Here is a 123,415-nt window from a genome sequence, read left to right on the forward strand (position 1 = left end):
GCTCATGAGGAATCCAGTGGGACAAGGAATAATGCTCAGTCTTAGAGTGTGGCATCAGACATACTTTGGAACTCTCTTCCTATGGACCTCAGACGGGCACCTTCACTGTTCTTTTTTTGGTGCCCTGTGGGTTAAACCACAGAGCCTAGGACTTGCCAATCAGAAGGTCGGCGGTTTGAATTCCCGCAACGGAGTGAGCTCCCGTTGCTCGATCCCTGCTCCTGCCAACCTAGCAATTCGAAAGCACTTCAAAGTGCAAGTAAATAAATAGGTACCGCTTCGGTGGGAAGGTAAACGCCATTTCCGTGTGCTGCTCTGGTTCGCCAGAAGCGGCTTAGTCATGCTGGCCACATGACCCGGAAGCTGTACGCCAGCTCCCTCGGCCAATAAAGCGAGATGAGCGCCGCAACCCCAGAGTTGGTCATGACTGGACCTAATGGTCAGGGGTCCCATTACCTTTACCTTAAGAACTGTTAGCATTTTAGGTAGCTGATGCTGGCTAGCTAGTGTGATTAGTATAAATCACATGAGATGTCTGAGAAGAGTGTGGGAATGGAAGACTGTCTTATCTCTTTTGTCTGAGAGTGTTACAGTCATACCTCTTGTTACGTTCGGTTCAGGTTACGTCTTTTCAGGTTGCGTCCCGCAGTGACCCGGAAATACTGGAAAGGGTTACTTCCGGGTTTCACCACTCATGCATGCACAGACGCGCAAAATGACATCACGCGCATACACAGAAGTGGTGAATCATGACCTATGTATGCACAGACGTGCAGACACGGGTTGCGTTCCTCTCAGGTTGCGAACGGGGCTCCAGAACGGATCCCGTGGTACCAGAACGGATACAGTGGTACCTCGGGTTACATACGCTTCAGGTTACAGAATCTGCTAACCCAGAAATATTACCTAGGGTAAGAACTTTGCTTCAGGATGAGAACAGAAATCATGCTCCGGAGGCGCAGTGGCAGCGGGAGGCCCCATTAGCTAAAGTGGTGCTTCAGGTCAAGAACAGTTTCAGGTTAAGAACGGACCTCCGGAACGAATTAAGTACTTAACCCGAGGTACCACTGTATTGGACTGTACTTTAACTTTTGCTGTATGCTTTCTGTTTTCTGCCAGAGTTTGGAGGGCATAGACATGATTATGGATTCTCTGTATATATTGTGAATAAACATAGTTTAGATCTATGGATGTTTCTTTCTTCTTGCTGTGTGATACCAGAAGACTTGTGTGCACTTTTCATATGAGTAGTGTCGCAGAGCACTCTGGAGTGAAGGGACATGCCATTTCAGAGACGTGCCTACTGGGAGATACTGGGAGTACTGGGGGGTCTGCCGTCCCCCTCCCCCAGGAGCGTTTGCCAACAGGAACATCCTTGTTTCGGCTGCGTGGATCTTACTGGCCGAGATATGGAAAGAAGATAAAGTTCCTACCAGAGAAGAATGGCAGAAAAAGTTAATGCTGAAATGGCTAAAAATAACTGGAAGAGTCAGAAATCAGGAAGACCAAAATTTTAATAAGGAATGGGGAACATTTATAACTTACCTTAAAGACCACTGTCAACAGTTAAAATCGTTAGTAGGATTGGAATAGCACTTGTAGTTTAAAGTTGGTTCTGGACATAATGGAAGAAGTAAAGGGTTTGGATTATCATAAAAGATGCGGGAGGAACTGATTAATAATAAAACCCACACAGGGGAGGATGCAAGTCCAGGAGATTCCTTGGAATTTTGTTTTCATGATTTATGTTTGATATATCTCTGTAAAATTTTGATTTTAAAAATCAAATAAATAAATTTAATAATAATAATAACAATAATAATAATAAACATCCTTGTTTCAAAAAGGCTGCCCAGATGTGTAGAATGTTGACATTGTTTTAATCTGTATTTAATTTATCATTGGTTTTAATTGGTTTTTTAATGTTTTAAACAGCTGTTTTACCTGTTTTTACTGATAAGCTCACTGTTTTATTCATTTCATAAGCCGCTTTGAGATTTGTTTGTCATTACAGTCAAGCAGCATAGAAATTTTACAAAGTAAAAATAAATAATCAGTGATAAAAGACCACAGACTCAAAATTGTAATTGAAGCAAATCAATCGATTTATTGGTGTGAAATGCTTCATTTAAGGAGCATTATTGTCTTCATAAAATTTGAAGAAAATAAAGCAACAAAGCAATGTAATATCACACTTTTATAAAATATATATTTTTTAAGATTGCATAAGTATAGCATTATACTTGCATTGACAAAGCGATCACAGGTTGTCATTTCTGATGCTAAATGAAGATTTGGCCTCCAGCTCATCAAATCATGAGGCAGAATTTCTAAGTTCCCTGGCATATCCTAATTTCTGAATTTCCTAGCACACTTAGCACTTTTGAATAAAAATCATAGTTACCCAGTCATCGCTGTGGGCCAAGACCAGGTACTCTTCAGCTAATTGAAAGGAACTAGGAGTAGCAGAGTGGAATTCCCCATACATATTTTTGTTTCATTACTTACATTGCTTAACCCACATTAAGACCTAGACTATGTTTATCTGGGAGAAAAGCACAACTAGGACTCCTGCTTTTCCAGCACTTCTTTACTCAGGTCACTTGGAAAACATTCCAGCACATTCCATTTTCAATAATGTTATGATTCCACATTTGCCAAGACACCATTGTTTCTTCATCATCATCTTCATTATGTTGATGCTCTGATGTTTTCCAGGACGTTGAGGTCTCATCAGACTGTCAATGAGAGTCATCAAAAAGTTACATTTTAGTCCATCTTGGTTGCTCTACTGTTCACTGAAGCTGATAGTTCTAGTTATACATTTCCAGTCAAAAGTAATACAGTGGTACCTTAGGTTACATACGCTTCAGGTTACAGACTCCACTAACCCAGAAATAAGTCCTCGGGTTAAGAACTTTGCTTCAGGATGAGAACAGAAATCGTGCTCTGGCGTCGCAGCAGCAGCAGGAGGCCCCATTAGCTAAAGTGGTGCTTCAGGTTAAGAACAGTTTCAGGTTAAAAACGGACCTCCAGAAAGAATTAAGTACTTACCCGAGGTACCACTGTATTCTTCCTGTTTTATGGGTTTTAATGCAGGGTAAGCGCATATGGGATGGCAGCCTGGCTTTCATTTAGAATCGGTATTGGGGAAATGGGAATTTTGTTCTATCAACAGCTGTATAACTTTTTCTAGTCTTGCCCAGACTACTCTCTCTTACTTTGTGTTACGTCATGCCCCCCCCATAGCAGCCATTTTGTGACTAGCGCCCGCAGCACTCCCTCAATGTTCAAAATGTGTCCACCGGTCCAAACAGGTTGGTGACCCCTGCCCGAGACTTTCCATATAGCCAGCATCTGGCCCGGTCAATATTTTTATTTTAGTTATTTATATTATTTCTGTGCTACCCCTCATCACGTGCATTCAGGAATCACCACAATAATTTAAAATACTCAGCATAAGTAGCAAACAAAAGAAATGTAAATAAATGCAGGATAGCTTGGGATCGCAGATGGCCATCTAATCAAGCACTAGAAATACTATTAGTAATAGCAGTGGCAATGAAACGGTTATAATGGAAACCATATAGGGTTCCCAAATGGTCTTTTTCTTTCTTGACTTCCCCTGCAAAATGAATGAATCATGCGCAATCATTTTGTTTGACACTGAGGAAGAAAGGGGAGTTACTGATTTATGATGAACTAAGGATTTTACAATGTTTTTCTATACCCTCCCCTTTCGACCAAGGCTGAACGGACTAAATTCAAACTATATTTGGGCTGGACCATGAGTGGAAAAGAGAGTAATCTGAAGAGATGAAGGACTGCTAATTATAACTGACAGGAGTTTATTTGTGTGACTTTGCTTTTTAACTGTGGACTGAGGAAAATAATCCCCAGAGTTTTAATGGCGGAGCAGGCATCTTGTTGGGGAGTTATTTATAGCCCAGCAAATCCTTGAACAATGGAAGGAATGTTTTCAAAGGAGTGGAATGTGAATGGACAAAGGACGATGGCAATAAACTGTCTCTTAAACACCAGGTCTGGGAACAGAGTGATGGATGGATTACACACGTGAAATGGACTCTTACGTGTTTGGGAAACAACAAAGCTGCTGCTTGTAAGGAAACAAGAAGGCCAGCTATGAAAACAGATTAAAACAATTAAAAAGATGAGAAGGTGATTAAAGAAGACGAATGAAGTGCCATCATCAGGAAGCAAATGGACATATGTTTGTAACAGGAGCCGGAAACCTACCGTAATTATTTTTTTAAAAAAATGTATTAAATTTAAATAATTTGCATTGATTTGTTAAAAACTGGAAAACTAATACAAATTAATTAAAAAGAAAAAAGAAACGGTTAGCAATGTTGCTGCTAGTTGGTGATAGTACTGATATTAAAATACGTGTGGTATGATTTCTCTGCTGCCATGGAAAGACTTACTGATTTAGATACATCTTGGATATACCCATGGCCCAGCTACACATTGTTTCATAAAAGGTGGTGATGATGGATCCTTTTGAAATCCTGATTTGCACTCAAACAGCATCCAGTAGTCAGACGCTCTCATGGATGTGGATTTCGTTATCCACCTCAGTTTGATATTGTTACGTTCCATGTCAGCATCATCTGCTCGACAAGTTTCTGAAGAAAAACACAGAAAGAAAAAAAATACCGCATTTTTCGCCCCATAAGACGCACCTGACCAAAAGACACACCTAGTTTTTTGAGGGAGAATGCAAGAAAAAAAATTATTTAAAGGGAGTGCTGAGCAGAGCCTGTATACATCCCAGGCTCTGCTCAGCGCTCCCTTTCAAGAGCCGCGTGGAACGTGTGCCGCTTGCAGGCTTTTCCCCGAGGAGGGAGAAGGGCAGCCTGTCAGTGACGGGCTGCCCTTCTCCCTCCTCGGGGAAAAGCCCCAAAGAGCCACACACATGCTCCGCACGGCTCTTTAAGGGGAACACAGCTCTTGGGGGCTTTTCCGGGAAGTGGGGGGAGCGACTGAGGGGCTAAGCCAGAAGCTAGAACAATGAGAGGGAGAGCAGCGATCCCTCTCGCTGTTCTGGCTTCTGGGATAGCTGTGCAGCATGCATTCGCTCCATAAGACGCATACACATTTCCCCTTACTTTTTAGGAGGGAAAAGGTGCGTCTTATAGAGCAAAAAATACGGTAATCATGTATATAGATGAATTCTTTTTAAACTGGGCTGGGTAGGAATAGCTTTGAGTGCAATGCAGAACTCACTTGAACGAGCTGGTCAGTGGCATCAAGTTAAAATGTACTATCTGCCACTTGCTGTAGCTTTTAGGTTACATCCACACATTGCAGAAGAGAGGTCCACTCTTTCCCTCTGCGTCTGACATTGGGAGGGCTAGCCAGAGGATGCTGTGTATCTCTGCCACACTGCCAAATCCATTATAATGAGTCTAGGCTTGTTAATAGAACAAGAATGAACGATGATCAATTTTATACTTACGAAGGCAACTGGGCACGCCAACCCATTGACCATGTAAACATCTTGCACGTGGAGTGCCTTCCATTTCGTACATTCTGTAGCACTGATAAAAAACAACTGAACCATGTACAAATTCTCGTCTTTGGGAGGCCAGGCTCATTGCATTATCAACATTAGGCGGAGGACCACAATTTATTGGGGACTCTACAACGAAAATATTGAAGAAGTTGTTATAGCAGATGACACTATGGTAAATGCCAGACTGCAGATACTAATACACTGTACACCTAGAAAGGCAAAGCAAACAGAATGGGGAATTCATCTTAATTTAAAATGAAACAAAATGATGTAAGGCTTCTTCCTATAAACTCTTTGATTGGGTTCTAGAGTAGATACATCATCAGTTAGCATCTTACCTGCCGTCATGCATCTCCCCCCAAACATCTATCTTGTTATGAATCCACAAGATGCCACAATACTCTTTTTTGTTGGCACATGTCTCTGGAGAAAGGCCATTGGTCAGTGGTAAGGCACATGCATTGAAAGATCCCAGGTTCAGTCTTAGCATCTAAGGCATTAGAGGAGATCTGTCAATAGGTCTCCTGCTGCTTCATTTTAATGAAAAAAATAATTGGAGCTATGTGGAGGATTCAGATTGGTACTGCGATCTGTACTTTCTTTACAATTTGCCTGATGAATGTTGACTCCCTTTCTCTCACACTCATTGGTGCTATGAAAGATGATAAGAATTGTTCAGTTGTGGGTGAACATATCAGACGACACAGTGATTCTTCAAACAGCTCTTGTTTATTCACAGGCCAGAACAGAACTGAACTGAAGGGTTCAGCCAGCCTGCTTATATAGAGCTCCACTACAACGCAACAGTAACCACTTTCCGTAACTATCCAATCACTGAACGTCACTTTCAATCCCTTATTTGCATATGTGGACCTGAGTGAAAACTATCTACAGTATCCCCCTGCTGGTGAGTGAGAACTTCAGTACATAAAAAGAATAGTTTGGGTGGGGGTAAGGCTGTATGGCTGAGCCCCATTCTAATGCCTGGATCCAGCATGGATTCAATTCCTGGAACAGCCAGGCTAGATTCTTGGTGAGGTGATAGCCTTCTAAGTATGGTATTAAGGTAGCAAAGAAAGGAGTTAGAAAGATAAATGCCAGAGTGCAGGATTGAGTTATATGAGCTAGAAGCTAGAAGCCAGCAGGCTGCAGGCTTGGCAGTTGGGAGACAGAACCATGCCTGATTTCAATTGAAATCTAAGGCTATGGGAGAAGCAAAACCCTCTTGAGGTGTTACTACTGTGAACCCTTCCATCGTAGACTCAGGTTGTATGTCTGTATAAATAAACCACAGTCTCTGCTGTCCCTCATTCTGAGGAGACCGAACCCTGGAGATTGGGGTGGTGTGCAACAATAACAATAGATTGTTCCTAGAAATTATCTGATAAAGACCGAACGTCCGGTGCCATGCAAGAGAAATGATTCTGAGGAGATATGGAGGGTGTTTGTAGAATTGGTACTGTTAAAACGGAAAGGGGGATCGACTACATGCAATTGGCAGAAATGACTGGCAGAATCCGAGACCAGGGAGAAGAGTTGGTGAAAGAAGACTGGAAGAAATTTAAAGACTATTTACAGAAATATTGTAAAATTAATGAATGTTAGAAGGATGTTGGATAGAAACTAAGGGGTTTCCAGCTGTAATGCTTTAGGAGATACGAAAAAAAAGGTTTGTTGTTGTTGTTGTTGTTTAGTCGTTTAGTCGTGTCCGACTCTTCGTGACCCCATGGACCAGAGCACGCCAGGCACTTCTGTCCTCCACTGCCTCCCGCAGTTTGATCAAACTCATGCTAGTGGCTTCAAGAACACCATCCAACCATCTCATTCTCTGTCGTCCCCTTCTCCTTGTGCCCTCCATCTTTCCCAACATCAGGGTCTTTTCCAGGGAGTCCTCTCTTCTCATGAGGTGGCCAAAGTATTGGAGCCTCAGCTTCACGATCTGTCCTTCCAGTGAGCACTCAGGGCTGATTTCCTTCAGAATGGAGAGGTTTGATCTTCTTGCAGTCCATGGGACTCTCAAGAGTCTCCTCCAGCACCATAATTCAAAAGCATCAATTCTTCGGCGATCAGCCTTCTTTATGGTCCAGCTCTCACTTCCATACATCACTACTGGGAAAACCATGGCTTTTACTATACGGACCTTTGTTGGCAAGGTGATGTCTCTGCTTTTTAAGATGTTGTCTAGGCTTGCCATCGCCTTTCTCCCAAGGAGCAGGCGTCTTTTAATTTCGTGACTGCTGTCACCATCTGCACTGATCATGGAGCCCAAGAAAGTAAAATCTCTCACTGCCTCCATTTCTTCCCCATCTATTTGCCAGGAGGTGATGGGCCCAGTGGCCATGATCTTCGTTTTTTTGATGTTGAGCTTCAGACCATATTTTGCGCTCTCCTCTTTCACCCTCATTAAAAGGTTCTTTAATTCCTCTTCACTTTCTGCCATCAAGGTTGTGTCATCTGCATATCTGAGGTTGTTGATATTTCTTCCGGCAATCTTAATTCCGGCTTGGGATTCATCCAGCCCAGCCTTTCGCATGATGAATTCTGCATATAAGTTAAATAAGCAGGGAGACAATATACAGCCTTGCCGTACTCCTTTCCCAATTTGGAACCAATCAGTTGTTCCATATCCAGTTCTAACTGTAGCTTCTTGTCCCACATAGAGATTTCGCAGGAGACAGATGAGGTGATCAGGCACTCCCATTTCTTTAAGAACTTGCCATAGTTTGCTGTGGTCAACACAGTCAAAGGCTTTTGCATAGTCAATGAAGCAGAAGTAGATGTCTTTCTGGAACTCTCTAGCTTTCTCCATAATCCAGCGCATGTTTGCAATTTGGTCTCTGGTTCCTCTGCCTCTTCTAAATCCAGCTTGCACTTCTGGGAGTTCTCGGTCCACATACTGCTTGAGCCTTCCTTGTAGAATTTTAAGCATAACCTTGCTAGCATGTGAAATGAGTGAAATTGTGCGGTAGTTGGAGCATTCTTTGGCACTGCCTTTCTTTGGGATTGGAATGTAGACTGATCTTCTCCAATCCTCTGGCCACTGCTGAGTTTTCCAAACTTGCTGGCATATTGAGTGTAGCACCTTAACAGCATCATCTTTTAAAATTTTAAACAGTTCAGCTGGAATACCATCACTTCCACTGGCCTTGTTATTTGCAGTGCTTTCTAAGGCCCATTTGACTTCACTCTCCAGGATGTCTGGCTCAAGGTCAGCAACCACACTACCTGGGGTGTACGAGACATCCATATCTTTCTGGTATAATTCCTCTGTGTATTCTTGCCACCTCTTCTTGATGTCTTCTGCTTCAGTTAGATCTTTACCACTTTTGTCCTTTATTATGGTAATCTTTGTACGAAATGTTCCTTTCATATTTCCGATTTTCTTGAACAGATCTCTGGTTCTTCCCATTCTGTTGCTTTCCTCTATTTCTTTGCATTGCTCGTTTAAGAAGGCCTTCTTGTCTCTCCTTGCTGTTCTTTGGAAATCTGCATTCAATTTCCTGTATCTTTCACTATCTCCCTCGCATTTTGCTTGCCTTCTCTCCCCCGCTATTTGTAAGGCCTCGTTGGACAGCCACTTTGCTTTCTTGCATTTCTTTTTCATTGGGATGGTTTTAGTTGCTGCCTCCTGTATAATGTTGCGAGCCTCCATCCATAGTTCTTCAGGCACTCTGTCCAGCAAATCTAAATCCTTAAACCTGTTCCTCACTTCCACTGTGTATTCATAAGGGATTTGGTTTAGATTGTATCTTACCTGTCCAGTGGTTTTTCCTACTTTCTTCAGTTTAAGCTTGAATTTTGCTACCCCTTCATGGATCACTGCCTTGCCGTGGCGAAGGGGCTTGAAGAACTCAGAGAAGCTATGAACTACGCCGAGCAGGGCACCCAAGATGAACAGGTCATAGTGGAGAGTTTTGACCAAACGTGATCCACCTGGAGTAGGAATCGGCAAGCCACTCCAGTATCCCTGCCATGAAAACTCCATGGACAAAGACAACAGGCATATAAAAGTTATGACACTGGAAGATGAGCCCCTCAGGTCGGAAGGTGTCCAACATGCTACTGGGGAAGAGCGGAGGACAAGTACAAGTAGATCCAGAGCTGATGAAGCGGCTGGGCCAAAGCCGAAAGGACGCTCAGTTGTGGATATGCATGGAAGCGAAAGGAAAGTCCAATGCTGTAAAGAAAAATATTGCATAGGAACCTGGAATGTAAGAACCATGAACCTGGGTAAGTTGGATGTGGTCAAAAATGAGATGGCAAGAATAAATATTGACATCCTGGGCATCAGTGAGCTAAAATGGACGGGAATGGGCGAATTCAGTTCGGATGACTACCATATCTACTACTGTGGGCAAGAAACCCGTAAGAGAAATGGAGTGGCCCTCATAGTCAACAAAAGAGTGGCGAAAGCTGTACTGGGATGCAGTCTCAAAAATGATAGAATGATCTCGATACGAATCCAAGGCAGACCTTTTAACATCACAGTAATCCAAGTTTATGCACCAACTACTGGTGCTGAAGAAACTGAAATTGACCAGTTCTATGAAGACTTACAAAACCTTATCGAAGTGACACCAAAGAAGGATGTTCTGCTCATTATAGGGGATTGGAATGCTAAAGTAGGGAATCAAGAGATAAAAGGAACAACTGGCAAGTTTGGCCTTGGAGATCAAAACGAAGCAGGGCAAAGGCTAATAGAGTTCTGTCAAGAGAACAAGCTGGTCATCACAAACACGCTTTTCCAACAACACAAGAGACGACTCTACACATGGACATCCCCAGATGGGCAACATCGAAATCAGATTGATTATATTCTCTGCAGCCAAAGATGGAGAAGCTCTATACAGTCAGCAAAAACAAGACCTGGAGCTGACTGTGGCTCAGATCATCAGCTCCTTATAGCAAAAAAAGGTTTATAAATGGGTAAAAGCTTAATGGTAAGGATTTGCTGAACTAACAAATTGAAGTGGAATACAAAGAAGGGAGGTATGAGGAGGTCTGGGGAAATAAGCGTAAGGAAGATATGTTATGGAAAATTATTTGTTTTTTAACTGTTTTTATGTTGTATTTTGTATTTTGTTTCTTTTTATTTTTTATTTTTTATTGTAATATTTTTAAAATTTTAATAAATATCTTTTGGGGGGGAAATAAAACAGAAAGGGGTCAAACCATCGCAAGAGGTGTTGAAATTTTGGGAGGTTGGATAGTTACTCTGGAATGGTCTCGGTGGTGGGGTGCACATTTTTTTATTCTTATTTATTTATGGTTATTACTTTGTCAAAATAAAATAAAAACATTTTTTAAAAAGAAGTACCTACCACTACCAAACATTTAAATGATTGGTGACAAATTAATGTTCACATTATTAATAGTCACATCCTAAAGCTATTTTGGGGAAAACAGTACACTTTCTTCTATTAAAAAAAGAAAAAGAATGCTCAGTGCCTGTGAAGATACATGACTTGTAAAAGGCACATCACCATTGCCATTTTTATCATCAATAAACTTTTTCATTGGCGGTGTGTTTCTTCCAACACATAATTTTCTAGAACAGCTCCAAAGAGATATTTTGTACTGTCTGGAAGAATTGTCCTGCCCCACTTTTTTGCCCTAAGCATCCATTTAGACAAATTAAGTTCGTAGTATTACTACAAGTGGAACCTTCATCCTGATGCACCTACTCAGGATACTCCAGTCCATGGCTTCTCCTATCTGGTTTTCCACTTCCCATTCCCCAACACTGAGCATGCATTCCATGGTCGCTGAACATGCCCAGTACTTGTTAAAGCTATTTTTGGATTTTATTTCCTGAAGTGTTTTAAAAAATATATACTTCTGCAAACTAAGGGCTTCCCCCCAGCCTGCTATGTCCTTCCTGTGTGTGAAGAAGAAGAAGAAGAAGAGGAGGAGGAGGAGGAGGAGGAGAAGGAGGAGGAGGAGGAGGAGGAGGAGGAGGAGTTTGGATTTGATATCCCGCTTTATCACTACCCAAAGGTGTCTCAAAGCGGCTAACATTCTCCTTTCCCTTCCAACCCCACAACAAACACTCTGTGAGGTGAGTGGGGCTGAGAGACTTCAGAGAAGTGTGACTAGCCCAAGGTCACCCAGCAGCTGCATGTGGAGGAGCAGAGATACGAACCAGGTTCCCCAGATTACAAGTCTACTGCTCTTAACCACTACACCACACTGGCTGTCTGTGAATGATGCTATGTTTTGGACCATCATTCAGAGAACTGAAATCACAATTAGGATACTTGATTATGATTTGCTTTTGCAAAGAGGAGCATAGAATACCACTGGTGCTTGACTCTGGCTCTTCATATTTATTTAGCCCTGCTCTTTTCTAAGTAAGCAAATATATTAACATTTGATGTGCACATGTCAGGGACTGGACATCGGAGGAGGAATGGTGAAGACCTCTTCCCCCTCCTCCTGAACCTTCCAGAGAAGAGGAAGACTGGATAGATTTACAGCAGTGGTTTGCGGGAGGTCATATCTCAGAGGCTGAAGAGGGGAAAAGCTAGGAAATAATGGGACAGGAGCAGGAAGAAGCAGCACCAGGGGAGAGACAGCTGACAGACTCAGTGTCATTAGAAAGCATGCCAGCCCCCCCCCCCGAACCCGGCAGGCATTGAAAGTAGGAGAGCAGAGAGTTCAGAGGCAGAAGGCACAGATCAGCCACCGTAGGGATGATGTATAATGGGAGAGACGGAGGGGGTGGGGTTTCACTCAGAGCAACACCATTACTCCAAGAGGCTGAATTTCTAAGCCTCTCTCTGTGAATATTGAATACATAGCTGTCAAGCTTCCCTTTTTTTGCGGGAAATTCCCTTATTCCAGCGCCGTTTCCCGCTGCTTCCCACTGCTATCCCGGATTGTTAGATATCCCGTAGACTGTCCCTGAGACAGGTGAGGCTGCTAATCCCTTATTTTCGAGGCTGCTGATCCCTTATTTTCAAATCTGAAAGTTGACAGCTATGGTTGAATAAAAGACATTGGTAAGAGCTTTCCTTGTCTATCTATTCCTGGAAGTCTACCGTGAGGGATCGGATTTCCTGACGCCTGACAGCACGTCAGTGTGGCAGCTCCAAATACAGTGGTACCTCAGGTTACATATGCTTCAGGTTACATACGCTTCAGGTTACAGACTCTGCTAACCCAGAAATATTACTTCGGGTTAAGAACCTTACTTCAGGATGAGAACAGAAATTGTGCAGCGCGGTGCAGTGGCAGCAGGAGACCCCATTAGCTAAAGTGGTGCTTCAGGTTAAGAACAGTTTCAGGTTAAGAACAGACCTCCAGAACGAATTACGTACTTAACCCGAGGTACCACTGTACAGTAAATGAAAAAATTGGTGAGAGCACTGCTTGTGATGTCTTGAGCTTGGGGCCATAGGAGACATTTTCTAGGTACATATCTGTCAGGGAACTGACATCGGAGCTAGAGGCGGAGGGAAGGCTCTCAAATGATGCTGGAGAAGGGCCCAGCAGGGAGAGAGGCAGCTCCGCAGATGGGTAAGCAATTCAGTGCAACACCAGGGATATAGAGGGGCTGATGGGGGAATCGGTGAGAGGGCTCCAGGACTCTTCACTGGACACCAGCGGGGAGAGCACGGGTCCTCCGCTACCCACGCCCACCCTGCGCAGAAGACTTCCACGCAGAGAGAGTAGGAGGAGACTGGGTGTCAAAGAACTTTTATGTTGGAAAAGATTTAAGAAACGCCCACTGACGGATTCTGCTAGCGACTGAGCCAGCCACGAAGTGAAGGGCTGCCCAGACTGAAAGGTTTAGCAAGGCAACAAAGCCTGGAGAGGCGGCAACTTACACACGAGCAACCCATACACATTACAATATCACTTCACTTCCTTAACCCTGGTGACAACCAACAATGCAGATTCTACGCTGAAAAGATTAGGGCCCTAACAGACGTTTGGATTGGTGCCCTTCTCCAGCTTACCAGAATCAGTCAAGGGCTCCACAAGGTGTTCGTAAGGAACTTGTCCCTGAAATACTGCATCTGAAAGAGAAAGAAATGGAATGTGAAAAAGAAGGTAGCAAGCTGTGGACTTGACCACCTTTTGTTGATGGAGGAACTCAGATTAATTCTGCAGTAATGCCAGTAGTAAAGTATTCAGTTCTGAATTGGTACGCTCTGTCATTTATCAGGAGGTTGAAATATTTGCGTGTTGAGGTCCACCAAAACCCCCCTTTCCCAATAACTCACACATCACACATATATTTTTGTTTAAGGTTTTTGGCATAATTTTTTGGCCACAACTTTATTTAAATACAAATTGAGAGTGGTTGCTTAGGCATTGGTTTATGACTATCTGTCTCCCCCCGCCATGGGGGACAGTACTGACTCCCTAGCCAGTCCCGGAGGAACAAGGGACAGAGTCAGCCGGAGCTGCGTCACAGGCCCTCAGCTACTCCGCGCTTGCTCCTTGAAGCTTACGCGGCCCGCACCCTGCCGTCAGGGTTTGGACGAAGGGGATGGTAAGCTTCAGAATTCCTTTAACGGAATACCCGTCAGCAGCAGCATTGGAGGGGCAGGCCCAGCCTATCCATACCCCTCCACCAATCAATTTAAACCAATGCCTAACCGCCAACCTTACAAGTTGTGACGATTTGCTAAGCAGTAGGCAAAACCCAAAAGGCACGCACTAATCAGCCAAATGGTAAATTCCTACTGGGCCCCCGCACCAAGGCGGACGACCCCATGACAGGCAGAGCAAGGTCAAGGCGCAAGCCCAAGCAAGGGAGGGCGGGCGGGAGATCCGGTGTCCACAGCAAAAGAGAAAGAGAAAGCTGTGGACCCTGCTTATAAAGCCATTGATCCCACCCCTTAAATTGGCAACATCCAAATTGCCCCAGTAACAACATCCTCCAATCTGTTCCCAGGCCTCTGTCCATCTATGGCCTGGTCACTAACATGGGGGGGTTTTGTTCGGCCCCAACCGCAACACGTGCTCTCTTTTGATGTGAACACGCTTTGCGTGTTGAGGTCCACCAAAACCCCCCTTTCCCAATAACTCACACATCACACATATATTTTTGTTTAAGGTTTTTGGCATAATTTTTTGGCCACAACTTTATTTAAATACAAATTGAGAGTGGTTGCTTAGGCATTGGTTTATGACTATCTGTCTCCCCCCGCCATGGGGGACAGTACTGACTCCCTAGCCAGTCCCGGAGGAACAAGGGACAGAGTCAGCCGGAGCTGCGTCACAGGCCCTCAGCTACTCCGCGCTTGCTCCTTGAAGCTTACGCGGCCCGCACCCTGCCGTCAGGGTTTGGACGAAGGGGATGGTAAGCTTCAGAATTCCTTTAACGGAATACCCGTCAGCAGCAGCATTGGAGGGGCAGGCCCAGCCTATCCATACCCCTCCACCAATCAATTTAAACCAATGCCTAACCGCCATCGAGCCCTTACGCTCGCCGCCAACCACTCATAATTCAAGCCACACCCTCAACCTGGACGCCAAAGCGTCCAACCACGCATCATTCCCCACTGGCGAGAGATGAACCCCGTCATCCCTATAAAATTCAATCGCCTTGAATGAGATCAGAGGGTGCGGTATAACAAACCCACCCAGATTCACCACCAGCTTACTCGCTGCAGAATTAATCCGCTTCCTTGCACGTTCGGTGGCAGCAGGGCAAGGGCTACCTCGCCAAATGCGGCGTTGAAGAAGCTGTGACCAAATTAACTTGGAGGTCGGCACCAGTGCCGCCAGCTCCCCCAAGTCCTGTAAAATGGCCGCACGCAGCCCGTAGCAGGAAGAGGAAGCCACGTCATTCTCCCCGAGCTGCACCACAATCGCTGAAGGGGGGCCAAGCTGGAGGACACGCCTTCGCATGAGAGGTAAAAATTCTCCCCACAGCATCCCCCTTCTGGAGATCCAGGACACATGTACGTGCTGCGGGAATCCCAGGCCTTCACCCAGTCCGGACTGGCGAGCTCTGTCCGCAGCCCAGTGCACAATACTGTGCCCTACTACCCAGATATGGATAGCGGCCTGACCTAGGGTTAAAACACACACATGTAAGTACAACAACAATTATTTCCGCACATAGCCCTTGAATGCGTCCGATCTCCATCGGCCCAAGTCCTTAATCCTTTTTACCGACAAACCCCAGTGGGCAGCGGTTGTGGCAGCTCCGATCCTAAAGGAGTGAGGGGCAAACTCCTGAGCCGGCAGGCCGCAAGCTGCAACAGCTTTTCGCAACACACTGGTAAACTGGTGTCTCACCAGCGGGCGGCCATTTTCGTGAACGAAAAGGGGCCCTTCGCCGCCGGGGCGCAAGGCTAGGTACTTGGTCAGGTCTTTTACTGGGCAAGGGCCACTTTCACCAGTTGCAGGGAGTGTAATAATGGCGCCCCTGCCTAATTGGTCTGTCTTTGAATTCCTGACATTAACCTGCAAGTCACGCGCCGACACACTAACGTCCTGTATCAGCAAACCCCTTGAGCCTCCGTCCTGCTTAGGCTCAAGAACCACCTCACCGACTCTTAAAGCCCCAAAGAAGGCTAATGAAAAAGCTGCTGAAAATAGCCGAGCCTCGAATTTGGACCAACAGATGCTCCGGAGTTTGGAGCGTATTTTCGCTAGGAGTTCAAACGTAATGGGGCGTCTGGGAATGGATCTGGAAGGAGTGAGACGCCCCCAACCCTCCAATGCCCTACGGACTACAAACTTCTGACATGGGTCCTTGTTAAAATACGCCTTGTTAAAAAAGGAAATTGCTGCTGAGTGCAGACGAAGGGTCCTAGCCGCCCGACGGATCTGGAATAAATGCGCCAGATAACGGAGCACCTGAGAGGTGGAATGGGAGGTGGTAATTTCCCCAATAGATTGCCCATTAAATAACAAGAAATCAGCCCAGGCCTTCTCATAGGACCTCAAAGTAGAGGGTGCCACAGATGCAGCTACTCCCTGTAAAACTAAGTTCTGCCAAGGTTCCAGAGATGATCCGGGAAAATTTCCGGACGGTCTCGAGCCACTGGCACCAGGGACCTGAATCGCCGCATCTGAAAACGGGACAGAGCATCAGCAATTTCGTTAGAAATTCCCGGAACAAAACGAGCAGAAAACACGATATTAAAACGCAAGCAGTGCAGCACAAAGGCCCGCAGGAGGGCCGATACCCTAGGTGAGCGTGAAGACTGCTTGGCCAGTACATTCACCACCGCCTGGTTATCAGTCCAGAAACAAACCCGATGATCCCTAAAGTGCTCTACCCACAAGTGCACTGCCACCACAATGGGAAAAAACTCAAGAAACGTTAGGTCCCTAGTAATTGCCTGCCCCTGCCAAGCGGGCGGCCAGCGCTCAGCGCACCACCTACCGTCCCAATACAAGCCAAACCCCAAAGACCCCGCAGCGTCAGAATGTACCTGGAAGTCGTTGTGGAGGTTCAAGGTGTCCTGCCACAAGGACACTCCGTTGAAGTCCTCCAGAAACTCCAACCAAATATCGAGGTCAGCCCGTACCTGGCTAGGAAGTCGAACCCTGTGATGCGGGGCTCGCAACCCTGAGGTAAGTTTTGCCAATCGGGAGCAAAATGGTCGTCCGGGGGAGACCACCCTACATGCAAAATTTAGGTGGCCCAACAACGACTGGAGCTGACGTAGGGTGACCTTTTTTAAGGGCAGAAGATCCTTAATAACCCTTTTCAAATTGATTATCTTCTCCGGAGGTAAGCTAGAAGTTTGTGCTACAGTATCTAACAAGATACCCAAATAAGTCAACTTTGTAGAAGGACCCTCGGTCTTACCGGCCGCTAAAGGGACGCCCAAATCTTCCGTTAAGGAAGCAAAGGCCCGCAATAACACCACACAGTCCCCCGTATTTCCAGCCGAGGCGACCAAAAAATCATCAAGATAATGCGTGACTCCGCCCAGTCCGGTCCTTTCACGCAAGGCCCACTCTAAAAATGAACTGAAACACTCAAAAGCCGCACATGCAACCGAGCAGCCCATGGGCATAGCTTTATCAAAATAGAATCCACCTTCGAACTGAAATCCCAGCAACCAAAAATCGTCAGGATGAATTGGAAGCAGCCGAAAAGCCGATTCAATGTCGCATTTTGCCAGCAAAGCGCCCGTCCCAAATTTCCGAATCATCCTGATCGCGTGATCAAGAGAAGCATATCTCACAGAACAAAGCTCCGGGGGAATCACGTCATTTACTGACGTGCCTGTAGGATGAGAGAGGTTATGAATTAGGCGGAATTCCCCCGGAGCTTTTTTGGGAACTATACCCAAAGGTGAAATGTGGAAATTGGGAAAAGGAGGGGCGGCAAAAGGACCGGCCATGCGACGTAAAGTCAATTCTTTTTCAATTTTCTTGCGTGCCACCTCTGGCATGTCCCTGATCGACTTCTGATTTGCTGGGTTCCTGGCTACTGGGGTGGAGACTATCGGGATTCTGAAACCTGCGGAAAAGCCCTCGCGCAAATAGGACGCCGCTTTGGAGTCAGGGTAGGATTCTAACAATGATAACAACGGTTGCAACCTTATTGGGGTATAAGCTAAGGAGGATAAAACACTACTTTCCTGCTCCGGCAGCAGGGGCCTGGGCGGCTGCTTTTGGAGGCTGCTGAGGGCCCCCCCCTTTCCGAAAGGGCCGGCGGCCCCCTGCACACGTGGATGCAGGATGGTTCCCCAAGCACCTGTCGCACACGTGTGTGTATTTACAAGGCTGCCTTGAGCAAGCACCCTTATTAAAATCCCAGCAGCACTGCTTGCGGCCCGACCTCGCCAGGGCGGGCCTGAACTTCTGCGGATCGGGCAGCTTTTTATCAATACGGGGGGCCACATAAGTGGTCCAGACGTCCAAATCTTTCCGATCCCAGCGGGCTGTGGGGATCTTGGCTGCCCTCCGTCTGAAGTTCTGATCGTAGGCCAGCGCAGCAGTCTCACCGGCCATCGTAAAGGCCGAGCGGACAATGGAGAGATAGACCCACAGATGCAGGGATCTCCTAGGATAAGCTGCGGACACAACTCCAGCAAAAACCTGGAAGCTATCTAACCACCTTTCGAAAGTCCTATCTGCTTTTGACACGACCGTCCGCTTCCTAGATACCGGCAGACCCTTGTCTAAGGGCTCCTGACCTTCGAGCGGGGGGGGCAAGGGAGAAAATATCGACATAGCGGCCATCCAGGATCCTGGACCGCAATTTGGCAGACAGGTGGGCCCCGGGGATAATGTCCCTGGCCGAATTGGTGGAGACCTTTACATCAGGCACCAATGCTCCGTCAAGACAATCCTGAATCGCCCCATACTTGGCCCTATGGGAGTTGGCCCTCCGCTCCCAAACCCATTTTGGGAGCCCAGAGGTCTCCCCAAAACCCCAATAGAGCTTAAGCGACGCTTCCTCGTCACTACTCGAACTCTGTGAGGAAGTACCTGAAGAAGAAGACGAGGTGCCTCTACGTCTCCTCTTGGCGCGCTTCTTGGAGCTTCTCTTGCGGCGACGGAGCCCTCCAGAGGATGGCCTTGGAGGTAGGGGAAGGCTATCCTCCACTGAAGATTCCGATAAATCAGCCTGCTGCACCGAACCTGGGATCGACTGACAAGAAATTGAGTGTGAAAGACCCGGCGCCTGAATCCCTGCCACCGACGACCGCGAAGGCGAACCCCTCGTGCGGTCCCGTGCTGGTGCCCTCCTGCTGGCCCCCCGCCTGGAACGGCCACGACCCCTTGCCACAGTAACCTGCGACGCAGGTAAAATCGGGGTGCGTGGTGTTTGACCATCAGGCGGCAACCCCCCGGCTAACGATGTTCCACCCTCGTCTTCGCTAGATGACGCCGCCGGGGAGGAGGCGCCTAAGGTAGGACTCAATATTGCAGAGGATGACGACGGGGTAGAGGAGCGGCGGAGCAGACCATCCATCTCAGACTCCACCCTTGCCAAGGCCGCTGGGTCACCCGCCAGGCTGTTGACCATAGACTGAATGCGCCGTAGAGACTGGGCAGGTTGCGGGGAACGCAGGGCCTGCGATGGGCCTTTTATGGGCCGCTTTGCAGTAAGAGCAGGACCAGACTTCCTTGTCGCCTTCTTTGGAGCCATTCCTGCTACAAGCTTAAACAGAAATTAATTAAAATAAAAAGAAGGGGGGGTTAAAATCTGAGACAAATTAATTAAAATTAAACTGAAATTAAAACAATCGTGATAATACTAAATTAGAAATAATAACAATAATAAATTATTGATAATTAAATTAACAATAATCAAGAAATAAGTAAATTAACCGGTGAATACGGGAATAACCAGACGCCCCCCGGCGTATCCAAAGGCCTAGGCAAATAACAAAAGTGACAGGGATCACCAGGAAGCAACAATAGCAGGAAAAATCAGCTCCCTGCAATACCCAAACAGCCACCAGAGGCCACTGTGGAGTGACTCAATAGTTACAGGCAGACCCTGCAATTACCCTGTCTGGCCACCCGAGGCCACTGTTGAGTCAGGAAGAAAAGGAAGGGACAAGATGGCGCTACTGCCAATCCTGCTCACAAAATTGGAAGACCTCTGGAACCTCCGAAGCCAGAGGCAGGAAACCAGAGCTCACTTATTCAGAGCCTCAAGGCTCTATCGCCCCACCCGGCCCCCTCCGGCGCCCCCGAACCCCAGGAAGGCAGCACAGGCCGCGCAGGCCCGACACAGGCCGCAGAGGCCCACCAACGATCTCCTGCGTCACCAATAAAGGCGGCGTGAAGCGGCAGGCCCGGCCGGGCCTGAGGTGAGAGCCGGGGAGGCGAATTGGCACCTAAAGGCCCCCCCCGGGGCAGAGGAAGGCGGCCGAGATCGCGCAGGCCCAAACCAGGCCGCAGCGGGCCGCGGATGACCCCCCGCGCCGCCAAGGGGGAAGCGGCGCAGTGCGGCAGGCCCGGTCGGGCCCGAAGGTAAGAACCGGGACGGCGGGGGTGGAGGGACGAGCCGCAGCCGGGTCTCGGCCTAGCCGAGGCTCCTCCGCGTCGCCGCCGAACTCAGGCCACGCAGCGGCGGCAGCCACGGCGGACTGCGGGAAGCTGCAGGCCCCGGGTCGGGGCCGCGCGCCGTATCGGCACCCGCAGGCCCCGGAGTAGAAAGGCGGCAGAGGCCCCACAGGCCCCGACCAGAGGCCGGCCCAGGGCCGCAGCCGGGCCGAACCCAGCCGCGGGATGGAGCTCCCCTGCGCCGCCGCCGGTCACAGGCCGCGCGTAGCGGCAGCCGCCACAGCGGGCCCCCTGAACTGTAGGAGAACCTTTTTGGGTGAGGGAGGCACCGAAATTTTAGGCCCAACCTTGCTGGACCCAGTCGGGGCACTTAAGGGTTAAATCCCCCCCCAGCCCAGGCCAACGGCTCGGCCGAGAGCGGGCCGTGAGCCAGCCGGGACCGGGAAGCCCTGCACCCCCCCCTTACCGGCGGCCCAAGGGCCACGAGGAAAAGGAAAGGGACGATAAAATAAAATTAAGAATAAATTAATTTAACGGGGAAGGTTTAGAGATACAGTAATAAGGAGGAAAGAGAAAGAAAAGGAAAATCGAGATTTATACAACCAAAGCTCTCGCTGATCTGCTCCGGTGCTAAGGATAGATCCGGTGTCCACAGCAAAAGAGAAAGAGAAAGCTGTGGACCCTGCTTATAAAGCCATTGATCCCACCCCTTAAATTGGCAACATCCAAATTGCCCCAGTAACAACATCCTCCAATCTGTTCCCAGGCCTCTGTCCATCTATGGCCTGGTCACTAACATGGGGGGGTTTTGTTCGGCCCCAACCGCAACACGTGCTCTCTTTTGATGTGAACACGCTTTATCCCTCTTCATCCAAAAAACAATATAATATCCAACTCACATTCTGTCGTGTTGAGAAAGATGTGCTTTTCATCAAGAACTAAATCTGCTACAGTGGTACCTCTAGATACAAACGGGATCCGTTCCGGAGCCCCGTTCGCATCTAGAGGTAAACATAACTAGCGACGGCACGTCTGCACACACGCGCATCGCTTTTTGCCGCTTCTGCGCATGCACGTGACGTCATTTTGAGCGTCTGCGCAAGCGGCGAAACCCGGAAGTAACACGCTCCGTTACTTCTGGGTTGCCGCGGAGTGCAACTCGAACACGCTCAACGCGAAGCGTATTCAACCCGAGGTATGACTGTATTTCTGGTGGAAAGGAAAAGGGAAGTAGGGATATTATACTCCAAAGCCACCTATAAAAGGTAAAGGTACCCCTGCCCGTACGGGACAGTCTTGACAGACTCTAGGGTTGTGCGCTCATCTCACTCTAGAGGCCGGGAGCCAGCGCTGTCCGCAGACACTTCCGGGTCACGTGGCCAGCGTGACGAAGCTGCTCCGGTGACCGGCACCAGAGCAGCACATGGAAACGCTGTTTACCTTCCCGCTATAAAGCAGTACCTATTTATCTACTTGCACTTAAGGGCGCTTTCGGACTGCTAGGTGGGCAGGAGCTGGGACCGAACGACTGGAGCTCACCCCGCCACGGGGATTCGAACCGCCGACCATGCGATCAGCAAGTCCTAGGCGCTGAGGTTTTACCCACAGCGCCACCCGCGTCCCCTATAGCTACTTTTATATATACAAGGGAACAAACAGTGATCCAACAACAACTTGGCTCATAGTGCAGAAGTCTCTTGTCCATTTGGTTCAAGCATTTCATTCAGCAACCTGGTCTTATCAATTGCTAAAGTTTTAAATGGAGGACAAGCAGCACATCATTTATTTATTTATTTTTTTAAAAAAATTATGAGTGCAGCATGTCAATGAATATCTTCCACAAGAAGCACAGCTGCTTAGTAAGTTCAGCAGCAGAACTTGGGGGTCTCACATTTCAGCTGTGCCTTGTGCGATGCTAAAATTCAGAGGGGCCCCCCATTCTAAATAATAGTTGTGGCATTCCCTGAGGCTCTGTGCCCAATGTGACTGAACTGGTCTCGCCCCTCCCCCCCTAAAATCTGCCTCGGATGTGCTGCAAATCAGGTGGCTGAGTTCACAAAATTTGTAATCATTCAAACGACTTGGATGATGGACTCAAGGGCATCCTGATCAAATTTGCAGATGACACCAAACTGGGAGGGGTGGCTAACACCCCAGAGGACAGGATCACACTTCAAAACGACCTTGACAAATTAGAGAACTGGGCCAAAACAAACAAGATGAATTTTAACAGGGAGAAATGTAAAGTATTGCACTTGGGCAAAAAAAATGAGAGGCACAAATACAAGATGGGGGACACCTGGCTTGAGAGCAGTACATGTGAAAAGGATCTAGGAGTCTTGGTTGACCACAAACTTGACATGAGCCAACAGTGTGACGCGGCAGCTAAAAAAGCCAATGCAATTCTGGGATGCATCAATAGGAGTATAGCATCTAGATCAAGGGAAGTAATAGTGCCACTGTATTCTGCTCTGGTCAGACCTCACCTGGAGTACTGTGTCCAGTTCTGGGCACCACAGTTCAAGAAGGACACTGACAAACTGGAACGTGTCCAGAGGAGGGCAACCAAAATGGTCAAAGGCCTGGAAACGATGCCTTATGAGGAACGGCTAAGGGAGCTGGGCATGTTTAGCCTGGAGAAGAGGAGGTTAAGGGGTGATATGATAGCCATGTTCAAATATATAAAAGGATGTCACATAGAGGAGGGAGAAAGGTTGTTTTCTGCTGCTCCAGAGAAGCGGACACGGAGCAATGGATCCAAACTACAAGAAAGAAGATTCCACCTAAACATTAGGAAGAACTTCCTGACAGTAAGAGCTGTTCGACAGTGGAATTTGCTGCCAAGGAGTGTGGTGGAGTCTCCTACTTTGGAGGTCTTTAAGCAGAGGCTTGACAACCATATGTCAGGAGTACTCTGATGGTGTTTCCTGCTTGGCAAGGGGTTGGACTCGATGGCCCTTGTGGTCTCTTCCAACTCTATGATTCTATGATTCTATGAAAAAACAAAAAAGGACACTCAGGCGACCCATCCTCAGAAGTAGGGGCGGAAAAGCTCTTTGTTTCCAGACTGTCTCACCAGAGCGGTGCATGCTCTGGTTATCTCCCGCTTGGACTACTGCAATGCGCTCTATGTGGGGCTACCTTTGAACGTGACTTGGAAACTGCAACTAATCCAGAATGTGGCAGCTAGACTGGTGACTGGGAGTGGCCACCGAGACCATATAATACCGATTCTGAAAGACCTACATTGGCCCCCAGTACGTTTCCGAGCACAATTCAAAGTGTTAGTGCTGACCTTTCATTTTTTATATATATTAAAAAAAATTATTGGTTTTACAAATTTTTTTAAAACAATACAAACATATAAAAAGACATACAAACACGTATAATTTCATAACCTTTTTTTCATAAACCTCGTTTCTCAGACTCCCCCATACCTCCCCTTTCTGCATCCCAATGTCCTAAATTTTTTAGCAACTTCTAAATATTTCTGTCAAACCTCTGTCCTCTTAATCTTTCCTTCAGTCTAATCTTATATCGCTGTAACCCTTTCTTTCTCAAAACCTCGACATTCTAACATTCATCAAGTTTATAGTAGTCCTTAAGGTAGATTTTAAATTTCTTCCATTCTTCTTCCGCCGTCTCTTTTCCCTGGTCACGGATTCTGCCAGTCATCTCGGCCAATGTCATATAGTCCATCACTTTCATCTGCCATTCTTCCAGGGTGGGTAGATCTTGTGTCTTCCAATACTTTGCGATAAGTGTTCTTGCTGCTGTTGTAGCATACATAAAGAAAGTTCTATCTTTCTTTGACACCAATTGGCCGACAATGCCCAAGAGAAAGGCCTCTGGTTTCTTAGGGAAAGTACATTTAAGTACCTTTTTCATTTCATTATATATCATTTCCCAGAAAGCCTTAATCTTCGGGCATGTCCACCAAAGATGGTAGAAAGTACCTTCAGTTTCTTTACATTTCCAACATTTATTATCAGGCAAATGGTAAATTTTTGCTAGCTTGACTGGGGTCATGTACCACCTGTAAATCATTTTCATAATATTTTCCTTTAAGGCATTACATGCCGTGAATTTAATGCCGGTGTTCCACAACCTTTCCCAGTCAGCAAACATAATGTTATGGCCAATGTCCTGTGCCCACTTAATCATGGCTGATTTAACTGTTTCATCTTGTGTATTCCATTTCAGCAGCAAATTATACATTCTTGACAAATTCTTAGTATTGGGTTCTAACAGTTCAGTCTCTAATTTTGATTTTTCCACCTGGAAGCCAATTTTCCTGTCTTGTTTATAAACCTCCATTATTTGGTAATAATGGAGCCAATCTCGTACTTTAGGTTTCATTTTCTCATGACTCTGTAATTTCAATTTATCTCCATCTTGTTCCAAAATTTCCCAATACTTTGGCCATCCGGCCTCCATATTGAGTTTCTTCAGTGCCTTAGCCTCCAAGGGTGACAACCATCTAGGGGTTTTGTTTTCCAACAAGTCTTTATATCTTATCCAAACATTAAACAACGCTTTTCTAACAATGTGATTTTTAAAGGCCCTATGCACTTTGATTTTATCATACCATAAATATGCATGCCAACCAAATGTATTATTAAAACATTCTAAATCCAAGATATCTGTATTCTCGAGGAGCATCCACTCTTTCAGCCAGCAAAACGCTGCTGCTTCATAGTACAGTTTTAAGTCCGGCAGGGCAAATCCCCCTCTTTCTTTTGCATCTGTAAGTACTTTAAATTTTATTCTGGGCTTTTTGCCCTGCCAGACAAATTTCGCAATGTCTTTCTGCCACCTCTTGAAACAGTCCATCTTGTCAAGAATCTGCAAAGTTTGAAACAAAAATAGCATTCTAGGCAATACATTCATCTTGATAACTGCAATTCGGCCTAACATTGACAATTTCAAATTTGACCATATTTCTAGATCTTTTTTAATTTCTAACCAACATTTTTCATAGTTGTCCTTATACAAGTTCAAATTTTTTGATGTCAAATAAACCCCTAGGTATTTCACCTTCTTAACCACTGTCAAACCTGTCTCTTCTTGAAATTCCTCCTTCTCCGTGACTGTTAAATTTTTTCCTAAAACTTTAGTTTTTTTGTTTATTCAGTTTAAATCCAGCTACCTGGCCAAATTGTTGAATTATCTCCAACACCCTTTTCGTACTAGTGTTTGGCTCTTGTAAAGTCAATACTAGGTCATCTGCAAATGCCCTTAACTTGTAGTGTTTAGCTCCGACCTGTACACCTTTAACCTGCTGGTCATTTCTAATCATATTCAGCAACACCTCCAGAACAGAAATAAAAAGCAATGGGGAAATTGGGCACCCCTGTCGTGTTCCTTTTTCTATCTTAAGTTCCTCAGTTATCACATTATTTACAATCAGCTTGGCTTTTTGTTCAGAATATATCGCACCCATACCGTTCTCAAATCCTTGGCCTACCCCCATCCCATGGAGATTCTTTTTCAAAAAACTCCAAGAAATATTGTCAAAGGCTTTCTCCGCGTCCACGAAAATCAACACTAGTGCTGACCTTTCAAGCCCTAAACGGCCTCGGTCCTGTATACCTGAAGGAGCGTCTCCACCCCCATCGTTCAGCGCCAAGGGCCTTCTGGCAGTTCCCTCACTGTGAGAAGTGACGGTAGTGGCGCCTGCCCTGTGGAATGCCCTCCCATCAGATGTCAAGGAAATAAACAACTATCTGACTTTTAGAAGGCATCTGAAGGCAGTCCTGTTTAGGGAATTTTTTAATGTTTGATGTTATATCGTATTTTTTCATATTCTGTTGTGAGCCACCCAGAGTGGCTGGGAAAACCCAGCCAGATGGGCAGGGTACAAATAATAAAGTAGTAGAAGTATTTGTTTCCTCTCAAAACAATGTATGGCACCGGGGGAAATGAACACCGCACCAAAATTCCGGCTTGGAAAACAACTGCGCAAATGAATGCTGTGGTCCTCTGCAGGCATGCACAGTGGATCTGGGATCTTCTGCATACTCCAAAATCCAATAAGCCCACTATGCTGGGGTTTCAGAAAACTAGCTTTGCCATAGGATGGTCTTTTGGCCACTTGGCTACAAGACCTTCTTCAAATGTATTTCAGGATTGTGGCGGGAGCAACAAGGTAGACCTCACTGGATGTCTCTCCACCCAGTGAGACAAGAAGAACTGGGACTTCTACACTGAAGTTACCAGATTTTTTTCCCCAGTGAATCCGGGGACACTTTTCGACTTCCTACTAAATAGATGGGTTTTGTCAGGGGGCTGATTTGTAAATCTGGGGACTGTCCCCAGGAAACAGGGACGTCTGGTAACCTTATTCTACACAGGCCTTCTATGTAGCAGCACTCAGATGCTGAGGTTCATTTCTGAAAGGAGGTTAGCTGTCCATCTCATTTACTCATCAAAGTATTATCTAAGAGTGGCTCACTGATGTTTTTTGTTAAGTTGTGGGTGAACAAATCAGACGACACAGCAATTCTTCAAACAGCTCTTGTTTATTCACAGGCCAGAACAGAACTGAACTGAAGGGTTCAGTCAGCCTGCTTATATAGAGCTCCAGTACAACGTAACTGTAACAATTTTCTAAAACTATCCAATCACTTAATGTCACTTTCGATCCCTTATTTGCATAACTATCTACAGTATCCCCCTGCTGGCCCAGGGTGAGACCTTCAGTACATAACATTTTTAAAATATATATTTTTGCCACTAATTTTATAAGCAGTTTCTGTTATACTGTTTGTATTCTATTGTTTTTAGTTACTCTTTTTTAAAAAATAAAAATATGCATGTCTCTCTGGGGGGTAGAACTGATTTCAAGTGGAAGATTTAAAAAATGGATGTGGTTTATCATAGCTAAAATGAACTCTCTCCCCCTCACCCCCTTATTTAATGGATAGAGGAATGCTGCAAAGCAGAAACACTGATGGAACCTGCTCCTTCAGCTGATACTGATACATGTCTACACAAGGCGATTTCTTCTGAGTCAGCACAATTTCTGACCCACGCCCCTTAGCTCAAAGAGTTTGCTGTCATCCTGGCTCTTCCACAGTGCTTGCCACTGCACCGTCACTTTGGATTTGAACAGAAGGGTAAAAAAACCAAGAACCTCACACTAAACCTCTGTCTATGCCAGGTTCTGATGCCATCCAACATGTTCAAAACACCAAACAAAATAACACCACAGTAATCAACCGAGCAGAAGTCTTTAGTTAGGAAAGGGTGAGAGAAATTAATGGGTAAATCTGAACATGTCTAAGCCTAGTGAAGGAAGAATAAAAACATATGCCAGTGCATTCACAGCCTTTATTCTACTGAAATTAGAAGTTGATTAAGCATCATTAAGCAACAAACAAGCATTCATTGGCCAGTAGATACGAGATGCAACATAAATCTTAAAGAAACTTTAAACTGGTAAGGGATGTAGCAAATCCCAACATTTCCACCAGACATGTTTTAGTTTTATATTTCTCTTGGAAGGGTGGCTATTAATTTATTAATTATGTACAAAATTTCTACATTACCTCTTTGGGGAGGGGACCTACTCCAAAGCCAATATCCCATCCCTTTGCTGCCTGAAAGAATTCTTATTTTGACTTGAATAACTTACACTGCTGGAAAATACAGCATCTCCACAGGAGGAGCAGAACAACGTAACTCAGACCGTTCATGTCCGTATTCCAGGCAGTTGTCAAAACCTCTGACCAGTTTGGACTTTTTAGCAAATAGGTCTGGTGGCAGTCCTTGGAAAGGTCTTTCACCTTGTCTAGTTCCATCGAATTAATCATTGACTTGTTGCCACGCGGCAAAGTTCATCAGGCTTCTGCTGCAAAAATAATGGATTGTAAAAGGTAGCATTTGGAGGAAATAACCTGGAGGTGGGCAGGCCCAAAGGCAAAACCAGATGAAGCAACAAAATTTTTACATTTATACAGTAGGCTAATTTGCATGTCTGTGGGAGCATGCACAAACACCCCTCTACCTTCTTCCAGATTATCAAGACCATCATAGGATTTGAGGACAAATCCCAACTAGGCAGTAATTTTTGAGGTATAAAGTGAGGATCATAAAGGAGTGTCGCCTGGGAAGAGTTCTGAGAGCCAGATTGAGGGGTCTGGGGGGAAAGACAATTAGAAAACGGGTGGGTGGGCTTCATGAGCAGAGGCTGCAGCCCCTAGTACAGTCATACCTTGGAAGTCAAGCAGGATCTGTTCCAGAAGTCTGTTCAACTTCCAAAATGTTTGGAAACCAAAGCACGGCTTCTGATTGGCTGCAGAAAGCCAATCAGAAGCTGTGGAAGCCCCGTCAGACATTCTGCTTCCAAAGAATGTTTGCAAACCGGAACAGTCACTACTTGGTTTGCGGCGTTCGGGAGCCAAAACGCTTGAGAACTAAGCTGTTTGAAAACCAAGGTATGACTGTACTAAATAAATATAATGGCAGACTTCTTGCTTCCTGAAGTGAAGGGACCTTTCATACCCTCCAACATTTCTCTGATGAATATAGGGACGTTCTAAGGAAAAGCGGGACATTCTTCTCCCTTGAGGGTATTACCAGCCTTTTCTGCTTTTCCAGTGTTGAAGTATCAGCAATAATGCTAGAAATCGACATTTTTACCAAGAGTTCGGGCAACACATGATAGTATCTGACCAACCACCATCATTATTAGACAGGACAAGTGAGACTTGCAGCAAATATAGTGTGAAGTGCTTCTGGATTGTGCCAGACAGTCCCTTTCTTATTTAATCGCTTTTCTTTCCAGGATACTCCATTCCATTTCAAAAAAGTTTTCTTATCTCAGCAGCCAGTTAGCCTTCTGTCACCACTGAGCATTTTCAGGCTTCATTGGGCTTCCATTGAGGTGTTCCCCACACCCATCAAAGATTTTTTGAACGTTTGCAAATCTTGAGCTTTTCCCTGAGCCTGCTGGTCCATAAGGAGCCACAGCCAGTTTGCTATAAGCGCACAGGATCTGATATGCCCAGTTATTATGTGGAACATTTTGTAGAAGCTTCATCAATTCATTTAGCTGTTAATTCATTTAGTGAAACAGATACGGAAGATGTGACTGTTCTGTTGGCTACAAGTACTCTACAATCTTTCTAACACCAGGTTATGGTTTATTATTTGCTCAGGGATTGTCACTCTTCTCCTCCAACTGTTGCACCTTAAACTTTTTTAGATTTGAAGGATAATACATTGTTTTCCTATAGTGTATTTTTCAATGCCTGGACATTTCACTGGAATCCTTTGACTGAGGGTGGTCTGGAAGGCTTTTTAATAAATAAATATAAAAGGCTTAGTCTGCTGAAGATTTCAAAAAATCTGTATTAAGTGGAATAATGACCATTTTTGAGCAGGGTTGCTTAAATGTTGATGACATATTCTCCATATGATTTTGAATGACTCCCTGCATGGAACTCTGACTGGCGCAAGTCTTTGTGGGGAATAAGACGGATGAGACAGGAAGATGGAAGGAGAGGTGGAGAGATATTTTAAAATGCAAGTAGGGTTTCTTAGTGATTTCTCTATTCTGGTTCTATTACTATAAGTCAAGAGTTAGAACTCTAATAATAATAATAATAAATTTTATTTATATCCCGCCCTCCCCAGCCGGAGCCGGGCTTAGGGCGGCTAACAACAATAAAACAATACAAAAGTACAACATAAACAACATTCTAAAATCATTCATTATAAAAATTAATTATTCCTTCTCAGTCATGGCTGGGTTATTCTGAAAAGGCTATGCTGAGAGCATTCATTGTTCCTTTCCCTTTCTGGGAATAATTACAAGGCCCTCTCCAAATTTTGGAGGGTGTTTTGACTAGATGGTGTTGCTGAGTCCTACTCCTTGCTGCTCCTGACAACAAATTAAAGTTAGGTCTGGAGGTGTGGGCTGCCCCAAGCTTACTGCAGTGATAGACCATGAAGACACAAGAGCCCAGTTTTTCAACTTTCCCCTATTCTGTCCTAGGCTGAAAATGCTGTGAAGCCTTATTGCAAGGTGCTGTAGGAACTGCAAAATCCATCCCCTGGTCTCCAAAAAGAAAGCCAGAATCTGCAGCTCTCGGAGGCCAGATGATGAGGGAATTGACAAAACTACATCTGAAAGTTCAGGTGAGGAAATATCCTTAGCTGAGGGTGTGTGTGTGTGTGTGTGTGTGTGTGTTTGCAAAGCCAGTAAGAATCTCGCAAATTCAGTTAGGCTGGCTTCTGATTCAAGAATACTTTAGAGGCATACTTTTCATGGAAGAAGGGAGATAAATATTTTGCTTTCCTCCTGACCTTTCCCAATGTTTAGTCAAAAGAGTTCATCCCATGTTTGCTCTGCACTGCGGCAAAAACATCACGGAAGGCCACCATGCTGCATTGACAGGCATTTCTGGGTCATTTATTGCTAAATTATATTGCTTAAAATGTGTATGATAATTATGATTAGCAGCGGTCGCATCAAATGTGGAATTTGTATCTTTGCATCAATCTAAATTGATTTTTGTTGAAATGTAAACCACTTAGATTTTTTTAATACAGTTTTTATTTATTCTCATGGTACAGAAGATAAATTTTGAGAAAACAATTGTTACAACAATAAACAAGAAGTAACTTGTCCTGATAAAATTATAGGTGTCTTATGAACGTCTCCAAATGATGTTCTAAGTTGAGGTCAGCAGCTATCTCGATTAGTCTTGTGCAAATATACAGCAGATATACAAAGTTCATATTGGCAATTAGCTTGCAACATGAAAAAGAGTCCACGAGCCAACCAAACATTATTTATTCAGCTCTCTTTTACCTAAAAAAAACCCCAAACCAAAATACCCTGAAGTCATTCAAATTAGAGACATGGTAAACAACAGCAACTATTACCAACAAAACTTGATTTGAGGCATAAAGATGCAACAGGGAGAGCCATTTTGCTCCACTAACCCTTAAGAAAAAAAGGCTAGGGAAAATCTATAAGCAGCAATTCCATCCTCACAGATAGTACTCAAGCTAGGCACTTGAAAGATTGTATGTCTTGAATGAACCCCCAAGTTGAATCCTTTCTACAAATGAAGATCTAGCACTTCAAATACAAGGTTTCTAAGCTAACATGCACTTTCCAAATATACTTTTCCAAATATATTTCCTGGTATAAGTTTGAAATATGCATGAATGAATTTCTTCCATGCTTCACAGGTCGTTTATCGTACAATCCTAAGTAGGTATACTCAAAAGTAAGTTTCACAGAGTTCGGTGGGGGCTTACTCCCAAGGCAGCGTTATACAATTGCGGCATCAATTGCTTACCCCCTAATCCGTACACATTGTGGATACAACAGTTGTCCATTCTGACACTGTACTCTAAAATCAGATGCTGAACTTGAAGGTGAGCTGAAGTAGTACGCTTTGCACACAAATTCAACAAATTCTCCATGGAGGAAATACGGTCGATTGTCAAAACTCCATCTTAGATCCAAGTGATTCTTTGCCATCTCTTCTGCCGATAAGGTGCACGGCTCTTGGAAAATGAATGCAGTGTTAATATTCTCATAGCATGAGTTTAATTAGAAATGTTTGCTGTTTTTTATGATCTATGTACTACAACATTCATTAGAGTGGTCAGTTGTGGTTTTAGTCAACAAGAGGGATGCGGGTGGCACTGTGGTCTAAACCACTGAGCCTCTTGGGCTTGCCGATCAGAAGGTCGGCAGTTCGAATCCCCGCGAAAGTGAGCTCCCATTGCTCTGTCCCAGCTCCTGCCAACCAACAGTTCGAAATCATGCCAGTGCAAGTAAATAAATAGGTATCGCTGTGGCGGGAAGGTAAACGATGCCAGAAGTGGTTTAGTCCTGCTGGCCACATGACCCAGAAAGCTGTCTGTGGACAAACGCCGGCTCTCTCAGCCTGAAAGCAAAATGAGTACCGCAACCCCATAGTCACCTTTGACTGGACTTAACCGTCCAGGGGTCCTTTACCTTTTACCTTTTTAGTCAACGGCAATCAATAAGTTACTTTCTGCATGCTCTCCTCCCTGAGCTATGAGCCGTCCCCTTCTATAAAGCCTTACATCAAGTAATGGTGGCTTTTCCCAGTGTTTATTAGTTGAGCAACACCAGACAGAAGCAGTGGGCAATGAATCAAGTTAATAAGGCATTTTCCAAGTTGTTACTATGCTGGGGGGGAAATAGCAACATTGCACAGTACCTATGCAAGTTGGTGGGGTAGTCCAATGGCCCATGGAACAGGACACTTTCCTCGAACCTTGCAAAAAATGGTATTCATGGCAACTATACTCTACTGATGAACCATGAGCATAGTCCGCTGTCAACAAGCCCATGACAACTCCATTTTTTATGGAAGGTGGAGAGCCACAGCTTTCATCTGGGTCTGCAAAATGAGAGCAATGTGTTTAAACAGAAGAGAGAAAATGACCCTAAGAAAATAGTTTGCAGGACCAATTTGTGGCACCAGCCTTCTCTTCCCAAGCCAGTTCTGAAGGAACACTCTTGGAGACATCTTGGAGTGTGTGTGTCCAATTGCTGTTCAGTGCTAAACAGCAGATTTTCCCAGGCAAAGCAGCAAAGAAAATTCCTCTCTTGATCAGGTTTAATAAGAAACGAGGCAGAATCGTATCATAGAATGTTGCTAAACTTTTGTAGTCAAGGGCTGCACTGACCGATTGTCAACCCTTTGGGCTCTGCATGACAAAGTTACAGTGGCCAATTTTTCTTCTAAAAAAAAAAAACATGTTTAGGGGCTGGGGAGGCACAAAAATATATTGGCACCTCAGAGGAGAGGTCAGTAAAATAAAAAAAATACATTTTTTATTTAAAAAATAACCAATATTTTAAAAGAAAATAAAAAATGGGAAGTGGTGTGTGATGTGTATGAGAGCAATCCGAATCTCTCTCTCTTTTTAAAAGGAAATTAAAATAAAAATAAAATAAAAGTTCAAAAATTATTTGTGTATGCCACATTCGCTGCAAGGACTCTACTGGCCCCAAAATGGAAAACACAAGATATACCTACTATGAAGATGACAGACTTTGTGGAACTTGCCAAATTGACAGGAAGGATCCGGAACCAGGATGACCAGAGATACCAAGATAATTGGAGTAAATTTATTGAGTACTTAAAGGAGAACTGTAAAAGCTTAAAAACACGAGCAGGACTGAGGTAACTCCTACAATGTAAAATAGTAAAGATGAAGGAATAAAATACGTGATAAAATAGTGATAGGCGATGCCAATTGAAGGGACGGAGGGAAGTCAAGACTCAGCAGAGTCAAAGGGTATTTACTTTGATAAATGTGTGGAATGTTGGATAAAGACTATGTAAAGAAAACAATAAAAAATTATCTGGAAAAAAATATAACACCAAAAAAAATTCAAAAAATTAAAATGAGAAAATAATTTTAGTTTCATTAAAAAAAAAACACCTAACTAAAATGGACAAATTTGGAGGAGCTTGGAGGGTATGAAAATGTTTTGCCATCCGAATATTACACCAGAGAACAGATAGGAACAGTCATATAGATAAATAAGATAAGATAGATAAGGTGCACCTTATAGAAATCACTATGTATCATACCAATCTACCACACAGGGGTTTGTAAAAAGTAAAACCCAGTTGTGCCATTCTGAGCTTCTCTGAGGAAGAGTGTTGTGCAAATAGGATTCAAATTGATAGAGCACAAAACTGCAGATCAAACATGATGGGTGGAATTCAATGTAGTGTTACCTTTTGAAACACATTTGGGGTATTTTAATTCTCCCCGATTGCACTGCGCCAGCAACTGAGCATCACCAATCGACTGTGGCAAAACGTATCCTGGCTTGCACACCAATTCAATAATGTCTCCATGTAGGAAATATAATTCTTCTTCCTGGTTCCATTTCATTGCTACGTTATGATTTCTGATGTTTTCTTCATTGACCAAACATGGTTCTGCAGGGCAAAGATCAATAATCAAGTGGCTTATACCAGGAGCAAAAAACAGAATAACTGGCATCCAAGTATTCCCTCACATAAAAGCCTACCTGACCCAGAATGTTGATACTGGGGGTGGGGATATATCCTGAGCTGCTAGTCAATATGATCTGCTTTTCTCATACTATTCCACCTTAGAGACACTGACACAATCATGCCTGACTGCACGGCTTGCAATAAATAAAAAGCACAGTAAGACATCAAACGTTAAAAACTTCCCTATACAGAGTTGCCTTCAGATGTCTTCTAAAAGTCAGATAGCTGTTTATTTCCTTGACATCTGAAGGGAGGGCATTCCACAAGGTGGGTGCCACTACCGAAAAGACCCTCTGCTGGGTTCCCTGTAACCTCGCATTTCACAGTGAGGGAATCGCTGGATCCCAGTATCTGGGCTGAATGATGCTCCTTCAGGTATACAAGGCCAAAGCTGTTTAGGGCTTTAAAAGGTCAGCACCAAGGCTTTGAATTCTGCTTGGAAACGTAAAGGTAAAGGTACCCCTCCCCGTACGGGCCAGTCGTGTCCGACTCTAGGGTTGCGTGCTCATCTCGCTCAAGAGGCCGGGAGCCGGCGCCGTCCGAAGACACTTCCGGGTCACGTGGCCAGCGTGACGAAGCTGCAGCTGGTGAGCCAGCACCAGCGCAGCACACGGAAACGCCGTTTACCTTCCCGCTATAAAGCGGTACCTATTTATCTACTTGCACTTTGATGTGCTTTCGAACTGCTAGGTGGGCAGGAGCTGGGACCGAATGACGGGAGCTCACCCGCCGCGGGGATTTGAACCGCCGACCTTATGATCAGCAAGTCCTAGGCACTGAGGTTTTACCCACAGCGCCACCTGCTTGGAAACGTACTGGGAGCCAATTTAGATCTTTCAAGACTGGTGTTTTATGCAGTGCTTTTTTCTGTAGGGATGTAGGGGTACGCATACCCCTAAACATTTTGTGAATCTTTGTATGTTTGTCCATATACTGTATACCGATTTGAACTATAAAATGGTGGTTTTCTTGTGTCAAAATGAGAGTACCTTTACTGTAAACATTTTTTAAAGAAAAAAGGCACTGGTTATATGCTCCCAGCAGCCTCTCCCAGTCACCGCTCTGGCAGCCGTTTTCGGGATTAGTTGTAGTTTCTGAGTCACCTTCAAAGGTAGCCCCACAGAGAGCACCTTGTAGTAATTCCTACATTCTCCTCCAATACTTACCTAAACAAACTGGGGGGGTTGTCCAGTTTCCTTGGACACAGCGAATTGTGTTAGGTCCTTCTATCAGATGGAAGGGTTTACATCTATATTCCACTACAGAACCAGTTTTGTAGCTTGCCAGTGAAGGATTGATGTTATTAAAAATAAAACTGTTTTCAACTATGGGTAGGGAACTGCAGCTCCCTTCAGTTTGTAAGCCGTGATGACCTTCTGTGCTTCCTGTCCTGCCAACATCTGAAAAATAAAAAAGGAATGGAAAGAGAAGTCTTTTCATTGGCATCCATGCATTTTATCAAATAATCATACAAATGACATTCTCAATTTCAATTTCCTTCTGCATCTTTGCAGTTTCCACTTTGTCATGTTGAACGAGCATTAAGATTAAGTTGTGTGAGGTTCTGAGAGACAGTGGAGAAATTTCAGAATTCACCCACATTGAAATTCCTGGGTGCTGATGCTACAAGTCAAGCTCCTTATCACGGAAAGAGGGCAATTCTGATATTTGTGAATTCCTACATGGCATTGTCTCATCTGCACCTCTTGGCCTAATGTGCTGATTGGCATTTAGCTATCCACCAGATTTTGTACTTTTTTGAATGTTAGAACATAGCTCCTTTAGTTTTGTTGTTGTTGTTAATATATTTTTTATGTATGTATAGTTTAAATTCTATCAATGTTTAATTGTTTTCCCCTATGTTTTTAGCTGTTCTTATTTTTATCTGTAAGCTTCCTTGACTCCCTGTCAGGAAAAAAGGCAGGGCATAAATAAATAAATAAATAAATACATAATAATAACAACAATAATAATAAATTCTGGTTTATCGATAGTTCCATAGTTCATACAGAAAGACCTGTAGCATTTGATATTCATGAATTAATTTAGCCTTTTGATAAAAATAGGCATTCTCTCAGCTGTTGATGAATGTGAAGGGTATCCAAGATATTCTTATTTAACTGGTTTGAGGGTTTTTTGTGCCATCTGAAAACAAAACAAAACACTTTCTTATCCACAAATTGGACCTTAGGCTGGTTTGAAAAGAGAGGTGACACTGGTGGTTATTAGCTCCTTTAGTTAAGAATGCATCGAACTGTGTATTTTGAGAGAAAATGCATGTTTAAATATGCATTAAAATGTTGGGAAGATTACAGCACAAATGGAACAGAGTTACGGGTAAAAACCTGTGAGAGTGATAGGGACCCAAGCAGGCATGTTTGCCAATCCCTAATAGGACTGTAAAGGCTGCTCTTTCAAGGCCTGGAGAAGAGGAGGTTAAGGGGTGATATGATAGCCATGTTCAAATATATAAAAGGATGTCACATAGAGGAGGGAGAAAGGTTGTTTTCTGCTGCTCCAGAGAAGCGGACACGGAGCAATGGATCCAAACTACAAGAAAGAAGATTCCACCTAAACATTAGGAAGAACTTCCTGACAGTAAGAGCTGTTCGACAGTGGAATTTGCTGCCAAGGAGTGTGGTGGAGTCTCCTACTTTGGAGGTCTTTCAGCAGAGGCTTGACAACCATATGTCAGGAGTGCTCTGATGGTGTTTCCTGCTTGGCAGGGGGTTGGACTCGATGGCCCTTGTGGTCTATTCCAACTCTATGATTCTATGATTCTATGATTCTATGATTCTAAGGCAATGAGGCACAGCTGAATTGTCCTGTTTGCCCTCATCCTGCCCCCATCTGCCTGCCTTCTTCCTCACGACCCGTCATCGCGTGGGCTCCACTTGTCATTTGCTCTAGCTTTACCTGTTGTTGGTCCACTGCATAATTTAGGGCCAAGAGGAGGAGGAGTTTGGACTTGATATCCCGCCTTTCACCCCCCCTTCAGGAGTCTCAAAGCGGCTAGCATTCTCCTTTCCCTTCCTCCCCCACAACAAACACTCTGTGAGGTGAGTGGGGCTGAGAGACTTCAAAGAAGTGTGACCAGCCAAGATCACCCAGCAGCTGCATGTGGAGGAGCGGAGAAGCGAACCCGGTTCACCAGATTGCGAGTCCACCGCTCTTAACCACTACACCACACTGGCTCTCAAGAGTGTGTGCTAAGGGAGAGGCTCCAATTCTAAGTCCATTCTCAAAAGCTCTAAATTGACAACCTTCCAAAACGTAAGGATCTTTTAAATCCCCAGTGTCCAGTTTCGCAAGACAACTGACCGATGCATTTGGGAGGCGAAGTCCACCTGCCATTCTCACATCGGATTTCTTTGTCTCCTGCAATTTGAAAGGGATGCTCACACTCCAAACGCAATGTGTCTCCATGGCGGAAGGTTCTTAAACTGGTTAGCACATTGGCGTGAGGGGGCTGAGGCGGAGGAGGACACTTGTTTCTTCTTTCTGGTTAAAAATGGGCGGACGGGAAAGAATCAGGTTAGGTTCTATAACATCATACAATCCTTTAGAAATGCCAGCATTGTATATTTGGAAGAGTAACTCTCCTCCCCAGTAAGAATAGCTACTTATGACTAGCCGGACAGGGGATTTCTCATGTCTCTAAACCACAGCTGTCAACGTTTCCCTTTTTTAAGGGAAATTCCCTTATTCCAAATAGGATTCCTCGAAAGAAAAGGGAAAGGTTGACAGCTATGCTCTAAACATAGATCAGGGTAAAACAGCTTACAAAATCAGGGTTTATTTGTGCAAGTTCCTCTTCTGTTAAATTCAGCAAATCAATAAAAGGCAGCCCTCACGCCTTCTCCTCGAACAGCAAAAATCAAGAAAGGATGCCAAACTGGCTTTCAAATAGCAGAAAATTTAATTCATCAGTTTTCAGAAGAACAAGCAGTTCAAAAACCAAACAACATAAAGACATGTAAACATTCAAAGTCTTTTCATCAGATGATTCAGCTTATTCTTCCCATTTTTCAACATATATAAAAGAAAAATCATTGGCTGTGGTACTGATACTATGGGGGGACAGAGATTAAAGGGGGGGGAAAGCTCGCTTTGCAGAATACAGAAAATCCCTAGCTCCAATGTCATGATGAATTACCTTCACAAACTGGAGGTTCTGGGTACCAGCCAAAGTAATAGCACTGAATTAATTCTGACCCCTTTAATGAATAACCTTCCAAGCAGAAGAACTGAACCACATTTCCTTCTTCGTAGCTTTCCTTGTTGGGATTGACACCTCCGTGTTCGACAGGACTCAGTGCCGAACATCCCAATTCTAAGAAATGCAAGAATGAAAAAGAGCAAGGCTTCCATTTTCCATTTTTGAAAATGCCAGGTCCTTTGCCTGAACTTTTGCTTTAGCCCAAGCAAATGTTGTACAAGGCAAAGCCAAGATAGTCGCAGAAGAACCATTGGAAATTCAACATACTGGTGCATTTGGGAGTCAGGGACCAGCCTTGAGGTTCACAATGTGCTTCTTCCATTGTGTGGCCTCCTGCCGTACGATATCCGTCATCACATTCATATTTGAGCTTTTCCTTCTGGCTGAACGTTCTCTGGGCTGTGTGGTAGCGGCCATGCACCAGGTCTGGTGCGGAGCACGTCTCTTAAAAACAAGAAGTGGATTGATGTCTTCAGCATGAAAGGGCAGAGCAGCCAGATGGACATTGGGAATAAGAAAGGAAGTGGGGGTGGGGTGAGGAATAGTGAATAATTGCGGGCATACAAAAACAAAACAGTTCGTGGATTTATTTTGGGTTCTTCTTTTGAGGCCCTGAATGATCTGGGAGCAAAGTATAACTGGCAGGTGAGTGTGCAGACAAACAAAATAGGTGCAATATGATCAGATCAGCTTGGTCTCAGCTGATCTCAGATTGATTCTTAAGGCCTCCATTTGCGGCTGAAGAGGGCAAGGCGCAATCCTACTTGTGTTAGTTCATATTGGTGAACAACATAAATTTAACATCAGCTCAAAGTAAGTGACTCCCAACTGGGTGGAAATGCAGTATAAAAACACATTCCCATTAGCTCCCCAAAACTGTGCGGCTAAATCAAGTAAATTTATTTGTAATTGCCAGATTGCATCATTTAAACCAACCACTCGTATGCATTATGTTCACATTCCCTCCTTGGCTCCTTTGGGAGGACCAGAGAGATATAAATTTAAACTTCCTCATATGCATGTTTAGCCAAAACTATTGAGTTCAATGGGACTTACTGCCAAGTAAGAAAGGACTCAGCTAGACTGGTAAAGAAAAAGTGGTTTATATGTGTGATATAACATTGTACCACTAGACAGTGACGTGGAGTCCCATTTTTCTCTACCTGTTTTCCCTGTATACAGCGTTTTAAACTGAAACGCTTCTTTGATATGACTAGATCCAGCCAAAGTGTACATCGAACTACAGTCTTAAATTGTGACATTTCTGTCAATTTGTGGTATCTTGTGTCCCCTAACCCTTGCTGCAATCACCATATGAAACAAAACAAAACAAAAAGATCCCTTGCTTTATCGGGACAACTCCTTTTGCAAAGCGAATTCATTTAAAAGGGACTTTCGCTTTTCTGACCTTATCAATTCTATACAGCAGTGAACATGCCCCTGTTTTCTGTGCCATATTTCTAGTGGAGATTGCTATAGACACTCGCTTGGTTTTGCTGACAATGCAGGGAAAAGAGCAGGCTGGCAGTTCCCTCTACTGGCAAGCTAGCCCAGTGGTGCAAAAAAATAATATTACTGGATGCAATGATGCTGGAAAACATCCTGGTTGCCATAAATACCCAGTTTGAGGCCCCAGCTCCCTACAAACACCACCAATTTAAGAAGCACATTTTACAAAATATTAATTTTACATGTCTTTCCATTTTAGTTGTATTGCACAGGTGCAACAAGGGGGAAGCGAACCCTTTCAGATTCTTCCTTCCATCTAGAAAATGCCACTGCACCAGATTGCAGTTACTTAGCTCAGATGTGCAAACAGCAGCTATTTTCCCTTCTCTCCTTGAATGGTACTAATTCCAACTAGTCATTTATAAGAACTCTGTAACTAAGAATTAGTGTCTGGTTTTACTTTTTCTTCCCTCCTCCCTTCCAATCTCTTTTCCTTTTGTGCAATGTATTTTTTTATTGCAAGCCTGGGCTATCAAACGACTCATCTTTGTAAGCTGTTCTGCTCCCCTCCAAGAAAATTCAAGAGCTAAAGGCTTTTCTTGAGAATTCTGCTTCCAAAGTGTTTTGTTCTAGACTAGAGGTTTGGTGCCCATCCACAAATTCACTTGAAATAGCCATACAAAAACAAGAGTCCTTATCCAAGGTTTTTTAAAAAAATATCTGCTGGATGATCACCAAATGCATCAGGTGAGAATATAGCTTTGAACCTTAGGAACAACTCTTCAGGTGGGGTGGGAGGGGAAATATTATCTAAAGCCATACCTGTTGTTTCTGTACACTGTGGTTGAGCTGACCATCCACCTTCAAGACACTGTATAGTTTTATCCCTGGGACCTCCAGGAATCTGAAAACCTGAATCACAACTGTATTGCAGTCTCTCCCAGATTTTGTAGGACATTTTCGTATCCGAGAAAACACCATTCTCCAAGGCGGGTTTGGTACATTTCTCTAAACAATCAGGTGTGTTGAATGAAAAGATGGAGAAAGCATTAGGCGATCCCTTCATTAACACATCTAGGTGGCATTGAGGTGGCAGAGAATTTGTACTGATGGAAACGACTAGGAGGCACTCATCTTAACATGCCCATATCTCCATATGCTACAGTACCCAGCAGGACTGGCCCAATACATTTGGGCACCCAAGGTGAACCCCCAAATGGCATCATTCAGAGAAGGGGGGAGGGAAGATCTACATCAGGGACAAGGGAGGGAGAACGATTGACATTGGGATCTGCTTCCTTAGTGAACACTGGCATCTGAGGCAGTTCCCCCCTCCCCTTAACCTCATGGGTGGGCCAACCCTAGTATCCAGGATGATTGGGTGCCACAAGCAGGGCATCATATAGTATAGGACAGTGTTTCCCAACCGGTGTTCCGCGGCACACTAGTGTGCCGCGGGACGTTGCCTGGTGTGCTGTGGGAGGGAGGCGGGCGAGTCGAGCGACGAGAGGCGGGGCGGCGGCGGCGAGGATCCGCGGCGAGCCGGGGGCGGCTCCGCGGTGGTGGTGCCGAGGTTTCTCTCTCCATTCTCCCCTCACACACACACACAGGAAATAACACAGGATCAGCTGACAGGACCCGGCCAATGGGGCGGCGGCGGGGCAGCGCGTGCAAAAGGGAGGAGCGCGAGACAGCGGACGAGGAGGCCGGCATGTCCGGGCAGCAGCAGCAACTCCCGGCGACGGCTCCTCAAGCCCCGGGCAACCCTACTCCCTCACCGGCCTCGGCCGCCCTCCTGCTCCACCCGCCGCCGCCTCCCCCGCCGCCGCTGGCCACCTCGGCCCCGCCGCCACCCCCTCCTCCGCCCGCTATCGCCGCCACCACCACAACAGCCGCCGCCGCCTCAGCTGGGCCCATGCCTGCCGGGAGCGGCAGCAGCAGCAGCAGCAGCGCCCCGGCGCCCTTCCCTCACGGCGGCGAACCGGCCCTGAATGAGCAGGAGAAGGAGCTCAAGCGGCATCTCAAGCGGCTCTACCCGGCCGTGGACGAGCAGGAGACGCCGCTGCCGCGCTCCTGGAGCCCGAAGGACAAATTCAGCTACATCGGCCTCTCGCAGAACAACCTGCGCGTCCACTACAAAGGTAGAGGGACGGAGGGAGGGCGAGGCCGAGGCCACCGCCATCCCCAGGCCCCCTCCGCCTCTTCCTCCAAAAGGCAGGCTGAGAAACTCCCAGGGAAGCTCTGAACGTCTCCCTCGAAACCGCCGGGAGGCTTCGGTTGTTGCCTTTCTCCGCCGAGGTCGGTGGACCCCGAGCCTAGGCTTCCTTCCCGCACCCCGCTTTCCAAAGACCGCACACCAGTTGGGCCAGTACATATTCCCCTCCCGTGACTGGAGCGGAATAGCCCTTTCTCTTCTTCCCCAACCCTTGTCGTTGGAGGAGTCCCTCAGTCCCTCGCTTTGCTGCCTCCTCCCCCCCCACCCCCAAAGCTTGGAGGTTCCCCGGCAAGGGGGAGGGGAAAAAATTGAAACTTGCACTTTCGTGCGTCCCTCCCGGCGTGACGCTGCGCGCTGACGTCACGGGGCTGTAATGGTGGTGTGCCTCAAGATTTTTTTCATCAAACAAGTGTGCCTTTGCCCAAAAAAGGTTGGGAAACACTGGTATAGGAAACAATAAGATGAAGTGTACTGTAAAGGTAAAGGGACCCCTGACCATTAGGTCCAGTCGTGACCGACTCTGGGGTTGCGGCACTCATCTCGCTTTATTGGCCAAGGGAGCTGGCATACAGCTTCCGGATCATGTGGCCAGCATGACTAAGCTGCTTCTGGCAAATCAGAGCAGCGCACAGAAACGCTGTTTACCTTCCCGCCGGAGCAGTACCCATTTCTCTACTTGCACTTTGACGTGCTTTCGAACTGCTAGGTTGGCAGGAGGGACCAAACAACAGGAGCTCACCCCGTCGTGGGGATTCAAACCGGCAACCTTCTGATCGGCAAGCCCTAGGCTCAGTGGTTTAACCCACAGCGCCCCCCGTGTCCCTCTGAAGTGTACTGTAGCTCTACTTTAAAATGTAACTTTTTTCACCTTTGATCACCTCTCTTCTTAGCCTTCATTTCCTCCTCCCCCCCCCCTTTGGCAGTAGCTAAGCAGAACAAAGCAATAGGAGTCTCTTACCAGTTAGAAATGTTAATGATCATAGTGAGAGAACAAAGACTTCCCCCCTTGTCATTCAAGTTACTTCCATGTCTTGCAACCTGCTCTCGCAACCACTGTGCTTTCTGTGCTGCCACCTTATCTGCTCTCCTTGATCTTGGGCTGAGCAGCTGAACACTTTCCAGCAAAAGGGAGTCTGTTCTCTGCCTCCCACGTTCTTCTTCTCCTACCTGTTCACCACCCAGTTCTTCCCAACATCGGTCTTCTGAACTATGTCCCTCTGCAAACCACTGCTCCAAATCTATACCGTCCTCCTGCTCCTGGGAAGATTCAGGATCCTGAGAAGGAGCAGGGGGAGGGGAAGGCTCTCACCATTCCTCCTCAGCACAGTCGCTGACACTATATTCAGAAATCCTTTGTTGATGTGGAACTGAGGATTTGCACTCTGCACTTTTCCATAAGGGGATTTCAATGGAAGCTGCTACTTGCATGCACAAAATGGTGTGTGCGCATGGAGCAACCTCCCCGCCAAGAACGTAATGGTGAAGCAGCACCCAGCAGGAGTGAACCCCCCCTCTCACCAGCTGATGAGCGGAGGGTTCAATCCTGCTCTCTGCAGGGATCTGCTTTGTTGGAACATTCCCCACGGAGAACACACAGGTGTGTGCATATCATCGAGTGACATTGAACAAATTAACAGGTGGGAGTGGACAGGGGAATACAGCCTTATGGGTCAAAATTGGTCCAAGGGGCATCAGTTCCCCACCTCTGCTACATGAAAAAAAAAACTGTTACATTTGGAAAGGCAAATCACATAGACTTACGGTAGCATTTAGGGACTGGGGCCCAGCCTCTCATTGTGCAGTTGATCTTTCCATTTTGACTTCCACTTTCAGTGGTATAGCCAGGCAAACAGAAATAGGACAGCTTCTCATCTTGCTTCATGGGAAAGTAATAGTTTTTAAAACTATAGTAATATGGGGCAATATTTCCATTTTTTATGCTCGGTAAGTCACAAAGCCTGCCTAGAAGAAATGTTCAGTGGGAGGTGTTAATTATTCAGCATACAAACACACTTTAAGAAACAACCTGGAGTCAAATTCAGTTCAGGTACCCCTAACTGCAGAGGGGAGCGATCTGAAATTCAGAAGGCAGCCACTGAGAAAATAGCCCTTTTTTGGAAGGCACTCTCCAAGGAAGCCCGCTTTATCCAATTGTTTGGTTGAAATGTGCCTATTTCAGTAGTAGAGTGGCTGAAGCATTTTATTTAGATTACGCGTCCTGCACAGATGTGAGCATTTTTTAATTGCAGTGGTACCGCGGGTTACATACGCTTCAGGTTACAAGCACTTCAGGTTACAGACTCCACTAACCCAGAAATAGTTCCTCGGGTTAAGAACTTTGCTTCAGGATGAGAACAGAAATTGCGCGGCGGCGACACGGCACCAGTGGGAGGCCCCATTAGCTAAAGTGGTGCTTCAGGTTAAGAACAGTTTCAGGTTAAGAACGGACTTCTGGACGAATTAAGTATGTAACCAGAGGTACCACTGCATTATAAAATGTATCAACACCTTCCAGCCATGCAGAACAAGGGCTTTTTTTCAGTCAGAACTCACCAGAACTCAATTCCAGCACCTCTCAGATGGACACCACTGCCATTCTAAGAGATGGTGGTTGGATTTTTTGAAAATCCAACCACATACTCTTAACTGGATCACCTTTCAGCTGCATGCTTATTGACACTCTCATTCCAAAAAGGTTTGACTCAGAACTTTACCTTTGTGTGAAGGGAATGGGGTGTTTCTTTTTATTTGGAATTTGTATTTATTTCTTTATTTAATTTTAACAAAGTAATAACCATAAATAAATAAGAATAAAAGTGTGCACCCCACCACCAAGACCACTACATTGTAACTATCCAACCTCCCAAATTTTCAACACCTCTTGCGAGTTTGACCCCTTTCCGCTTTAACAGTACAAATTCTACAAAAACCCTTCTTATCACCTCAAAATCACTTCTCCTGCATATACCCCGTCTTGCCATAATGGCACATATTAATGTATCATTAATAGCTATATCCCACACCTCTTTATACCATTCTTCCATTTAATATTCTGCTTGCCCCTTCTACTTCCTAGCTATAATAATTTGTGTAGCTGTCAATAAATTTATGAGCAAGTCCTTCATAGCCTGTGAACCTTCCACCCCATCGTAAAGTGACAATGCTACCTCTGGACTTTCAGTCAGCAGGGTTTGCATTTTTGCACTTGGTGTCTGCCTCTTCAACGTTACCTTTTGTAAAACTAATAACATTTTTTCAATAAAAACCCTTACCTTTGCAGAAGCCATGCAAAACATCTCCAGCAAGCCATCTATATGCTTGGTAATTTCCATTCAGTAATGCTCTCCACCAATTCCCCCCGAACATACATTTCAAGGTCTGGTGCTTTTGACTTCCATAGCAACAGCTAGGCTAGTTGGAAGGGAGTTGTAGCATAAAGCATTTGATAGGCACCAACTTGGGGAAGACTGGCATACTGGGATGGTGCATGCATATATACATTGGCCCACATTATTATACGGATAGATTTCTGGTTTTTTAAATTACAAAATAGGGAAGAGAACATACAGATTTTATACTTTTTAAAGTATATTGAATCAGTTCATTCTGATAATTTGTGGGCATTTATTGAAACATACTAATTGCAACTACCTCTACAAAGTGGAAAAGCACTTTTAAGAATACATAAGCCAGGTTTTTTTTAGCATCCATAGCAAAAAAGGATTCAGTGTTTTTACCTTCTGCAAGACAGTCTCCCAATATAGCCAATGTAAATGGGAAAATCCAATTCTTATATCCCATCTCGAGTAGTTCCTGCAAGCTTGTATTATCCCAACTGCTTGTGATTTACTCAGGACATTTAGTTACTCATTTATCAGGAAAGCCCCCCTGGTTGTTTCCACAGTGTTAAAGTTTATTCTTTTAACAGAACTGTGTGTACCTATCTCTTCCCTTGGCATCTCAACAATATTCCTGCCTGATAGGCAGGTATGCATCTGGTAGAACTGGCTCAGAAACTAAAACCTGAAACCATAGGTGGCCAATGTGGACTACAACTCCCATCATGTCTGGCTGGGGTTAATGGGAGTTGGAGTCAATAATATCTGGAGTGCCTCAGGTTCATTGTCGCTGCTTTAGCTATGCTGTTTCAGAGAGGGGACCAGAGAATGAAAAAAGAAGCAAAATGATTTGCTGATGGGCAATGAAAGATTGATTTCTACCAGCATAAGGGAGAACTCTTTAGAAGTCATTTATCGGTGGTATTTTACCCCAGTACATCTGGATCATGGGTAAAGTATCAGGATCTCATTTGTGTTGGCAGGGAGCAGGGGTCTTAATGGCATATGCGGTAGAACTGTGTTGAAGTTCAGAAATTTTGGAAACAAGTATACTACACTTGTAGGTAAAAATGATCTTGGATCCTAAACTATGTATTTTGTCTCTTTTTGATAAAAGTAATGAGAAAGGTAGCACTTGCAACTAATATGGTCCAGCTTGTTTTCCACAGCAGATTGCTCAGATTCACAAGGTGGAATACATGCATATGCAGATATCAAATCTATTTTGCTAGGCTTAATGGTTATACAGTGGTGCCCTGCAAGACGAATGCCTCGCAAGACGGAAAACCCGCTAGACGAAAGGGTTTTCCGTTTTGGAGGTGCTTCGCAAAACGAATCTCCTATGGGCTTGCTTCGCAAGACGAAAATGCCTTGCGAGTTCCTGCTGGTTTTTTCCCCTCCCCCCCCCCTTTCTAAGCCGCTAAGCCGCTTATCAGCTGATCCGATCAGCAGATAAGCCGCTAAAAGCCACTAATAGCGCTAATCCGTCAATGGGCTTGCTTCGCAAGACGAAAAAACCGCTAGACGAAGAGAATCACAGAACGGATTCTTTTCGTCTTGCGAGGCACCACTGTAGATCCCAAATCTCCAAGAACATCCAAACAAAATAAAAACCATAGCCAACAATGTAAACAGAATGGTTTCCATTTTATTGTACAAAATTTCAGCCTTTAAAAAAAATACATAGTTTAGTTTGTTACTTACAAATCATATCCAAGTAATTAATAAAGACAATACCAATCACAAGCTGACATACAAAAATGTGCAGTAAAACTGAGGTATCACAAATATATCCTGATAAAATTGGATATAGATTTATATGGCACTCTACATAATATGAAAGCTGATCCTGACAATGCTTGTTTAATATCATTTTAAGTCATTCTTTAGTAATAAGGAATTCCAAGTGTATCCAACACCATTTGAATTGCTTGCAGAGGATCAACAATCTCTTTTATATTATCTTTCCTTAAAACCCATTCTGGTCTCTGCCTGTAGGTTAAAGGGGAGGAAATTGTGCTGAAAAAGCAGGAGTTTTTTCTCTCTTTTAAGCACGGAAATTGAAAGATTAGGATTTCTTACCTTGAAACTATTGTTGTCCTTAGAGGAGTTGCTGGGACAGAGAAATGCCCATTTTTGTATGCAGCCAACTTCTGTTTGGCAAGCATTCTTCGTGCATCCATTTGATGTTTCCGTGCTGTGAGTTTAAACAGGCTCTGAAGGCGAGTAACTACTCGTGAGCTGCCTCGGATCTCCTAAAAATTAAACCACATTTTATAGTTAAATACAGTGTAATGCTTAGTTCAGTGAAGCCTGAAAGGAGTAAACTTTTAGGAAACACATAGAAAAGCACCAGTTTTAATGGAAGTGATTAAGACCCCTCACCATCCAATCCTATAGTGACACAGTTCCAAAGCTTGCCTGTCAAAGATCCTCCAACAGCACCATTTCTGTTCCCAAATATCAGGTCTCCAGCTTAAACACTCCCCTGCCATTCTCAAGAAAGGTAAAATGCATTTGGCACTAACTGGCTGTGTAAAATAGCAGCTTTAACACACTACCAGCCGTGTTTGTATATTAGGAGCCACTGTGGCAAATCTCTCCTGCTCATCCCTCACAAACGGGAAAACAATTTCACAATAGTTAATGATGGGATGGAGTGGAGAGCAACCAAAACTTACAGAAGCTCTTCTTGAGTCCTTTGAAAGAAGAGCAAGCAGGCAGCACGTCTTGGTAAAAATGCTTCCACCTTTCTCTGAAACTTTGTCGCCAGCTCTCTCTCTGTACATCTGAAGTAGGTCCAGTAAAGTATCAACACAATTCTCCACTGTGTAAACAGCTTCAGTTGTCTTTTCATACTTGAAAAGAAAAACAGTTCTGGTTAAGTACTTTCCCTCCAACTTTGAGCAAAGAAGGTCTCATTGTATTTGAGACAGTCTTAATAGACTTCTTACACTGGATATATAGTACAGTGTAAAGAAAATAGCAAAACAACACTGTGACGACTGTTAGTGGATTTGCAGGAAGGAGTGTCCTCACTCCTGCCCCATTCTGAATTGGAGCTCTCAAGTCCAAGAGCAGCGATCAAGAGCAGCTCTAAGCCCCAAATTCTGGCAATAAAAAGGGGACTGAGACCATTTAACAAAACTTGAAAATGCAGAAGTACCTTTGACAAATTAAGCAGGACCTGGACAGAATAACGTATGACATCCATGCTAGGGACACTGCGATTGCAACTCCGTATCAAAGTAAAAATAGTGGGTACTGCTTCATTCTGGACCATACTTTCACAGCAAACGGGTGATAGTCGGGTAACAACCTCTGGAGAGGGAGACAGAAAGAAATATAGATCAGCCTATTTTCAGGGTGGCAACAGTTGGACGAAATGCACCATGGAAATAGTGGCCAGTTCTCATTGGCACACAGTAATTGAGATACAGCTATGGTTCTCTATTGGGGGTCTGTGGCACCCATCAACTGTCAGGGGCAGCATGGCACCCAAAAGCATATGTTTCCGGGCACCATGCAGGTCATGTGACTTGCACAAGCACACACCCAAATTCTGCACTGGGGCATGTTGGAGGGTATGGTGGCACCATTCACATAACAAAAACCACCACAGAAATATCAACATTTTCAAAAGTAGGGGGTCCATGGCATTGCTTTTGAAAAACAAGGGGTCTGTGGTACTTAGCTAATGGGGAACCACCGGGGTAGAGAAGTTTCATGCTTCTCAGTGCATGAAGTGGGGTTGGATTGGATTGGATGCCATTCTACTCTGGTCAAACGATCCCATTTTCCACCACACACCAGGAAAACTAGTCCTTCCAATATGAAAGTACAGTGGTACCTCAGTTCTCAAACATAATCCTTTCTGGAAGACCATTTGAGTTCCAAAATGTTCAAAAATTGAGGTGCAAAGGGCTGTCTGCAAATTCAACTGAGAAAATGGAAAAACACACAGCGGAAGCTGTTCGAATTCTGAGGCGCGTTTGAAAACAAGCATTGATTTCCGGGTTTTCGATGTTCAGGTTCTGAAACATTCATCAATGGAGAAATTCGAGAACCGAGGTACGACTGTACTAGGCAGGTAATAATGATGTAATTCCACCACCACCCCATCTTTACTGCTACACCTTTTATGTTGGTAAATTTGTAGAAAGAATGGTATTTATGGTGTATTGAGAATTATTTTTAATCTAAAAAATACAAACCCAAGTCTTTTAAAGCTGCCAGAATGTAAGAAAAGTGTTTATATTTGAGAAGCCGATCAATGGCAAGTGCTGTTCTGTTGCATAGCTTCTTATCTTCTTTGCTTTCTTTATTGGCAATCGACAAGCTATCTCGCAGTGCTCTCGTTTTTGCTGTGTCAGTCTTCTTCCTACATGAATACCCTCTCCACAGTGACTTATGATGGATGAGGGTGGGGGCGAGGGGGAAAGTGATTCATATTGAAGGAAAGAGAGAGGAGAAAGCCTGTTACATTACAGAATATAATTTTATGGTTTTCCAACCAATTCTAGCACAATTAATATTTTGCATTCAGTGGCTTCCAGGCATCATTCAATGATCAGAAGCAGAATACAAAAGACGTGTTCATGTCTCAGTTGATTTTATTCTTATCTTTATCTTTTTCAGTGGTTTCTAGAATGTTTGCTTTAGGTTTACTGATGGGTTTTGAGAATTAAAGCATCATATAAATACAGAAAATATTCAGATTTTTAGATAAAAGGTGGAGAGTAAAAAACTACTCCAATTCCATTCGCCACAGTGAATAAGTGAAAGGAAAGTCCAAATGTGGACATTAAGAATAGAGCCATGCACCCCTTTAGAATCCATAAGCATATCATTCCTGCTGTGGCAATATTCCCATCATCCTTAGCAAACTCAGGAAGTTGCCTTCTATCAAGTCAGGCAATTAATACATCTTGCTCCTAGGGAGAGAATACCAAAGGCTGGTAGTGACTCCTGTGTTTCAGACAGAGGTCATATACAGCCCACCCCTGAAGATGTCAGGGGCTGACTGTGGGCTTTTTGTATTCAAAGTTCTATCACTAAGCTGTGGCCCTTACCACTTCATGCCCCATGGTTACAACTCTCACACATAAGAATAAAACAAGGCCTTAAATATAACCATATGACTCAATAAAACAGAAGCAGTCTCTCTAGGATCTTGGTTTACCTGGAATTTAGTTACTCCATTGATTAGGGCTTCTTGGTTCATGCCTCCCTGAACCGCATTTGCAGCTACATTTCTGGAACTCTTCCGTCTCCTCACCCTTCTTTGTATTTTAATAATATTCTCACGATCTTGAAGGTATCTTCTCCTCTGCAGTTTTGCTCGATACCACCTCTGCTTAAACACACACAGGACAAAGAGGAAAACATTTTCTTGCTAAGATCACCTACACATTTTTAAAGGAATGTGTTTAATTTAAAGGAATTAAAGAGATGGTCTTGATGAAACTTGGAACTTCAAGACATGTGTAAGTACAGTGGTACCTCAGGTTAAGAACTTAATTCGTTCTGGAGGTCCGTTCTTAACCTGAAACTGTTCTTAACCTGAGGTACTTTAGCTAATGGGGTCTCCCGCTGCCACCGCACTGCAGCAGCACGATTGGTGTTCTCATCCTGAAACAAAGTTCTTAACCCGAGGTACTATTTCTGGGTTAGTGGAGTCTGTAACCTGAAGCGTCTGTAACCCAAGGTGCCACTGTAACATGAACTAATAAAAAAGACTGAGCATTTTCAAGAACAGAAGAGGCACTTGGTAGAAAAAAGCTCCTAGAGCAATACATTTGTTCTAAAAGCTAACCTGAATGTACAGAACTGAAGAGAGCTGCAAGTGTGCTTGCTTCGTGTGAAAAGCTCTGTAGGCCCTCTGAATTCTAACAGCAGCGAGATGATGATATGCAGCAGCTGCAAAACGAAGGAGAAAGCTCTGCCGGCTCTGTGCAAAACCATAAGGGGCAGGGGGGGGGGGGGCGACACACATAAAAACAATTAAAATGTATAAAACGGCATCACAATTATAACAGCAGTAAAAAATATTTATAAATGTATCACAGTCGGTATAATACTAAAAGTAAAAGTTACTTCTTGGTGAACACTCATTAATAATCTGTACAGCTGGCCTAAAACATTACCACGGAAGAGGTTGGGAGGGGGCGTTCCACAGCCATGGGGAACACCACAAAAAGGTTGTGCCCACCCCATCTCTGCCTGGTAGTCATGCAAGGAAGGCCCCTGTACCAATCTTGAATCCCTGGGTCATATGGGCATAGATAGTTCTGTAAGGACCTTAATCCAAAACTGTAAGGTCATTGCCAGGCAATTTGACTACCAGCAGTAGACATGTATCTCAAATATCTCTCTCCACCCCCATCATTCAGCCCAGAGGGCCTTCTGGCAGTTCCCTCACCGCAAAAAGTGAGGTTACAGGGAACCAGGCAGAGGGCCTTGTCAGTAATGGCGCCCACCCTGTGGAACGCCTTCCCATCAGATGTCAAGGAAATAAACAACTATCTGACTTTTAGAAGACATCTGAAGCCAGCCCTGTTTAGGGAAGTTTTTAATGTTTGATGTTCTATTGTGCTTTTAATTCTGTTGAGAGCTGTGCAGAGTGGGGAGAAGTAAATAATAATAATAATAATAATAATAATAATAATAATAATAATAATAATACCCAAGGAACTTGAACAAGAAAGTTGCAAACCAACTTGCTCTAACGAAAACTAGAAGTTCCCCCTGCACCACTACCACTTTTGGTTACAGCTTTCACTTCCGCTTCCGAATCAGTAGAAAAAAATTCACAAGATCTAAACAAATTTAAGCACTTTTTAAAAATACCTTAGATTTTGATAAGAGACAGATTTGGGGCCGTTGCTTCAAGCTATTTTGTATAGAAAAACATACAGTATCTCCTTTTGCTGGTATACTATTTTGTTCCCAATATAAGATAGAAAACCAGCAGAACAGAAAAAAGCACAGAATGAGGTTTAGGATTCAAAGAGGAAAAGAGCATATTCATTATCATAAGAATCTAGCCATATTGCCCACCCTGCTTTTGACTCAGAGGAGTGGTTCTTGTGTACATATATTACAGGAATCAGTAACAAGTAATGTTGAAGTAAGTATACCTAAATACCTGGATACTTTTCAATCTGCAGAGCCTTAGATGTTCAAGGAAACTCCTGACTGTAGCTTGCATAATGATGATGCTCTTCAAAGTTTGCAAATAAGCTACTCTTTGGTGTTTCATAGCCAGGTAAGACCGATAACGCCGCTGTATTACAAGTGCAGCTTCCCAGTATTTCTGGTATTGTTCTATGGCTTTATTTGTACGGCGATGAGTCTGTACTGCAGTAGCTGCTGTTCTGAGGCGAATAAACTTTCTACGAGCCAGAGTCATGCGAATGAAGGACTGAATCTTTCTAGCCGCACGAATTTCCTTTGCCTTTCGGCGTGCTACCCTTCCACGATAGGCAGACTGAATAGTTATCACAGCCCTGCGTATCAACTTGTAACGTCTGCGCTGGGCATGCATTCGATAGAGAGACTGGATGAGAGTTGCTGCAACGTACATAGCTTTCACTTCTTGCCCTGTTCTTAACTCTCCGTATGTGGACTGAATCATTACAGAAGAGTTCTTAATTGCCAGGTGTGCATTTTGCTGGTGTTTTCCCTTTAGGTGAGACCGGTAGGAATTTTGTATGGTGACAGCAGCACCTCTCAGCTTTTGGTAAGAGACCCTAGCCCTGTGCATTCTAAATGTTGCTTGGATTACCTTTGCTGCTAAGTGTTTGCGCTCAATTTCCTTCCTGATTTTAAATCCTCTGTAGAAAGACTGGACACAGATAACAGCTGCACAAACAGAAACGTATTCCTGAGCCAGCCTCCTTGCCAGAACTGACGCTCTGTACCGTCTCTGAAGGACTACAGCAGCTGCTTTCAAAGCAAGGTATTTTCTACGTTCTCTCTGCATTTTAAAATTCCGCTGAAGCACAATGGCGGCTTGGTGCCTTTGCTGACATTGTCTTGCCTTCATCCAGCGAAAAGCTTTCTGGATGCAAATGGCGGCACTTTTAGCAGAGGAATACTGCTGGGCTGCAGTTTTGCACAGCTTATTGGCCCTGACTTGAACCTGTATAACTTTGGCTGCCCATTGTAATTTTTTGTAGGAACACTGCTGCCTGTGCCTTCTGTAGTTACTCTGTATGACTGTTGCAGCATGATGTTGTTCCCTCAAGATGCATCGCACTTTCATTCCTCTGTAAGCAGCCTGAAGAACTAAAGCAGAGTGGCAATATTTTAAGTAGAGTCCTCTAGCGTGTTTCATCTCACGGTATGCTCTATAATGCTGCTGTACGGAAACAGATGCAAGCTTCACAGCTTGGTATCGAGTATAAGCTGTATGTCTTCTAAAGGCTGCTTGGATAACTGTAGCAGCCCCATGCATTTGGCTCACACGTTTCCTGGCCAGGAGGCCTCTGAAGGCAGACTGTATTACAATGGCAGCTTTATAGAGCTGGACATACTCTTCACGCTGCTGTTTAGAGAGTACCATTGCTCGGTACTTCCTTTGAATCGTCACAGCAGCTGCCTTAATAGAAGCAAACCTTTGCCTCTGAAGAAAAGTTCTGAATCGCCTTTGGATGGTGGTGGCAGCCATATGCATCCTTTGCAAATGGAGCCTCGCTTTCATACCTCGGAAGGCAGCCTGTATTTGGATGGCAGAAGTCTTCATCTGCCTGTATTTGCGCATCTGAGCATTGCGACATTTAGAACCACGATACCACTGCTCAATCAGTTTTGCCGCTGCAGTTAGCTTCAGGAAAGATTTTCGCTGCTTGTACATTCGATAAAATGACTGAATAGAAGTTGCAGACTGGTGCAAAGCTTTTAGCTCCTGTCTGACTTTCATCCCCCTGTAGGCAGCCTGTAGTACAAGAGAAGCCTTCCTTAACTTGAGATACTTTTCCCGTTCCATTCTCCCTCTGCAATGAGCTCTGTAGTGCCTCTGAATTACAAGTGCTGACAGTTTCATTGCCTGATATCTAACCTTACTCTGATGCATTTTAAACATGGCTTGGATAATAACTGCTGCTTGGTGCATGCGTTGAATTTCACGCCTTGCTCTTGCGCTTCTGTAAATTGCTTGCATTTTAACAACTGCAACCTTTAAAGTGAGGTATTTCTGCCTTTCACTCCTGGCTAGGACAGCAGCACAATACCACCTTTGAACCTTAACAGCAGCCCTTCTGAAACTTTTAAACTTTGTTTGACTGGTGTGCATCCTGAAATAGGACTGTATGACTACTGCAGCACAGTGCTGTCTTTGGATTGCCTTCCTCACAACCCTCCCTCTCCAAGCTGCCTGGAGTTGTACAATGCTATTGCGAAGTGCAACGTATTCCTGCTGTTGTTTTCTGCCCAGAACTTTGGCTCTGTAATGCTGCTGAAGTGTTTGAGCAGCATTTCTCACCATCCTGAACTTTTTCAGAGCCATGTATCTCCTAAAGGCAGATTGTATTTTAATTGCGGCAGCTTGCCAGCTCTTAATGCATTTCTTTACTTGCCAAGAACGCAGAGCTGCCTGCAAGAAAATTACAGCTGTTCTTGTCTTCAAAAACCTTGTTCTGATTTTGGAAGCCCTGTACCATCTCTGAATCACAAGGGTAGCTTGAATCAAAGCTTGGTATTTTCTTCTTGCAGCATAAGCCCTCAAAGCAGACTGGATCTTAACAGCAGCCATTTTCTGACACTTAAACATTTTCCGTACTTTATAGCCCCGGTAAGCTGCTTGCAAACACACAGCAGCCTTTTTTAGCTGCAAGAACTTCTGCCTCAGAAAAATTTGCTTTCTGTATGCTCGGTAGTGTACCTGAATGACACCGGCAGCTCTGACTTGTCTACACAATAAACGAGCTTTCATTCCTCTATAAGCAGATTGCAGGAATATAGCTGCCGAACGTTTCTGCAAATATGTTTCCCTGTCAATTTTCCTCATTCTGTAAGCTCTGTAACACTTCTGAATAGCCATCACACACAGTCTTTTCCGTCTGTAAATGAATTTAGCTTTAAGACATCTGAACAAGGCCTGTATCTTGATAACACTGTGTCTGATATGTAAGTAATTGTTTTGATCTCTGGTCATCCTGTACCATGACTGAATTACAACTGCAGCTCTCTCCTTCTTTGCTAGTTCAGTTGCTTGCAGTCGCTTCTCTATTTCAACTTTTGAATTCATTTTGCAGCCTTTCCATCTTCTAAATGCAGACTGAATCACAAGCGCTGACTGTTTCATCCTTTGATATTTTTGGCGATGGGCTTTTGCTATCAAAAAAGCCCTGAAGAGCCTCTGAATAGTGAGAGCAGCCCAGCAAACTTTTTTATAAGCAGTAACAGCAAGGAACGTTCTTATCCTTGCTTGCACAATAATTGTATATTGCCGAAGCTGCAAGTATTTTCTTCTTGCGTTGTATCTTCTCCAGTAAGTCTGGGGTGGAAAAAGTGACACACAGCTGTAAGGATCAGATTTCACTGCACATTTACAGTTTTAATACAAGAGAAATGGGCAATTCTTTCTATGCATATATGGTGGACTCGAACAATAAAATTCAATATTCTTTATATAAAAGTATGACATATAAAGTGTTCTAACAGTGAACCATATTTTACTTGGTTCTGAAATCTTATTCTGGGCAGAAATGAAATAGCACCTGGTAATCTCAATCGGCTAGGAAATGCAGTAATTTTGACATAGTAATTTCACATGAAAAGTCAATCATACCTGAATGACAACAGAAGATACTCTTTCAACTTCTTCCTGCTTTGCTTTTTTTAATTTCTGAAGTTTCACCTGGGCCATGTATCTTCTCCAATGTTTCTGAATTACAACTGCACCTTTTGATTTTTCTTCAAAAATCTAGCAAAAGAAAAATTCCACTGCTGATTAAATATGTCCATATAGCATCGATAGATACTGTAGAATCACGTTCTGCGGAAAATTTAGGAAACATGCAAAGTAACTCAAAGAAATACCTGTGCTAATCTTGTTTTCAATCTGTGTTCCCTCCACACTGACTGAATCAGTCGAGCTGCTCGAATCTCTTTAGAAAGATTTACAAGTCGCGAACAAAGAAATGACACATAGGCAATAACTACCTAAAGAAAACCAAGAGAGCAGAGAACATACAGAAACTTAGCAAGTTGCGATAAAAGTAAGTTGTGATTGAAGAAGGCAATGGTGAATTGTAAAGACATGGTTGATTACCTTCTCATCAGGAATTGTATTGGACATGTCTGAATGGTGAATCATAGCAGGAACACCACCAAGGTCAGAAATTGCAGCATTAATCAGCTGGAAGTTTCTCTTCTCATTGTCAAGGAGTTCTTTATAAAGCACGGAAGAAGTTATAGCTTTAGTAAAAAACAAACAGAGAAAAAAGATTGAATTTATTAAGTCAAATAAAGTGGTAATAACCATCTTCCCTCTGCCTTCAATAATCATTTAATGAACTCACTTTCATCAAAAGCTCCATTGAGTACAGTCAGAGAAGAATCAGACTCAGAGGAAGAATTTAGAGCAACTGTACCACTTTTGGTGCATTCTACTGTTAGAGTTGTGCGCTGGCAGATAGCTTCCAAAGGCACATAACATGGATGATAATGATGAATCAAATAACACAACACTCTTCCATCCGAGAAGGATACTGTAAAGTTTTCAACCTAGTTAAAAACACAAAACCAGTTAAGCAAATATTTTTTGCCAGTGGCTTCTCTATTTGAAGGTTTGTATCAGCATACCATGTGCTAATAAACCTGAGTTCTAGGCCTCCATTTCTGAAATCTAGCCTACTCAACAATGCACTCCTTTCTTCCAATGGCTTTTCTTTTTGAAAAGCATATCTAGAGGGAAAATACCCTTCCCACACCACAGTATTCAAAGTCTGAAAATTAATAACTTTAATACCCCTTGCTCTTTACAGCCAGATAATTGTGGTAATAATCTTCTTTTACTTGGGGTTCTCTAGGGGTTATTATATTGGAACACTTACTGAAATTACAGTGGCATGAAATCTTCAAAAACAGTACTAAGTTAAAGTATAAATTTGTAGTGTACTAAAGAAAATCAGGTTAGGATCTGCTTGTCATGTTTGGCACAACAAACCTTAAAGAAAGATGTTCTATAAAAACACAGTATTGGGGATTTACCTTCAGCAACTTTCAGAATAGTAAGTTCTAAGAGATGTGCATGGGATGGGCCACAGCTCAGTGGCAGTGCATCTGTTTTGCATGCAAAGGTCCCGGGTTCAATCCCCAGCATCTCCAGGTAGGAACAGGAATGTCCCATCTAAAACCCTGGAGATCTGCAGCCATTCAGTGCAAACAATAGTGAGTTAAATGGACTGAGTTAAATAGTCTGACTCAGTACAAGGTTGTTTCCTACCATTTTCCAATTCTTTCCAAGAAGCAACTTGGACCATGAAACAAGTAAATTTATCCTTAGCGTTTGTCAGATTAGCTTTGATGCATCAACAAGAAGTTACCATTTGATATGGCCATCGTTGTAGATTTAAACAGTCCATCCAAATGTTTCCTTTAAACCAGTTTGTTGGAAAGGAAAGGGGAACCTATTGATTTTGTCAGTACTGTTTCATAGGAACATATGTAAATGCCTAATGTCAGGTCATTAAGCACCCACCCTCTCCCACAAAAGGATGAAATCCTAGCATCAATGAAGTTTAATAAGAAACAGGCAGGCAAGATTGCGGCAAGTACAGTCCATGCAGGATCATGACCCCATTATGCCATTTTTCAGTCATTGATAATGCACCATAATAAAAACATGCTGAACAGCCAAATAAATAAACATCTCCTTAAATCTCAGTCCCGCTGATTAAAACTGGCTTCCATCAATTAGTTGTGGTCTATCAAATAATACTTTCGTCCCTTGTTTGCTTATTGGGGAGGAAACAGAACAGAGATGATTATTGGGAAAGTTTTTACCTTGACATTGTAAAACCCACAGACGGTATTGACCCAATCCATCAGCATCTTTACATTTTCACTGCAGCTTTCGGATGAATAAAAGTTACTGCTGTCTTTTCTCACTTTGTTGGCAATACGAGATTCTAAAGCAGCAGACTTCACTTTTGTAACGTGCATGTTCTTCAAAAAATCAATTTCTTCTTTCAACTGATCCCTATCAAGGGAAACCTCCACCTTAACAAGAACAAATTTAAAATATTATTTCTAAAGATGAGGGTTTCTGATCTTTAGAGATATGTACGTAAATCACTGTATTTCTCAAAGCATGCTAAACAAATGACAAATAACAACTATGTTATCAGGACAATGCTAGCAGAACAAGTCCAATCATGTTTATTCAAATGCAACTCTCATTTAACTTAACAAAGCTTACTCTGCAAGCAGCAAGATGGGTTTTCCAGAAAACTTTGTTTTAGAAAATGAACTTATGAAACAGCGGTAACATTTTTCAGTGGAAAGATAAAGCACTGAAAATGTCCTGGCCCACATCACTGCTCTAAGGTGAATATAGCAATTGCATACTAAGGTGGAACATTTGGTGGGCAGGACAATGTCAATCCTGACAAAACACAAACTTGCTCTGGTTTAAAATTTGGAGATCGCTAAATAACATATGAAAGAAAGTGTAAACTGCTTATGCACCTGTATAACCAATTTAAGATGAACAAGAACTCTTTCGACTCCACAGCACATTTTGTTATGTGATAAAATTAATCAAGACTATTTTTCCATAATTAATTTCAATGCTTGTAAATTTGTTGATAGTATTTTTAAAGGCATCAGACCTCGATGTCTTCCCTTTTTTGATGCACCAGTTCTGTACATTTCATGTAACATTTCACATCACTACCAATTATAAAAGCATAGCTCATCTAACTATGTAAGACATACGGCCTTTTCTCCCACATATTCAGTGTTCCCCATCTTGCAACTTGTGTAGGGGTTACGTTCCAGGGATTGTGTGCAAAGCTGAAGCTGCATGTAGTTAAAACCCCAGAATCTCCCTAACAGCAGCATCTCTACCTTTCCAAAGCTGGTGTGACTTGGCCCCCCATGCAAGGCTCTCCACCTTGCTTACCGGGCTCTGGGAGATCCTGCAAGATCTCACACAAGAACCTCCCAGAACCCAGGAAGCAAGGTGGAGAAGCTTAAAAGCTCTTTCCACACTTTCTGTGATTTCACAGTCACAATTTCTGTGATTTCAACAAGCTGGCTGCCAGCATAAAGCTGTGATTGTACAAGTTAAATGTATGGAAGTTGGGAGTCAACTGTGCTGATGTTCTACTTTATATGCAGTTGGTGAGGTCATCTCTGTGCATTTGGTATAGGCATGGAACTGCTTTTGAGAACTGCCTTCAGTAGTATTAGCTTCTATATACAGGCCATTTTTTATGCAGCACCCCATTTTTTTGAAGATACAATACTCCAAGTCCTAGATGCATACTACACATCTTCAATATATGTTTCAGAGATTAACTGCCAAAAAATCATTATACAATACCTGAAAAGCAAATACTATTTTCCACAGCAGTGCAAGTGTTTTCTCTCTATGCCGGTCCACAATATCCTTAGCGTCAATCGATGTACCTATAAATCAGTCAAATAGGTTACTGATTTGCAGCATCCACACATTTGTTTTATAAGGAGACTACTTTCTACTTTGCTGGCACTTACCATGTTCATCTTCCAACTGTATTCCATGATCTTTTAGTGCTTCAAAGGCAATCTTGACATTATGCATCTTTTGAAGTCTACTTATTGCAGGAACTCTCAATTTTTTGGAAAGACTCCAGTTTGACGAAAGAAGTTCCAATGCTCTTCTGAAAATACAAAGATACCATGTTAAAAATATAGCCCATTTCCTAAAGTGAAATCCTTCTATAACTTCAGCAACAAAATGCAGTGAAGACTTACACTAGACGAATGCCACATTGCAAATCTGTGGCTAGATTTGTTACAGCAAAGTCAAACTCATCGAGTGGAGTCTGCACGTGATGAACTGGAAAGCCCAGGAAATATAGATGGCGAGAAAGATCACCTTCTCCACTTAGAAAATCTCGGGAAAATGCCAGCAGTATTTCTTTACTAGACTGGAGAAAAGGCAACAGATTACATTCATGCAAGATTATCAGTTCTGTGCGCACATCATGGGGCTCATTTTCAAGTAAACAGCCATAAGATTGTGCTGCAAGGCAAACAGGAATTCTCTTAACTTCCAGTACGTTTAACCCAGTCATAGACTTTAGTCACAAACATTAATAAGACTACTACCTACCACAGCCTATAAAAAGAAATTGCCAAATGCCTATTCCTCAGCTAATAAGCACACAAAATCAAGCTGCATTTGTTAATGGCAACTTAAAATTCCTGTTCCAGCCATAGAAGAAAATTACCACCTTGGGAAACAAATGTAAGTCTTAAAATTAGTATCTTGTGGCTTCCACATATATACACTCAAATCTACTAATCTTTTGTTTTTCTTATGTAACACTGTGGTACTACTTCTTTTAATGGAAAATTCAATTTTTTAAAAAGATCTAATTATGCACAAAACAAATATAGAGGCTTAAATTGGAATACCTTGAATTCTGCATTTTTACAAAAGAGGCAAGGATCATGATCAATAATTCTAGACAGCTTGGCGCGATCAAGAAAGCAAACCAACAGAAGAAGTTTTTTCAGCGTAAATTTTGACAATGCTTCTTCGTGTCCTGTAAGAAAATATCAGATTGTATATAGAGCTGCATCTTAAAAAGTATAAAACAGATTATAAAACAGCAAAGAAAAATACCTACCATCTCGATACAAGTGAGGCACACTTGGGTGCCTATATTCAGCTGCAATATCTGGATTCCACAACAAGCGATTAAGTATAAACATTGCCAGGCCCATTACATCGCTGTTGCTCTCTAAGGCAATTAGCTCACCATAGACTACCTTTCATTAATGAGAGAAAGAAAATCCACTTTAAACAAAACAAAAACCTTGCAGCAATAGAATTCAGATCTTCAAAGCAGATTTATTAAAAGAACTATAGCAATATAATATTAATTATATTTCCCTTGACCACGAGTGATGGCAGATGACAGGCAAGCAGGTGCCGGGGGGGGTGGGGGTGGCGTCATGGTTCCCCATCCTTCATAGTTGTCAACATTTCTCTTTTTTAAAGGGAAATGTCCTTATTCCAAATAGGATTCCTCACAAGAAAAGGGAAAAGTTGACAGCTATGCATCCTTGCCTTTGAGTCATGAAATAAAGATAATATCAAAGTCTTAAGACCAGTTCTACTGATTACCGGCAGTCACTATCACCAAGCTTTATGTCCCTAAGGCTGATTAATACAGATTCCAGTACAAATCTTAGCGATTCTACAAGAGAATATCTTGCTCAAAGAACACTTTGTAAACATTAAGAAAATACAAACTTACTTCCAGACCTATGCGCAACCATAGTGGGTTATAGCATAAAAGCCAGTTGAGGATTTTCTGTCTTTCACCTGCAATGGACACAGAAGCAAAAGCAGGATAATATAAAAATCTGGAAAGGATATTACCTAAGAATATACCGTGAAATTGCTATTATCAAGCTGTGGATTGTTGATTATAGAACTGAAGGCCATAAATAGACCTGGCCACGTTCTTGTATACAGTGGTGCCTCGCAAGACGAAAAGAATCCGTTCTGTGATTCTCTTTGTCTAGCGTTTTTTCGTCTTGCGAAGCAAGCCCATTGAAGGATTAGCGGATTAGCGGCTTAACTGATCGGATCAGCTGATAAGCAGCTTAGCGCTATTAGCGGCTTTTAGCGGCTTATCTGCTGATCGGATCAGCTGATAAGCAGCTTAGCGCTATTAGTGGCTTTTAGAGGCTTATCTGCTGATCGGATCAGCTGATAAGCGGCTTAGCGCTATTAGCGGCTTTTAGTGGCTTATCTGCTGATCAGATCAGCTGATAAGCGCCTTAGAAAAAAGGGGGGAAAGGGGGGAAAAACCAGCAGGAACTCGCAAGACATTGTCGTCTTGCGAAGCAAGCCCATAGGAGATTCGTTTTGCGAAGCACCTCCAAAACGGAAAATTCTTTCGTCTAGCGAGTTTTCCGTCTTGTGAGGCATTCGTCTTGCGGGGCACCACTGTACAATTTCCCACCACAGTTCAATTTTTCTACGTATGTGTAGGAATATCTGGAACACAGCTACATTCTTACCAATATCCTTCCAGAGATGTCTGTCCTTCCGAATTAACAAGTGTTTTGATTCAATTTCAATCTCCAGCCTTTTTATTGCTTTAACCATCTCGTTTGATGTAAATAAACGGCAAGCTGAGCGACGAAGTTTGTTCAGCTTGCACCGAGCTGTATAAGCTCTTAGGGATACTTCTTCTTTAGTCGGTGCTCTAGGAACACTTGGTTTATGAGACTCTGTTCCCAAGATAACGGACACCGCATTGACTGGAGAGAAAACAGTTGCAAGTGTTAAAATCTACTTGGTATTATAACTTTTGTTGTAATATGTTTGTAATTTTTTCTTGATTTCATTGAGGAGATAAAGAACTGTACAACTTTTAGAAGACATCTGAAGGCAGCCCGGCATCGATAGGTTTTTAATGCTTGATGTTTTATTATGTTTTAATACAGTGGTACCTTGGGTTACATACGCTTCAGGTTACATACTCCGCTAACCCAGAAATAGTGCTTCAGGTTAAGAACTTTGCTTCAGGGTGAGAACAGAGATCGTGCTCCGGTGGCGCGGCGGCAGCAGGAGGCCCCATTAGCTAAAGTGGTGCTTCAGGTTAAGAACAGTTTCAGGTTAAGTACGGACCTCCGGAATGAATTAAGTACTTAACCCGAGATACCACTGTAGGCTGTAAGTCGCCCAGAGTGGCTGATGAAACAGAGCCAATAATAATAATCTTTTTGTAAACCATTTTGAGGGTTGTTGGGTTGTTGTTTTTACAATTGAGCGATGTATAAATTTTATGAAATAATTAAAATATGGCCTCCTTCCAAAAAGTGCAGTTTATTTCACTGGCTTGAATCAACTGGATCAAAATACCCATAGAAGCACAATGTTTTGATTGGATGGGAAAGCTGAATTAATGGATTGTTCTTCCTTGCTGTAGGAAACTGGGCTTACTGGCCTCTTCACCCTCTGCCACCTATGATGCTATGATAATATTTGCAATCTTTGAAGAGAGTTCACACAAACTTTACCCAGTGTGCATCTAGGATTATACAAGCTTAAAGGAAAGGGTGCATTTATAAGTCATGGTAAACCACAGCTAAAGGTCTACACTGAACGTGCAGATCACTCACACTTCGCTACTGCCCACTAACAAGAAGGACAGGAGCAACATACCAAGATTCTTGGCTAAGGGTTTCACACAAACTAGGGATTATGGCTTGAAGCGGAAATAGCCAGTATTGAAGAGACAAGAATGAACTTCCTTCAGTTGTTGCTGGCAGATTAGAGCAATGACCTTCCGTGCCAACTGTGAAACACTTGCTAAAAACTTCTATTCAGCCAGGTCTATGAAGGCAATTAAAGGGTATCTCACCCACAATGATCTATTGATGTTTGTTTTAAATTTCTTTTTGCTTTTAATTTGTTTTTAACTTTTTATGCTATTGTTTAGTTTTGTTGTAAATCGCTGTGATATATTCATGATACAGCGGTATATAAATATTATTTTATAATAAAGCAAGAAATGCTCCGATATGCTAACAATGGAAGCACACAAAGGGAGCGGCACTTTTTCGGCTGCACAATCAATTTTGTAAACTGAGTGAGATGACTGGTGGGCAGAAGAGGCTGCAGATCTGCCACCTGACTTAGGAATTGATGGGTTTAAAGCTTTCCAAAAAACCAACACCGAATAACAGAAGCAGCACTTCACATGCGAGCTTTCAAGTTAAAGTAGCTCTGTGCACATGAATGCAGAACGTCAGCTCAAATGAAATAGCACATCAGATTACATTAATTTATCTGATGTGATAGTCATATACCAGTTTTAAGTAATTTTGTTATGTTTTATATTCCCCGTGGAAATAGTATTGTTACTCTAATATTTATATTGACAAGTTAATAAATGAAAAGATTTTAAAGTAAGCAAACTGGATTGCTGAAGTCTAGAGTAATTCTTATATATGTGAAACATTAAGACCCTGCAGATCTCTTTTACCTTGTGAAGTGTCTGTTTTCACAGTGAAGTCCTCAGGAGTAAGTACAAAATTCAACCACCAAGTAAAACCTCGTTGCTGTTTCTCTTTCCAGCACTCATCGTAAAACATGTTCTTGGCCACAAAAGGCATTGGATGTCTAGGAATGTCTTTGAAAAAAGATTAAAAGTTACATTACATCCAGAGATCCACCCATGGAAGAAGGTAGGTAGGAGGTGACTTTCCCAGTGAGGAACTCTGCTCTGTGGGGTAGACTGCGGCGCAGGGCCTGAGACACCTTTTCCAAGGGCAGCACAACAGCAATGAAAACATGTATTAATTTGCAGGCTTTTACTTTTGGAATATGCCTATACTCTGGAGTAGTACTGATCAATCTAATTTCAGCTAAAATATATCATATATGTTGAAACTGCCACTTGCACTAAGAGACTTTTCTTTTCATGGAGAATACAGAGAAGAATTTATTTTCACCTGTTTTTAAAGGTTTCACAAACGTCAGCTGAGACTGTGCCACTGGAATAATTTTCTTTGTTTTCCTACCAGTCCTCCATTTTTTAGATAAGGAACCTGAAAATTAGAACAAGAACGAATTGTAATAGTGTGAAGAACACAACAGAAAGAGACAACAAGAGGGGGGAAAGAGAATGGCCGAAATATATTACTAGATTCCTCTGGAAGGGGAAGAAACCAAAAAAGAAAACGGTGGATTTCCCTTGCCCGATTTAGTATTATGAGGCATCCTGTTTATGCTGGTTAAAAGAATGGATATTAAAAAATACTGATGGTTTGACTTCCGGGGTTGACGCGATCTGGGAATGGCGGATTCCCTCCGAGCTCCGGAGGGAATCGGCTCAGCAGGGGACGGGTCTTTGCCGTGCCGGCGACACGGGGACCCTTAAAACCGCAGGCGCGGAATGCCTGCGGACTGAAGACTCGGCGGGTGCCTTAAGCGCCCCCCCTGATTCGCGAAGAGCCTTTTTAAAGGCTGCGGAGGGGATACGGGGGGTGGCGCGGCACTGAGAGTCCATCGCTACCTCTGCTGAGCGAAGCCGCGAGCCATGACCGGAGAGCGCTGACTTCCTTCCTTGAAATTCGGCTGAAAAAACAACCCGTGAGTAATTTGGACTTGGCTTTTAAGAAATTTATCCACTGAATTTGAGACGATCGGGGGATGTGCTAAAAGGAAGTCCGCACCCCCTACCTTGCAGACGATCTAGAGCAACGAAAAAAGAACTAAGCTGGAGTGCCTACCCTGTAAAGGGTGAGTTTTAAAAAAGACAGTAACTTCCAAGATTTGGAAATTTTGAGCAGGAGAGAGGAGTGTTGGATGTTTTATGTTCTGTTGTAAACAACCCCCCCTCCCGGGCCCGGGAGCGTCCTGCTTTGGAGCTGGTTTAAGAAGTGCAGAGTTTGACAGCTGTCAAAGCTGTCAAACGGACTGTTAATAGTGGAAAATTGCTACCTAAGTTACCTCTGGATTAAAAAGAGTTACAATTGATCTAAAATTGTTGGAAATAAAGAAACAATAACAAGACAGAGGACTGTTGGGGAAAAGAATACTAAGTAACCAGATTCCCTCTAGAGGGAATTCTGTGGAATTACAATGGCTGTGGATGGAAAGATACTGGGAGAAATCGAAAGGATGTTTTATTTGGTTGGAATCTTACAAGAGCAGACTACGGCTATGAGTGAACAATTGATGACCTTGACTTCTGAAACAAGTAGTCCTGCTGAATGTAAAGAGGACCTCAATGAGAAAGAATCCACAGCTGAACCAGAAATGATAATAAAAGCAGAGGAGAAGACAAAACAAGAAAGAGAAGAAGTGATGTGGGAAAATATTGAGCAGAAGCTGACGCCTGTGGAATACAAACAAGGAGATTATTGGAGTAAATCTACTATAAATCCACGAAAGATGCAGAAGACGAAAGTGGAGGCCCTGGGAGTCTATGAAATTAAGGAATTTAAAATAAAGAAATATAATTGGGGCCTCCACATAGACTTTGACTTTGATTACCTTCAAGATTCATGCCTTGTGGAAACTCTTCAGCAGCTGTTTGCAAATATGGGAAGAGACTTTGGATTGATGGTGAAAGAACTCTTTCGAGATGTGACGACTGGCATAAAGGGTTACCAACAAGACCGGCGGAGAGGGACTGAAAGAGACTGGAGGGCCTCGGACGTGAGGAACCCGGGCTAAGAACTGTTATTTTGGACATGCTTTGGGAAGGGACGCAAACCGGGGATGGGAGGGAGGGAAAAATTAAGTTCTAACAACACTCATGATTATGCGATTTGGTTAAAAAGATCATTATTCAAGACAAAATGGGAAATCGATGGAAGGGAATTGAGGTCCAACTTAGAAAAAATTAATTTTGTTTGCTTTTATAAAAGGACTAATATTAGGACAGGGAAATGCCAACTTGCTGACATAAATTTGGAAATGGGGATGCAAGGGAGGGGGTAGGGGGAAGTCAATGACCAGGGTTAGGAAATAATATCTTCGGGAAAGTATATATGTTTGTTGTTGTTTTCTTTTTTTTTCTTTGTTTATGTGTTTATTTGTTTTTTGTGTTTTTGTTTTTGTCTATATAAAATGTGAAAACCCAATAAAAATTTTATAAAAAAAAAAAAAAAAATACTGATGGTTTATTAGACCTATCTGGCTGGCATGCATATCTGTGGTACGAGAAGGTTAAAGTTTATAAAGCTTTTTGAACCATGTAGTAAGCAAAGCGCATGGGGAAAATATAAAAAAATCATTAGAACAAAAAACACCATGGTGGCTTTTACCACTGGAGGCGATGTCTCTAAAAAAAATTAACATGAGAAATGATTGGGTATCTTATAAATAATTATTTTTTTTTTTATAATAATTTTTATTACATTTTTCCAAATTACAGAGAAAAGAAAAAGCAAAACAGAAGAAAAAAAAGAAAAAAGAACAGAAAATCACAACCATTTCGACAACTTATTTCAAATTTCTATTGGACTTCCTCACATCTCCCACATAAATGCATTCTTGATAATAAAATTGTCAGCAAATTATACCCTTATTTCATGTGTTTCTTTATATTTTCGATTGCAATTTAGGTTTAAATCTCTTATCCTCCAATTACTCTAAAAATATAACATAATATCCTTTTTTTGCACGTTTAAACTTTGATTCTTTCATGAATATTATTAATTTCATAAATAATTAAGTTTCATTGCTGGGGCTAATGTTCCAAATCATACGACATCTTATGTTTCATACAACTTATAATATTTTTGCAAATAGTCTTTAAATTTTTTCCAATCCTCCTCCATTGCCTCTTCTCCCAAGTCTCGGATCCTTGCAGTCATCTCGGCCAATTCCATGTAGCTCATCAATTGCGTCTGCCAGTCCTCCAGTGTGGGCAAATCTTGGGTCTTCCAATGCTTAGCGATAAGAATTCTTGCTGCTGTTGTAGCATACATAAAAAAAGTTCTATCCTTTTTTAACACCTTCTGGCCGACAATGCCCAGAAGGAAGGCCTCTGGTTTCTTGGGGAAGGTGTACTTGAACACCTTTTTTAACTCATTATAAATCATTTCCCAAAAGGCCTTCAATCTTGGGCAAGTCCACCAGAGGTGAAAGAATGTCCCTTCAGTCTCCTTGCATTTCCAACATTTATTGTCAGACAAATGGTATATCTTAGCAAGCTTGACTGGGGTCATGTACCACCGGTATACCATTTTCATAATGTTTTCTTTCAAGGCATTACATGCCGTAAATTTCACACCGGTGGTCCATAACCTTTCCCAGTCCTCAGACATAATATTGTAACCAATGTCTTGAGCCCATTTTATCATGGCTGACTTAACTGTCTCATCCTGAGTGTTCCATTTAAGCAGCAAGTTGTACATTCTCGATAATACCTTGGTCTTTGGTTCCAGCAACTCTGTCTCAAGTTTCGATTTTTCCACCTGGAATCCTATTTTTTTATCTAGCTTAAAAACCTCATTAATTTGGGCATAGTGTAGCCAATTTTGCACCTTATCCTTTAATTTTTCAAAGCTCTGCAACCTCCAATTACCTCCAATGTTTTCTATTATTTCCCAATATTTCGGCCAGTATGCCTCCATATTGGCTGTTTTCCGAGCTTTGGCCTCTATTGGTGAGATCCACCTCGGAGTTTTGCTTTCCAATAAGTCTTTGTATTTTTTCCAGACCATGTATATTGCTTTCCTGACAATATGGTTTTTGAACATTCCATATGTTTTCCCCTTGTCGTACCACAAATATGCATGCCAACCTAGCGAATTGTTGAAGCCTTCCAGATCTAGGACATCAGTGTTTTCCAATAAGATCCAATCTTTCATCCAGCAGAAGGCCGCAGCTTCATAATATAACCTTAAGTCCGGCAGGGCAAACCCCCCTCTCTCTTTTGCATCAGTTAGTATTTTAAACTTTATTCGGGGCTTTTTGCCCTGCCAGACAAACCTAGAAATATCCCTCTGCCATTTTCCAAAACATTCCACTCTGTCCACGACCTGCAAGGCTTGAAACAAAAACAACATTTTTGGCAAGACGTTCATTTTTATAGCTGCAATTCGGCCTAACAAGGATAATTTCAATCTTGACCAAATTTCAAGATCTTTTTTAACTTCTATCCAACATTTTTCATAATTATCTTTAAATAGGTTCAAGTTCTTAGAAGACAGATTGACCCCCAGGTATTTCACTTTTTTAACAATGTTTAGTTCTGTTTCCTTCTGAAACCCCTCTGTTTCAATAACCGTCAAATTTTTCCCTAACACCTTAGTTTTTTGTTTGTTCAGCTTAAAACCCGCCACCCGACCAAATTTCTGAATCAATTCCAATACTCTTTTTGTACTAGGTTCTGGCTCCTGTAATGTTAAAACCAAATCATCTGCAAATGCTTTCAGTTTATATTGTTTCGCTCCGACCCGTATTCCTTGTACCTGCCGATCCTCCCTTATCATATTCAGCAAAACCTCCAGGACTGAAATAAACAACAGAGGGGATAGGGGGCACCCCTGGCGTGTTCCTTTTTCAATATGAAGTTCTTCTGTCACCACATTGTTCACTATCAACTTAGCTTTTTGTTCCGAATAGATTGCCTCTATTCCATTCTCAAACCCCCTTCCCACTCCCATCCCTTCCAAGTTTTTCTTCATAAATTTCCAAGAAATGTTGTCAAAGGCCTTCTCCGCATCAATAAAAATTAACACTGCTTTGGTGTTAATATTTGTTTGTAAAAGTTCCAGAATATCGATAATATTCCTAGTGTTGTCAAACAAATGTCTACCTGGGAGAAAGCCTGCTTGGTCCTTATGGATTACTTCATTTAGTACTTTTTTAAATCTATTGGCCAAAACATCCGCAAATATTTTGTAATCCACGTTTAGGAGTGAGATGGGTCGGTAGTTCTTAAGTTGAGTCTTTTCAGTTTCCACTTTAGGTATCAGTGTGATGAATGCTTCTTTCCACGTATCTGGTGCCCTCCCTCCCCCCATAATCTGGTTACAAACCTCCATTAATGGTTGTGTCAAGTAGTCTTTTAAAATCTTATAATATTTGGAGGTGAGTCCATCAGGGCCTGGAGATTTGCCTAGCTGCATATTCTGAATGGCATCCTCGATTTCCTGTTGTGTTATTTTACAGTTCAAGATTGATCTCTTTTCTTGAGATAATTCTGGAAGGCCGTTTTCTTTCAGAAATTGTTCTATCTCAGTCACATCCTCGGATCCTTGTGTATACAGTTTTTTAAAATATTTCTGGAAACACTTTCTAATAAATATCTTCTAATAAGTATCTTATAAATAATTATTAATGGAAATAGATCATGAGTTGAAATTAAAGAGGTTTGAGGAGGATTATTAACTGATTGGTTAAAATACCATCAAATTAATGATATATTTAAGATGGATAAAAAGGTTTCTTTAATGAAACCTCTAAATTTGAAAAGGAGCTGTTAGAAAATAAGACTACATTACTTTCAAAAATGTAAAAATTATTCTTAGAATGGTATACAAAAGACAAAAAGGTCAAATCAATGATGGTACACTGGGCGAGAGATTTTGAATATAACATACAATTGGCAGAATGGGGGAGGTTATGGAATCAAGATTTAAAGTTCACAGCATGCTATACTTTGAAAGAAAAGTATATGAAAATTATGTACCGTTGGTATTTAACCTCTAGTAAATTAGCTAAAATGTATAAAGCAAGATCAAATGAATGCTGGAAATGTAAAGATAAAGAGGGCACCTTATATGTGGTAGACTTGTAAAGTAGTAAAAGAATTTTGGGAGATGATATATAATGAATTGAAAAAAATGTTTAAAACAACCTTTCCTAAGAAACCAGAAGCTTTTCTCTTAGGAATTCTAGGTGCCAAAATTCCAAGGGACTAGAAGAGACTATTTATATGTGACTACTGCTGCCCAGAATATATTAGCCCAGAGATGAAAAGAAGGCATGGTCCCTACCAGAGAAGAATGACAGATTAAACTGATGGACTACTCTGACTCAATGTCAAATGAAAGCAATACGCTTTAGGCCTATCCAATGAATGTAATTTGTTTGAAGAGCAGCTATAAATGGTCACAGTTGGTCTTTATCACCAATTCATGGCAAATATTTTATTTAACGTATCCAAATAAACAGAAAAAAAGGTTAAATTACCTGGTTTCTTTTTCTGAATTTGCTTTTCTCCGTTCACACATTTGGGATTCAATGCTTTCAAAGCACTGCAATCTTCATTTTCCACAAAGGACATCATTTTTTTTCTTGCAAAGTTCTCCACATATTTACCACTTTCGCTATTAGTATCTTCTAAATATTCTCCACTTTTTCTTTTATGACTATGTGACGTTCTTCCTAAGCAAGCTGAAGCTGTTTCAATTCTGTGATATATAACTGGAGGTTCTATAACTGGAAGTTCTGGCAACATTTTCATTTTTGCTGTTTCAGGAACATTATCCACAGATCGCTGAATTGCATTAGAAAGGCATTTTCTAGATTTTGGTTTTAATAAGTTCCTTCCTTGTCCCTCAGGACAACCTGACTTAGTTTTAGTAACTGTGTTGCACAACAGAGGCCTTTTTTTACCATTTTCTTTCTGGAAGCAGCAAATTTGATCTGGGTCATTTTTCTTGCACCCACTTGCATTTCGTTCAAACTTTTCAAACTGAAATGTTGCATTTTTTTTACTGTGTGCATCATTAAGTTGCTTGCTTGAAAAATGAGACTCCACAGGAAAAGTAAAAATTTGCCTTCTTTCCTTCTGTTGTGAACAAATTGTGTAAGATCCCAAACTTGAAGAATGGGACACCGATTTATGTACTTGTGAAGTTGGCTGAATAACTATTTGATTCTCTTTTAAAAACTGATCAGGTGAAAGAACTGGCACTCTTGTAGCTATAGCAGGCTCTTCACAAAGTTCATAGCTATTGTGTACAAAAGAATCAGGGCTTAAAATTTTCCTGTGATTCAAAGGAAAGCTTTTCAGATTTTCTGGTGTGCAAACTGAATCTGTGCTAGAACTTTCCACTTTCACTGAACTAATATGTCCACTTTCCAATTTTGTTTCCACAAGATCGTCACACTTTGGCATAACAGTACAGGTCTGTCTTGTATCCTGCTGTAATTCATTACATGGTGCTGTACCAATAAGAAAATATGGAATTGATCTCCCCATTGAAAGAGGGGAATTAGTGACATGCTGTTTTTCTTGCAGTATGGGATCAGTTGGAGAGTGTAAGAAGCTATTTTCTAAGAGGATTACACTGTTCCCACTAGGTGAAATGCTGCATCCATTCACTTCCAAGTTCTCACAGGCTTGTAGAGGGCTTCTAACTCTTCCAGTTTTTTTTGACATCTGAAAAGTTTCATTTATATTTTTGATTATGGGAAGTTTCTTCTGATATTGTGATTGCCGTGAAGGAGCTCTCTTTTTAACTGTATCCCAAAGACTTTTCTGAAAATGACACCAACACAAATATCCAGTTATTACTGTGCATATATTGAGAGACCTTATCAGCTACGTAGCCCTTCCTCTTCCTCACTGTATAAATAATAATGCTGCTCATAGCCTACTTAATGCTGAGAAATACAGGCGTCCCCCCACTTACGCAATGTTCCAGGGACCTGCACGCATAAGGAAAATTGCATTATGTGAGCAGTACCCTCTAAAAGCCTCTTAATGCTCATTTCTTTCCTCCTCTCCAGCTGTCTGTCCATACAACTCTCTCTTCAACTAGAGTTGAAGCTCTGGGGCTGGCTGATGGATGTGTGGAAAAGCTGCTGCTGCTGATGCACTATCACGCATGTCAGCTGCTAGTTGGGGAGGCTGAGAAGCCAAAGCAAAGTGCCACTGCGCCTCCGGTCCCTTTGGGGCTTCCTCCTCCCTCACTGTAGTCCTCTTCAGCTTCTTGGAAGCCATAAGGACTCTCCAGCTCTTTCCCGCCATTTCCTGGTTTGAATCTACTGTGGTACCTCTGTTTACAGACAGCATCCATTCCGGATGCCTGGCTGTATCCCAAAAAGTCTGTAACCGGAGGCGCCCTTCTGCGCACGCATGTGAGCCATTGAGCACTTCTCCACACGCAGCAAAACCCAGGGTATACACTTCCAGGGTTGCCACGTTCGCAACCCGAAGATTACGCATCCAGAGGGATACGTAACCCAAGGTACTGCATTTATTTAATTCCCAGCGCCACACATGTGTAGTCGCACGCATGTCAATCGCATGTAAGTGGAGGGGTGCCTGTACTATTTTTTCCAGCAAGTATCAGTAGTGACACAACTTCGCAAAGTAAAAGGAAATAAGAAGCTATGAAGAGCCCATGTATTGTCATTTTAAAAAAATACTCAGAATTCATACAGGTAGCATCACTGTATATTTATTTACACTGGGCATTTTTAATGGTGTAAATTTCAGAAGATCTGGCAATGCTAGGGATGGTTAAAATCAAACCAAGGAAGGTATATCAAGAATTAAGCAGGGGACAGTGAAAGAGACCTAGGGAGACTTTCCAAAACCTTGTACCTCTCAGATCCATTACCTATGGAAACCCCTAACAATAACACATCAGAAAGTTTAGTTTCTGCAACTTCAACATGCACTGCACAACATTCACTCCTACCAGTGGTTTACAAAGAGGCATTTTCAATATACTACAGCACTTGTATAACCGGATGGTCACTTTGGAAGCCAAAGCAGACTGGGAAAGTTTTTTTATGCATATATACGTTCCGTACCTTTTTCTTTTTAGACTGTTCAGCAGAACCCAGCAAAACTGCTTGATGTTTAACAACATCATTTACAACAAAAGTTATGAGCTCCCGCACTTTACCACCTTCCAGTGGTGTCCACGTTACTGAAATTAATATTCTCTCTCCAGACTGCAAAAGAAAAGCATAAAACATAGAAAGATGGTATATTTCCTTTGACAGGCAACTGCAGGACTTCTCAATTTACAATCTCTTTGCATTTCTGTGTATGCCACAAATGATGTCTAAATATTTTTGGTTAGATTGCATCCCCTCATCAAATAACTTATGAGCCATATATGAATGTGGTTAGTATTTTGCAGGAGTGCAATGCTGCACCTACAAAGATACAAAGGCTACAGTGGGCAGAAAAAGAATAGCATAGAAAAGAAGTTGATACAACAATATTAGCCAGTAACCTGTTCACAATACCAGGTTTAGGACCTCACCTTGAATCAGAAAAAGACCAGTTAAACCACAGCACAACTCTTCAGTCAATGCAGAAACGCACAAGAAAAATGGTACACTAGAGATCTCATATCCCCAGGCCTCTCCTTCACAGAACACTTATCAATGTGGAACCCAAACATTAGAAATTGAAAGCTTAAACCACCCATCCCAAATCAGGCAAGGTAGACAGAGTTTTTTCCATTTTCCTAATAAGTGGTTTACCTAGTTATGCTATAAAATCCTTTAGCAAACTCTCCTAAAATCTATTGAGCACATTCCTTATGGCTAAAGATACGCTGCAAATATGCAGTCACACTATAAAGATATATGCATTACCCTATTTCATGCAATGATATTCTATTGTACATCATCATTGGTAAGAACTGCTGATAAATCTTCTGTGAATATCCTAGTATTCTCTTTTGATTCAACATACATTTGTCACCTTGAGTAAAGCTTTGTCTGTAGAAACAATTGATTGTTGTTACACACTACTACTATTACTACTCTGCAGTGAAAAGTTCCAGGGTGTTACAAGTGTATACAGGGCCGGATTTAGGTCTGATGACGCCCTTAGCTACTGAAGGTAATGGGGCCCTTTATATGTCCAGCTGTCCTTTGTCAACAACAAATTGTTGCTTTTTTGTGTGTTGAATATATGCTATATGGTAATTTATGGACCTACTACGTATCTAAAAGGGACGCGGGTGGCGCTGTGGGCTAAAGCCTCAGCGCCTAGGGCTTGCCGATCGAAAGGTCAGCGGTTCGAATCCCCGCGGCGGGGTGCGCTCCCGCTGCTCGGTCCCAGCGCCTGCCCACCTAGCAGTTCGAAAGCACCCCCGGGGGCAAGTAGATAAATAGGTACCGCTTACCAGCGGGAAGGTAAACGGCGTTCCGTGTGCGGCTCTGGCTCGCCAGAGCAGCGTTGTCACGCTGGCCACGTGACCCGGAAGTGTCTGCGGACAGCGCTGGCCCCCGGCCAATAGATGTGAGATGGGCGCACAAACCCCAGAGTCTGTCAAGACTGGCCCGTTCGGGCAGGGGTACCTTTACCTTTACGTATCTAAAGCCATTTGCACATAACAAAATAGGAGCCTACAGAACACAAAACACTGTTGCTATATGTTGCTCTATTTTTATCTTATATTTTGGAATTGTACATCCAGTTTTCTTTTCCTTTATTTTTTGGGGGGCCCCCAAGAGAGTGGGGCCCTGAGCTTGTTTAGCTTATATGTAAATCCGGCACACACAGCCCAACAGGACATTGACAATAATCCACCAACAGCATACAAATCAATATGGCTAACCTGATCCAAAACACCCACCCACCTCACTCACACACGAAAACAAAGATCACCACAGCCAATCACAAGCAAACAATCACACCCTAGGCCAACCCCAACCTCTCTCTCCACCAAAGGAACACAAGTGAACAACACAAACAACGCTGACACCAAACTCTACACACATTAAACATAATAGAAACACCGCCACCCGACCCCACCCCCATCCATCTTCCCTCCTGCCACCCCCCTTTTCTTCTCTCTCTCTTTTTTCTTCTCCCCCTAATGCCTCAACAAATGAAATGGATTTGTAAAAATGTTACATGAAAAAAACAAACCAAAAATGAGGCACTACACTTCTGTAAAACAAGAAAATCCTTAATAAAATATTAAAAAAAAAAAATCCGGCACTGAGTGTGTACCTGGACTCACACGTGCACAGCCAGCACTCATACATGTTTGTATACACACAGCTGACAAGTTTAGGATCTCTTCACTTAAAATCATATGCAAAGTTACACACACCCACACACAAATATATACATGTGTGTGTGTGTGAGAGAGAGAGAGAGAGAGTGTATATGCAAACATATGCAAAGTTACACACCCACATATATATATATATATATATATATATGTCTGTATGTATATATATATGTGTGTGTGTATATATATATATATATATGTGTGTGTGTGTATATGTATATGTGTGTGTATATATATATATATATATATGTGTGTGTGTGTGTGTGTGTGTGTGTGTGTATATGCAAAGTTACACAAACACAGACACATATATATTACACACGCGGAGCTCCGTCCCTACTTTAACCCTTCTTTAGCAGGGGCAGAGCTTCCCACAGGTCAGTAACGGGCCCGAGCAGGGACGCCCCCTCCCCACCTTCCTTGATCAGTCCCTCTCCTCACCTGCAGCAGCCAGTGGCGCGGCTCCTGCACGGCGAAGCCCTTGGCGGCGGGCGGGGGTCTCCCGACGACCACGCGGACGGGCTCGGCGTTCGGGTTCTCGAGAGCCAGGCGTCGGAGGCGCGACGTGCCCACGCGGACGGCGCCGAAGCTGAGCAAGGGCGCCGGCGAGAAGGGGACCAGCGTCAGCGCGGCGTCGGCCTCCTCTTCGCCGCTGTCGTCCCCTTCGCCGGCCGTAGCCCAGCGCCGCCGCCGCCGCGGGCCGCCTGGACTCGCCCTCCGGAGCCCCGTCGTTCCCCCGTCCTGCCTCGAGACGGCCATGGCTCCGTCGACCAAGGTGGGTCCCCGCCTCCTCGTCGCCGCCGGTTCCTTTTCCCCCTCAGGAATACGGTCCAGGGCCTCGACAGCAAACCGCCTGTCTCCCCTTCCCCTCCCCCCTCCCCTCGCAACCCGACAATAACAATGATCCTCGGCAGTTAGGAGTCCCAACCGCCAGTCCCGAATTTCAAACCCGGCCGCCCCCACCAATCAGGGCGGCGTCCGCGAGAAACGCGAGGCCAATCGCCGCGCGGAACGCCCCCGCACCCAATCGCTGCGCGCGCCGTTCGGAAAACGCCAGCCAATGGGTTGGGGCCTTCCCTCCGCCCTCTTTGGCCAGAGCGATCGGCGGCGCCCTTCAACCAATGGCGAGCGGGAGTTTTCCTTTAAAACTGACGCATGCGCGGGTGGGAGAGTGGACTCGCAATAGGCTGCCGTGAGATCCCTAGCATCGAGTAGGGCAGCGGGGGAAATTATTTTGGTTGTTGTTGTTAATTAATAACTATATACAATTGATTGTACTAATATTATATTATAATATAATAACGTATTAAAATAATATATAATCATTAATTGTATACAATTAATTAGAATAATACCATATACGTAGTATAATAATATATAGCTATGAAATACTACTAATTATATTATACTATAATATAATATAATATACAATCATTAATAATATGCAATTAATCATAATAATACCATAGTATAATAATATATAATTATCAATATAATTTTTTATTGTTAGAACAACCTCCTTTTTGAATCGCTCTTACAAACAAGCTGCTTCAAAATAAGGAAGATGGTTCAAATTCAGCTACAAGTCACAATATGAAAGTTGCAGGTTTGATCCTCTTAATAGCTGCCTAATCCTACCTTGCAGATAGATGGTCCTCAGAGTTTCTTATTGGTTGTTGGTCATGTGCATCGCTTTGCCTTGTGGGAGATGATACACCCTCCATAATCTCATTGCCTAAGATCATGTCGTCTGCTACCAGTCAGGAGAAGTGCCTCCACTTTGATCAGTTAGGGTAGCCATATTTCAAAATCTACACATCCAACATGGGTTACCATACGTCTGGATTCCCCCGGGCATCCATGTTATTTTCACCAAGGCTGTTTCCAACCACTGCATCCCATTTCTGTCCATTTCTATGAAAACCCCAAATTTCACAGCGCCCCAGGGGGGTTGTGATTTCAGCAAGAACCCAACATTATCCAATGTGGTGAGTGTTGATGATTGTTCAAGAGGAACAGTGAGGCCAGAGAGAATGTGGATCATGGGGGGGGGGGGAGGCAGCTGCTCGATTCAAGAAGACTTCAGGGACATCGCTTTTGAAGAAAAGAGAGAACCATTTCTCTTTACTTCTGTGCTTTTTCTTATAAAACCAGCTCTAGATCTTTTCTAAATAAATTGAATAAAACTGCTTAACCCACTGAAAGATATATTTGAAAAATGAATCACTCCAAAGAGGCTTCAAACACCAACAAAAGCCCCCCTGCAATGTTTGGCGGCAGAAACCCCCAAAAATGAGCCTTTGGCCCCCTGAGCAATTTTGCCAAAAATATGACGTCATTTGATTTACTCTAAAACAGCGCCAAACACCATCAAAAGGCCCCTGCAGTGTTTGGCAGTGAAAATCCAATGTTTCCCAGCCCCCACAAAACCAGCCTTCGACGCCATAACCCTTGGGGTCATGGTTTCACCGAAAACCCAAGGTCATCCCCTGCATGGCAGCCCTACAATTGTCTTGAAATATTGTACAGTGGTGCCTCGCAAGACGAAAATAATCCGTTCCGCGAGTCTCTTCGTCTAGCGGTTTTTTCGTCTTGCGAAGCAACCCTATTAGCGGTTTAGCGGCTATTAAAGGCTTAGCGGCTAAAAGGCTATTAGCAGCTTAGCGGCTTAGAAAAGGGGGGGGAGCGAAAAAAATCGCAAGACTTGCAAGACGTTTTCGTCTTGCGAAGCAAGCCCATAGGGAAATTCGTCTTGCGAAGCGCATCGAAAAACGGAAAACCCTTTCGTCTAGCGGCTTTTTCGTCTTGCGAGGCATTCGTCTTGCGGGGCAGATGCTAGTTTTGGAAGTGACACCATGGATGGTACAAGCACTTCTGGAGTATGCTACATGTACAACCACTGCCTGTTTGACTGGTTGTGCAAGAAGCAGACGACAGTGAGCCTAAGTTCCTGTGAAGCAGAACTCAATGCACTGTCATTTTCACTCATGGATTGTGAATGGTTTAAGGACATCAGAGTTTCTGTGAAATGTCCTGTACAAGTGTATCAAGACAATAGATCCTGTTTGGCTTTGCTGAACTCAGAGGGTTGCAAGCAAAGAACCAAGTACTTGCAGATTAAGCTACATCGTGCAAAAGAGTATATTCAGAAAGGACTCATTCAGGGGTCCTACATGGCAGGAAAAGAAATTCCTGCTGATCTGTTGTCTAAGGTTGTTAACAGAGAACAACTTAAGGTTTACGTACAAAGGTTGCAATTGGGTTGAACCACAAGTACTACAGGTTACATGGAAAGGGGGAGGATGTTAGGATATTTCCGTTCCACCTTAAAAAGGAGCAGGCTTTGTGAGTCACAGAGTCTGCGCTTTTCCTGTTCACAGGAAGTTTATGTTTTCTGTTGCTTTTATTTTCACTCTCTCTCTGCCTGAAACACTGAAGCAGGCAGTCATGTTTTCTCTGTTCTGACCAACACAGAATAAACTTATAAATAATGCTCTCCTGCGCGCATCTTTCGCTGTGCATTATCTGCTGATAAGAGCATGCACAAGCTCTGGAATGTGGCAAGCTATTTCTGGAGCTCGTGTCGCTAATTGCTGATACTGCGTGTCTACGGGAGATCGATGGACGTCCGGAGGCGACGTGGGGCCATGATGGACTTTGTCTCCCTGGCAGTATCCCAACATGTTCAACTTCCAAATCATGGTTTCTGATTGGCTACAGGAAGCCCCTGAAGGCCCGTCGGACATTTGGCTTCCAAAAGAACATTCAAAAACCGGAACAGTCACTTCTGGGTTTCGATCGTTCAGGAGCCAAAACGTTCAAGAACTAGGCTGTTCGAAAACCAAGGTACGACTGTACATGGATGACAGTGTCCATGCAACTGATGCATTTCCATAATTTGAAAGAGCAGCATCCTTCATCTGAACTCTCAGATCTACAAAGGCTATACTTTTGCAAAAGCATCAACTAGTGTAATATACATAAGCTTGTGCAGCAGCCACCTAGTTGTCCAAAGGCAAAGTTATTTTACTGAAGAAAAATTAAGCACACTTGGGGCCTGTGTTCGTGGATGGATGCAAGACGAAAAACTATAACATAAACCCAGAAATAAAACCAGTTAATTGTTCACTGCAGTGATGTAAAACTACATACAAAATAACCAGCTACAAGTCTGGTGTCTCAAATTTGTTTATAAAATACTTAGAAATATATAAGAAACAAGAAATTGTACAAATGCTTCAGTAGATTGGGAAATTGAGAGATATGCAGGCAGTTAGACTGATTTCATTGCAATACAAATTAGTTCAAACACTTTTACAGGAAAAACAGTTAAGGCAAAACTTTCTCTCTCTCTCTCTATATATATATATATAGATCTAACAGTCACACACAAAGTATCCTAGAGAAGGAGAAACACACGGGGCACAGCAAAGGACAGTGCAGACGAACTACAGCAAGCGCTTTGGGGTACAGAGAAAGCTGTGGTGAGGGAAAATGGGTATTTGGGAGAGGAGTGCAAATAACTATAGACGGAGGAAAGGGACTAACAGATGTGAAAGTCTCAGGCTTGATCAATATGAACTGGAGGTAGCCATGTGAAATGCAAGCACTGTTTACGGTATATAATGCTCAATCAAGTCAAGAATCAGTTCCATTTGTCATCTTCAGTGACTTTGTACCTTCCTGCTCAGTTATTTTCATTCTCATAACAGGTAAAGCCTTATCTTTGCCCAGGCTTCTGGGAAGGGATGAAGTGCCTGGCAATACTTTCTGTTTCATGTGTGATTATTGGTTGTGATATTGTTTTATATATATATTTTAACTTAAGGGCGGCCTGAAATTCTTTAAATAAATAAGTTGCAGATTTATAGTGCAGTAAAAAGGTAAAGGAGCCCTGGACAGTTAAGTCTAGTCAAAGGCGACTATGGGGTTGTGGCGCTCATCTCGCTTTCAGGACGAGGGAGCCGGTGTTCGTCCACAGACAGCTTTCCGGGTCATGTGGCCAGCATGACTTAACCGCTTCTGGTGCAACAGGACACCATGACGGAAACCACATGGAAATGCCATATACCTTCCCGCTGCAGCGGTAGCTATTTATCTACTTGCACTGGCATGCTTTCAAACTGCTAGGTTGGCAGGAGCTGGGACAGAGCAATGGGAGCTCACCCCATCACGGGGATTCGAACTGCTGACTTTCTGATTAGCAAACCCACAGCGCCTCCCACATCCCACTGTGCAGTATCTCACTCCCTCAACAGGGAATATTAAATGAGCAATTACATAATCCTGGCAATTTTAAGAGGCAGATGAAAATCTCAAGGCCAGCTCTACCTAATCTTCCTCTTTCCCCCAGGCAATCTACCATCAACTGTCCTTTGCCAAAGATCCTGATGAGTTTAATGTTGCATTAATGTTACCTGTAAACTGCCTTGGAAGCATTTACATCCTGAAATGCAGGATATAAATTGCTGTACTACATAGATATACTAGTTATTCCACCTTCAATTGTTCCCGAAGTTTCTGGTGACATTTGGTAGCTGTTCCATCACATGGAACAGTCTCCTTACATTTGCATTTCATATAGCCACTACATCTCCATTCCCAGATGTCAATTCAGCAAAGACCCCCTCTGCTTAATGGGCAATGCAGGATTTAGGAGACCAGGAGACGCACATGGGTGACACACGGCCTGCACACTCAGGGGGAAAAACTTTCATTGCATGAAACACTGATGTGAAGAGGTGATGGTAAACATTCTATAGATTCAAAGTCAAAATGATCATTTTTAATTTCACAACATCAGCATATGTATAAACAGATTTTTAAGGGCCATCTCGTGTTCTTCACATTTGAAACCGTTCCCGAATTAATATGCTACAGAGCAAACGCAAGTCCAATTAGTTGTAATTTAGCATCAAAAATGTTGGTTAAAACACAACAAAATGAATAACAAGCAATTAAAAACAAGCAACTTCCAGCTCATGAGACTCTCTAGTTAATGCAGTTAGTAAACACAGGGCTGTATAGCTTCCTTTTTTTAATCATAGATGGGTAACCTTTGGCTCCCGCAAATGTTAACTGCAATAAGCTCTAGCCAGCATGATCAATGGACAAGGATGGGAGTTGTAGTCTAGCAATATCTTGAGGGCCATCGCTGTTCTAGAGTATCAAAATGATGCCAAAATACATAAAAAGATTACATGATTTGCCCCATTCCTAAAAATTAGCATTATATGTACTCCAAACCTAATTCACTTATCCAACATACTTACATGACAGCAGTACCTCTGAGTATTTGCTCCTGATCTTGCTACACATACCCACCTTTCCTTAGGATATGTGCAAATGTGGCAAAAGCCATAAAACCAGGAGTTTCTTGTACCTCTTTGGACCAAACGTTCAAATCTTCAACTCTACGTATTTCTAGCACTATTCAACAGCTAACACGCACATTTGGTGTACTCTGAAGACAACAATTAAGATAGAAGAACTCGCAAAGCAAGCTTCTTAGTTTTCCTAACCATAAAGAAGCTTGTAGCAACCATCTGTTTTAAGTGCTGAAACATGGGCAAGAACACAAACTACCCGGCACCCAAGTAGCCTATGGTTCCACGATTGTTTAAATGTAAGAACATTCATTTATAAAGGAAAATACTGTAATGAGGTAACAAGTACTAGATTTGTAGGAGGATCACAGAACCTCTGTATCAACGCTCATATACATTTTGGGTCTTTTCCACAACTATCTCAGAATAGGTCTCGCAACAGCTCTCAAAAGCACTAGAAGTGGAAACTGATTTATCAGCATTTATTTTTTTTTAGTGTTATTGGACGCTAAAAATGCTGGCCACCGTCTGACTAATCCGATGTTTACTCCAATTAAGTCACATGGATTAACAGACCATTACTTCCAATTAAGTTTACTTAGGACTGCCTCAAGTTAAACCAGGAAGGAAGGAAAGAAGGAAGGAAGGACGGACTTAAGAGCAGCCTACTGGATCACGATGGAAGTCCATTTCATCCCAGTATCCTATTCTCACAGTGGCCAATCAGATGCACTTAGGAAGCTGGAGCAGAGGACAACTGCTCTATCTCTCTCTGCCTGCAATTCTCAACAACCAGTATCTAGAAGCATACTTTTCTATACAGATATTTATTCCCTTGAAAAGCATGGGTCAGCTGTCTTTTATTTCACCGATTCTTAAAGCAACAGCAATGACTGCCAGTTCTCTCCCTGCCCAACTAAAAGTGCCATGTTTGATCTTTATAAAGCCCTATGTGTCTTAGAACGATTATGTCTTGTGTGTACATGCAGATTTGAATTATATTTCTGTTATGACAAATTGCTAGCAAGCCACAATCCCTGGATGCAATGCTAAACCTGGAAATGTGTTGTGTTTTCCCCGTGCAGGAAGAGCAAAGCTGGGGAGATCAGAACTTTAATAGTTAAAATAATTTTATGATCTGTAATATAAAGAGGAACGTGCGTTATTTGTACCTTTGAACTTCCCAAAACCTTTTTCATATATGAGAGGTGCATATTAATAATGCAAAGGTGGAGAGCTATTCATAAATGACCCAATTATTTCATTTAAGGTTTCTTGATGAATAAGATTACCTCATGAAAGTTGTTTTAAAAATAGCTGTACAATATTTAAAAACCACACGATTGTATTTTGAATGTTGAACCACTGCATTTAAAAAGACACTTCTTTTCCTTTGTACTTGGCAACTTTCCCCTTTGAGAGCTTTCTGACTGCTAAACAGAGAAGCAAGACTAGGGAAATATAAGGGCTATTTCCAACGAAGCAGTTCCACTAGTACAAGGATTTTGGGCTATGCAACGCCACTCCCTCTCCCCATGTCTCCCGTAAATTGGGGGGTTCCCTCAACCCCCATAGCAGGTTTGGGGAGAAGAAGTTCAATTGCACAAGCAGAAATCCTGGCACTAGTGAATTACTTTGTTGACTATTGTCGTAATAGCCTGTCACACATAATCACGAATGCTCATTAGTTGAAATATTCTGCACTGAGGGAGCTGTATCAAGACCCAGCAATGTTCCAAGATAAGACTGTTCTCTAGGATCCAATATTTGCTCAGGTCTGACCGGATGAACGATGTTTGCAGGCTGTGGAGTGAGTGTGTATTTTTCTAGAAATGCCAAATCCGTCGCTTGCTGGTAGTCCGTTGGAGGAGGTTGTGAAGAAAGAAGGTTGTGAGGCGAGGATGAAACAGGGGTGGTATGTTCTACAAGATCGGACTGAGTTTCGCGTATCTGCACGGGTATCAGTGTTAGTGGTACACACACGTCTGGCGATACATTCTGTAGCATTGTTTTGGTTTCTGCTTGATAAACCTTGGCTGGTTCCACAAACGGTTTAGACTCACTTTGGAAAGCCTTGTCATCGGGTACAAACTGGGTTGGCAAAGAGACTACTTTCTCCTCCGGCACCAGGCTTAGTGATTCTTCGGCAGACTTTCCTCCGTGAACATGGTCGGTATGATATTTCAGCTTGTCCTTTCGTTTAAATGTCGCATTGCAATACTGACAGTTGAAGGGCCGGGCATCCGAATGAATAACCATATGTTTCGTTAACGTCTTCTTAATCCTGAAAGACTGGTTGCAAATTTGACATTTGTACGGTTTTTCACCTGTGTTTGAAAAGTGTCAGAATAAATAGAGTAAATATTTCCTAATATATCAATAGGACATAGCGTTATTAGTTTCTTCGTTGCATGGAGAGGCGTTTTATTAATTTAAATATTTTGGCACACATTTGAGGGAGGGGAACCAAAGTTGTGATTTTAAGTTTTATTCTCGTTTTTTTAAAAACAACAACAACACAAAACCATTGCTTTAATAGCCAACAGGTTAATATTCGGGAAATGCATTTGTAAAGCTTATCGTAGCTCTATATCTAGTGCTAAGATGTCCTAACAATGAAAGGTAAAGAATTATCCCAACTGACTGTGTAATTAACCAAGATAGTCCACTAATTAGAATATGAGAAATCTAGTCTGTGACAACCTGTTTTCTTGCATAATGATTTATATAGAAACACAGCCAGATGGGCAGGGTTTTATTTTGTTTTGTTTGTTTATTATTCTACTGCTCAGAGCTAACAGTTCTGAACTGACAGTTTTGATCACATGGTCCAGTTCTTCCTAGAATATACCACTTTAGTTGAGATTCCTGCATTGAAGGGGATTGGACTAGATTGGATCCCTTCCAATTCTACAATTCTATGACAGCTCTCCAACATCAAGAACTTTGGGCATGTAGAAAAGCTAGCTTGTGCTAACTTTTCAGATGAGATTCTGAGATAGGAGAGCCTACAAACATGCATGAAACTGTACACTAAACTGTTAGCTAGTATTCAAATGCCAAGGCATACTATGTGCCACAAAATACAACTCTTGTGAATTCCATAATATGAAACATCACATTTATTCTTGCTGATCCAGCAAAGCATAAAGTCCACAACTGCTTACCTGAATGTGTCCTAAAATGCATTTCCAAACTTGATTTCCCCTTGAACACTTTCTTACAGACTTCACACTGATGAAATGTTGCCTTGTACCTTCAAGGAAAATGGAACACATTAGAAAAAAAGCTCCACATCCATGGATATTTTCAGTGTATACATGAACTACATCAAAATCATAGGCTTAACATTCTAATTCCCGCCCCTGCTTTAAATTGTGTCCTGGAGAAAGATATGTGTTAGATTAGAAAACAAGCAGAAAATGTCAAAGCAACTTTACCCTGTGCACTTAACTACCAGCATCTTGAGGTCAAACTAATTTGTACTCTTGATTTGAACTGCTGCTTAATCTCATTTTTTGTTTTAGCATTTTTTTTTATTGTTACATGCCACTTTGGAAGCCTTTTATCCACAAAGCAGCCTAAAACACAAACTAGAAAGGGGTGAAGATCCTGGTTCCCAAGCAGCATTTAAAACAAGAGTTCCCCAGTTTGGATGGGATGGGAAACTGTGGTTTGGCAAACTGCAATGTCTCCCTAAAGCCAAGTGTGCAGAGAAAGGGAGTGTGCTGGCACAAGGATCCTTCTTGTTACACTGAAACTGGGACATATGAATGTGTTTCAGAATTAAAATGAAAACTTACTTTTGCCACACCTTTTCTCCAAGATGAACGCTTTTATAATGAACACTGAGGTGGTCTCTTCGGCCAAAACATTTTCCACATTCTTCGCACTGATGGGCCTTTTCACCTTCAGAGAACCAAAAGCACAATCTGAATGAGCTTTAATAAAAAAGACCGAAGGCACCCAAACCAGGAAAACCCAGTCTGTCAGAACACTGCCAAATAATCATGTACATTTTCATACGCTTTAGGGTCAAGTCAAATGCATGGTTCAGTCCTGCATGTATGGGCTGTGATGTGCCTTGAATTCATGCATTCTCCTCTTCTACAGGCCAACAGGAGATCAAAGGCTTTTGTTTTTGAGCTAACCAAGGTTTCTTTGAATGAAAAAGCCAATGTCATTTGTCTACCTGAGTGTATCCTTTTGTGTTTTGTCAGATGGTCGTGACGAATGAAAGTCTTTCCACATTCTTCACATTCATACCGCTTGTCGTCATGGTGGACCCGCAGATGAAGCCTGCATTAATAAATGCACAAGGTTAACTTTGCACGGGATCTCTTGTGTTCACTGTTAAAGCTCAGCCTGCCAGCAATCTCCATAATTAGAACTGGGATGAAACAATAGCTCGGCATGCATGGGATGAGTTATTTGCAGCATTTAGACACAACCCTAAATCATAGTTTGTTTACATCTCTGAACCTACTCCAATCATCATCTTGTGACCCACAAATCATGATCAGAAACCATGATTTGAAATTGGGTTATGAATCTGTGCTTAGGTTGACTGGGGTCTGTTGTTACATCTGAACCTGCTATCCTAGCTTAATCCTCATTAATATTAGAGCTCTTCCTCAGATGCCCACCTGGCTACACAAAAGTGAGGTTACAGCAGTTTTAAAAGCTATTCATGGAAGGAAGGAGAAGTATCAGGAAAGGAAGAATGGCAGATAAAACTGATGGAGCACGTAGAGATGGCGAAACTGATGGGGAAGATCAGAAACCAGTAAGATCAAGTATTTCCTAAAGACTGGAGCAAAATTGTAATTTATTTAAAAGACCACTGTAAACAATTAAAATCACTGGCAGGGATGTAATGACACTTGTAATGTGGATTTTTTTATGATAATTATGGATATTTAACAGATGGATAATGGCAAAAGATGTAGCAAATTTAATCGTAAACATGGAACCCATGGAGGGAGGGAAGGAGGTCCGAAGGTTCAAAAGAACCTTGTATTTTAATGCTAGAAATTGTTTGTTAAAATGTATAAAATTGTGGGGGGAAAACAATTAAAAATTATATATATATATATATATATATATATATGCAGGTTTTGGTGTCTTCGGGTGTCTTCCCGTGTAAGAGTCGGGGTGTCTGTGCGACGTTTCGACGAGGTCTCACTCGTCATCTTCAGGCTGGTGCTTTCGGCTGGTGCTTTCGGCTTCTTGGTTCCAGTAACAAGAAGCCGAAAGCACCAGCCTGAAGATGACGAGTGAGACCTCGTCGAAACGTCGCACAGACACCCCGACTCTTACACGGGAAGACACCCGAAGACACCAAAACCTGCATATATATATATATATATATAAAAACATATAAACTTTTCATGTGGCAAAGAGTCTCTTGCTGGCAACACGCTCCTTTCCCTGCCTCCTCTTCCAGCCCAACTCCAAGTAACCTTGCAAAAAAATAAAAAGCGACCACAGCTGCTTTTTCTAACTTCTGCCCAAGAGTAAACGAAATGTCAAGAGCATTTCTGACATTATGCTACTATCAGTAATGATACAGACATGGGTTACCTGTATGAACTTCCATGACGAAAACTCTGCCCACAAATACTACACAAATGAGGCTTTTCTCCACTGTGGATTCTCAAGTGCTCTTTCAAAGTTGTTCTGGAGGAGAGAAATGGAAATATTTGAAGAATATATACTCTAGCCTTTTCATTGTGACCAATAGTTGCAGTTCTGACAAAGTCCAATACATTCTGAAGAATGGAGAACTACAGTTCCCATTAGTAAGATCTTAAAAGACTGAAAGTACTAGGTCAACCTTTTCCTATTTATCATACAAAAACTTCTGAAAAGTTAAAGGTTTCGTGTGTAGAAACAAATTAGTACAAAAACATTTCTTTACGCATGTATATTACTACCTACCTTTCTCTGACTGATTTCCCACAAATAAAGCATGTCCATTTTCTCTTTCCTCCATGAGTACATTCAATATGGCGCTTCAGATTGCCAGTATCATTAAACTGACGACCACAGATATCACATGGAAAAGGTCCTGGGAAGAAAGACAAATGCAATTTACATTGTTGCCACTTGAGCAACAAGGATCGCATCAAAGCCAAGCACATTATTTTGGACTTCAAGAATATGAAACAGACAGGCAAAATACACACTTCTAATAATCCCTTCATTACATACAGGCGTATTTCAAAAGCGGAAGCAGTATTGGTTATTTTGAGCAACTAAAAACAGGTTGAACACACATACTGAAACACAATCCTGGAAGAGATTTGCACAAGTTGCTTAGTGAATGATGATTTATGTCAACAAATACACACTGAAGAAAATGCATTTATATTTAATATTGACTAGCAGAATGGGATTTTCCTACCAAGATGGAACTTTTCTTGATGCTTCAGTCTTGCAAAGCGGGATTTAAAGTGCTCTTCGCAATATGTACACTTAAAGGGCTTATCCTGTGTATGTAGAATCATGTGTTCTTCCAGATGAGGTCTTCGAGTGAAAGACTTATTGCAAATCTAAAGTGATAGAACAGCCAACCAACCATTAACTATTAACATTCACTAGAATGTGCCATGTACACACACATGAGCTTCTTGAAGGCTGGACATCAATGAAAGAAATATATTATTCTGCTACTAATCAACAGAAGTGCTAATACTTAGACAGTGAGGAATCAATCAGAATATTATATTTCTGAAAATGCATTGTGACTCATGTGACACCTGAAGGAGCGTCTCCACCCCCATCGTTCAGCCCGGACACTGAGATCCAGCGCCGAGGCCCTCATTGCGAGAAGTGTGCTTATAGGGAACCAGACAGAGGGCCTTCTCAGTAGTGGCGCCCTCCCTGTAGAACGCCCTCCCTTCAGATATGAAGGAAATAAGCAGCTATCTTCTCTTTAAAAGACATCTGAAGGCAGCCCTGTTTAGGGAAGTTTTTAATATTTAATGCTGTATTGTTTTTAACACTTGATTGGAAGCCGCCCAGAGTGTCTGGGGAAACTCAGCCAGATGGTGGGGTATAAATAATTTGTTGTTGTTGTTGTTGTTGTTGTTGTTATGACTAGCGGCTATTCTACTATACCCATGTCTGATTCCTTCAAGTTTTAACCCATCTTCAGCATGAAGAGAGAATTCCTGTGCATCTTGATTAATTGCAGGTATTACTATTCATTATGAATTTACATGATCACGCTACCAGATAAAAATACTACCACATGAAGACAGTTATTTTTAAATCTTCGTTGCAGCCATGAAACCAGCTATATACCAAAGGAAGGTATTACACACAAATGTGCATAACAGAAAGTAGGACTGGTCTTTTTTATTTGGTGTTAAGAACTTGGGCATCAATCACTGCCACGTACCAATCACATTTTCTAAGAATGTCTCAATCCAACATATGCATAAAATTATTATAATAATAACTTTGAATAGCATTATACATTAAAAAATAAGTTGGGGGGGAAGAGATATCAAAAGCCATGAAATATGAGTTTTTGTCCATACACTAGAGTTTGGGGGGGCCTCCTCATAGGAGCTCCCTGTGCCCCACTATTACATGCACCAGAAAGTAAAGGAAACCAGTGCATTATATGAAGAACTGCAGCTGAAAGGGAAAATCCACACAGCCTGATTGAATGCACAGTCAGTTCTCTGAATCTGAGACAGAGTAGTGGGGATTATTGTTTTGTTGTTTCTGTTTTAACTATCTGTGTTTTTATCTTGTATTTTATCTTGTGAACTGCCCTAAAGTCTTTTGATGGGTGGTTTATGACGACGACGACGACAACCACCACCACCACCACCACCACCACCACCACCACCAAAAGTGTCCATTTCTTCCCAATAAAATCGAAGTTATGCTTACATCACATTTCCAGCCTTCACTCTTCTTCTTTTTGGAGAGAAATTCCTGTACTTTTTCAGGATGGAATCTGCAGGGTGGGAAAATCCATTGAGAAATTATTTCTAGAGTAAGGAAATTATAAGCTTGAGCCCAGAAAGAAATATTAGAAACAAGCTGTATTAGTACCCACAACAAAATACCGTATTTTTCGCACTATAGGACGCTCCGGCCCATAGGACGCACCTATTTTTTTGGGGGGGGGGAAATCAAGGGGAAAATTTTTATTTCCCCCCCAGGTTTGCGCAGCCATCCCCAAGCTAGAAGAGGGAGACGGAGCACTCTGTCTCCCTCTTCTGCCTTCAGGGACAGCCTCCCTAGCCTCTCTGGGGCAGCGCACTGCGCTGCCCTGTAGAGGCTTTGCGCAACCATCCCCAAGCTAGAAGAGGGAGACAGAGCGTTCCGTCTCCCTCTTCTGCCTTCAGGGACGGCTTGCTCCGCCGTCCCCCGAGTTTGAGGGGCTGGCGGGGGGAGAAGCAAGCTTGCTTTCCCCCCCCCCCCCCGCCAGCCTCCAGACCAGGTCGGGGAATAGCGGGGTGGCAGCGCTGCGTCTCCCCGCTGTCCCCCAGCTTTTGGGCTGCAGGCTGCTGCCCGCAAGCCTTGCGAGCCCGTGGGACATCCCACCGGGCTTGCAAGACTTGCGGATAGCTTCCTGAAGCCTGGAGAGCGAGAGTGGTCGGTGCGCACCGACCCCTCTCGCTCTCCAGGCTTCAGCGAAAGCCTGCATTCGCCCCATAGGACGTACACACATTTCCCCTTCATTTTTGGAGGGGGGAAAGTGCATCCTATAGGGCGAAAAATACGGTACTCTCCATGCTACATAAAAGAAGCAAAAATGTCTTATATATTCTCATTTGCAGTTTTGTTGCATATTATATTTTATTATGATTTTTGTGTTTTTATATTGTAATTTTATGTTGTGAACCCCTCTACTTTGTGACTGCTTGTTCACACAAGAATTTAAAAGACCTGATGGGAAAGGAGACGCTGTGCAGAAGAGTATCGACCTTCTTCCCCAACCAGTGTTCAAAACTCCCATTGTTCTAGGCACATTTTGTGACAGGGAATTTCATTAGCGCAAGCCGTTTCTAAGCTCTGGGTACAGTACTGCGCTTAAGATTTCAGATTAAAACTGCAGAGTGGAAGGAAAGGAGGACCTTTTTCTGCCTCCCCACTTCAGCTACTCTCTGAAGACTAGAGAAGAGATCCTCTTAAGAATATTAGGGGGTGGGCAGGGGAAGGAACTAGGCCATATGAAAAATGAATGTAATATTTTAGCTGCAGTTCATTCATTTTCAGCTTTGAATTTTTGTTATAAAAAAAGACTGGCTAGACATTCTGTTGTCGCACCTATAACCTAGATTTAAGGTACCATTTAGCTCCTAGCTTTCATATCTGTTTCTAACAGTCCCCAACCCTTAATAGCCTGGATTGCTCAGGGCAGCCTGACCCGACTTGGCCCAGGACAATCTGGGTTGAAGCCCGTTCCCCCTGAATCACCCTAATTCAGCTCAGACTTCGCCGAGGTCCAATGCACAGCCCAACGTATTCCCTGTATATTCCAACTATACAGCATCAGCAAAGCTGTAACATATTCTCATGTGCTGCCTTTTCCATGCCCAGCCCTTTAGCCCAAACATTATTTGAAACCAGCCTATACTGCTATACATATGGATTCCTCACCTATCACTCGTGGTTTGTTGTTTTCGTGTGTGTGTGTGTGTGTGTGTGTGTGTGTTGACAGAGCATCAACAACAGGCAAGCATTTGAATTGTCTCAAAATGCAAACGCTTGCCATGCAATGGAACAATGTAGTCACTTTATAAAATATGCAGAGCACCTCAACACACACATTTTTAATGCCATGGACTTTAAAAAATAAATGGTTGCCATATATTTCAAGCAGGTAGCTTATATATAAAATCCCCTGCGTCAACACTTTTTATAATCTTGTACTGAAAATAAATCACATCATCACAGCATGTAAGTATAGCATAAGAAATTTCATTCATACTTGCCTCTTCAAGTGCTTTACTAGGGTCTTTTTTGTGGCGTGCAGTTTGTTACAATATGGACATTTGTGTTCCTTTTTATGACATACAATTTCATCATTGTGCTTCTTTCTGTGTACAGTTAAGTTGGATTTGGTTGAATAGCGCTGATGACAGATATCGCACTGAAACGGCTTCTCGCCAGTGTGCACACGAGAATGGATCTCAAATTTCCCTACAAAACAAACCACTCCAGTTAAAATATTAGATACCCAACCAGCAACTAGTCCTGCAAACATTCAGTGCTACTATGCATCAAAGTATAGGTTCAGATGGCATTTCCAAGGTTATAGTGCTTTACATAAATAAATGAAGCCCTTCTTCAAGGAAGTATTTCCATTTGGGGAGAAACACGTTCTCTAAATAGGGAAATTGTTCTGTCTTCTTCTAGCTGATCTAGCAGAGTGTTTGGGATGTGGTTGTCACCACCACTAGTTCACAACCTGAGAAAACTCACTCAAGAGCTAAAACACAATGCAAAGTGTGTTGACGCACCATGTCAATTTCACCTAAATCGATCTCAGCTGGCACTGCAATGAAATTGTTAAGGTGCTTCCCCAGACTTCATAGGGACTCTACCAATGAGTTTCAGTTCCTCTGCTAGAGTCTTCTTGACCAACTAGTCATGCCATGCCTTGGACCATGCCCTGCTGTAATAACTGAGCACAGAGGTCTTTAACTTTACCGGAACCTGGATTAATTCACCAATTTAAATTTGTTGTTGTATATTGTTTTTACCTTTTGACTAAGGCCTGGCTCAGATGGCTGATCAGCATTAACAGCATGTAAGGCCACAAGGAGGATCACAGTATCAACTGGTGCCTCCAGTTTAGATGACTTCAGCAGGCCTTTTGTGAGCTGTCACAATTACATAAATTGCAGCATCCATGCAACTAACATACATGCCAGAATGCGGCAGGTTCAGTTCATAAAGCCATCACCATCATGTGTTCCCAAGAGTTGCAAGGCAACAAACTTTGTAACCAGACCTACATCTGACCTTCACTTTCGGTTGCAATGACGACTGGTAAAAGTCATGGTCCACCAGATGAAGACCAATGATTTAGAGCAGGGACATCTGAAGGCAGCCCTGTATCGTGAAATTTTTAAGGTTTGACATTTTGCTGTTATCATGTGGGAAGCTGCCCAGAGTGGCTGGGGCAACCCAGTCAGATGTGAGGGTTATAAGGATGATGATGATGATGATGATGATTAGATCCTCACTGGCATGCTTGGTGGTGACTCAGGAGAGAGCCTTCTTGGTGGCTGCTCCCTGGAGAAGATAGTCTGGCTCCCTCCAATCTTTTGCCAGCAGGTGAAGATCATACTGCTTTAACAGGGAACTGAGTGCTTTTAATGAGAGGGCTGGTGCTGTGCTGTTTTTATTATAATTATCTTCTGTATGTTTTAAACAGATTTTATATATCTAGTTTTAATTCTATCAATTTAATTGTTTTAAATTATTGTTTTTAGTGATTCTAGTTTTCATCTCAAACTGCCTTGAGTCTTGTCGGGTGAAAGGCAGGGTAACAACAACAACAACAACAACAACAACAACAATAATAATAATAATGGTGATGATCTGCCTTCCAGGTGATGGCTAGACAACAATCCCCATTCACCTGATCACTGGTCATGCTGACTGGGGCTGGCAAAAGTTGTAGCCCAACATCATATAGAAGGCATGTTAGATACTCTCAATTCCAATAATTAACACACGTGTTCAAATGCCTAACAACAACATGCATGTCTTTTTCAAAGATGACTTGTGCTTAAAAGAACTGTAACAGCAAGTCCGGAAAAACTGAAGTATTCTCTGGATTACACATCTAACAGTTCTTTTTTCTAATGTTATTTTCACATGCATTTCAAAATATGGTTGTTTAGGTAGTTAAATGACATGACCATAACTTGCTGTATGTTATACTAGCACAAAGGATATGGCAATATACAGAACACATGAGGTTCTAGTTTTCTTTTACTACTCCAAGGATGTCAGCTACACACTTCGCTCAATAATATGAACTGTAATGCTCTATATAGGACCTGCATTTACAGTGTGTGGCATAAGCCCTTTTAGAGTTGTGAGCAACGATCACAAAGACCACAAATCTGTTTGAACCTAAGAGGCAAAGCACATCGAGCATGTGATTCCCACTTACCTGCTCGATCAAATATTTTATTACACTTAGGACACTGCAAGTATTTTTTGCTACCGTTCTGAAAAATGACTGGGATATATGTGGAAAGACTGCCTCCAGAAATATTTCCTGCTGGATCACCTGTCTCATGTCTTTCTTCATCACATTCTTTTTCACTTTGCTCTTCAGACTCAGTGTCAGTTGTGTCCTCCTCTTGCCTGTCTTCATCAGTGTGATATTCACTTCCACTGTCTTCAGACTCATTGTTAGACTCGTCATTAGACTCATCATTTTTCTTGCCAGGACTCGCTTGATTTAAATTGCCATCAGATGCCTCTCCACTTTCATTGTCATTTTGATCAAACTTAGCCGGACATTTGCGATTTCGCAATGATCTTCTGGTAGAAGTATCTGAGCTCTCGACCATTTTTAACCCATGTTCTTTTTCCCGGGCAGAAGCTTTGTGTGCTCTGGACAAGTGATTTTCTAAGGATTTCTTGTAACAAAAGTTGCGATTGCACAGAGTGCATTGGTGATTGCTTGCTGCTTGGGGAGTTTGCTCACTGGATGTTTCTACCTGGGATGCATTCTCCGTCGCCTCTTCAAATTGCAAACTGGAAACATTTTCAGTGTTCAGCAGCTTGACTGCATCGATAATATCTAAAAACTTAGCTGCCTCTAAAACTAAGGGGATTTCATTCTTGTATACAAAAAACTCTGACGTATAGAGAAATTCAAGTAGATGGCGGAAAACTGAATGAGTTACGTGATCCAAGGTAACGACATTTGTACTTGGATTTTTGCTCAAGTAGGCATGAAAGTAACTACTCCCAACAGCAACTACTACTTTGTGGGCACTAAATTCTTTTCCATCAACAATTATGAGCAGATCACAAAAAGATGGTTGTTTCTGTCGATCATCATTTAAATATTTGAGTAGATTTCTGTTGTACTGCAAGGAGCTCAAAAGCTTTCTTTGAGCTGTTGATGGCGGGAGTTCTTTAGAATACTCAAGCTGGTCTGCAGCAGCTACTCCTGCAGAACCAGCAATAACTTTCTGCACAGAATCTGTAACAGGAATCTTATCTGAAGATTCCCTCCGATGATCAAGATGTTTTTTGTCATCTAAATTTGCAGTGAGCTTTCTCCTTTTCTTCATTGCAGTTGTGCCACTTTAAAATCAGGAACTTCATATGTAACCCAAAGTCTCTCAAACAGATCGCTGCTTCAGTAATATCTGAAATTATAATCTGTAAAAAACAAACAATTTAAACATGTTTTTTTGTTTGAAACCCAGCCACATGTAATTCCTCAGCAGGAATTAAGTTACTTCTGAGCAGGTAATATGGTTTGGAAATATATTCATTGCTCCCTCAAAGCCAGTCACCACCCACGCATATTCTAGAGACCAAAATGTAACTTTTAGTCTGAAAGATTCTACAAGGTACATATCAAGAGGTACACTTACATAAACCTTTACACAAGAGCTATGTTAAGTGGTCTTTAAGTGGTGATTTTTCATATTTGCACAACTATGTTAGAATAAGAGAAGGTTGTTTGCACACATATGGAGGTATTTTAAACTAAAATATATTCCCTACATAAGGCAAGCTGCAATTCTAACACCACTTACCCTGGTATAAGTCCCACTCAATCAAATAAAACTTACTTCTGAGTAAACAGTTATGATTGCACAGTAACACCACCATTTATCTGTATACATTAATGATGGGGAGAAATGTGGATAAACATTGTTAATATTTGTTACTTAATATAAAAAACTCAGTTTGTGTGTACTTACAACACTTGAAGTAGCAACACAAAACATGTTGACTAGGAACTAAGCTTAGATGAGCCTACCACTCAGTCTTTAACAAGATTTCCTCCAAACTGAGTTCTCTTCAAATTACAGCCTTGCTTTAAATTAAACATGCTTAAGTCCTGCATACCAAGTTCTTAAATGACCTATAAAAATGCTGCCCTAACAGCTCAATTTTAAAATGCACCAGGAAAACATGAAAATTTGCTTATTCAGTGTAGCATGGACACATTGCCATATTCAGGACCACTCTGACGCATTTTGCTGCCTGAAATGGAGCAAATGGCAGCCCTCGACTCCCCACTCCCAAAGTCAAGGCTATTTTGGCAACAGTGGCAGAACAACATCCCAGAAGCGTCTTTTCCTTCACCCTGGCACTAAAAATATGATGGTGATATATTTAAATAAGCAACAGTTTCCTGCTGTTTCATGACTGTCCAGTATCAGTTACCTCATTCCACATTCACATCTATTTTCCTTCGTCCTTGACACCCGAGATGTGTGCTTTCAGGGCCCACCCCATTCCTGCGATTGTGATCTCTTTGAACTGTTTTAAAATTTAATTGCCGTAACGGCACCCTGGCACCTGCTGGTGAATGGCACCCACTGGTGAAGGGTGAATATCAATAACAACAGTGGTAACAATAATGATAATGATAGTAATAGCTAGTCAAACCCTGGGATCATTTAAATCCTTAGCTCAGGCAAGGTCACACAGGTAAATTCTCCCTGCTGTCCCGGCATCACGCTTAAGACCTGAGCGAAACATATGGTAAAAGGAGATATCAACAAAAGGGCACAGCAGGGAAGGCTGTGACACTTGAAACTGCGTAACTTTTATCATCTCCTGTATTCAAAGCTTACTTTTGGTAGCAGCCAACAAAGTGAGAGTAGGATGTACATACGTGAACACACACACAAAAGCACTGGTTCATAGAATCCTATACAGTGGTACCTCGGGTTACATACCCTTCAGGTTACATACTCTGCTAACCCAGAAATAGTACCTCAGGTTAAGAACTTTACTTCAGGATGAGAACAGAAATTGTGCTCCCGCGGCGCAGCAGCAGCAGGAGGCCCCATTAGCTAAAGTGGTGCTTCAGGTTAAGAACAGTTTCAGGTTAAGAACGGACCTCCGGAACGAATTAAGTACTTAACCCGAGGTACCACTGTAATTGTAGAGTTTGAAGGGACTCCCCCATCATCTAATTCAACCTCCCTACAATGCAGGAATCCTGCCTGTGGGGAGCTTGCTCCACCAACAGCCTGACCCACTGCAACAAGGTCACAGGTTTGATCCCCATACGTGCATATTTCTGCACCTCAGGGGGTTAGACTAGATGACCCCTTGGGGTTCCTTCCAACTCTACGGCTCCATATTTCGCTTGGTTGGCACAAGATTATATTTGCGAACGGCATTTCCACCTGCGGTCTGAAAGCTGCTGGGTCCTCCTTACCACCCCTCAGCCGTCTCTGCCCCTAACTACTCCCGCCGACTTCAGCGAGCTCAACACGTGTCTAAGACGCCACGTTCACACGTGAACCCCAAAAAAGGAGATTCCCACCCCTGCGACACGGAGATCGGAACGAGCCGCCAGCAGCAGCGAAATAAAAAAACCTCGGCCAATAACAGATCGGAGGCGAGCACGTACACACACGCGCGCGCGCACAAGTACATACCTGGCCTTAGTCCCCCCCCTTCAACCCCTTTCCCAAGATCAAGGGCAGCGCCCCTCGGAAACCCCCCTGAAGAAGCACCGCTGAGGGAAGGGGAGGAGCGGGGGGGAGCAAATAACGGTCAAGGCGACGGCTGACAGCGCGCTCGGACACACCCCTCGCAGCCCCCACCCTCCCGGCGACAGCCGCCGCCGCCGCGCACAAGCGAGTCTCGAGCCACCTCGCCCCCACCCGCTCCACACACCTCTTTCCCCGCCATCACTTCCGGGTTCCGGCGTGCGTCGAGGCGCACGGAGGAAGTCGCGGCATGTTTACAGTAGGGGGCCCAGCGCACGTGCGTGTGCGTGTGGTGTGGGTGGGGGAAGGGGCGGGCGCAAAGGAAACGAGCCAATGGCAGGCGGGCGGGCGAATGAAAGGCGACGCCCTAGGGACTCGGGCCGAGCTGGCGCGCGTGTACACGTCGGGTTCTCCGTCGAGCATTGCGGGGCCAAAGTGTGTCGGCGCGAGCGGGGATTGGCGGGCGGCTCTGTCTGTCTGTGTCTTTCGCGCGCTCACTTCCCACCACAGGAACCGCACCAAAGCGGGCGCTCCGCTCAACAGCCGCTTCCGGTCTCCATGAGGCGCCATGAGTGGCAAAAGTATCCGTTTGGGGGGGACGTGGGAGCCAACTATTCGCCCGCCCCCCCATAAAATAGCTGAGGGCCTCCCGTTTATGTGGGGTGGGACATACCTGCCCCCCACCCCAATATGCTGTTAAAGCTGGCACCCCTGCTTCCAGGGTTATGAGAGGCTTTAAGGCGTCCTCAACCTCCAGGCAGCTCAGTATCCCCAGTCCAACAGCTCTGTTTAGTGAGGGAAAGGCTTGGTGGCCCCAATCCTGTCAGGGATAGCCTAACCTCTGTCCTCCACGCCCTGGGAAGCTCTAGGTTAGACTACTGTGACACATTGTACGTGGGGCTGCCCTTGTGTGGATTTGTAGGTTTGTAGAGATGAATAAAGACAGACAACGAGATGTTTTCTTTCAGAGAGCTTGCGTGTGTGCCAGATGAAAGTGAGAGAGAGAGAGATTCTTTTTCCTCTAGCCTCACAGCATCTCCTTTTATTCAAAGTTACAAAAAGCATGGCCACGAATGTGCTAGTGGCTGATTGGCTCAATACAAGACAAAGAAACTGAAATCCTATTGGCTCATTTGTATGTAAGGCGGGCTTACATAGCTTCATAGATCTTTGGCACATGAAAGACAGAATGTTAGAGCTGTATTTAGACAGGCATATAAGCTCTTAATCCACCTATGACTAAGATTGATAATGTTATGACTAAGGTGTTTACTAATGTTTAGATTGTTATATAAACTCACACAATTAATTATACATTGAGGATTAACACATCATTGTGATTTACACATCATTGTGAACTAAAGGTGAACTAAAAGAGAAAAAGTGTGGTATGTAAGGAATGCTATACAGAAAGATCTGTGCCAGGCACAGACCTTTAGCCTTGTGCGTGAAAGAGAGAGAGAAGCGTGATTGATTATAAACAGGCCTTATAGTCTGTTTTAGAAGCAAAGAGAAGATAGAAATAATTCCCAGAATGCAGGAGGAAAAGAACCAATGTTTTACTATACTAGGCACATAGAAATAACATGTCTACATCTCCTCCTTTTTTTTCTTCTTTGCGAGGTAAGGCAACTAGGTGAATAAAGCAACAATACTTCCGGATTAGTGGTTTGCCATCAAATGCCGGAAATAATACTGCTAGGGTGGATGGGGCAAAAGTACTTCAAGATTAGTGGTGTGCCAACGAATCTCAAAATAATCCTACCCACATCTCCCCTTTTATTTTTGTTTTTTACTTACTGGTGGCGTTGCCATTTCGCATAATAGGCTGCAAGGAGCGCGCTAGGTGGTGGTGGAGGAGAGAGAAGGCGAGAAAAAAGATTTGTAAGGCTAGGAATGCATTGGAGAAAGCAACAAAACAAAATTAATATACATACAATAATAATGATATAATAAAAGGCATTGCGTAGCCAATCGAGATTAGGGAGCCACGCCGTAGACCACAAGGAAAAGGAATCCCAGAGTCCGGAAAATCCGATATCCTTTTTAATGTGATGAGTGAGATTTTGCAAATGAGAAATTTGCCTTTGAACGGCCTTAGAATTGTCAGTGATGTTAAAACAGCACATTTCCTTGAATTGTTCACAACCATAATGATGTACCATGAGTAGGTAGTCCAAGGTAGATTTCGACCTTAATAAACCGTTGCGAAGTTCGGCTTGCTCTGTGTTGAGAAGATGAAGCGCCTGAGACGTAATATTCAGGGATTTTGCTGCAGAGCAAGCTAAAGAATTAATATTTGCGCTATTACGCACAGCCAAACCTGGAACACCTAAGAGAGAGACAGCTAAAGAGATGTATTCAGACCTGCTAGGGAGAGAGACAAGATCATCGCAGTCATCAGACAATTCAACACTACGCTGATGTCTAGAGTAAGAGAAATGATGTTTTCCAGGCAATATGATAGACAGACAGCTTAAACAACAAGGTGTACCGTGACTAATGTTTGCCGGAATGTAATTGAAAGTGTAACCTGGGCAGGACCAAAACCAGCCTGCTGGCAGTTCTGTGTACTTATATATATAAGAAATGTTTACATAATCAGAGCAATTGAAGTTATTTTTGCCCATTTTCACGCAGTTCTGTTTCGTACAGTTGACCATACGTGCACAAATAGCATTATAAGAGGCCACATATGGTGTTGTCAAATCAATAGCTAAAGGTGGGCGTTCACGCATTTGCGTGCCCCAATTATGATAACCTTTATATCCAAGGGTACGAAGTGAATCATTTTGAGGTAGGAATGAGAAAAACCAAGTATCATTCTGTATGTCATGAGGATCATGGCAAACTGGAATGAGACAAGAGCCAAGGATATCACCAATGGCTACTTGCTGAGTAAGGCAAAATGCTGAGACATTGAGTGTCCTTGCAAACGATTCCCATACATTTAACGATGTGGAATCACCAGTAGGAAGAGCTGAAGTAGAGAGAGGCAAAATTAAAATACTGAAAATGAGAATTATCATGGAATTCATATTAAGACAAGCAATGAGGGATAGAAGCTGGTTAGTAGGGCTTGCTTCCAGTTGCTGTTCTCTCCTATACTGTTCAGCTTGTAGAGAGAGCGATTTTATTTGGCCCCACGTCACTGGGGGATTGCGATGTCCCCGCTTACGAGTCCTGGGGGGGCTGGACGTCACATCGCGGGTGATCTGGAGTTGGTGGTTGAATTGAGGCAATGGATCCGGAAGAACCTGTCGCCACGCCATGGTGCAGCCGAATACAACGTGCAGGAACCCACCGAGCACCCTGTGGAGTAGAAACTGCAGCGTAACCCTTACCCCATGTAATCAATTTCACTGGTTCACTCCACTCATTGGAGGGTAGAATTTTATAGCGCACCAGTGGAGCTGGAAGAATTTCCTTTTGCTGGAAATGCTTTTGAAGACGTGTGTAAGATTGGTGATCCTGTATGGAGATATTCAAATGATTAAGAGTAAAGAGTACACTTGACAACCAACTTTCCTTTTCTGAAAGTGAGTTTGGAATGCCTGCTTTCTTTTCCTGCCTGTTCAGTGCAGTTTTCAGGGTACGATGAGAGCGCTCAACTATAGCTTGGCCTTGAGAATTATAAGGGATGCCAAACAGATGATGAATATCCCAAGTTTCACAAAATTTAGCAAAGCCTTTTGCACAATACGCTGGGGCATTGTCAGTTTTTATAGAATGAGGCTTGCCCATAACTGACATTGCACGAACAAGATGATTGCAAACATGTTTTACTTGCTCTCCTCTTTGAGGCGTAACCCAAAGGAAGCCTGAGAATGTGTCAATACAGACATGCAAAAACTTCCAAGGTGAGAAAGGGGCAAAATGGGTTACATCCATTTGCCACAATTGATTGGCTTCCAGTCCACGAGGGTTAACACCAGGGCTGGGATGGCCAATCTGATTGGAGCATTGAGGACACTGCTGAATAATTGCACGCACCTCTTCCAATGAAATTTGAAATTGGCGGCTAAGGGCTTTTGCATTTTGATGATGAAAAGCATGACTTTCTATAGGAGAGACAGGCAAAATCTTTAGCAAAGAATCTGCTTTTGCATTTCCATCTGAAATGAAACCTGGAAAAGGTTGGTGAGAGCGAATGTGCACTACAAAAAGTGGGTGAGAACGATTAGAAAGAAGCAGTTGCAAAGACAGGAAGAGACTCAACAAGTTATCATCTAATAAAGGACTTACATAACTGCCTTGCATTCTGCTTATGACGTTTGAAACATACAAACTGTCAACAATCAAGTTAATTGGTTGTGAGGAAAAATAATGCAGAGCTTTTATAGCAGCTGCAAGTTCAGAACGCTGAGCAGACTTTTGTGGGAGAGTGTACAGGCTATGCCACTCCTCATTCTGTTGCCAAGCAACAACTCCTCTAGAAGGAGCCCCGTCAGTGAAAACAGTCAGGGCATTCAAAGGAACAGGGGAAATGATTGAAGAGAAAGACATAGGGAATTGCTTGCTCATTTGCAGGCGAGTATCGGGTGGAATATGACAATCCACCTGACCCACAAAATCAGCGAACGCACACTGTAAATCCATGCTCGTAGAGAGAGCTGTTTCCCATTGTTCTAAAGGCATAGGGACAATAATTTGATTACAATCAACACCAAAAAGATGCTTACAACGTCGTCGTCCCTTGCTAATGAGCTGAGCAAGGAGATCCACTAAAGGGTTTACTGTGTTTCTTGGTGCATGATGTAAATAAAGCCATTCTAGTATATGAACTTTTGATGGACCTTTCTGAATAATTGCAGCAAAGGGTTGTACAGAATCCGTCATTATGACCAAATCAGGCATAACATTAGGAATCGCTCGATCCACCCAATGAATACGCATGATTGCTTTCAACTCTGCAACAGTTTTGAGTTGATCAGAGTTCAAGGTGATTTGCTCACCTGGAGATTGATGGCCTTTTAAGGCTGAAAACAGTGGCCTTAGCACTTCAAGAGGGATTTTAAAATAAGGCCTTATCCAGTTAATATTTCCCAGCAATTGTTGCAGTTGTACATATTTCATTGTTTTTGAAACATGAAGTTCTGGGATTATTGGAATGGAATAACTAGCTATCATTTTATGTCCTAGATACTGAAAGGGGGGAGATTCCTGAACCTTCTCTGGAGCAATTTTTAAACCATACAAAGACAAACTGGTTATTAAATCATGTTTCCAATTAGGGGGAAGGACTGGAGAATAGAAAAGGATATCGTCCGTATAATGCTGAATCTTAAGATGTGGGTACTTAAGACGAAAGGATTGAAGTGCCTTATCCACAAAATATTGGCACATGGTGGGGGAATTTATCATGCCTTGAGGCAGAACCTTCCAGTGATATCTCTCAGATGGTCTACAATTATTTAATTCTGGAATTGTAAAAGCAAAAAATTTGCGATCCTTTTCATGCAGGGGAATAGAGAAGAAGCAATCCTGCAGATCTATTATAGCCAATTGATATGAATGTGGAATCATATTTGGATTAGGCATACCACATTGCAAAGGCCCCATGGGTTCAATGATGCTATTTATGGACCTCAGATCGTGCAAAAATCTATATTTCCCATTTTTCTTCTTAATTACGAAGACTGGGCTATTGAAAGGGCTGACAGAAGGTTCTATATGGTCAGCTAATAATTGCTGATCGACCAATTGTCTCAAAGCAATCAATTTCTCTGTAGTAAGAGGCCATTGCGGAATCCATATAGGATCAGTGGACTTCCAAGTAAGTGGAAGCACAAACTTACTCATTTATTTGAATGGTTGCTTGTAATTGTTGCAACAAATCTCTTCCCCACAAATTAAGATGAATTTTGAGCACACAGGGCTGAATATATGCAATAACTTCAGAGCTATCAGGCAAAGAGACAGGCAGCCATTGTGCGCTTTTGCAAGAAGTCTGATTACCTCCCACGCCCCACACTTCAGGAGAAGTTTCAAGCGGCCAAGTTTGTTCCCAAAAATTACTCGAAATAACCGAAACATCCGCACCAGTGTCTATCAGACCCTCTAATATTTTTCCATTGATTTTATACTTACGAAGGAGTTTCTCTCTTCCAATACGTTGGGTCACAGCTAGAAGCTGTGGGGAAAAAGATAAAGAGAGCTTGTGCAGATTAGTGTCAATAGCACAAACAACATCAGGTGGTGAAGGCAGCATCACCAAATGAGCAAAGGATTCACCCTTTGTTAACTGCATGGGCATATGGCTCCAAAATTGAACCATGATTGTGCCCACATAGTCAGGAGGCAAGGCACCTGGGATGACATGAATGCCTTGTTTTGCAGCAGAAAATTTAGGTAAAATTAAACCTGTGATATTAGAAGGAAGTGGACCTGCCATTTGGCTGGCCATGATTATGATTTCACCAGGCAATGCAGTGTTTTTGGTCTCTTGATTAATCAAATCAATGGCAAATTCAGAAGGCATATTTTTAGTAACTTTTGCAGCAGCAGAAACCAAAGGCTGACAACTCTCTATTCTTTCGGGCCCGAGAGTCTGGGCCCAGTGAAGTTTCCCTGAGACCTACATTGATTTGCCCAATGATAGCCTTTCCCACACTTTGGGCATTTTTTGGAAGGTCTGGTCGTGGTATTTGCATTATTATTCTTCTGTGCAGTCCCACCTTGGGCCTTGCACTGCTTTGCAAAATGACCAGGACGGTGACAATTATAACAGTTTCCTGTTGGTCTCACGGAAGCCTGAAGTGCATTGGCAAACAAAGACATTGTATGAGATTGACTCCCTACTTCCGAACACGCTTTTATCAAATCTGCAAGGGAATATGTTGAACGGCTTATGATTGATTGCAGCATTTTTTTACAGTCCGTGTTAGAGTTCTCATAAGCCAATTTTTTTAGCAACTCATTCTGAGCCGTTTCATTATCTATCTGTCTACAGATAGATTCCTTCAGTCTATCCACAAATTGATGGTATGGCTCTGTATTCTGCTGTTTAACATTTACAAAAGAACTCAGTGGCTGTCCTGAGACAGGAATTTTACGAAATGCACGCTGCACGCAAGTTGCAGTGCGCTGAAAGTGTGAAGGTGACAACACGGCTTGGGCAGCCAGGGTCTCAAATGGAGGAGCGCCGAAAAGCTGGCTTGCTATATGCGTTGGATCAGCCAGAGCTATGGCGGCATGTTTAAATTCATTTTCAAAAACTAAAAATTGCGCTGGAGATAACATCATCCTCATTAAATCTTTCCAGTCAATCGGAATCATTGTATAAGAGGTAGAAATGCCCTCTATAATACCCATTACATAAGAAGATTTAAGACCTGAATCACTAATGGCTTTCCTGAGATCTTTCATGACAGCATAAGGCAATTTTTCATGATAAACTTGTAATTGCTGACCTCCAGGAGCATTTTGATATGTGAGAGGAAAAATTAATGGCATTTCACCAGCCCATGCAGCTGATTCTTCCAATGAAAAAAGCCCATCTTGCTTAGCCTGTAAAAGCCCAGCACGGACGGCTCCATATTGTTTTGGCAAAGCAGCATGGTCTAGAGACAAAGAGGAAGGGACAAAGGCATGCTGATTTGCTTGTTCAGGCAGAGAAGGGGGGCCGAGGGGGATGGGGGGGGAATTTGTAAACTGAGACGACGCAGGAGCAAGGGAAGGAGAAAAGGGAGGGGGATTTTGGCTAGGTGATGAAGGAGACAAAGGGGGCAAAATCAGAGGGTATGGCGGGGGGGAAGGGATTTCTTCAGTTACCAGCAGTGAAGAAATTGAAAGAGAAGATTGTTCTAATTTTGCTATGGCGTTAGCACACTTTTGCCATGTGAGTAGGCAGCTGATTGGAGCACGTGGCTCAGAAAATAAAATTTTGCCGATTTTCTCCCATGTGCTAATTTGCAATGAGCCTTCTGCTTGATAAAAAGGACATTGATGAGTTATTTCCTGCAGTAGCTGTTCAATCTCTTTTAGAGAAATTTGAACTTTGTCTATTGTCTGTCTTACTAACGAAAGAAGCTCTTTCGCGTGAGCCTTTTGCACCTTACTTAAATCCCCTCCCATACTAACGAATTAAGCGCTTTAGACTTTTTCCCAGTCGGGTTAGTATGAGGAATGCTTTTGGCTCTAAAGAGATCTCTATGGGGATCTGATTACTTACCCTTCTTCAGGATCACGTCAAGGGGTCACCAGATGTGGATTTGTAGGTTTGTAGAGATGAATAAAGACAGACAACGAGATGTTTTCTTTCAGAGAGCTTGCGTGTGTGCCAGATGAAAGTGAGAGAGAGAGAGATTCTTTTTCCTCTAGCCTCACAGCATCTCCTTTTATTCAAAGTTACAAAAAGCATGGCCACGAATGTGCTAGTGGCTGATTGGCTCAATACAAGACAAAGAAACTGAAATCCTATTGGCTCATTTGTATGTAAGGCGGGCTTACATAGCTTCATAGATCTTTGGCACATGAAAGACAGAATGTTAGAGCTGTATTTAGACAGGCATATAAGCTCTTAATCCACCTATGACTAAGATTGATAATGTTATGACTAAGGTGTTTACTAATGTTTAGATTGTTATATAAACTCACACAATTAATTATACATTGAGGATTAACACATCATTGTGATTTACACATCATTGTGAACTAAAGGTGAACTAAAAGAGAAAAAGTGTGGTATGTAAGGAATGCTATACAGAAAGATCTGTGCCAGGCACAGACCTTTAGCCTTGTGCGTGAAAGAGAGAGAGAAGCGTGATTGATTATAAACAGGCCTTATAGTCTGTTTTAGAAGCAAAGAGAAGATAGAAATAATTCCCAGAATGCAGGAGGAAAAGAACCAATGTTTTACTATACTAGGCACATAGAAATAACATGTCTACACCCTTGGAGACGGTTTGGGGCAGAATTCAGCGGCCAGGTTGCTCACCAAGGCAAAACCGCTGAGCCTCTTACACCAATCCTGGTCCGACTGCACTGGCTACCAATTAGTTTCTGGGCCCAATTCAAAGTGCTGGTTTGGACCTAGATAGCTTCAAATGACTCTTGAGAGTCCCATGGACTGCAAGAAGATCAAACCTCTCCATTCTGAAGGAAATCAGCCCTGAGTGCTCACTGGAAGGACAGATCCTGAAGCTGAGGCTCCAATACTTTGGCCACCTCATGAGAAGAGAAGGCTCCCTGGAAAAGACCCTGATGTTGGGAAAGATGGAGGGCACAAGGAGAAGGGGACAACAGAGGACAAGATGGTTGGACAGTGTTCTCGAAGCTACCAACATGAGTTTGACCAAACTGCGGGAGGCAGGGGAAGACAGGAGTGCCTGGCGTGCTCTGGTCCAGGGGGTCACAAAGAGTCAGACACGACTAAACGACTAAACAACAACATTGTTTTTGTTTATTATTATGGTATGTGGTTTTTTGTTTCCATATTGTAAACCACCCTGTGATCCTCAGATGAAGGGAAATATGTAAATTTAATAAATAAAATACTGTAAAACACATGGACAAAGACAGCAGCTCTCCCAGGTTTAACTGAGCTCTCCCACTGTGTGGTGCTTGCAGCCAGGTTTTTATAATTAGCAATCCTATACAAAGTATCAAGTAGCAGTTAGACACAGCAGTAGGGGCAAGTAAAACAGGTGACAACTGTTTTGTCCAGAGTGAAGCAGTGACGTTGAAGAGCAAGTAAAGGGTAGACTGCCATATTTCTGTCTCCAGTCTCTTCCTGTATCATTCATTACACACACACACAAACACACACACAAACACACACAAACTGGCAAGGGGTATCAATATTTGCTTTATTCGTTGCCATTTTTCATACAGAATGTGGCATTGCACTCTAAGTTGTTGCCCAGTTTCCCCCTCTCCCCTATAGCCTCACTTAATTTTTCTATTTCTATTTCTATTTTTGTTACACACAATTATTTTTCGAGGTGTGTCATTTTGACTTCAGATGTGAAAATTGTTGAGGACAGTCCTGCCATTTAGAAATAACCCCAAATTTCTGACGTTTCTTCTTTCTTTTTTTCAGTTCAATGCTTGTTGCACCATCTCTTAACAAACTTACCAAATTTCTTTTGCCTGCAAAAGACATTCTGCAGGCTTTCTGGTTTCAAAGTCAGACTGATTAATAGTGTGGCTGTAATCTAAATTCTTCTCCAAGCTGTATTTATTTGAGCTTTGAACATCCCTTAAGGTTGTTACTACAAATACCTACTGAGTTTAGAGTGCTAAGTGATCCATTATCATGATTGAAATTGGTGTGATAATTCACCTTTGGAAGCCAAACATCCTTGAACTCTTGAAAGTGCTAAGGTCTCTTTTAGCTATGAGTCTTTCCTTTTAAAAAGGCTCCCTTGGAAAATCATAGCATACAGTAAGACTTATCTTGCTGATCTTTGTGCAATTGCATCTGATGACCTTATGGCCAATCCAACTAGCATAGCACTCTAATATTCACAAGACTATTTTATCAGCATATTTGTTCAGCAAGAAGGCATTTGAATGTCGTTGTGATATCTATTTATTCCCATTATTTATATCCTGCCTTTAAGCATATAAAACCTTCCAAGGCAGCTAAAGGTTGTATTCAGAGTAGACCCATTGACATTAATAGACCTCACCAATGCAGGCCCATTAATTTCAGTGGGTCTACTCTGGATACAAGTTAGTTGAATACAACACCGCATCTCTGGGTTTTTTGTTTTTTGTATGCATCTTCACAACAAAGTTCTCATCCACCTGGTGGTCCAGACTTTGCTCTCCACTAAATTCAGATTTTCTCAATCTGATGGGCTTTCTTACATGTCCGGTGTGATTTCGCGGACTGTCACTGCCACACGCCCCTTCTTTCATTTTCTTTCCATCACCTCCAAGGAAAGGAGGCAGCCTTCGCTTTTCCAGTGTCCACAGTGGAACAGTTATTTTGTGCAGAGGTTTTGGGGCATGAAACACCCGTGTTAAAAATTAAAATAAAATTTGCCCTTGCAGGTACAGATGGGAAAGGAAAAATGGGAGTGAAGGATGTATAGCAGCCCTTCATTCGAGTGATTCCAAATCATCATGTGGCTTGGAGCTACACACTTTGAAAAAACCTGCTCTTTGGTGTAAATCCGGTATTTTATTTTTTTTGTATTAGAAAAATGAAAGATGGAAGTGCACAGGTAGTAAGGCGCTCTTCTCACCACTCTAGTCCAGCCATTGTTTTCCAACACGACAGCCTCTCCATGCAAAATCCCTATAGAAATGTGAAAAAGAGGGGGACTGCACCTTCTTTCCTTGTTTGTCTCCAGACCATCTTGCCTACAACGATATTCCACCAAGGAAAATGGTTGAGCACAAATTCCAAAGTCAAGTTGCAGCTTGATGATACTATAAGCTACAGGCCCCTCGTGTTGTCATAGCTACCTGGATAAGTACCCTGTGCTACGGAGCTCTTCCATTTTCATGTGGGCATTTCAGAAAACTAACTACCATCTCCTAGTCAACTGCCTGATTATGATAGATTTGCATTATTTATGTAATTTGGAGCACAGGTTTAGTATGTTAAAATTCTGATTTTTCTGAAAGACTATGCTGTACGGGGAGAAAGTGTTTATTTTTTATAATAGCCCCTTTTATGATAATAACTTTTGCATCTACATCTGCAAGAGATTGGTGTTCAGATTTGTTCTCTTTGGCCCACACTTCAGCATGCAGATGTTAGATTCTGTAAAATTGCTTCCGATTAGTTCACGCTCAAAAAATGGTACAGTGACCTTATTAGAACTCTTACACCTATCAGAAAAACACATTCAAAATTATGGGGGAGTCAAACAACATTTTGCAGGCCTTTTAAGGTTTGGTTTCATTACAGTAATTCCTACACAAAAACCCTGGTTTGTTTTTCAACTGACAAATGTAAAATTCTAAGTGCAGTTTGTTAATGCCCATGGTGAGCCAGCTATGAATTTAAATAAAATGTGTTGCAATTGTAATCATGTTTACTCAGAAGTAAACTCCAACTGATTTCACTCCTTGGAAACTATGCTTCAAGTTGCAGCTGTAGGCTACATTGTAGTCATAATGTGGCCATTGAATCAATTCATTGTTTCTCCTCTCTAAAGGAGAAAACACTTTCATTGACTTTGCAGGTGTGAAAAATTAGGTCCTCAGCATTGGGAATTTAAATAATGCATACCTTTCTGGCTTGGATTGAGCACGATTTGGAGAAAACAATGTATAGAGAATTTCAGATCAGTGGTTAAAGGTTCTGAGCACATCCACGCTTTCTGAACATAAATTTACCATGACAATCTTCCAGAAGTAAGTTTAGTACAAAGCTGTAGCATGTAAGAAATGCATCAAAATTAAGATGAATGCTGTCTGAACAAATGTTTGACAATGACATGACATCCCTTAGAGGCTTATTCTGTATTGGTCCAGGATCTAGAATGCTGTCTAATGCTTAGCGTGTTTTGTCCAGCAACTTTAGATAGCTGTGATCTTTTCACACACACACACAAACACACACAAATCTACAACCCCAAATTCAAAATCTTACAATTTGAATAAAGGAATTCATAGAATCATAGAGTTGGAAGAGACCACAAGGGCCATCGAGTCCAACCCCCTGGCAAGCAGGAAACACCATCAGAGCACTCCTGACATATGGTTGTCAAGCCTCTGCTTAAAGACCTCCAAAGTAGGAGACTCCACCACACTCCTTGGCAGCAAATTCCACTGTCGAACAGCTCTTACTGTCAGGAAGTTCTTCCTAATGTTTAGGTGGAATCTTCTTTCTTGTAGTTTGGATCCATTGCTCCGTGTCCGTTTCTCTGGAGCAGCAGAAAACAACCTTTCTCCCTCCTCTATGTGACATCCTTTTATATATTTGAACATGGCTATCATATCACCCCTTAACCTCCTCTTCTCCAGGCTAAACATGCCCAGCTCCCTTAGCTGTTCCTCATAAGGGATCGTTTCCAGGCCTTTGATCATTTTGGTTGCCCTCCACTGGACACATTCCAGTTTGTCAGTGTCCTTCTTGAATTGTGGTGCCCAGAACTGGACACAGTACTCCAGGTGAGGTCTGACCAGAGCAGAATACAGTGGCACTATTACTTCCCTTGATCTAGATGCTATACTCCTATTGATGCAGCCCAGAATTGCATTGGCTTTTTTAGCTGCCGCGTCACACTGTTGGCTCATGTCAAGTTTGTGGTCAACCAAGACTCCTAGATCCTTTTCACATGTACTGCTCTCAAGCCAGGTGTCCCCCATCTTGTATTTGTGCCTCTCATTTTTTTTTGCCCAAGTGCAATACTTTACATTTCTCCCTGTTAAAATTCATCTTGTTTGTTTTGGCCCAGTTCTCTAATCTGTCAAGGTCGTTTTGAAGTGTGATCCTGTCCTCCTCAAGAAGGCAGTTTCTGCACATGTTGTAGAGGGAAATGAGGGGCTGACGAGGCCTGTCAACCCGGGAACATAGCCCATCTAGGACAGGCATAGGCAAACTGGGCCCTCCAGCTGTTTTGGGACTACAACTCCCATCATCCCTGACCACTGGTCCTGTTAGCTCGGGATATAGAGTTGTAGTCCCAAAACAGCTGGAGGGCCAAGTTTGCCTATGCCTGATCTAGGAGAAGGAAAACTCTGACCCTAAATCATCTGCCTTGAGGGATATATTTCAGAGCAGCAAAAGCTGAGGAGTAAACCCTACACAAATTTGGAGTGGAGTCCCTGAGATGTTTGAATGGCACCTTGTACACCTCCTTCCAGCAATTCATTCAGCCAAGCTGGTGCCAAATGTATTGCTCTGCTTTCCTTTGGACCACATTAGCAAGGGCAGGGAACTTGTCATCTGGGCAACTGAGGATCTCCATACACACTGTCCAGGCTTATGCCCCAGGGACATTTTAGCATTGTAGCAATTTAAGTACCTGTGTTGTATATTTAATCTGCAAATACACTGAGTAAAAGTTATTTGCTCTTTGAAGTTTATACAGAGAGTGTCTTGCATAGTTTTTATAGGAGTAAATGGGCACTAGAGTCTAATTCCCACACAAGCTTCTTTGATCCAAGAGAATTACCCGTATTTTTCGCTCTATAAGACACACCAGACCACAAGACGCACCTAGTTTTTGGAGGAGGAAAACAAGGAAAAAAATATTCTGAATCTCAGAAGCCAGAACAGCAAGAGGGATTGCTGCGCAGTGAAAGCAGCAATCCCTCTTGCTGTTCTGGCTTCTGGGATAGCTGTGCAGCCTGCATTTGCTCCATAAGACGCACACACATTTCCCCTTACTTTTTAGGAGGGAAAAAATGAGTCTTATAGAGCAAAAAATATGGTACTTAAAAAGAAAGATTTCCAGGAATGTGCCACTTTTGGAAAAGGGGTGAGAGAGACTTTTGCCAGAGACTTTGGTGGGCTGTTACAAGTCAGAGCAGATCTGGGTTGGCAACCTGTGCAGAAATTGTATGTATGCCACTATGGCGGCCTGTGTTTTGTTAGCCCAAAAATGGAAAAAGAGCAAAGTCCCAACCAAAGAAGAATGGCAACTTAAACTTGTGGATCTAACATATAGAATAAGCGAACAAGAAGAACATTCATTTAAAGAAGATTGGAATATGTTTACTGAATATATGGGGGGGGGTGAGTACCCTTGAAAACATTGGCAGCATTGAGATAAATTCAACAGTGTAAATAAGTTTTGATGGAAGTAATAATGGAATACTGAATGGTTTAGTTTATATAAAATATGCAGGGATTTATGCTATGTAAAATGAACCATGGAAAGAGAAGAAGGGAAGTCATTGATATTTTAAGGTTGTATACATGTATATTCTAAATTGTAAAACAGAAAATTTAAATATCTATCTATCTATCTATCTATCTATCTATCTATCTATCTAATCTAATCTATCTAAATCTATATATACCCACAGCAGAAACTGATCTCAATACAGAATCCTTGTTGGAAGAGCACACTTTGCCCTGGATATAATCACACTGACACTTTGAGTTTAGGAAAAATAAGAAAGCTACATTTATTACAGGAAATGCATGCTGATTCTATCTCACTAAGGTGGTGAAGAGGTTGTTCTGGGAAAGAAAAGGTGTGTGATGGGCCAAAGGTCCAGTCCTTATGCCAAAGAACCACAATGATTGTTCACTCCACACTCTCTCTTACCTTTGAATTGGCAAGTTACTAGCAAGCGGCTCCTTCAAGGATGACAGGTTTTCCCCAAGAGCTGCCACTTGCTGAACCTGAGTCTAAAAGGTTAAAAAAAAGTCTGCAATCTGTTTAATGTGGAGCGTGTAGAAGGCTCTTGTTGCAAAAATATTGTTTCTTTTCTTTTTGAAAACCTCTTGCAACCTTGGCAACAGGGGAGGATTATCAGTACAGACAGCCGCAATGTGATTAGACAGTTCATTAGTAGGAAGGTGGAGAATACTAATAGCAAAATTTTCATCTACAGCGATGAGAGCTGACCTGGCATCTGTCTCTGACGGCGGAATCACTTCCCGGTGGTATTAACCACACGCTACGAAGTAAAAAAAAAAACATGTTCTTTGTGCAAGAACCCATCAAAGGTAAGGATAACCAAATCACACACTATATTGAGTTCTGTCGCTCCCGGGGGATCCGTACAGTACCTTAGTGTAGTCTGTTTGTTTTTGCCTGCAATGCATAAAAGATATCCAGGAGGTGTTTTACATGTTAAAATACAAACAGGCACAATTCCCATCTGAAATCCAGCCGCTTCCCTTCCCTGCTTTAACTGACCATGTGCAAGTCCTAGGATGAATACTGCAATGCGTACATAAATTAACCTGACAAGCGGCGACAATGATGCTTGTCGGTGTTGCTACGTGACATGCTGTTTGATGAGGCTGCAACAATGAAGGCAGTAGGGGGAAGTTTTCACAGGGTAACAGTTCGGTCCTACTCGAGTATGAGCCCCGCCAAGCTCAGTGGGAGTTCCTTCCAGGTAAATGAGAAAGTGGGACGCAGGTGGCGCAGTGGTCTAAACCACTGAACCTCTTGAGGTTGCAGATCAGAAAGCCAGTGGTTTGAATCCATGCGACGGGGGTGAGCTCCTGTTGCTCTGTCCCAGCTCCTGCCAACCTAGCAGTTTGAAAGCAGCCCAGTGCAAGTAGATAAATAGGTACCACTGCAGCGGGAAGGTAAACGGCGTTTCCATGTGCTCTGGTTTCCATCATGGTGCCCTCTTGTGCCAGAAGTGGTTTAGTCATGCTGGCCACATGACACGGAAAGCTGTCTGTGGACAAACACCGGCTCCCTCAGCCTGAAAACGAGATGAGCACCGCAACCCCATAGTCACCTTTGACTGGACTTAACCGTCCAGGAGTCCTTTACCTTTCACCTTTAAATGATCGTTTTCCAATCTTCTCTAAAAGCATGTTCTTCTTGTTCTCTTATTCTGTATGTTAAGTCTGCAGGCTGTGCATATTCCGTCAACTTAAGTTGCCATTCTTCTTTAGTTGGGACCTCACTCGTTTTCCATTTTGGGGCTATATTTAGCCCATTTGTGGTATCTCAATGACTAGTGTTCAAATTAAGCCACTGTATGGAGGAACCCCAGATGAAAGGTAGTGGAAACCAGCCAACGGTTTAAGAAAAACTGGATTGTGTGTTGTGGGGTATTTATAACCCTGGAGCAATAGTTTGTGCCAGAGGGATGCAACAGGAGCCCCAATATATTTGGATTTTGATTGTGTTATGTAAGGCATTTTGGAGATCCTTCTGGGTCAAAAAGCAAAAAGGAAGTCAAATGACTATTTTGTGCGCACATTTGTTTCTTGGGTATTCCAATGCAGATTTGGCATTGAGCTCTGTCACCTGTTTAATAGATGCAAGCATTGTCTCCAAATAACTTTTCCTTGCAGACAGACACAGAAGATCCGCAAATGGGAACATGTTTAGAAATGCTCTAGCACAATGAACAGTCTGCAGGTATTAAGTTTCACCATAGCTGGCTAATGCCCAAGAAAATGTGCCCCTGCTTTGCCAAAGCTGAGACTTAGGCTGAGTGGGGGAGGGAGTTACACAGCCCTTAAAAGTAACAAACCACACTATACTATCCATATAAAAACATTGTGGTTTTTTTGGTAGAATTGCCAGGCAACACTGGGCATTTTCAGCTAGTGCTTAATATAGCTTTTCTTGTTGAGAAATGTATTTTTTTCATACTTTTCATAACTGGGGATTTGTGGGTGGATGTGGCCCCCAAGAACTTGCCTCCCTTTTGCCTCCTGCCTTATAAAAAGGAAAACAGAACTAACCATGTAATATTTGTAATTTTGGTGTCAACACTTGGGGGCTATGTAGGTCACACAAGCGGAAGAAAAAAAATTGAACAATATGTTTGCCAATATCCAAAATCAAAGATATCTTTCATAAGAAGGGAGTGGGGGACATGCACTGCTGTATTATGTGAACAGAATTGATAAGCTCAAAGATTCGGTTGCCAACTCCTTTCCAAGGAAGGGGAAAATAATATTGGGAGCAATTATACAGTGGTATCTTGGTTTTTTAAAGTAATCCATTCCAGAAGACTGTTCGAGTTCCGAAACATTCAAAAACCAAAAACTCAAAATGGAAGCCTCAATACAACACGGAAGACTCAAAACGGAAGCTGCATGGCACGTTCAACTTCTAAAAAGTGTTCGAAAACTGAAGCATTTACTTCCGGGTTTACTGCATCCGAAAACCGAAATGTTCATCAACTGAGATGTTCAAAAACCAAGGTACCACTGTAGTTAGTTAGAGCAGTTTGGGAGGAAGGCCTACCAATGAATTTATTCTTATGTCTAAAGCAGAAGTACTCATTCATAAGTCACAAAGAGGCCCTCTTGGATGAGACTAAACGTCTAGCTCCCACTGAAAATGAAGAGGGTTTGGACCAATCTTCTTCCACTTTGGAAAGGGTACCGCTTAGCAGCAGCCATATCAATAAATTATTATTTTATTTTTTAAATTAAATTTATATACTGCCCTTTAACCCCACCTCCAGAGGAAAGCAGAAGTTGAGATCATCAGTGTTAGTCATTTCAAAGTTGAATAAGAAATAGCACTTCCATCAAAGAGAATATATTAGATATTTGATGGGAAGCCCAATAATTCAGGAGCAATTAGATGGGTCCTCAGAGCAGGAAACAGATACGGAACTGCAATCACCACAAGAGGAGCAATCAGAGGAACAAGAGACCACAAGGCAAGGAAAGGTTGCGCCTTTCAACGTGAAGACATTGACCCGAGTAAGTGGAACGCACGAGAAGTGGAACAGCAAGCAAATTGCATGATTTCAAAAGTCTATCAGGGCCAAATTACATTTAGATTCTGTCTTCTGCTGATGCAAATGGAATTACAAAAAAAATCCCAGGGTGACTTTTTTTGCCCACCCATACACAATTTCACCAATGTATGTGGTGCCTCAGAACATAACCCCATGTAAATGGGACGGGGGGCTGCCTAAGCCATTTAAGGCTTTATAGGTCAAAATCAACACTTTGAATTGGGCCAGAAACTAATTGGCAGCCAGTGGTAGCTGGGATTGGCATTATATGCTCAAACCTTTTTACCCCAGCAAGCAACCTGGCTGCCGAATTCTGCACCAGTTGAAGTTTCCAAACTGTCTTCAGAGGCAGCCCCACGTATAACGTGTTGGAGTAATCGAACCTAGAGGTTGCAAAAGCATAGATGACAGAAGTTAGACTATCTGTGTCTAGATAGAGGCACAGCTGGGCCGAGGCCACCTGAGCCTCAAGGGATAGCAAAGGATCCAGGAGTACCCCCAGGCTATGTACCTTCCCCTTCAGACCACCTCCCAGCCATTGCTTGAATTGCAGTAGGGGGAAAAGACCTCTCTGTTTAAGTTGCTGATGTAAACATAGCCTGACAGAGAAGAAAACCATCTAATTGTGCAGGAAATGCAGGGACGCTTCCCTGTTTCCAATGTGGGCAGACAGAGAAGTGTACCCACCTTAGCAAATGGGGGACTTCCGTCTGCAGAGCTATACTTGGGGGGGGGGGGGAGAGATGACTGCAATAATGAGGCCCAGCTCAGAGCATTTTGCCACATGAGGCAGAGCCCATTGATGTCAGTATTCTTCACCTCAAGCACTGGGTTTCCACTCCTGTTTGCCAACAGCTGCTACATGAGCAGTGGCGTAGCGTGGGTTGTCAGCACCTGGGGCAAGGCAAGTAATTTGCGCCCCCTAGAGTGAGTGAGTGAGCCAGGTAGGGGCAGAGAGCTGCGAGTGCGAGCGCCCCCCCCAGATGTTGCGCCCAGTGCGCCCGGCCCCCCCTGCACCCCCCACGTTACGCCACTGTACATGAGTGCCTGGAGGTGGTTGGAGGATGGATGGTGGCTAACAGATTGAGGTTGAATCCTGACAAGACAGAAGTACTGTTTTGGGGGGACAGGGGGCGGGTGGGCATGGGGGACTCCCTGGTCCTGAATGGGGTAACTGTGCCCCCGAAGAACCAGGTGTGCAGTCTGGGAGTCATTTTGGACTCACAGCTGTCCATGGAGGCGCAGGTTAATTCTGTGTCCAGGGCAGCTGTCTACCAGCTCCATCTGGTACAAAGGCTGAGATCCTACCTGCCCATGGACTGTCTTGCCAGAGTGGTGCATGCTCTGGTTATCTCCCGCTTGGACTACTGCAATGCGCTCTACTTGGGGCTACCTTTGAAGGTGACCCGGAAACTGCAATTAATCCAGAATGCGGCAACTAGACTGGTGACTGGGAGCAGCCGCCGGGACCACATAACACCGGTCCTGAGAGATCTGCATTTGGCTCCCAGTACATTTCCGAGCACAATTCAAAGTGTTGGTGCTGACCTTTAAAGCCCTAAACGGTCTCGGTCCTGTATACCTGAAGGAGCGTCTCCACCCCCATCGTTCAGCCCGGACACTGAGATCCAGCGCCGAGGGCCTTCTGGCAGTTCCCTCATTGCGAGAAGTGAGGTTACAGGGAACCAGACAGAGGGCCTTCTCGGTAGTGGAACGCCCTGTGGAACGCGCTCCCTTCACATGTAAAGGAAATAAGCAGCTATCCTATCTTTAAAAGACATCTGAAGGCAGCCCTGTTTAGGGACGTTTTTAATATTTAATGCTGTATTGTTTTTAACACTTGATTGGAAGCCGCCCAGAGTGTCTGGGGAAACTCAGCCAGATGGGCGGGGTATAAATAATAATTTTATTATTATTATTATTATTATTATTATTATTATTATTATTATTATTATTATTATTATTATTACATAGTGCCACAGTACTACAAGGTTTTGCCAAAGTCACTTGGTGAGATAGAAATGATGAGACCAAATCCTGTGAAGGAAGTTTGAAAGAGCTGGGCTTGTTTAGCCTGGAGAACAGATGGTGAAGAGGAAACAAGAGCAACACCTTCAGATATTTGAAGGGCTGCCACATTGATAATGGAGCGAGGTTTCCCCGCTCCTGCTCCATAGCAGAAGACCAAAAATGATGGGTTCAAAAGGAAGAGGTTTTCAGCTCAACTCTAGGGAGGTCTTCTTAATAGTACAAACTCTTCAACAGTGGATCAGTCCTGCTTTGGAAGGTGGAGAGTGGATTCTCCTTCATTAGAAGACCTGTGAATATTTTGGCACGTGGGTCCCCTTTCCCAGCCAGGAAGGGGAGCTTTTAAGCCATGTTCTGGCAACTCCTGCAGCCAAACAAGTGTCAAATGCATTGGTCTGCTTTCCTTTCGGCCACATCAACAAGGCTGAAAGGTGGGCCATGTAATCTGGGCAGTCCAGGACCTCCAAACATACTGCTCAGACTTGCTAAAGCAACAAAAACAATGTGGGAGGCAGCCCAGCAAAGAAAGAAAGGATACAAGAACCTATTGAATATGCAGAAATGGCAAAACTTACCAGAAGAAAAAGAAATCAAGAATATATATATATATATATATATATATATATATATATATATATATATATATATATATATATATATATATATATATGCTTTCGTAGATTTTCACGGGTACAGGAATGCAGGTTTTGGTGTCTTCGGGTGTCTTCCCGTGTAAGAGTCGGGGTGTCTGGGCGACGTTTCGACGAGGTCTCACTCGTCATCTTCAGGCTGGTGCTTTCGGCTTCTTGTTACTGGAACAGAGCAGAATCTGGTGTTTGAGTTCCTATAAATACTGTTGAGGGGTGTGGTGTATAGCCTCCAACGTTCTGGGCAGAGAGGAAGTTCCTAGATTAGTGTGCCTTTTCTTCTTTTGTTCCTTAATTACTTGAGGGATATCTTGAGTGATTTCATGAGTGATATTCTGAATACCATATATATATATATGCTTTCGTAGATTTTCACGGGTATAGGAATGCAGGTTTTGGTGTCTTCGGGTGTCCAACGTTGGAGGCTATACACCACACCCCTCAACAGTATTTATAGAAACTCAAACACCAGACTCTGCTCTGTTCCAGTAACAAGAAGCCGAAAGCACCAGCCTGAAGATGACGAGTGAGACCTCGTCGAAACGTCGCACAGACACCCCGACTCTTACACGGGAAGACACCCGAAGACACCAAAACCTGCATATATATATATATATATATAAAATAATGGAAATGGTTTATTGAATAAAACAGATAAAAACACTGGCAGGATTATTGTAATAACCCGCAATTTCATAAGAGTATAGATTTAGAGAAGATGAATAAATGAGCAAATTAAGTTAATTTGGATATGCAGAAATCAAAAATCAATTTAAGGAACCGCAGAAAGAAGGAGAAGGAAGTCAGGTTTTGAAATGTCAAAATGATTGTAAAATTAGTGAAATGTATAAACTTGAAAAGTATAAATAAAGACAAACAAACAAACAATGTGGGAGGCAGCAGTTACACGTTACCAGTCTCTGTGGCCACAGAGTCAGCTTCACCTACTGAACAGCAGCCTGAAAGGAGAGAAGGCAGAGTGACTCCACCTGTAGCTTATCAGCATTCAGGGACTCACTGGAGAAGGTGCTGATGAGAACCAGCTGTCTTCAGCTTTCTTCAGCAGACCTTCCAGCCTCAGTCAGACACTGGAAGCAACACTTGTAGTTCCTAGTTTTACCTTCCTGCTCATCTTGACCATTGGATTCCCTGACCCCTGGACCATCTGACCACATGGAATTGCTGTTTGCCTGACCCTAGGTCTGGACCTGACTTTGGATGCTGAGTCTACCTCCAGGCAAGTACACCTCAGAGATTCTTCTGGTTGGCTAGTCTCCCACTCCACGGAGCTCTGGTCCTGGTTGCCCAGCAAGAGACCACAACAACAGCAGGTACTGTAATTCTCCTACAGTTTGAATTCTCCCCCATTGTCTCAGGTCTTCTGCAACCTTTGAGGTCCCTTCCAACTCTTTGGTTATATGGCTGGATTAAGGCTGTGTGTACATTACCATTTACTCTGGTTTCAGGATGGGCCTGCAGCTGGTATTTGAAGCCGGGTACACACAAAGTTGGGACGCGGGTGGCGCTGTGGGTTAAACCACAGAGCCTAGGGCTTGCCAATCAGAAGGTAGGCGGTTCGAATCCCCGCGATGGAGTGAGCTCCCATTGCTTGGTCCCTTCCCCATGCCAACCTAGCAGTTCGAAAGCACATCAAAAGTGCAAGTAGATAAATAGGTACCGCTCCGGTGGGAAGGTAAACGGTGTTTCCGTGTGCTGCTCTGGTTCGCCAGAAGCGGCTTAGCCATGCTGGCCACATGACCCGGAAGCTGTACGCTGGCTCCCTCGGCCAATAAAGCGAGATGAGCGCCGCAACCCCATAGTTGCCTTTCACTAGACTTAACTGTCCAGGGGTCCCTTACCTTTACATTTTTTATAATAATAATAATAATAATAGTAATTTCGTTATACCCCACCCATCTGACTGGGTTGCCCCCACCTCTGTGGGTGCCTTCCAACCTATGTAGAAACACAATAAAATATGTTAGAAAGCTTCCCTATACAGTACAAGACTGCCTTCAGATGTCTTTTAAAGGTTATAGTATAGTTACTCATCTTGACATCTGATGGGAGGGTGTTCCATAGGGTGGGTGCCACTACTGAGAAGGCCCTCTTCCTAGCTTTGATCATATTAAACCAGTGCTTAAGGATCTGCCCTGGGTACCTGTTTGGTTCAGAGTACAATTCAAAGTGCTGGTTTGAACAGTGAGATTGAGGCCAGACTACTTGTTTCCAGAAAATCTGTACAAAATCTGTACAGAAAATCTGTACAGATAATATATGGGGGCTTTTTCTGGGTGTTCTCTACTTTCAAAATGAGGTGGAGAAATGACCTCCTCTGTTGTACCTCCCAAGTTTTGAATGAACTCCCCAGCTATGTTTGACAGGAATCTAAAATATTAAAAGTTTAGGTGCCGGTTGAAAACACGTATCTTATCCCGAGCCATTGGCAGCTAATTCTCAATACTTGGTGGATCAGGGAATAGCTTCCCTGGTATTTTTAAGTTTCTGGTAGTATTTTGGTTCATTTAATTAACTCATTATTATTGCTTTTAGTCACTGCTTTTTTAAAATTATTATTTTGTATTGTGAGTCTCCTTAGAAACCTAGAAGACCTTGAAAGGTGGGACCAAAATTTTTTAATTTGTGAATAAATATTGGGTGTAACTAGATGTTGTTCACACATAGCAGCTGGTGCTGAAAAGAAAGCAGAAGGTTTGTGTCTTCTCCCCCCCCCCAAAATGTCTAGTAAAATAGAAAGTGTAACAATATCGCATTGAGCTGCCCCCCCCCCACTCTTCATGGGTAGTGTCTGGGGTGTGTATAATATTTTTATTAATATACTTGAATCATTTACATCCTGCCTTTCAAAAATGAACTCTTTTCAAAGCAGCTTGCATAAGTAAAACTTCAAAACAACGATTAAAACAGCATCAAATAACATGAAATGGCAAAATGGGGACAGTGTTCTACCAGAAACTGGTATTAAAAAACAGACTTTGGCCAGTAACTAGGGGCCCCTGGACGCGGGTGGCACTGTGGGTTAAACCACAGAGCCTAGGACTTGCCGATCAGAAGGTCAGCGGTTCGAATCCCCACGACGGGGGGATCCCGCAATGGGGTGAGCTCCCATTGCTCAGTCTCAGCTCCTGCCAACCTAGCAGTTCGAAAGCACACCAAAGTGCAAGTAGATAAATAGGTACCGCTCCAGCGGGAAGGTAAACGCCATTTCCGTGTGCTGCTCTGGTTCGCCAGAAGCGGCTTAGTCATGCTGGCCACATGACCCGGAAGCTGTACGCCGGCTCCCTAGGCCAATAAAGCGAGATGAGCTCCGCAACCCCAGAGTCGGCCACGACTGGACCTAATGGTCAGGGGTCCCTTTACCTTTACCTTTAGGGGTCCCTGGAGTATTTTATTTCTTCTATTTCTCATCTTCTGGCATGAGTGCCATTGGTTATGTAATTAAAACAGCATCACCCACGCATAGGAGGAAGGTATTGGTATGCTCAGTGGACCTCCAAGGTTTGCACAAGTACAAAAATATATTGGACGACAAAAGATGGGAAGGATCCCCAGAGAGTTCATTGAGACTGAAAGTGTGCACTGGGAATGAGATTTTGGCCGATGGTAAAGGGTGAAATGTTGTATGGGAGTGGGATGGGGAAAGGACAGGAGGGTTTTGAAGGACTTCATAGCCGAAAGCCTGGAAGAGTGAACTGAAGCATCTCCTCACTATTTTGTCTTGTTTTTGGAGCTCTGACAGGTGCAGCTCAAATGTTTGCGTGTAAAAGTTGAAAATTATTCTTATTTATGCTATGGGGTGGAGACCCACAAAGTGGCTGGACATTGCACACCCATTAGGGACTCCTCTCTCTATGAAAATCCTATGTAGAGAGTTAATTCTTCAATCTCTTAACACTTAAAACAGCAATTGCTTTATTTGCCCAGCCCATTTTTAAAAGATCTATTGTTCAC

At 43.0% G+C, this 123,415-nt stretch overlaps 4 protein-coding genes and 1 long non-coding RNA gene across 9 annotated transcripts; 1 reads left to right on the forward strand and 4 right to left on the reverse strand.

Moving 5' to 3' along the window:
* Nucleotides 1-2,087: 2,087 nt before the first annotated feature.
* Nucleotides 2,088-28,299, reverse strand: LOC309533885 (complement factor H-related protein 2-like). Its single transcript, XM_082225586.1, has 5 exons — nucleotides 28,119-28,299; nucleotides 13,498-13,557; nucleotides 5,480-5,662; nucleotides 4,446-4,646; nucleotides 2,088-2,738 (listed from the first exon to the last, which is right to left on the reverse strand). Exons 1-4 carry the CDS (start codon nucleotides 28,294-28,296, stop codon nucleotides 4,450-4,452), a joined length of 618 nt encoding a protein of 205 aa, XP_082081712.1. The 5' UTR covers nucleotides 28,297-28,299; the 3' UTR covers nucleotides 2,088-2,738; nucleotides 4,446-4,449.
* Nucleotides 28,300-31,025: 2,726 nt separating this feature from the next.
* Nucleotides 31,026-46,260, reverse strand: F13B (coagulation factor XIII B chain). Of its 3 annotated transcripts, none has more exons than XM_082225488.1 (11): nucleotides 46,136-46,260; nucleotides 44,160-44,360; nucleotides 41,006-41,191; nucleotides 39,002-39,178; nucleotides 38,672-38,848; nucleotides 37,837-38,016; nucleotides 35,682-35,915; nucleotides 34,231-34,437; nucleotides 32,695-32,877; nucleotides 31,798-32,008; nucleotides 31,026-31,301 (listed from the first exon to the last, which is right to left on the reverse strand). In XM_082225488.1, the coding sequence occupies exons 1-11, from the start codon at nucleotides 46,197-46,199 to the stop codon at nucleotides 31,298-31,300; spliced, it is 1,824 nt and encodes a 607-aa protein (XP_082081614.1). In that variant the 5' UTR covers nucleotides 46,200-46,260; the 3' UTR covers nucleotides 31,026-31,297. The 3 variants fall into 3 exon arrangements, with proteins under 3 accessions (XP_082081614.1, XP_082081615.1, XP_082081616.1); XM_082225489.1 differs by having other exon boundaries at nucleotides 44,160-44,356; nucleotides 46,136-46,225; XM_082225490.1 differs by lacking the exon at nucleotides 44,160-44,360 and having other exon boundaries at nucleotides 46,136-46,235.
* Nucleotides 46,261-47,364: 1,104 nt separating this feature from the next.
* On the reverse strand, nucleotides 47,365-77,216 carry ASPM (assembly factor for spindle microtubules). 2 transcript variants are annotated; one of them, XM_082225399.1, is made up of 25 exons: nucleotides 76,883-77,216; nucleotides 74,211-74,354; nucleotides 71,634-72,927; nucleotides 65,432-65,527; nucleotides 64,963-65,109; nucleotides 62,990-63,232; nucleotides 62,218-62,285; nucleotides 61,585-61,726; nucleotides 61,370-61,500; nucleotides 60,704-60,879; nucleotides 60,464-60,609; nucleotides 60,291-60,376; nucleotides 58,748-58,963; nucleotides 57,262-57,466; nucleotides 57,012-57,157; nucleotides 56,780-56,902; nucleotides 56,529-56,663; nucleotides 52,884-56,234; nucleotides 51,552-51,686; nucleotides 50,919-51,089; nucleotides 49,951-50,143; nucleotides 48,903-49,057; nucleotides 48,418-48,594; nucleotides 47,819-47,991; nucleotides 47,365-47,728 (listed from the first exon to the last, which is right to left on the reverse strand). In XM_082225399.1, exons 1-25 carry the CDS (start codon nucleotides 77,198-77,200, stop codon nucleotides 47,623-47,625), a joined length of 8,277 nt encoding a protein of 2,758 aa, XP_082081525.1. In that variant the 5' UTR covers nucleotides 77,201-77,216; the 3' UTR covers nucleotides 47,365-47,622. The 2 variants fall into 2 exon arrangements, 1 of the variants encoding a protein (XP_082081525.1); XR_014220482.1 differs by lacking the exons at nucleotides 47,365-47,728; nucleotides 47,819-47,991; nucleotides 48,418-48,594; nucleotides 48,903-49,057 and having other exon boundaries at nucleotides 50,008-50,143; nucleotides 52,876-56,234.
* A 4,988-nt stretch (nucleotides 77,217-82,204) lies between these two features.
* On the reverse strand, nucleotides 82,205-98,750 carry ZBTB41 (zinc finger and BTB domain containing 41). 2 transcript variants are annotated; one of them, XM_082225451.1, is made up of 11 exons: nucleotides 98,644-98,750; nucleotides 95,045-96,153; nucleotides 92,730-92,937; nucleotides 90,676-90,742; nucleotides 89,174-89,321; nucleotides 88,708-88,837; nucleotides 88,351-88,446; nucleotides 86,960-87,066; nucleotides 86,571-86,676; nucleotides 85,935-86,023; nucleotides 82,205-85,094 (listed from the first exon to the last, which is right to left on the reverse strand). In XM_082225451.1, the coding sequence occupies exons 2-11, from the start codon at nucleotides 96,060-96,062 to the stop codon at nucleotides 84,439-84,441; spliced, it is 2,625 nt and encodes an 874-aa protein (XP_082081577.1). In that variant the 5' UTR covers nucleotides 96,063-96,153; nucleotides 98,644-98,750; the 3' UTR covers nucleotides 82,205-84,438. The 2 variants fall into 2 exon arrangements, with proteins under 2 accessions (XP_082081577.1, XP_082081576.1); XM_082225450.1 differs by having other exon boundaries at nucleotides 94,925-96,153.
* On the forward strand, nucleotides 92,820-94,122 carry LOC309533916. Its single transcript, XR_014220527.1, has 2 exons — nucleotides 92,820-92,957; nucleotides 93,513-94,122. It is a non-coding gene; the product is annotated as an uncharacterized lncRNA (long non-coding RNA).
* Nucleotides 98,751-123,415: the final 24,665 nt, after the last annotated feature.

This window comes from Podarcis vaucheri (assembly GCF_965113315.1).
Source record: "Podarcis vaucheri genome assembly, chromosome: 6".
Lineage (NCBI taxonomy): Eukaryota > Metazoa > Chordata > Lepidosauria > Squamata > Lacertidae > Podarcis > Podarcis vaucheri.

Excerpts from the sequence above, each read along its gene's own strand:
- F13B (XM_082225488.1), bottom strand. The coding sequence starts at position 46,199 with ATGGGATATAAGAATTGGATTTTCCCATTTACATTGGCTATATTGGGA. Across the intron at positions 41,192-44,159 it reads CCCAGTCCCTAAATGCTACC|AGAAATGTACCAAACCCGCC; the intron begins GTAAGTCTATGT and ends CTGATTGTTTAG. Across the intron at positions 32,009-32,694 it reads TACCCCACCAACTTGCATAG|AGCCGTGCACCTTATCGGCA; the intron begins GTACTGTGCAAT and ends TCATTTTCCAAG.
- LOC309533885 (XM_082225586.1), bottom strand. The coding sequence starts at position 28,296 with ATGATTAATTCGATGGAACTAGACAAGGTGAAAGACCTTTCCAAGGAC. Across the intron at positions 13,558-28,118 it reads ATGCTGTATTTTCCAGCAGT|ATGCAGTATTTCAGGGACAA; the intron begins GTAAGTTATTCA and ends TTTCTCTTTCAG. Across the intron at positions 5,663-13,497 it reads GGAGCCCTTGACTGATTCTG|AGTCCCCAATAAATTGTGGT; the intron begins GTAAGCTGGAGA and ends TTTTCGTTGTAG.
- ASPM (XM_082225399.1), bottom strand. The coding sequence starts at position 77,200 with ATGGCCGTCTCGAGGCAGGACGGGGGAACGACGGGGCTCCGGAGGGCG. Across the intron at positions 60,377-60,463 it reads ACAGTTGGAAGATGAACATG|GTACATCGATTGACGCTAAG; the intron begins GTAAGTGCCAGC and ends ACTGATTTATAG. Across the intron at positions 57,158-57,261 it reads CAATGGAGCTTTTGATGAAA|CTATAACTTCTTCCGTGCTT; the intron begins GTGAGTTCATTA and ends TTTTTACTAAAG.
- ZBTB41 (XM_082225450.1), bottom strand. The coding sequence starts at position 96,062 with ATGAAGAAAAGGAGAAAGCTCACTGCAAATTTAGATGACAAAAAACAT. Across the intron at positions 90,743-92,729 it reads CTAGTAAAGCACTTGAAGAG|ATTCCATCCTGAAAAAGTAC; the intron begins GCAAGTATGAAT and ends CCCACCCTGCAG. Across the intron at positions 86,677-86,959 it reads ACACAAAAGGATACACTCAG|GTGAAAAGGCCCATCAGTGC; the intron begins GTAGACAAATGA and ends GGTTCTCTGAAG.